Source organism: Camarhynchus parvulus, chromosome 2 (genome assembly GCF_901933205.1).
Source record: "Camarhynchus parvulus chromosome 2, STF_HiC, whole genome shotgun sequence".
Lineage (NCBI taxonomy): Eukaryota > Metazoa > Chordata > Aves > Passeriformes > Thraupidae > Camarhynchus > Camarhynchus parvulus.
In genome coordinates this window covers 51,961,793-52,083,688 of record NC_044572.1, presented here as the reverse complement: position 1 = coordinate 52,083,688, position 121,896 = coordinate 51,961,793, and the positions used below count along the sequence as shown (strand labels likewise).

The following is a 121,896-nucleotide window of genomic DNA, read 5'->3' as shown; positions in this document are numbered from 1 at the left end:
AGAAAGAACCTTTTAAGTGGAATGCCAGCTGAAAATGGTAGAGTTGTTCACAATAATAACATAAATATATAGGGAGTGAGAATGTTTCATTAGTTTAAACTAATAGGGCCATGTCCCACCAAGCACAAATTAACAGAGATGGTAACAAATTTATGGTATAGCAAACAACAGTCACAAAAAACTATTTGTAGGATGTAAAACATCTTTTGTGAAACAATCAATGCATCTTTCTATTTAACTTACTTAGAAACTATTTCATATTAGACTAGAAGTAGTTACATGGGGAACAGAAATCTTCCCCATGTCACAAAAAACTATTTGTAGGATGTAAAACATCTTTTGTGAAACAATCAATGCATCTTTCTATTTAACTTACTTAGAAACTATTTCATATTAGACTAGAAGTAGTTACATGGGGAACAGAAATCTTTGAATACAGAACTTTCAGAACTTGGTGACAGATGATTCCATGGTGGACATAATGAAGGAGGTTCAAAGCTGAGGTAAGAAAATTTAAATTCGCCATAGGGATAAGAAAAACACAGTATGTTCCAAGTCCTGCATTATTAGACTGAAAGCATGCTTATCAAAACTGATAGAGAACCATAGCAGAGTAGCCTAAAACAGGAAAAAAAAACTTTAAGCGGAAGGCAGACAGCTTTTGGGTTTCCTTGTCACAAAAGATTTTGGAGGTACATAGTGTTAGCAAGTCAAAAAGAGATAAATTCATCAGCAGCAGGTTTGTTAACAGATATGAGAAGAAGCAGTCAGGGATGTGTCTTCTAACACCTCTAATTCCATGCCAGTAGATGCTAGGATAAGACAAGGGAGTGAAGCTCAGAGGTATATGCTCTCCCCAGACTGCATCCTATCACCAGTGTGGAAGACCAAGATAGATGCACCACTGCTTTATTTCTTTTGTATTCTTGATTTTTCTAGCAGTGAGCATAACTGCTCTTGAAATGACTTACCAGGAGTGCAGGGACTTTTATGTTGTTGGAAATGTTATGTCAAGGTATGTTTTCTGTTTTAAAAAATGGTACAAAGAATTAATTCAGGTAAATCTCATAGCCAATGTTAGGGAGGAGCTCAGATTAAATAACAGCACTATTCCCATCTGGCTTCATAGTCTACAGATCTATGACATTTTCTCACAGCACAATAAATTTTCAATTTTAGACTTGATCCTTCTCTACAAGATCCTTTTTATATTCAACTATAAGTTTTTTAGTAGGATCCCTTACTACCTCTCCCATTATAATAGCCCTTGTTTATCTTTAATAAATGGCTTTATGTTGTTTACTGTGCTTCACATTTTTTCATCTTCTTTGTGTGTTCTACACAGCACAAGTAGGTATCTTTCAATAAAGACTGCCCGAGAGCAAAGACAAGGAAAGTGAGCAAAAGAAAGACAGATGGGGAGGGAGGGTCAGAGGAAGAAAGAAAAGACTGAGGAGAATGTTATTCCTGAAGGATTTGAAAACAATTTACTGTAATTCGAGAAAATCTTTAAATGTCAGGGAATAAAGTTCAACTATTTTAAAGAATTTGTAATAATCTTTCTGATTTTGTTACCACTCTAATTTTAATAAAAATAGCTGATCATTTAAACTTAAACACACTGCAGTGGTGGAACATAGTCGTTATGCATACTTCCATTTCTTACCTTGCCTTCTTGATGATATTGCAAATTACACCGGAGTTATCTTTAGCGTCAGTTGAAAAAGGCAGTACCTATGAAGGCAGTTACTATGATGGCAGTTACTATCATGTTTCTACTATGAGTTACATGTTAACTACATGTTACTACTATGTTTAAAATTTATAACTGATTTTTTTTAATAGTCATTGTTATGATACTTATTTCAGGAAGAAATGTTGTAAATAAATTTTAGATATGGATTAAGAAGAAAAAAGTAAGTAACTGCACAACAATATAATGCCAGCAAGTCAAACAGGATTGGTATTAAAGTACAAAGTTCCTGAAAATATTCAAGATTATAATTATGTAAGCTATGGTATAAATTGAAAGTGTCTTACAAAAATAATTATTTCATTGCAAGGATAAAAAAAATAAGAAAAGTCCTTGCAAGTTTATTTCTACAAACAAACCAACAGAAAGAGGAAAATCTTTGAACTTCCATTGTATTGACAACATTATCTATGGTTTATACAGCATAATATTTTTAAACACTGTTAACGTACAGACAACACCATTTTTTTTTAACTGAAGAAGTGGGGATGAGAGGGGTGAGAGATAATACAGCTGAACATTTTGTTGGATGAATTAGTCTTACTTGAATGCAACTGGAGAGCTCTTGGAGACTGAAATACAATAATATACCAAAGGATACTTGCTACTTGTTATGTTTCGCAGTAGTCTCTCACTTTCACAGAGAAAAAGTGTGTTAAAGCAAGACAGAAAAATTTTAATACTATTTGAACTCTGAATGTTGGTCAAGGTCCAAGTTTCAATGCTAATTCTGATTCCTGTGGCAAAAAAGTAAATCAGAAACTCCTGACAGACTTAAATTTTTAAAATTCAAACTGGCTGCTATGTCATCATCCTGTTAGAAATGTCCTGCAGAATTCCCATCCACTGGAAGCTGTGCAATAAAATAGGCACTAAGAACATTAAAGGCATTATGGTATGGCTGAAATATTTATTTAGATACTTATGAAGAGTGCTATTTTTGGTGAACCAAGTTAAAACTAAGCGATAAAGTACCTATCACGAGATGAATCTGAGCCAAAATGCTCTACCTCAAAGCATCTATAATCTCACCAGACATCGCAAATCTCTACCTCTAGTACAACTAATTTAACCCAGACTTCAGTTCTATGCTGGCAGACAGAGTGTGAGTAGGTTTTAAGGTTAGGACAGAACATTTACTTCCCTTAGGCAGTGCTATATTTCCCACTTATGCTGAACTATGCTTAAGCTTTTTATCTCCAAAGGTTGACTGTTCTCAGGCCCAAATCTGAAGGATGCTGAGTACTTTGTGGGAGGGGCTGAAAAATTTTAAAACCTCTTGATGGCATTGCTTGTAGATGACTTTCAGCTCTTCTGGAGGGCAGATGTGGAAGGGGTGGCAGAATCAGATGCAAACATGTTAAATTTTCCTGACATAATAAAAACCTATTATCATGGCAGATTGAATTAATATCGTAAGTCTAAACAACAAAAGAATTAGTTTTGCACTATTCTGCCAGAAATAAGCAGCACACTATAAGTAAATCACATTGTTTATACTACTTATTCTGTGTGCAATGAAAACAAGAACAGCTGTTCCTTGACGGCTCAGTTTGTCAAAAATGAGGAAATGTACACTATTAGCTGTTATAATAGCAAAGTTTACAAGATCTGCCATCCTTTCCCTTACATTCTGTTTTTCTTGGCACTTACAAAGTCAGTTACTAATGTTCTTTCCAGTTAAAAAAGTGCCAAAAAATAACTGTTGATGTAGAAAAAAAGGAAAACAGTGGGGGTGGGGGGAAGGGGTTTTGAGGGATTTTGGTCAACCTATTGAGGGGTTTTGGTTTTTCCCCTGAAAGTAGGGAAAAACCTCATTGGCAAAATTTCCTTTTACAAGATATACACAGTGTCAAGTAACAGAAAATATAGCTTGTGCATTGCATATTAAAGGACAAATCCTGGCTCCATTGACAGCAATAATATATTCTTTCACTTGATCTGAACAGGACTAAGATTCAAGAAGAACTGAATAGGCCTATAATGGGCAGCATTCTGGGTAAGCCACACAGCTGTCAGCAAACACCTCTTACAATCTCTTATTTAAGTTTATTAAATTTCATCTCGAAATCAGTTAAATTTCTTGCCAGCAAGATTCTTATGAGGACCATGCATGTCTGACACATGGGAATCTATTTCTCATGTCCAGCCTAAATGCACTGAAAAGATCTGATACTGATTTGATCTCATACCGTTTACTTCAATAGTTCTTCCTCTTCAGATCTCTTTTATTGCTAGACTGAAGTTGCTAAGCCCTTCTTTTTTATCAGTCTTCTCCAACACATCAGACCCTAAAAGTGGTCCTTTGGTCCCTTCCAGTTTCAATAATTTTTTTTTTGTAACAAAGGTGACTCCAAATTTACAATTATATCCAGCTGTGGTCTCAACAATATTTTGTACAATGTCAAGCAAGCATCTCTTTATCTGTAGATATCCTATGGTTTATATGACCTGGATGACCTTCATACACTTCTTTGCCATGGCACTTTGACAGTCCATAACAAACCATAAAAAAGGTAGTTTCTTTTATAATTTTCAAATTAAATTTATTCAGGATAGCTATTTTCATATGTTCTTGCACTGAAACTGTAACTTTGATGAGTCTCTCTCAACCCTGTGTACCACCTTCAGTGTAACTTAAAAGAACAGTTCTAGCTCTTAGCCAAAATTCTGGCAATTAGTTTCTAATGGTATAGCAATGATATACATTATTTTCATAGCCAAGGTAATAGTCTCTTGCAATTAGCTGTATGGCCTTAAGGTTTTGCACTGTGGTATTATAAGATTTCTCTTTTATTGCCAAAGGTAAACTGCACTGCACATTTTTAAATTCATGGCTTTGAACCCAAGGACGCATAACCCTGTAGCTCCACCTTAGATTTTAAATAGCTCCAAAGGCAAAACCCAAACTGTAAAAAGTTCTGCCAATTGCTTTTTGGCTTTGATAATGTTTTTAATACATAAAGAAAGCCGCTTGTGTACAACAAGACATTCAAGTCTTATTTCATGCTTTTAAAAAATCAAGATGCAGCAGCTTCTAAAATTGTAGAAGATATTTAGGCTTCTGAAATCCTTCTCCTGACATTAGTGTGGGCCATTTCAATACTCATGATTAAGTAAAAAGTACAAAGAGGATCAAAGCTGCTACACGTAGGCTCTAATGGAAACCGGAGGATATAATGGCAACTGGAGCTGTGCTCGACCAGGTGTTACTGAGATGGATAAGAATTAAAGGGTCCGGTCCGGGAGCACTGGCAGTGCTGTACACAACAGCGGCAGCAGGCAAGCTGTCAATGGCTCTTGGCTTCAGCTACACCCGAACCCTCGCTCATCAGCCGCCAGCTCATCAAGCACTACAGCGGCTACCTTCAGCCTCATCACAGCTGGGTGTACCGTGGAGCTGGGAGATCACACTGGTCTCCCTCAGAGAATCGATGGATTTCAGCTTAAAAAAGCGTCTCGCAGCTAAGGAGGGTGGAGAGGAAACTTAGCTGGGGTGTGCCCTCCGTTTTGTACGGCATCGCCACCACATCTCAGCTAGGCTGAGGAAGGAAAAAAAAGCGGGGAGAGAGGGAGGGAAGGAAACGCTTGCTCCCCGCCGAAACTACATTTCCCAGAGTGCCTCCGCCTCGCCGGCTTCCTGCCCCTCACATGACAGCTGCCATGGCGGAAGCCGGGGAGAAGGTAGAAACTGTCAATGCGCTGTGGTCGCAGTGCCGAGGAGCGGGGCTCACAGCGGGATGGCGGAAGCGCGGGACCGGGGCGGGGGCACATGGGAGTGGAGGGGCGGAGGGACAGTGGGACAGTGCCTGTGCCAGGGGGCAGAGGCCGGCAGCCGGCCCTGCGGGGTGCGAGGCCGTCGGGGACAGCCTCGCTGCACCGGGGCCGGGGAGGGAAGATGGAGGCAGCGGAGCCGGGGTCTGCCCGGGAGGGTGGGTTTAGAAGTGCGTCCGACGCCGCTGTGGAGCCAAGAGCTGTCTCTCTACCGAGGGACACAGAGACATGACCGAGTTCATTTCAACACGGGAATTTTTTTCTGAGAAAAAAATTGAGGATTTTGGTGCTGTTTCCTTAATCGGGTGTTCTCCTAAAGCTCCCCATCCCTAGGTTGCTCTTTCCCAAGAAAAAAAATAAAATAAAGGAAAAAGTGCAGTTCCTGGCCCTTTCAGGTACTTTCTAAATGCTTCTTTGCTGAGCCAGTATTTGAACAGACAACAGAGCTGTGCAATATTTGTCAGTCATAGATGCCTAAAAGTGAGAGTCTTAGAAATACTTCAAGGTAGCCGGCCAAAGTTAGAGCATCTGGTTTCCACCTTCCCTGCTGACAGTTTTGTTGGGAGGGCTTGGCTTCCTTGGGGGAGAATTTTTTCCCCCGGGATTGATGTGTTTTTAATTGTGGCTGCCTTTGGAAGGATGAAACAAACTTTGACAAGTCTTCTCTAACAGTACAGTAGATTAAACTAGCCCATGTTTTGCTCTCTTTGGACTGTGATAGGAGAGTTACTTTATTGATTTGAGTTTATTTCCTGTGGGTGGCATGCACAGCTCTAGTGAAAGGGCTGTGTGTGTGTTGTGCATGTGTTTCTGTAAAACTCAACTTCTGTATCTTTCAGCTTGTGTCAGGTTTACATTATGGGCTTAAACACATAGTGGATTACATATGGTGTTTGTAAAACCAAGGGAAGGGAAAACCCTATACCCATCATACTGGAAAGCCCACTTAAGAATATTTTGAGAAGTTATGTTGGATCTTTTAAGTGAGAGATTATAATGGTGAGAGATTACTTCATATTTCTATGGTTTCCTGATCTGTGTTCCCTTACTGCATTCTTGGGCTACTTAAGCAACAGTGTCAGCTGGCTGAAGTGTACTGCTCATTTTCCCCTAGAGTCTGAGATTGCTAAAGACTGCTATTCCTACATGATTTTGGATTCTGGTTGTCTACAAATCCCTTTTTAGGGATTTCCTTTCCACAGTTACAAGGCTACTAAAAAGTGGAAGTGGAGGATAATCCTTTCAGTTCATGCATTGGTAGGGAAGGCAAAGGAACCTAACAGAGCCCCAGGGCAATCATAACTACAGTTTACTGTTCAAGTTTGCCTAAGCAAGTGGGAAAACCCAGGGAAAAAGCTTTTCATAGTAAGTTGCTACCGAAGTGAGTTTGTAGGTAAGTATCAATTCTAAGCACCTTCAGCTAAGTTCTTGTCAGAGAACAAATAAAATTTTTGCATTGCTTTCTTAAGCCAAGGCTCCCTCTGATTTTTTCTATATTATTTTCTGCAGTAAAACATAAATGCCGTGAACCATTTACCTGTATTCATATGCCATTTATGAAATGTAGTATCTGAGATTGCAGTGCCTTGTGAATACAGTAGGGATACCAGGGTAGATGTCCTAAATAAAAATAGATTGATATTTTCTTAGTGCACATGGATTGATTATTGGAATCAACTTCTGGCATGCCCTAATTTTATATGTCAACATCCTCTAGGGATGCCTTTGCGCATAACTTGTGGCTCAGTTAAGCGCCTCAGGTGGGTGTGAGGACCAGCTGTTGTCTCAGTAAGTGAGCTGTTAACTCCATCCTGCACGTGTGTTGGTCTGACAGCATGGTATTAGATAGTGAGCTCATCCTGAAAGTAAGTTTCTGTTCCTAGACAACCAAAACAATTGGAACCATGAGAGGCAGGTGTAGTTGGTGTAGCTGCACTAGCAGAAATGTCACTTGCTGTAATTCCTTTGTTTGGGAGAGATTTTTTTCCTCCACACTATGTGAATTATACCAAAATACCACAACAGCAGTGCTATTAATTTTGATTTATTAAGGATTTGAGTAGGTAGCTCTTGGTATTCAGAAGAGAAAATCATCGTTTTTTATTAGGAATGTGATGATACTTTGTGTTGGACTTTGTGTGTTGTTCTAGCTCATCCAGTCAGCTGGCAATATTACACCACACTGTTTTAGTTCAGTTCTCACTTGGTGATTGTTAAGATGCACAAAGATTGTATGTACCAAAATTGTAATTTCCTGAAAAGTTACAGCAGCTTGTGATTAGAGACTGGGAGATCAACAGACAAACAGTTGGACTTGCAAAGTTGAACCTAAACTTCAAAGGATGCCAGGATTTTACTCCATCTTCCCTTGATTCCCATGTACTTTTTACTTGCAATTTCCCAATTCATGACACAAGTGTAGACTACACTGATAACCCTTCTATGGGATGTGTATTTTAGAGGTGAGTCTGTAGTGTGTAAAATGGAGGAAATGGATGTCAGTAATTGTGCTAACACCTTGCATGAAGCTTCCAGTAGCCGGTAGTAGTGCTGCTTTGCTTCTCTCCCATCTGCTGTGATGGTCATTATGGGCATCAGTGTGAGCCTCCATTAATGAAAAGGAAGCCTTTGCTTTTGGTGTACAGGTCACAACCAGTGCATTATATAAACATAGAAAAGAAATAAATATGAGAAAAAAAATTACACTGGTTGTCAGTGCATTAAATTTTCTCCTTTTTCCATTTTTCTCTAAGCTGTTGGTAAGGGTGTAATTTTTTTTTTTTTGTCTTGTCTGGTGGAATTCTGTACCTATTAATCTTACTCTTCAAAGACTCCCTTCATAAGATTTGAAATGCTGCTTTCTCTCTTACTTGTTCTTTGTTTATATCATATTTTATTGTTAAAATGCTTACATTCACTGCTGGTGTATTAGTTGTAATCCTTTATTGCTATCGATAAAGATAAATACGTTAAGTAAATCTTCGTTTTGCTGACTTCTTTGAGGAGGCATTGCATCAGCAGATTTTCTCAGTGAGCAGATGAGAGATAAGCAGGAGTTGACTTAAAAAATTTTTTTTCTAGGGTAGAAAGAATCATCTTGCCAGAGAGATGTTTTAAAGGTACAGTTGTTTCAAAGGCAGGAGAAGAAAGCCACGTCTTGCATTAACATCAGATGGGAAGGAGAAAGTCATTGAATGCTGGTTTAAAATAAGCCTATTAACAGCTAAATAGTTGAATAGCAGAGGGGGCTTGTGGATAACTTGAGAATGCTGTTCTGACATGAAAGTCAAGATATGGGCAGTTTCTTTGCAAAATTTGCTACTGCATCTGGAAGAGGGGAAGATAATCACAGGGACAGATTCTCAGATCACCCAGTCACTCTCCCTTTCAGGGTAACTGACAACAGAGTCCCTGCTGCTCCTGAGTCTCGCTGTGACACTCAAATGCAAGTGCAAGCACAAATCGAGTATGAATGACAAGGATGGAAACTCTGAACTTTGAGTTGCTTCTGCTTTGTCTTTCATTTCTTAGTAACGGTTTAAAAGTACTTCTTAAAGGGAAATACTGCTCGGTTATGTATATACGTAGCTATTTACCCCTTTGTTTTTTGTGTCCTTTTCAGGAAACCAGGTCTTATGAGGAATCAACAGATGAATCTGAGGTAACCCTTCTTAAAATGTTTCATACTCGGATTTGTGCCAGTGTGGTCAATGCTAGGTTTTTTTGTCAATATGGAGTGAAAAATATTATTTCACTGGTTGTTTTTAGAAATTTGGCCAGTATTATGTACCAAGGATTGTTAATCTGATCTTAAATTATTAAAAAGAAGCTGTGAATTGCTATTAGAAGCTTCTTTATATTAAAAAAACCCACATTCACCCCATTATTGTAAAATTAATTATGTTGAGAGATAAATTGAAGTGCATTTGCTTCTGTTTTGATAAAATGAAAATTTGTAAGTATAATTATATATGCAGTAATAGTACATTCAGGTAATTACTTTATTGTTTTAATAACTTCACAATCTGAACTTAATCATGTCCTGTAGACTCTCTATTCTTGAGATGATGTTTTGTCAACAATTGTCTCATTTTCTGGAGAGGTCTGCCTACACTGCTGTAGGTGATGGGAAAAGGGGGGCTGGGGGTGAAGAGGGGAAGGAAGCTGGAGAGAGTTAAGAGCTTGTCTCTGTTCAGTAATATTATAAATAAAGCTCTTAGGAAGATTTTGTTTTTTACCAAGGGACAAATCTCCATGCTGGGTTTAAGCACTAAGCAGAAAGAAATCCTCATTTCTATGACAGTGGGTAGTGCAGAGACTGTAGTGGTGGATTCTGAAAAAATCTTTTTGCAGTGGAAGGTGGCTTTGTTTCTTGTGAGATATATTTTTCTTTCTGCCATTGAGTGGTTGTCTTCAGTGGCACTGAATGGCAATACTGGTGAGAAGCAGAGGTTTTTGGCCCTTTAACATTGCTCTGTGGAACAGCTGCCCAGGCCAGACTTTTTTTGTCCAGTGTGAAATGCCTTCATTCTGAATAGTGCTTTGTGATGTGGAGATAAACAGTCCCTGGGCAATGTGTCAGTAGAATAGTAATCCTCTCAAGGCTTGACATTCACAGGATAGTGAACACAGATACTTACCTGCTGAGGTGCTTTTTTTGATCTTAAAGCTTATTGCAATGAAAAAATGGTACTTTTACTGGCCTTTCAAGATTTCAGCTTTAGCAAATCAGTATTTGCAGCAGAATTAATCATAAATGGGTTGCCAGATTGGTGGAGGTTTACTGTTTTTTCCCTTAAGAAAAATAGGCATCATGCATCTTTCACAAAATTTAAAGTCCTAAAATTTCAACTAGACCTATGTTAAAGTTGACATCTATTCTTAATGTTAATTTCACATGCAGAGAGAAGTAAAAAGGAAATTTATATATTGAGAATGTAGATATTGGATCTAAAGAACAATTGTCATTCTAATGTCTATGAAAATGCTTTGCATTGGCCATCTTTAAGTCTAGTCTTTAGTATCTTGATCATCAGTATGAGAAATGACTCCTCACTTTTAAAAATTTCAAAGGTTTATTAAAAGCTTAATAAAATACAACAAATGAGTGAATAAGGAAGAAGGACAGCGCGCTTGGATTAGGTGACCCAGCAGCCACAAGCTGGTCTACAAAATGTCTGCTCTGTGTTTTACACCCCGTGGGTTGCACTGGACAACCCTGTCCCCTCTTAAAGTCCGCCAGTCAACTCTTCTTCACCATTTATTGGTGGAGATCACTTTCTTACAACTTGATTGGAGGTCAGGTGTTGTCATGCCGTGTCTCCTAGTAACAAGCCTTCCCCCCTCCCAAATGCCCATGCAAGGGGCACGGGTACTTGCCCTCCTTCCACATGTCCCGACTACCAAGGCCGTCCCTTGGCAACAGTACCGGGAGAGGAAGGAGACTATGGGGAGAACAGAGGACATCTAACGAACAAATCACAATAACATAACTATACATCAATAAAACTTCTCTTAATATGTACATAATAGTCATCCCTTTATTGTGAGAGCCAACCATCACATTCCTCATCTATAATAATCAGAAAATAGCTAATGGAATGAAACTGATTAGACTATTTCTAAAGATTGTTCAGATAAAACCAAAATGGTAAAAGCACAAAGTGTAAAAATGTTCTCAGTGCTTGCTTATATTACTTGAAGTATGGTCAGAGCTTAGATCAAACTGATGGCTTCACTCCTAGCTCTTGTGATCATAAAATTGTAATTATTTCTTTTGAATGGCCTATAGTGTGAATAATCAGGGATGTATTTTATGGTGGTGGTTCTAGAATCAGAGACTCTGATTCTTGCAGCCTGTGTTGTTTTAGCCACTAAAAATATATTTATGGCATGGACTTCATAGACATCTTACCATAGTACTAAAAATTTTTACATATACAGTTACTCTTGCAATAAATTTAATTTAAATTCTTTGTATAAAGTTGAATATTGTTACTAATTATTCCAGAGGGCACATGACACATATCCAACTTACATTATAGATGTGCTTTCTGTTATGGAGAAATGCAGTATTAAAATTTTTCCGATTTTGAGTAAATTATGCCCCTGTCTGAATTGGATGTGTAAGCAAAGTATGGATTTTTTTTTCTGATTTTTTTTACCCTTCTGTACCATTATTTTAGCAAAGAATCCAATATACATTAATACTATCTCATCAGCAACTCTCTTATTATCATTCCTTTAGCATCTTCTACCAAATAAGATTCTAGTGCTGTTTTGCTACCTGCTTGGTTTATTTTGAAGGACAGGCTCTTTAACAATTGCCAGGATGCCCATTTGCACAGACTTGGTGGTAGAGTTTAACAGTAAGCCTCAAATGTGGAAGTCTGCAGAAACTGACTGTCTTGAATGTATGTCATCTGAAAGCTGATCAATGTAAGTTTGGTTCCAGCAATGGCTCCACAGGAAATTGAGTTCCTAAGGCTGCCCTGGTGTAAAATATTCTCAGCTATTTAAGTCAGAGTGTGTAAAATGCAAAGGTATCAATGAGCAGAGATTGTGCATTTGTTCAGATCTTAAGTAGACCTTTCTTTCAATATAGAGATAGCTGAAATTACTAGTAAAATTTGTAGAACTGATAACACTTGTAGAAGTGTTATTACATTTCTTTCCTGGTAACTACAGTACAGTTGGCACTTTCCTATCATGTTCTTATATCTGACTTGGGGTATTACGTGCTTTTTCTTTTCCGGTAGTCAGACTACAATATATTATGCCAGGCTATGATGAGGAAGCTGTATATCTAATAGTCCTTTAATTCTTAGGGGAAAACCTCCTTCTTTTGTGAAGTAATTTTACTCAGTCTTGAAACACAGGTATTTTCTTTTTGTATGTTTGGCTTTAGACATTTGGTTTTGGTGTTTTTTGATGGGTTTTTGGGTTTTTTTGGGTTTTAAATTTTTTTTTAAGTATATTTGCATTACTTATCCCAACCTTGTCTGATCATCACATATGCAGCCAGATTTGAGGGTGTATCTGAGCAGGTTTGTTTGGCTGAAAAATCCTAGTTTCAATATGGTTTCATTGGCTTACTTAATTTTATTTTATAGCACCGGAAGCTATATGTTTGGACTGTCACATTTGATGAGATCTAAAAAGTAGATAGCAAAGTAATCAGGCTTTTGGCTATTTGGAAACTGTGGAGAAAAAAAATCTCCATAAATTATGTACAGCCTGAATCTGAATTTATTTTCAAATTATTTTTCTTCCTTGCAATGCATCTGTTGCTGTAAAATCTTTTCTCACTTGAGCTGTTTTCTGTCAGACAGATAGTTATGTTTTGCCAGCTAATTAGCCAAGAATAAAAGACTTAAAATTTTCTCCTCCATTCTGATTTACTACAGGGATTATTAGCAGATTGTGCTGATCCAGCATGACTTTTTTACAGGAAGCACCCTTTCAAGAGCAAATGTCCCTGGAATTATAAATGCGTGCTATGTCCCAAGAAAAGATTCTTGATTAAGTAAGGCATAAGTCATGTTTGTGGTTTTGTTTCTTTTTTTGACGCTGCACTACAGCAGAAATTTTTTTTTTGCAATTGTTTGCTTGTTCAACTACAAAAAAAAAGCCACGTGGGTGCAGATGTTCTGCAAAGAGGTATTAGAATAGTATTTTTTAAAGAAGGTACACTGATATCTGTTTTCTTGCTTTTTTGTTAGATACATCAATGTGTTAGTCATCAGTATTGCATATATTTTCATTCTAGCACTTCTATTTTCATATGTCCCCTTAACATTTTTTTGCTGTTTTGATCACTGTTACCCTGGGAAAGGGACATGTTTGTTCATTTAGTTTCTTGATTAGTTATTTAAATGCTATATTTATAAAAGGTATTGTAGAAATTCCTGGTTAATCCAGTGCTCAAACTATTTCTGGTCATTTAGAAATATCCCTCTCTGATACACTTTTACCACTGAGACTAGTGGTGGTTTGTTCTTTAGGGTTTTGAAAACTGATCAGAGCAGGAACACAGCTAGGAAAAAATGTAAGCCTTAAAAAAAGGCAACTAAAAAGCCTTGATATTTTCTTTCTCTTTTCAGTGCACTCCAAGTTTTAGTCTTGTAGGTTGTGTCTGGATTAGGCCAAAGCAATTAAATCATTTCAAGTAAATAAAGTACTGGTGAAAAAAGCTCCTTGTCATCTTGTGTTTCCATCAAAGCGTTCTCTTAACATGGGGTGTGGAGCACTGGGCTGGAAGAGGTAAACTCTTCTGTGGATAGTAGCATTTGAAGGGGCATCACCATTGCAAGAAAAATGGATGGTTGAAAAGTAGATGTGGCTACTGTGCTTCAGTCTGAGTTGCCTTTTTTGTCTACAGTCTGACCTTTTCCAAAGTAATTATTTTAATCATGCCACTTTTCCTTATTACTGAATAGCTGTACACTAGATTATTTTTTAAAATGTAAAATGGGAGAAAAATGCTCAAAAAATATATTCTGTTTCACATATCGGACGTCTGAAGAGAGATTGCTTCTCTCTGCATGGCTTTAAATTAAATTGGCCTTTTGGGGAGAATGGAAGGAAAAGTTACATAAATTCCAAGTACTAAGTTCTCCTTATTGATGAGGAAATGCATCACGCAAATAATTTATCAATTTGAGTCAGTAGGGTGAGCATAGTAAAATATTTATTGAAGTTTAAATGGAATATTTTCCTGCATTAATTTGAAAAACAAGTTTGCAGTGACTAGTAACTAATATTATAATAAACATTATTAGAGGATTGACTTGCAGGAAAGAAATGGATTATTGCAATATTCTTTTAAGATGTTCTGGTTTTGAGTGAAAATTAAATACTTCATTTAATGGGCTATTAATATTAACCAGAAGTGCCTGTTCTATTTGTGTGTTGTGGAATACATAAAAAGTAAAAATGTTGCTGTGCTTCCTACATAAATTAAAAGCAATTGCAAAGCTACTGTGTTAGCAGAGTAAGCAGACGTGGCTTTCCCAAAACATTAAATGTATTTCGCTCCATTAAATGTATCACACTCCTGGCTGCAAAAAGAAAGTAATGGTGAAATTCAGCTCTTCCCCAGTGGTGGGTAGGTGAGCTTCAAAAACTGCTATTCTCAAAACTGCCCTGTCAGCTTTTCATATGCAGTAGATCACAAGGTGGCAACTGGGTTGCTTGAGTAGTGTTCACAGGGGAAACAAATGTTTGCCCAAGTTCCTTACTCAGCAAAAGGACAATAAAAGTAGAAATCCATAGCTTCATTGATATTTGGACTGAGTTTGGATTTTTCTGTGCTGGAATTGGATTTGGACATGGAAGATGAAACAGCCTATCCTGTGCTGCCTCTGTATAGTGCACTTGGTGTGGATGGACGTATCCTATGTTTTTGAATACTGAAGTGGATTTGGAAGTTTCAGGTGTTGTCATGCACAAAACCATCAGCAAAATAAACTGAGGTAGTTGAAATGAAACCAAATTACATTATATTGACTTTCTACTACTATTTTTTTTTAAACATGCCATTTATGAGGATTGGTTATGTGCAAGTATGTCATCTCTGTGTTACTTATGCTTCGAAACTTGGCTGATGCCCAGCTCCTTCAAATCTGTAGGAGTAAATCTTCAATTGGTGTTGTGCAAAAATAGTCTAATATTCTGTATGTCACAACAGTTTTGCGAAGAAATAAAATGCTCTCTGTTTTGTCTTTCATCTGTGTCATTTCATACTGTAAATGCAGCCCATTTTGAGACATATTCACAGGCAGCCATATAATCTTAATTCCATGCTCCTGGTGTATATCTGCATTTTCCCAGAGTATTAAATAAATCCCTATGGGAAATGTGTGGGGAGAACAGAAAGCTTCTGTGTGAAATTTTACCATCCTAATCCATATTTACCAATTTTACAGCTAGCTACTGGAAAAGTGTTGGTGATGTGCCTTATGAACAGTTGTAAAGGAACGAGATCAGAGGTTATTCATGTTTTTCACAGAACTACCATTACTGTATTTTCACCATAGAATTAGGGGGAAATATTTTTAGCAGCATAAGTCACAAACATGCCGTCATAGTTTAGAAATTTCAGTCTTCGTGCCTTTTTTGTGTACCGATAGTTGCAGATTTCTTGTACAAGTTGAAAACTGTAGTGGGTTTCTAGCTTTTATTCACTATTGCTCTACCTGCTTTTGAACCAGTGACTTCAGGATGAAATGCTCTTTGCTATTCTCATTCTTAAACCAGTTTTTTTTTTCTGCTTTGTTAAAATTTTCCTGTAGAAACAACTTTTTTTTATGAAAGTAATGGAGGAAAAGAGGTTTGTGTTCTCTCAGTGAGCTTCCAGAGGGTCTGATAAAGTGCTCAGGATTTAATTTCAGCACAGTAAATAAAACAACAACTTGCAATAAAACGGTATTCCAGTTTTGGTATTATCAAGCAGCCGGGTTAAAGGCCTTGGTCTGAGTTTTTCTTGGTATTCTGTTAATGTTAGAGATTTAATTGCATTGATAGAAATTGAGTTAGGATCCTAATTCTGAAAATAGCATAGATAGTCCCTTTATCACTGAGGTAGGAGCCGAAGCCTAGAAACCATATCCTAGGGATGGAGAAATGGTAATGATGAAGCTGCACTTCATGATAGTTACACAGCCTGCTACAATAATTGTCCTTGTTTGTTCTGTGGCACTTGATTCTTCAGCAGAGGTGGATGTACCATCCAAAATAGCGGGGGATGGAGTGCTTTCTTCTGCTTGGTTCTGGATTTTTTTTCTTCTGAAGGAAGGCCATGTAAGACCTAGAAATGGCCAGTCAGGGAAGCTGTGTTTGCATCACTTTAGAACACAGAACATTTGTTTTTTCTTTTTAAAAAACAAATATGGGGACATCTACTTGTGGAGCTTTAATAAATGAGTTTGAGGTGTGTGATGGGTTGATGCTGGCCAAATGCCAGTGCACCAATGAAAATCATTTATTCATTTTCTTCTACTATAGTTTTAAGCAGAGGAAGGGAAAAGAAAACTCAAGCAGTGAGATAAGGATTAGGAGAAAACATTTTAAGGGCAAAACAGGCTCAAAACTCTAAAAGGTATAAAGAAAGAAAAATTCGTTAACAGAATTAAAAGAGGATAATGAGAACTAAAATAAACTTTTAGAACACCTTTCCCCCCATGCACTTCATGAATTACAGGGAAACTGTTGTATTATAGTCCTCACCACAGCTTTCAGAAGAATTAGCTCTGATGCGTGGAGTACCTCCTCCTCTCCCTCCCTCTTTTTCACCTACCTTAGCATTCTCATACTGTTCTCATGTGTCTTCACTTTTTCCTTTTCTCTGACTCAGGAGAGAATTGGTGTTTGTTGGTGTGGTGGGTTTTAGCGCTGGTTAAATACCAGTGCATTCACTAGAATATACTTACTTATTTCTTGTTCTGAGACAGGACTAGGAGGAAGGCAAAGTAGGCTCAAAACTTGGAAAGGGTATAAAGAAAACTTTTTTAATAGTAATGAAAAGAAAGAATAATAAGAATCACAATAAAACTTTTAGAACACTCTCCTCCCCCCTACAACATTTTCTTTCTCACTAACAACATACAGAAACAATTTAGTCAGTTTATCACTTCTAGAATAGTCTTTCTTCAGTTCACTTAGGGAGAGAAGTCCCTCTTGTTAATTTATGGAGACTTTTCTACAAGAAAATAGTTCTCTCATCGCTTTTAATTTCCACAAATAGCCGTCCGGAAATCTGCAATCGTGAAGTCCCTCCCATTTTTCACAGCTTTCCCGACAGCTGCGTTTATGGGTCATGTCAACTTATGAGGTACTATTTTAAGGATGAGCTGTTCAAGAGCAAAGATTCTCTTTATCTGTCTTTGAGATCATCTTCATCTCTGAGAACAGAGGTTTTCTTCTTTCCCTGGGGCAGATAGTCTTCATCACTTTTTTTTTTCTCTCTCTGTTCAAACTTCTTGTGGGATCACAGCTACTTCAGCATTTGCTTACTTTAGCATATAGGCTTTTGCCCATATCTACAATTTGAACACTTAATCTCTCCATACTTGCAATGAGTTACAGGGAAAAAGAATCTGATGTATCAATTACATTCTTCTCTGTAGCTTTACAAGAGGATTTCAGCCTCAAGAGCAAGGCATTTTTTCATCCCTCCCATCTGGGACTTGACTCTTTCTTCACTGACCTTGGTGTCTTCATGTTGTTCTTCTATGTGTTCTCACTCTGTCCTTTTTTCTCACTTGAGGGAGGACTGGAGGTCTGCAAGTCTTACCTGTGCACTGAAAGAGCCGGTGTCTTGCCTGGCGCCTGCAGATGGTCACGTGAGGCCAGCCAGGCTCGGTAGCTCGCGGCCAGAGCCATGGCTGGGCTGGGATGGGCTGGGGGCGGCCAGGATCTCCGCAGCCAGGCCGGGGCTCAGCTGCAGCACGCCAGGAGCCGAGGGCCTCCCCTGTCCTCCCCCTGCCCAGCAGCTGATGGGGCCTGGCCCCGTGGCAGAGCCCACCCAGCCCAGCCCAGCTGAGATGGGGGCCGGGCTAGCCTTGTTGCCTGCTCAGGGCCAGAAGCAAAAGAGAACTTCTTGGGATTTTTTTTGTCTTTAACGTGTATTCACAGAGGCGCATTTAGCTTTCTCAGTGGTTTAACAGATTGTCAATTCTTAAAACTAATTACTGATTGGTTTATTATCACACACGGAGGAAACTGCTAGCAGCTTTTCTTAGGAAACTGTTGAGGCACTTCTGTGAATGCCTCTAATGCAAAACCAGCACAGCAGGTTCATTTGTTCTCAAGTTCTACCAATTGAAACAGTTTTTGTAGAATTCTGCAGTGCTGAAAGGTTAATCTTGTCCAGGGGTCGCTGTGCCTCTCTCTCAGTTGGTCACATGGGCTCTGCCGGCACTGTGCAAGCCGTGGCGACTGCCAGCTCCGATCCGCGCCTTTTCTTCATTCAGGACATCAAAAAAAGAAATGCTGCGTCCACTGCTTTTGTCTTTCTGTCTGTAGCATGGCTGGTTAAAAGTGTCCAAGTAAATAAAGTCCATTACAAGCCATGCTGAGAGAGCTGCAGCCATGCCGAGGTCCAGCGGCCCCATCTGGGAAAGGGGCCCCAACTGGCCCCCTACTCAACTGTACAGAGCAGAGAGCAAGAGAGCTAGCTTCCTGCGTTTTTTTCATTCTTGAATGTGTTATCATAGAGGCGTTTCCAGCTTTCTAATTGGCTTAGCAGAGTGCCAATTTTCCAAGCTAGCCAGTGATTGGTTTTGCCAGGCATGGAGGAAGCCACTAGCAGCTCCTCACAGAGAATCACTTCCGCGGCTTTTTGCCTCTTCACCAAAAATCAGTTATTGCAAAATCAGCACAAGGTGCTATCTTTAAGGACCAAATTAGATTCTAAATTATACTTTATGTGTTTCTTGATTGTAAAGAGTAACAATCTTCTGGAGGTTTTGCAACAATGAAAATAAAAAAAAATTAAATCTTTGTTGTGAATTTCCAGCTATTTTTTTCAGAAATAATGATTATTTAAATTATTTCTAAACTATAACATAGGTTCCAGTTGGTGTGAGAAGGAGCAGAATTTGGGTTAGGGTTTTTTCCTGACTTCCATGTCAGAATGGCAGGCAATAGATTGTCTTGTGTGCAGTTTCTTTCAAAAGTGGCAGCATCAGAGGCAAACACCAAAGAAGCCTGACATTACAATGGAAGAACTTTTGAGTAAATAGCTGCCTCCTTTACAATGATAGTGTTACATCCTCATTGCCCACCTCCGTAATTTGCATCATTTTTGACAATTTTGACTTCTAAAACTTTCCAAAGAAAAACCTTTATCCTACCCCCATTCTGACCAGAATTAGTCATCATCTTCAAATAGATTTTTCCCAGTAATGCTGAGAAAAAATAAGACTCTACTGGTATGCGCACGTAATGCAGTTAATAGTGGGTCAGGTTACTTGAAGTTGAACGTGTTTGCTTTAAGGGTAGAAGGAAGTGGACAAATGTCCAGAAATATTCCTGGGTTCCTTCTGATAATATACCAATTTAATGTGTAGAGTTCAAAACTTCTACCCCTCATCTTTAAAGTACAAGTTATATTCTGATGCCTGTAGTCATAAGGCAATAATATGATTTATAAAGACCAGCTGTTTTGTGGCTGTGAAGTAGGAATAAAACAAGGAAGAGGGGGAGAAAGCAAATTTACCTCATCACAGGTATAACCCAGTTGTTATTGTACTTGGCGTTGTGAGCAGGGTAAGCATTTAGTTTTTCTTCATCTTCGTGTTCTTAAAAAACAAACAAAATAACCTATTAATTGGTTTTACCAGATAGTGCAGGGACTTTGACGTGGTTGGGGTGGAAGTCAAAGGGATCTCCCAACTGTGTTGTGACATGATGATGTCACTTCCTTAAATTCATCAACAGATGTTAGCAATTTGTTGCAGCTTGCTGCTTAATATTTTCTACTTTTATTAGCCCTCCTGCATGTGTTATGTTATGTGTTGCTCCCATGTGATATTTCCACTTGCAGCAGGTTTTTTTGCTAGATATCTTTATTCATTTGCCGTATTCCCTTTTATTGCAAATGAGCAGTGTGTTCATTTGCATATGTCAACCTCAAATTAGTAAATAAAATTCCTTTTTTCCTTCCGTGTGTTATATATATGGTAGATTAATTCATGCTGTAAAGTTAGAAATAAGTATATATAAAATATTAGGAGAAATCAAACCCTATGCTGGTGACTGCTCCGGCCGGGGACTGCATTCTGTTCACATTCTAACCAGTTCCTGGACAACGCTAAAGATAACATCAAGCCAGTTACGTATGAATAAAGAAATCTTGGACTATGAGCTAAGCCTGACTGAGGACAGAGTTATGCATATGGTAACCCCTTCCCAGACATCCTGAATGAGACTGGCTCAGACCATCAGAAGGGGTTTTCCTTCAGCACCATGCATGAGAAGATATCATCTGGACCTTCCCGGAATGGAATGTCCTGAAGAAGCTCGCAAGACCTGCACCTGGAAAGGATTAAGTCTACGCACTCAGGAAATATGCATCTTCTGCCTGGGTACTCAGACATTTGTCTGAGTTCGGACTTTGTCTTTGTCTGCTTCTACACATGTATAGATCCAACTTTACATGTAAAGAGACACAAAGATAGATCCAACTTTACATGTAAAGAGACACAAAGAAATATGTGGTCATCTCTGCCTTAGGCAAAATAAACTGTATATAAACTAGCTCCTGTGAGCACTTGGGGTGTACCTTCGGGGGAATGCTGTCACTCTGTCAGCAGGAACCCAAGGGCACCCAGCATCTGTGTCCAGGGCAGATGCTGTCTTGGCTGTGGTTGATTTTTTCTTTTTCCAAAAATTCTGGTTTTTTTGTTAATTGACTTAATAAATCTTTGTCGATTTTTTTGATAAATTGGCTACAGATTGATCATTTATAACACGTGTATTATAAGAACATCTCTGCTTTTAATATATGGAAAGAGGTCATGGAAATACAGGATGGTAATTGTCTGCATTGCCAAATCCATTTACTCAGTGGTCAATCTTGATCTCTGTCCTCTGAATGTCTCTGAGCTCTGTGGGTCTGCTGCTGACATGGGAGCTGTGGCCTGCCTTTTGCAAGAACCACCTATAGTATATTTGGTGAGCTGTTCATGCTGGATTCTGGTGTCCTGTGAACAGCTGTTTCATGTCAGGCTATAAGCAGTCATTAAAAACCCTGTATTGGGAAGCTGTGTCATGAGGGTTGCCTGGCTGGAAGTGAGCTTCTGACTAAAGACCTGGTAGTTTTGGAGAGGAAGAAGATGGGGTTCCTGGCAGGCACACTGAAAAGTGTTGAAATTGGACTTGTAGTCTAGGCTGAGAGGGCTTGATAAAGTGTTTGAGGGAAGTTAGGGTATCAGCAAAGATCCATTTGAGGATTACAAGGGGATGGAGCAGAGGAGATTTGTAAGAGGGGGGCTTGGGGAAGACTTGTGAGCCTTCAAGACTCTGCAGTCTTAAAAGTGGAGGTTAAGTGTTAGAGTGGGAGCCAGGCCCTTTATGTGTTTTGTATAATTGGATTATAGGCGGGTTGGATTGACTGGTACTGTGAAGGCAGTCCTTCAGTCCTTTAACCTTTATAATATTGTGGTGGGGCATAGTCACTGTTTTCATTTGCCATTTGTGTCCCAAAACTGAGATTAACCCTGTCAGCAGATCTAGTTCTACAGAGCTGTAGTGGAGAGTTGCTCTGCCTGCATCTTGCCTTGTTGTCCAAATCAGCAAAGTTGAAGAATTTGCTCATTATCCTAGCTGACCAAGGGTGTCAAAACTGAAGCATTATTTCCAGGGTGAAGAAACTGTATGGTTTGTCAATTACTGTCATTAGATACAAGAAAAGTATGGCAAGTCTTAGTTTTTTAGCATACAGCTACTAAAAAATATTTTGGTGTGAAATATGATAAAGAAGTGAGAAATTATGCACATGGATATTTGCAGGATGATACTGAGAATATAGAGGCTTCTGTCTTATTATCTGGATTACCAGATTGTCTGAGCCACATTTAGCCTGAATATAATGTGGGTAGAGAAAACTAGAGATGACAGATAAGTGAACCTGCTTGTCTGAGGGACTTAGTGTTAGATATTTTCCCTGTAGATTTTGCAGAATGGGGTTCAGCAAATGTAAAATCAGATTAATCTGTAAATCCATATCTCTTTACCTTGAATGAATGGAGATTAGTTGGGTCCTAACAAAAGTCTGAGGCTGAAAATAGTCACAATTTCTTTATTGGGCCAAAGGAGGCATTATGACCCATGTGGCGCAGCTCCCAGATATAGGAATGCTGTGAAGATTTAAATAAAAAGCTTTATCTGTATCTTTTGTTGGGTAGTACTTGTCTTGTCGTGGAAATCTTGTGGCAGTTAACCTTAAGTTTGTAAGGCTCTTGTTGGGCTCCCTTGTCCAAGGTAAGGTTTGCACAGCCATCCTGGGTGCAATCCTGCCCTTCCAAGCAATTCTGGTGATGAAAAGGGTTTGCAGAGAGCCAGGGGGTCAGATGTTGTTGTAAAACCCCACTGATGATATTCCTTTCATAGCAGTCTGGCTAGAAGTCATCCATTCTGCTTCTCAGCTGCACACCAGACATTTGGCTATGTACTCTTTGCTCCCATGTCAAATAGGGCATTTATAGATGAAAGATCATTTTCAGCCTACCTCACAGGCCCTCAAAACTAAAGCTGAGACAATCAGTCAGTGCCCCGATTAAGACATTATTTCTGTTAAAAAAATTAGGATTTGGAGATGGTTATACCTTGGATCAAGTCAAGATATTAAAACCAAGGAAAGTAATAAATTATGTTGGCAACTGTGTTCTGCTGGGTATTTTGCTGCGCTTTGAGCTTCAGCACATACACAAGAGAAATAAGGAACTATCCCTGGAGACTTCATTCTGGGGCTTGAGGTCTTTTTATGTTGGTTTCTTTTTATATTTGTTATTGAATTTCTGTAAGAAGTGGAGATGCCCCCAGTGGAGCACTAAGGAGGTGTTCATTCATTTTTGCATAACTTAAAATGTTCTATGAGGTTTTATTTTAATTCAAAATTAATTTGAGTTGGTTTCTTTGGTTCTACTGGAGATTTTCATATAGTGTGTAAACTAATAATTCTGGAGCTCTAATTAGTTGGTTTAATTTTTTTCTTCTGTGTGATAGTGATGACTATTTAAATAAATAAAAGTGCTGATATGGTTTCTCAAGGTCTGACCTGTATTAAATGTCAAGAAAAGTTACTCCCACAAATTGCCAAGTAGTAGTCTCTTCTCACCTTTTTGCAGTAGTATTGGAGTTGTACTTTCTGTGGCAGAATGAGGTTTTTTGGTTTGGTTTTGGTTTTGTTTTTTTTTTTTTAGTAAGATTTTATAATGTGTCCTAAACATTAAGTGTTCAGACACACAGAGGCAGAACATTTGAATGACCCAGTAAGCTAGAGGGTGTGGCAATTTAGGAATAGTACTCCTCATGTAAGTGCTCTCACTGAGACTCTACAAACCACATGCTTCTTGCTTGCTCCCCTCCTCCCCTTCCCCTGGGGTGGGCTGGAAGAGTAGGAGACACAAAAGGGAAAGATGATGGGTTGAGATAAGAACAATTTACTGGAAACAACAATGAGATAAGAAAATGAACAGTAACAGCACAGTACTAATAACTAAAGTGTACAAAAGAGAATGATTCACATGCAAAAATACTCACCCATACTCACTTGCTACTCTGGGGTGGAACCAGCATTACCCAACCCGTCTTCTGATCAACCAGAAGGAACCCTTTCTCCTCAGAGAAGGGGTTCCTTCTTCTCAGTGTGGGTCCTCCCCACACTTGGCAATGGCATTAGTGATGTAGGATAGCCTCTCTGTCCTAGCCATGCCTCCCTTGGTTAGTGCAAAAATTAACCCTGTCCTGGCCAGGAGGAAATGAAGTAATTCACCATTTTTCTTATAATCTCTGAAATCAATGTAAACTTGAAAGAAAGCATGTAAAAAAAAGAAAATTAACTGTAGGGTTTTTGTTTATTTTGTCTTTTTTTCTTTTTCAGACATAGCCTTTTAAGAAGGCCTGTGACACTAGGGCCTTGTTGGAGTAGGGTGTGTGTCCTTTTTGAAATTGCTTCAGTGATGGACTTCAGCTATCTTTGTATTGAAGTTTAAATGCTTTGCAGGATCAAAACTTGCAGGCGTAAACAAGGCTGGAATGGACATTTAGAGTAATTGCAATTTTATCTGGGACCGGACAGAAGAAGCAAAGGGGGAGGACACTTGCCTTATAATGTATGCAGTGTTTATTTCCATAAGGGCTTTGAAAAACTTTGAGGGCAAATTGTGTGGTAAGGATGACACTTTTGCTATCAGTACTTGTAACATAATTTGAGTATCTGTAATCAATAGAGCAACGTTCATGTGACAGACTGTCCTGTAGGCAGATCCTCTGCTCCAGGCGCAAATGTGGGCTAATGAAATAACTCTGGGAACTGCCCACAGGTTCCTTCTGGAAATTTTCTTCACAAGGACTGATTTCAGATTTTTTTTCTTTTTTTCCTACTCATGGTTCCAGCACAGCAGTTCCTGTAGGCAAAGCTAGGAAATACGGGGCAGAATATCTGAAGAAGGTTGTGAACTTGAGTTCAGAAAGGCTGGTGAGAATCCCTTGCAGTGGTACTGGCCTGTTGAGAGAGCTTGTTGCACATGTGTAGCTTTTGTTAGTTTTGTAAATCTGTTCCAGAAGAAGAGTTGGTATTCCATAGGTACTGGGTGAATGAGAAGGAATTTGTTTTCAGTTCAGGAGTGTTCAGCAATGATAACTGGAAGAGCTCTGAGTAGGAAGGAGTTTGTATTAGTCTTAGGGGCTAATCAGAGTATTTCATTCAGTTGGAAATGTGCTTTCAGTGGGAAATGTTTATGGATGCCTGTTCTTTACAGCATATTTTAGTGATATGCCTGCTAGCTTTAGCTTTAAAAGGCAAGTGAAAAATCAAATGGAGTATGAGTTTAAAGTTAGCATTCCTGTTGTTGAAAAATGGTCATTACTTATTTTATCACATCACAAAGGTACCTTCCTGCTGACAGCTCTGTGGGTCTCCTTGCCTTTCAGAATTTAAGGCTGCCATGTGTGCTTTAAAAAATGTGCTTTACACATTTTGTTAGTAAATATTTATTTTTCTCTGAAAACATTTGTCAAGAATATCAAAATTTAGTATTGTTATTTCAGATAATTTTAGGCATTAAATATTGAAGTAGTATTAAGTGTACAAAAAGCAGTGTAACAAAATTTATTTTCAAATTTTTAGAATCCTCTAGGAGGGTTTAATTAAAAGTGTCATACAATTATTAAAAATATGTATAAACTCAGCAATTGATTTTTTTATTATTTTTTCCCTTAAAAAAAGGAAAGCTGTGAGTTCTCTTCTTTGGGGTAAATTTCACTCTGTATCTTAGCTTTGGTGCAAGTCAGGATTTGTACTATTCCTCTAGGTTGTCATAGAAACACAGCTAACTGACATCTCAACTCAGGCTGCTCATGGTTTAATTTGTGGGTTTTCAAGATTATTAAAATTTAACAAAAATTATTGATTTGCTTTTATTAACACTGGCGTGTGTTTACTTTAGAAGTTCAAACTGCATAAAAGCTTTTCCTGGTAGAAAAATACCTTTAAAATTATTAAACCCTGATACTCTAAATAAGAGATCATCAAATTAATTTAATATATCCGAGTCGGAAGTGGTAATCTTAAATTTTTGAAAATCACCTTTATATTTCATTTTGTTTACAGTAAAGTGCTCCAACCTCACTTCAATTCACCTTTTAGCTTGACTTTTATTTAACATAGAAGATACCTGTCAAGAAAGCTTGAAATAGGTGCATCATCATGCCTAATATTTTGGAGTTTTCATTTTATTTACTTACTTTGAAGTCATGGCAGAATGCTGGCAGAATGCTTTGGTGCACTGACTTTTGAAAGTATATATTTTTTGTATATGCATGTGCAGAAAAAAATTACTTAGTTTTCACTCATAAATAAGACAGGTAAAACTTATTTACAGTAACTTTATTTAATGGTCCATGGATGAATGATTTTATGCAAACTACTCCAGAGACTAGAATTAACTTTTCATGTTGGTTGCACATTGGATGTCCTGGCCCCAGCAACATATGGGATCTTATAAAAACTAGATGACTGGAGTTCAATTTTTACTTTTATGAATTTATTCAATGATTGCCCATGCATTTCAAGTGTAATCTTTGTAAGCAATGTATAAAATGCAGTAATGTGTTAATTGTTATAATGGACACTTACTTCCTTACACCCTCCTTCCATCAAATGTATGCTTTTTACTTTGACTTTACCTCCTCCCTCTACCTTTTAGCCATTTATTAAGGATCTGTAGGCATGAGGAATTTGACTGATTTATATACAGACCTGTAATTTGACATTGTCATTCTGTCGAGTAACAACTTTGTTCAGTGTTAGATTTACTGAATAAAATTGTTTCTTAGTGGAGATTTTGACATCCCACTTCATATTCCTACGTCATGCACTGCTGACATCCCTGTATTAATCTCATTTGTATTCTGTCACAAAACTCTCTCGTAACATTTTAAAACACTGTCTTTGCAGCATATTTCTATAAGCAAGGGACTAGATATTGGGTGTCTCCATAGGTGTATATAGCTTTTTGTGTTTTGTGTGAGGTTATGTACATGTTACCATATATGATGGTAGCGCACATAGTAAATGGCCGTACTATTTAACTTGGAAAAGACTGGCTTTAGTACTGCAAAAGCAATTTAAACAAAATGCATTTTTTTAACCTGTTAACATGTCTCTCTTCCAAATTTATTTTTTGCATCATGTCTACAAGAAAGTGTTGCACAAATACAGTTGTGCTGTAGGCTGATACTGTGCATTTTTAGGAATTGGAAGGCAGTGGTTGGGGGAAATCAAGGCACTCCTTTAACTAGAGCACTGCACTGGTATATTCTGATTACTTAAGAATGAAAGATGTTTTATATGGAAAACATACTTGTTGGGGAACATGAAACAGGAAAAACTTATAAATATGATTGCCTGGCAAAAGATTTTGTGAATATGGAAACTATAAGCGAGATTGAAATAAAAGCAAGCTTTGAGATACCTTAGTTACTGAACGACTGGATAACAATGGTATGGCCAGCTGAAGGTAATCCCCTTTTGATGAAACAATACCCTCTGCTTGCAGACAGGTCCAAGAGTCAGAGCAGACCCTACTATCTGCAGGAGGGGTGCAAAGAGTAGATTTAGGGTTTAAAATGTAACACAGTATGGTAATGTAATGATTCTTATAGGCTATATGTAAATGCTATAGGATTTGTATCTTGTATTAGATTGGTTAGTGAGAATTAGAATATTCAACACAGAAGAAGACTTATTGTATGGTAATGGGAACCTCGTTCTTTACCTTCTCCCCCTCTCGGGCCTGCTCCGAGCTGTGACTGGCAGCTCCCAGTAGGGCCCCTGCACCGAGGCCCGTTGCAATAAACCGTAAGTTCCACAACCTGGCTTCAAGGATCTCTCTTCTCTATCCATCCTGACCATCCTGCCCCTTGTCGCTCCTACACCTACTCAGTGTTGATATATTCATTACAGTCAATAGCAAATGTAGGGAGAATATTATTGCAGGTATACTGTTTCCCAGTGAGGACCAAGGGATATGTAAGCGTTTGTGTATGTCTGTGCATGTATAAGATTAACTGAGACTTACTGAAGCCTGTGGAATCTTTCTGGCTTTGTACTTCTGTAGACCAGCTGTTACAGATAGATGCCTATGACCAAAGAGCTATTTTGCAACTAGGATTTTCTTTTCCTAAGAGATAAGCATGTTGGGTCTTCTTTGAGCAATAAATTTGCTGCTTGGGGGTTTTTTTTGGTTTTTTTTGGTTTTTTGGTTTTTTTATTTTATTTTTTAGCTTGGATTCCTTTCTCTTCACTCCTTCCCCGATGGTCCTTCCTTGCATTTAAGTAGTGATGGGGTGATAATATCTAACATGCATGAAAAGAGAGAAATGCTTCAGTATTTACCAGAAAAAGATCCTAACATGCAGAAGATAAAGGTGATTCATAGGAGTATAGTGTGTCCAGATCCTCTTCCCAGAAAACATATTTATAGTATTTTTTTTTACCATAAGCCCATTGGTGGATTTTATACAATTAACTTATTCCTAGTGGATTCTTCTTATTTTTGTTCACAGCATTTTGCCCCTATCCTTCCTACAAAGGTGCAGCGTCTTGTAAAGGTCGTGAAGTTTCTTGTAACGTGCATGCTTCAGCTTTCATTTCATTGTGGCTACAGTGACACACTTTATTTTATTATCCTTCATTATCATATTCATACTTCTTGTATTTTACTTCTAAACTGCAAATTACTAACTTTATGTGACAAAGTACACATGCACATTTTTTCCTGCTTTTTAGATATCAAGTAAGTGCCTCCTACAGCTAAATTGACATGCTGCTATACAGACTTTGCATTCAAAACTTTGGAGTAAAAAGAAAAACCAGTAACAAAAAAGCACAGCCCAAACCCCTTCAGATGATTTAACTGTGAAAGTTTGGCTTTTGATTGTAATGGCTGTTGTGAAGAGATCACAGTGATCCATCTTCGCCTGTTGCTTTGTGATAGTTTTGGGGTATCTTTTAATTTGTTTTTATCTAAAATAAACTTCTAAGTATTTTTGTTGTTTTTTCTCTCTTGCTCCCTTTTCCTTACACTCCTAAAAATTTAGGAAGATGAGAGTGAAGAAGAACCTAAGCTCAAGTATGAACGGCTTTCTAATGGAGTGACTGAAATTCTCCAGAAGGATGCAGCCAGCTGCATGACAGTGCATGAAAAGGTATTATGTGACTTTGTGGCTGAGATACCACTTCTGCTTGGTTTTATATAGTTACCTGTGCTTATAGTGCAACAGTATATTTCTGTGTAGAAGTAATGCCAAATCTAGAGTTGCACTGCAAGGCAACAGTGACATAAACAAAATTTACCATTAACCTGTATTGAGAAATCCACATTTTCTCAGTGATAAAACGAGTAGTTCCCATGGTTCAATTAACAGCAGATTTCTCAGAATCAATTCCCTTCTTATTTGTATCAAGCATTTTTCAGTGGTAAACACATTTTCGCAATGTGGAAATGAGGTGAGAATTCAAGATGCATTGATTTGTTAGATGAGATGTTTACATAAGCTACTAGAAAAATGCTCACTCTAATTTAATAATGAAAAGTATTAAGAACTGTAATCAGAATAGAATCCTAACTTTTCTTTATTCAGAAAGGAAGTTGGCATATACTGTGCTTATTTGTACAGCCGTGTCAGCAAAGATCAACTTGATCATGCCAGGAACATAGCATATATTTGGCTGTGGAAGACATGTTAATGCAGTGTAGAAGAAAGTAAATATTGTATTTTTTGTTTGCTTAGGCTTTACTTTTGGGGGGTGTCATACTAACACTTCCCTGTCCCCCTTCCCTGATTCAGTATGTTAAAAAGAGAGGAACTGCACGTGCTAGAGATTTTGATGCACCAGAGGGATGATAAGGATAAAGACATATCTTAATAGGATGATACGGATAAAGACATATCCTAATAGACAATGCAAAGTAAAGAAATTTTTAAAATAATTTATATTTTGTTCTTAAAAGAAATAAACTTCATATGATTCTTTAGTGACTTAAACAATTGCTTTTGTGTTTTATGAGTTTTCTTCTCTTTTATGCATACTGTAAAACATTTTAGAATATTGAGGCATTCTGAAGTGCAGCTGAAAATGTGAGTTAATGATTTGTCAGCTACTAGTATGTAAAACATAGTAGCTATTTTCTGAATATATAATTTTTCACAGCCAGTAGTATCTCCTTAACAGTTATTGTTGAGGGATCTATCTTTATTATTTGGCTATATTTTTAGATTGACTTGTGCTGTGTTTCTTTTCCTCAGAGGACTGTTGCTATGGCTCAAGAGGCTCTTAAGATGAAGCTTGTATTTTAATGGTGTGAATGAAAACAATAAGTCTTTTTAAAATGTTTTTGACAACTTAGAATTACACAGATATTTGGAAAATTGGCGAGCATTTCCTCTTTGTCTGTGGCCTGTTTCTGTTACCTTTTATTCCTGTATCTCAGGCAAATTTTGAAAGCCAAGAGTTTAACAGGATTTTTCTGTAAGGATGTGCACAGATACAGCTTTTGCTATAGTGTTACAAAGCATGACAATACAGGAAAACTGTTGAAGTATCCCAGTACTTTGAGTTTTCCAGCAAACTAGATACACTACTTATGAGAAGAATCAATATTGTTAGAAGCCAGGTACTGCAGTCTTTTAGGAATAGGTCTCTTGCAACAGAGAACTTAAAAATGAAGCTGGGTTATAGGTTTTGCAAGAGTATTTCAGTTTCATTCTGGTTGGTTTTTTCAGGATTTTTTTCCTGAACAAACAGGAAAAGCCCTGCTAAATGCAATCATTAGAAAAATTATGCAGTAATATGTAAAATATGACTCTGATTAAAGCACTTTGCTGGGAATCCTGAGATCTGGCTTCTACATTCAGACTAATTTCCCCTCAGAATTTATTTTTTTTCATTTTTGCTGCTAAAGCATCGTATTTTCACCAGGCTTGCTGTCTGCACTGGATGACTAATCGTCATGGCACCTGGTGCATTCAAGCAGGCCTGTGCAGTGGAATAGTCATACCTAGTTATGTCTGCACACCTGATGTTTTATTAACCAGTATTGATTTTTTTTACCCGGGGGACTTTTTTCTTCCTGAAAAAAGGCAACCTTGCAGGAGTGAAAGGCATTGCAGGGAATGAATTTCTAATGAGCCCCTTCTTTCCCTTTCTTGCCTCCTTTTAATATAGCTTCATATTTTAAGTGCCTGAACAGAAATTTCATTTTAAGCAATTCCATTTTGATAAATCCTTTTAAACCTTGACTTTCTGTAAGGTTATTTTTTAAAGATTGTGCTGCCTGACTGACACGCTTAGCAGCGCCTGTAAATTTGAGCATTTCATTATAGGTTGCAATGAAGCATGCTCACATGCAGTGAAATACAGAGAATTGAGTAGCCTAGACTATTTCAGTAATACTGAAAGTGGGAGGGTGGGGGAGGGGGCAAATAAAAGAAACCTCTGTCATAAATCAAGTAGTACTGAAATTCTATCTTTTCTATTTAGGTGTAGTTCACATGGTTCAATTAACAGCAGATCTCTCAGAATCAATTTCCTTCTTGTTTGTATCAAAATAAGTTTGTGATAGTATGGATTTATGTCAAGATTTCTTTATTTTGCTATTATTTTTTAGAATGAAACTCCTGAGATTTCCAAGGAAGTGTATTTGTCTTGGGAGTATTCTATTTAGAAATGTTACAATGTGAAGGAAAGCAATCCCAGGAGTTATCTGTGTACTTAAATGCAGTGTCATAGACCTTCCATAATTCAACTGTATTTTACCAGGGGCTTACAGTTGGCCTTTTGCTGTGTTTGAACACTTTTTTTTAAATTTTAATAATGAAGAAGAATTAAAGATAAAGCTCAAAGGAAACATTAGGATTGAAACAAAGCTGCAGAAAGGATCTAGGAACTATTTCAGATCTCTGTTGGTTCTTGCTCTCATGCTGCATTTTTAATTTGCTGCCACAGTCCATCAGCTGGTGTATACAGACTGCAGACCCACCATTAGTTGTCAGTGGATGAGGGTCCTCATGACTCATTCTGACAGCTAACTTGTACTATCACAGTAATATGGGCTTGAAGCCCTGCTTTATTCTTTGGGTACAGTTAAAATAACCTTTCTTTATAGAAAGTGGTGGGCTTTTTTCTTTTCCCCAGTGTTGCTAATCCTGGAGTTCATTTAGCATTGTAGTATTTCTTGTGGTGTCTTTGTGTTTATGTGATCAATCTCTTTCTTTCACAGTTTTTGGCACTGGGAACACATTATGGCAAAGTTTATTTACTTGATGTCCAGGGGAACATCACACAGAAGTTTGATGTTGTAAGTATGATATTATTCAGAACCCATTTACAGGCATGTAAAACTGCTGCAATGTACCAGTTAACGCTCATGCTGCAGTAAGTCAGTTACACGCGCAACTACACTAATGCATTCCATAACATACAAAACAATGGATGGTCCTTGCAAAAAGAAGTTATGCTGGATGTCTTTGCGGTGAGCACATCTCAGTTTATATATAGCAAACTTCTTCATGTAGCAGAAGAGGAAATACATATTTATGATTGCAACTGTCTATTAAAAATGGAACCCGGAAACTCATTACTTCCATAAGGCATGAACCTGTTCATTAGCTGACTACTGTCAATTATTAGTTTGTGCACTGTCACCTTATCTAGTTGCCACAAGTAATTGAAAAGTGATGACCTTGCTGGCTCAGTTTATCAATTACAAATATATAATGCTAGTATTTTATGTAAATGTTTTGAAGTTTGAATTATTAAGGGATTGTATTGATTGAAGGAAAAGAAGAAGCCTTTTTCCTTATTGTGCTTTGTGGTATCAGATGAATAAAATGCTAAATTTAAAGCTCTGTTCTAGAGTATTAAATGTTCCTTTTTATTGTGGATATTAGTTCATTAGTTTCCAATTCCCTGTCTTTCTTGGGGAGTGGAAGGAAAAGAATTAGAATTTTTTTTCTCCTCAGGTCTTCAAAAATGTTAGTAGCCAAGAACTGTTTTTTCATAGCAGTATAAGCACTAGCCATAGAAACCATCACAAGATGTGGACATGTTTGCAAAGAGAATATACATTCTAAAGCTGACACAGCTGCATGGAAGGGATCAAGCGTTTGTTTATATTTTTGAAAAATCTAATTATGAATTGTGCAAGGGAGTAGAGCATAAACTTAAGTATAAACTTAAGGTGCACCTCTTGAAGGAATTTTTAGATTTAATTTTAGTAAGATTGACAGCGACCTTACTGGAGATTCATTAAATTCAAACTAATTATGAGCTTCTATTTATTTTAATTTTGTATGTTCATCAGCCCTGCAGCTGAGAATGCTGATTGCATTTCAGAAGAGGAAAAGCTTTTGGTGTCTCCCTTGCAATTCTGATTACATGCATGCTTCTTGATAGAATTTCTCTGGGAAGTAGGAGAAACTTCTCTATTTGAGGCAGGTCAGATTAAAAATACCTGAATTATTGTCTTCCATTGCTGCAGTAGAAGACAGAGTCAGAGACTCCCTTAAATGAAGTGCAGATTTTGTATTGAGTCTGGCATTAACTGTCCTAAGCTTGTATTTGTTCCATTCACTATGGAACAAATTTTAGTTGTAGAACAATCTTCTTCTGTCCACCACCAATGCATGTTCTCTCACGCTGGTTCCGAGAGATGAAATCATCCTTCTGTGAAGACTTAGGGAACTGCCTAGGTGTAGAGCAAGGAGCAAGGGGACCTGTTACCTGCTAAAGTCTATAAAACAAAATCCCTGCATTCTCTTTATACGCACCTTCCCAAATTTGCTGGTTTTTTCTTTGATTTTCTTTACTAAAAAGTCCTACCAGCGCCTGCTGGGAGGGTGGTTTCTTATGAAGTTGGTGTTGGACTATAAAGTTACTTTCTGCTCAAAGATGTTACTTTTCCAAACTTAGCGGCTTCAGCATGATTTTTGTGCTGTGTCTCTTGTAAAGATGACAATGATTTCTTTTGAAACTATTGTTAGAGTACAAACTGCTTTTTGAGCTGGAGAATAGGAAAAATAAGTGTTTCTTGGATTCTACTCTTAATGTTTATATCTCTTTTTGTAATGTACATGTCTCCGCTGCAATAGATTATATCATTGATTAGTTGGAAATGGTGCTTCTTTTTTCTTTTTTTCCTCTTTTTTCTAGTTTGAAGAAGAATGATTTTTCTCTAGCACCACTTGTATTTATAAGAAAAGTTTCTTGAGGAACTACGAACTGTTGTAGAACAGAACAGGCTGCCTATGTGAGAAGAAAGCAGCTCTATGATGCACGTGGCTGCTTAAGCTGAGAAGTTTTCTGAATTAATAATGTCAGCTGCTGAACCCATAGGCAGTTTATTCTGAACTGGCTGCTGTATGCCAAAATGTTTTCCTTCCAACCTGAACTTCTCAAGATGTTGAATTGCAGACTAGAGGCATCACTACAAAAGATTCACTGGGGGTCTTCATTCCGTTCTCTCCTTCTAATGCCTCTTTATTGTCTCTCCTGGGGAATTTGCATTAAAGTATTGCCGTGATATAAATCCCAAATAAAACCTAACCCTTTCTGGAAAAAAAAAAGGGAATTACTTCCTGAAGTCACACAGGAACAAAGCATTTATTGTAAATGTGCTGGTGAAGACTGTTTTCACTAATGGTGTTTTTTCTGGTTCTTTTTCTCTGATCCAAAAAGAACAAATTCCTTCTCAGAACCTTTTTCATTGGTGAAATGGCATATACAGCTCTATCTTGAAGTTGTTAATAGGGGAAGTACCTGTTGTTACTGATTATTGGAAATTAATATTGTATAGAATTTTTTCTGAATAAAATAGCAGTATTATCACTGAAATATTTTAATTGTTTGCAGTAAAGAGTGTGCCTGGGGAGTGTCTTTTATTATTTTTCTTTTTGAAAAGATTTTTTCAGTAGATGTTTTCTGTCTTGTGACATTGCAGAAATTAATAGTAAGGATAGCAATGTGGTGCCCTTTGTGTGAAAGAAAACAGTTACATAAGGAACTGTACTTCATCTGAGTCTGAGTCTTTATCTCCATTTTTCAGCGGGTTGTTTTGGTTTTGTTTTTTTTTAAAGAAAAGCTGGGATGTGAAAAAGCTATTTTTTTATACATCTGTTAAATCTGTAATTAGCAAAAACGAACCATACATGGGAAACTTAAAAAGCTACTAGATCCAAACACTGTTAGTATGTAAAATAAACCAGAATTAAGCAAGAGGGTTTTTTAAAGCATTTTTTAAAAATTCATTTTAATGCCAAGTGCATATTAAATATTCTTAGAAAATACCATTACTGCTCTCTTAGTCCTCTTGATTTCCTCTTTTTCTTTCCTAATTTTAGGAAGCCATGTTAAAAAAATATAAATGGTCTTGGAAATTGAAGATATAAGAATTTTTGCTTTTATAATAAATCCTTTTTTTTCCATAATGCATCTGCATTTGAGCCAAATTGTAAAAAGTAAAAAGGTACTCATATCAGAGGATTTGCAGCAAAATGAGGGAGAAAATTCACCAGTGTGTTGTATTATCTCCGGAATGGCCAAGTTTTGAATGGCAGGTATTCTCTTGTATTAGGGTTCAATGCATTGAGTGAGATGAAATGTGTCAAATACACTGAAAATTATTACTAAAAGGCAACAAGAAGAGGGAAGAAAAGCCTACTAATTCCACTGACAAAGGATGATGCAGGACTGATTCACAGCACGTTAATTCCAAATGTCTCTCCATCTTTCTTTCCTTCTTAGACTGTCTACAATTTATTCATATAATTATTGCCTGAACTGATATCCTGTGGATTAAGGATTTGTAGATATGAAGAAAACTGTACAAACATGTTTAGTTACGTAACAAATCAAAAAGCTTTCAGAGGGCAAGAAAACCTGTCCCCATTCCGGTCTTCTCATAAACATCAAGCTTAAAGCAAAAGTGGTAAGAAGTCTTGGATGGTGCCAGTGATAGTCTGTTAGATAGGGGAAGATTGCCTATTTTATAAGTAACGCGGTTTTAAATGTTTAATGTATTGAACGTGTTTCAGTAGTGATGCATGAGTCTAGAAAATGATGTAAATAGTGGTTTAAAGCTTCTCTTAATACAAAGAAATTGAAGTCTTTTAGCCTGCAACAGCTATTGTGAGCTATTCAAGACTGCTAGAGTTTCAGAAAGAAACCTCCTCACAGCATGTCTTTTTACAATGTATTTCTTTCCTTGCCTTGTGGTTATTTTTGTGATTGTCTCACATTGTGTAGCACTAGCTTTTTAATTATCATTTTTTTATTGGAGTGATAGTAATGTAAAAACACTACGTCATCTCTGCTACCATGAAGGCTTGAAAGGGAGTTCCTTCTGTGATGGTATTATTGCCCTTGGGTGTATTGAAGTTACAGCACTCACCAATCTCTGGAGCAAGACCTTGGTTGAAGGTCAGTGTGTGGCCTACTGGTTTTGCTGATAACTCAGCAGGTTGCAAAGAAAACCAAGGTTTCAGTTGACTTGTTGCCTCTTGGCAAGAGTTTAATTGTTAACAACAAAAAATATTTCTGACAAAGAAACAGCTATTCTTAAGCACTAAGTGCTGCTGCTAGCAATGGTACAAAACCTGCTAACTGCTGTAGGAGATTAAGCAACATCTTTCAATGGGGAAGGTAACTTAGCTTTTCATTGTATAATGAAGTTGCTTTGGATGGAACTTTGCATGAGAGTTTGAGACTAAGATGATGTAAATATCGCTTACTTTGACAAGCTACTTAAAAGTCCCTGTTTATCTTTAACGATATCATTTTAGTTGTTAGTGTCAGACTATGTAGGAAAACTTAGGAAGTGAAGCAGCAGAATTTAAAGATCTGGGTAGCTTTCTGTTAGGATTTGCATGGTGTTACTGTGCCTGTTAGATTTGAAGCTGAAATCCTGTTTTACTTATAAAACCAAGTATTCTATTTTAAGTGAGAGTTCCAAAAACCAAAATAAAAATTATGGTTTTGATAGAAGCAAGTGTCTATGCAAAGGACAGGTTTCCTTCTCATCCCTGGGACCTCCCAACCAAATGGGTGTTGCATTGTTATGTCTTAAATGCTTTATGCCACCGCTAGCTCTTTCAAATGTAAAAAATTTATACAAATGTCATCTTTTGGGATTTTTGTCTTAAGTCTTGAGTGTCTACACCCAATTTAATATCAGTTCTGCTTCTCTCTGTCTGTCTTTTCATTTTAACTGCAAAGGATTTGGAAATCCAAAGGTTTTTACAGTAGTTGTGAGAAAAATTCAGATGGCTTTTGAGTCTGGCCTTTTTGTATAAAGGGTTAAAAAGTATGTTTTATATGTTTATTCTGGTACTGTGCTTATTAGGTTGCTTGTGACATGAACTGTTTCCAGTGGGAACTGTGGAGCTCTTGAAGATTCAGAACCATCTTTGGCAGGAATCATGGTGTGCCTGTGGTATCTTGCATAGACTGGCAGAAATTTTGGCGTCATGATCATTATTCCATAGATCTAGAAAAATTTCTTGTCTGACAAAACTGAAATAAGAAAAAAACAACCTCTTGTACATGTTTTACGCATCATCTTTGTACTATTTTGTCTGACTTTCCTTTGAAAGGAGTATTGCTTAAATTTTTAGTTAACCAAAAAGATCAAAGGGATATGGAAGGTATTTGTTACTAATAGAAATGTTGTTTGGAATATGGATGAAATGTGGGAGTTGTAAACAATTCTAGAATCACTTATAATTAATTTTTGTAGCTCAAAACTGAGAAAGTGTCACCGTTTCATTCAATTATTCTTTCAGGATTGTATTTTCAATAACCGTAGCTTAGTGCAAAATAATGTAAAAATTTTAGCCGGAGGTATGGGTTCAGCTACAGAAAATCTTGTATGGTACAGTCATTTATTTCTTGAATGTTGTTAACTTACACAAGTCAGATGTGTGCTTGTACTGCAGCAAACAGTAACATGTATGCAGTCAATCTCATTAATTTCAGTTGAAGTATGAAGTTCATGTACTTTAGTAGCTGATTTTGGAATAGTAGTTGTTTCTGCCTTCTCTTTTGAACTCTTGACTAGCAACTAGGTTGCCCATGTCCCTTTTTTGAGAAGAATTACAGCCCCATCTTTAGACCAAATAGTCCTTCTACAACTTCATTACCCATTCAAATGCATATTGTTTTCCTTAAGCATTGGAAGAAGCCTCCTTTTTTGTTCTCCAGTATTAATCACTTTACCTCAGACTGGGTATCTTGTTGTTTGTCAGTTGCATTTCATGACCAGCTCTAAATGTTTAAGGTACCTTAGCAGCCCTCTTTAGTGTCACTGACTTCGGTAGAAACCTGTTATGTCACCTTTTAATGAGGTGAAGGACTGTGTTTACATACTGTTCTGTCACAAGCATCCAGACATAGGAAATAGTTCACTTTCTTTTGACTTGGTAGGGTGCTGTCGTATTCTGCATATTTTTTTTTAAAAAAAAGCATTGAATAATCTACGGTGAAGACATTTTAAAAGGGGAGAATGCAAAACATAAAGGACATTAAGGACATTACTACTGTAGTATTTAATACAACATTGTTGATCAATGAAAGGGCAACGTTTCCAATTTGTTTTCTTTTTTTCACCAGACCTTGTTGCTTCTTATTTCTGTGGAGGATCAAACAGAGGACCTTACTGTAATTCTGCAAAGTAAACTTACATGTGGCACTTTCAGACAGTTTTGAGCAAAATTATTTGTGGTGTTATTTGCTGCTAGATGCAATACAACAGTTATTAAGATACATCAAAATCATCAAAACAGTTTTTTTTTCCTTTTAACTCTTTCACCATCCAGATGTAGTAATATTTGCTGTTTGAACGTGTATCACATCTCAGGGCTATTTAGAAAGTGGACCACTGTGCCACATTGCTCTAGAGTTTTATTGGCACCAATGAAACAGCGAGTTTCAGGTAGCACTAATTAAGTGTTTTCATAGAAGACTGGTAACTCAGATGTGCATTTTCTAAAACCTAATAACAATTAAAATCACAGGGAGGATTTGGAGAGATTTGATTGTAAGAAGCTAGTGTACTGATGATTCCTAGGGCTGTTTTCCTTTCAAATGGGGTATTATACCTGGATGGTGTTTTTGTCCATAGGGAATGCAGGCACTTATGTGCATATATAGAATAATAGTAGTTTGCCTGTCAGAATTATTAAGAGTTCAGGCATTAATAAAATATTATTTACATTAGAAAATGTTTTCCTGGTTAGAAAGACTGAATTCTGGAGGACAATGTTTTTTATACAAGTTGACATTAATGATAGGGCTACAGTCCTTTGTTTCCATTAACAATAAAAATACAGCACTGTTAAAAATAGATAATGACATAACATGGGGCATAATACGATGAGCAAAACATGAAAGCAAAACCAAGTAGTTTTTTCTATGGAGAAGACATAACTGATAATGAACTTAAAAATTCTAATACAGATTCCTTTCTGGAGGATGAGACTTTCTTGTTTTAAAAGACATGCCAGTGTGTATAGTACTTTATTGCACTTGTGATGGAATATTAAACATGTACAGTCCAGATTTGCCCAGTGTCTGGTGTTAATACCCTCAAAATGGCTGCTGATAAAAGTATCTACTGTCAAGTGACCATCTCCACTGTGATGGTCTTCACTGTTGAAGAAGTTAGTTTCACTCAGTGTCCTCTGACACAGAGAAATAAAGATATAAGAAACATCAGAAATTGGTATTTTGGTGTTGGAAGGTTCACCACTGTAATCCTAAACTGGCTGCTAATTGAAGTCTAGTTGTTGAAGGTCCTGGCAGTTTTATGAATAGGAGCTTTGAAATGTCAGCAATGTAAAGATGGAGTGAATTAATGTGTTTGCTTTTTTTATCTACTTTAAATAAAGTATGATATACAATCAAATGTACACTTCACTGGTATTGAAATAGAGCCTCTTTGTATGTAAATGCATTGAGGAATTTGCACAGGATCAATTAATCTTCATCTTTAGCCTTCCCTATCGTACTGTCAGAATGAGGATATGGCATATGATATACTGCTTACAGAAAATTACAGCGCACTTCGTAGTACACAGTTTCTACCAGTGTGAGTACTCTCTATCTCCCTCCATCTTTTTGGTTTGCATATGTTTTTAGGATCCTGACAAGACATCCAATATTGACTGAGTATCTCTGGTGGACTTGTGAGACTTTGCCAGATGTTTATAACTGCAAATAAAGAAAGTTCCAGAGTTGGTGTCCAAAGAGAATACAATGCTTTCAGTAATCAGAAAATGTGTTTATTATTGTATGTAGCTCTGACTTATGGTAGTCTGTATCAGTGTTGGTAACTGAAAATTTACATGGAAAATGACACTATGGCTGTAGGTGTTGGCTGAGCTTGAGCATTGATAACCCAGTGTAATATTTAACTATGCCAGGAATAGAACTACTTATGTTGTTTTCAGCCAGGAAAGGTGTCTTGGTTTGGAAAGACAGGAGTCTCTTAAGGAAGGCAGGAGCCTCCCCTGAAATGGAGAATGTAAACCCTCCTCACATTTCTGAATTGCTATAATTTTAAATTAAGGGGCTCTCAGGTAAAGATATGGGAGTAGGAAATAACAGTTATTTAATAGGGAGGAAAAAAAATAAAATAAACAATGCAGTCTACTAGAACAACACTGACAGAGTCAGAACCCAACCTGACACCCTGTCGGCCAGGGTGTTCGTGGTAGTCTGATTGAAAATGTGGCTGCAGTCCTCTGAAGTATCAGGTGTGGTTCTGTTGGAGCAAGGGTAATCTGTAGAGAAGGATGTAGTCTTCTTCTGAAGATCTAGGAGGAAGAGGCAGCTGCTGTTCTTCTGGGGAATCCTGTGGAGAAAAGCTGCCCTGGAGTTTCAGAATCTCAGAGTTTATCGGGGGTAGCAATGCTTGGCTCCTCCCTCTGGGCGGAGCATCTCACAATGGGATGTTATAGTTCTTATCAGTCATGCACTGATATTCAATAGCCTGTTATCAGCAGAGGTCCCCTCCTGAGGGAGGTGTGAATGTGGTCATTCAAAGAGAGAGATAAGGCAAACTGCTCACTTGACAAGGTAATCAGCCATACAGATGGTAATGGAAAACATCTTGCATGCAATCTTCAACAAAAGGGAATTAATTTCCTTATAATATTTCTCCATCTGTCTGATTCCATAAGTGGAGATATTTTCACTGATTTCACTAGCCACTGGGTTTGGATCATTTTCTGTAGCATAGTACTTGACAAGCCAAAATAATTGGGAAAAGTACTTACTGAAGTTTTCCATTGCAGGAGTTTACAGAAAGAAAAAAGAAAAAAAAAGAGACCTATGAAGAAAATAATGGCCCTATGTGGAATGTGTGGAGAAACAGTGTTTCCAGGCTTCATGGGATGATGTCTTCTACCTTGTGTTAGGTCAGAGAGTGGGATGAGCATCACGGCTGTTCAGAAAACCTTCCTGGAAATTATGTTGGCACAACAGTGCATAAGCCCTAAGCAGAATAGTCAACAGCCCCTTTGCTTCTTCAAAAGTTGTTTAGTGGATGCACCAATAAATTAATCTCTAAAAAGAAAATATCTCCTAACAAGAGCTTTCACTGGATGTCCTGCTTGGCCTTTTTCATTAGTCACATTTCTGAAATGTGGCTTATCAAGAGATGGAGTAAAATCTCATACTTTCCACTTCAAGGATGAAATTCTACAAAATTCTGTTAAATACATTAATGACGGTGATAATGTTCTGTTGGAAACAGGCAGTAAAAGTGCCTCTTAAGTTACATCCTCAGAGTTTTAGATATGTTTTGGGGACTGTTCTTCAAAGCCCATTTTAATAATTCAGCAGCCTCTCTTGAAAGTTTATATTTAAAGATGAATTCTCACAAGTTCATTGTGTTTGGCAAACTATTCTGAAAAGAAAGCAGTTACAGATATTGGTGAGGTGAACCTCTACATTGCCTGGAATAGTCTTTCTCCCCAGGGGGTGTTGGGTTTTCCAAGAAAGATACATCTATCACCAGCAGACTTTCCTCAGCCCTCCCCCTGTACTTCAGCCTTCTCCATGGCTCTGTGATTGGGAATATTGCTTCATATTCTCAGATGGCTTTAATACACAGATAGCAACAAAGAAGTAGGGAAAGGCTTAGCACATAAAATTGTTGAAGAGCCGCTACAGTTATACAGAGGATGGCAAAGGGGATCTGGAGGGAGAAGGAAATGGGAGTAGTTTGCTTATTTTGGCACAGAGTTCCCAGGAGGATGTCTCCTTACACAGCATTGTTTTAATATAAAAGAGATTTTTCTTTGGATCCGCCAGGAATTAGCTAACAGTTCGATTCTGCTAGGAAGTATAGATTTCAGTATAGATAGTATTTCAGTGATAGCTTTCAGTATAGATTTGGTTTTGGTGATAGTTCCATCAATCCTAAACAAGCATTCTGATTATCTAGTAACTACGAGAGATTTAGGGAGATCCCTTGTTAATATTTTTTTTCCCCTTGGATTTTTTTTTCTTAGTCTCTGTAGTTGACAAACAAGGTTAAGGGATTCACTGATGTGGAAAATATTGAAATCACTGTAGGCTTTTTGTTCTTTCTCACTGTCTTAGACTACATTTGAGAGACTTCTTGTCCTCATATTCCCTTAGTTTTAGACAAGCTTTTGAGATCTTTGGTTTTTGTAGATAAGGTCTGCCTTCCTGCAGACAAGATAAAAGTTAATGTTGTTATTGTTCTGTGCCCCAGACCTTGTCACTCCCCTGAGCCTTCCCCTCTCCCTTCTCTTCTAACCAACATAATCTCCCATTTTTCATTTGGAGAATGACAGATTCAAGAGTGTTATAGGAAATGCAATGGAGCAATAGTTCCCACCAGAATTTCGTTGCTAATATTGTTTAACTAAACCTCTTTGGTGTGGATATTAGTAAATTTTCAGCAAATGAAACTTCAGATGTTGTAAACATAGAGTATGCTACTTCATTGCAGGCAGTGGTGAACTTCTTTTTCTTTAACTCCTACAGCTGCATTTTCAATTTAGACTTTTGTGTTATTGTGCTTTGTTCCTCAGCTACGTGTAAATACATAAGATATGTGTGTACTTCTGTCTTTTTATGCGTAAATCATGGTACAGCATCAGAATTTGGGTTTCAAGATGCTTTTGCCTGTGTTGTATCAATGAAATTGTAGAAATATGTGAAATACATGTGAGTCAGTGCAACACTACAGCATTTGGGGCAAGAAAAGTGCATAGGTTCAGTTTCTTTTTAAAGGCAGTTCCTCAGTACAAGAGATCTCTGGGTATGAGTGTTTTGAAGTCAAAAGAGATGGGACATAACATATAATAGAGTTGTACTTAACTGTTGCTGAGGATTTGGGGTGCTTTTCAAAGCCAGTTCCTCATCCTACATAGAGCAAGGTTTGTGTTTTGTGAGGATCTTAGCTTAGTTATGACAATAACTGAGGTGGTTTCTGTTTGTAAATCAATATTTTACACTTGGATACCTCCACCATGGTGGAAGTAATACAAACATAATAATGGTAGTCCATACTCCAGTAAGCTAACCACGTATACAACCAAGTATACAACCGTGGGTTGATTGATCATACTGCTGTACGTTGGAGTTTTACATGCTTGTTTATGTGAATGACATGCAGATGAAACATGAATAAATGAAAAGTAGGCACATTTAGGAGACAGTTTTTTTATTACAATGCAACTATGTACATGCAGTTTGCCTTAGTATGGAGAACAGCTACATAATCATTGTGCAGATCCAGACTGATAGTCATGTAGCAGAAAAGACCCTTAGATGGTTTTCCTCTTTCAGTATATATATATGTATGTGTATGCACAGTATCGCATCCCTCTGAGGGAAACTACAGGGAGTTCTTTTAGAAATGGATGGTCAGGAACTAAATTAAGCCAAACAAGGCAAACGTTGTATCTGAGGACTGTTTATTGGTAACAAAAAAAAAAAAAAAAAAAAAAAAGAATAGGGAGTTGCCCAAACGAAAGAGGGTGGAAAAGACAGAAAAGAAGGAAGGAAAATGGAAAAGGAGGGGGAAAAGGCAGGGAGAGGGAGGGGAGAGGAGACAGAGAGGAAAAGAGGGCATTGCCACCTGTGAGTCCGGGGAAGTGCCGCTGGTGTCCAGGCGGCGGGCGGTGTGCGCGCTGCCTGCCTGTGCAGGGCTGGCTCCTAACGAGCCGACACGACTCTCGGAGAGGTGCGGCTCCACAGGCATGGATCCCACAGCGATGGCACAGACACGCGGGGTAGGCGCTCCAACTGGAAGCTCAGGACCCTGGACAGGGTCGGTGCGAGCATCACAGTACCGGGCTTGATCGGAGCGGCCGGGTTGAACGCAAGTAGCTCAGGCAAGGATGCACAGGCGAAGCGACAGGGTGGTGGTCAGGGACACGGGGAGGCAGGACAGGCGCGAAGGCGAGCAAGAGTCAGCGAAGGCAGAAGAGCCAAAAGGCAGGCTGGGGTCAGGGCAAAGGAGGGAGCAAGCAACCCAGCAAGGGCACAGTGAATCCCTCAGCAGGCTGAAGCCAATGGTAAAAAGCAAGTCTCAAAAGCCCCCGGCCACAAGACAAGTCCTCAGAAAGACACGAAAAGCATAAAACCCAAAAGCCCCTCAAAGGAAAAAAGCATAGTCTCCGAAGCCCCCCACTGCTCATGGTGCAATTACTTTTTATGCTCTCTGGCTCTTCCCTAAGCCTGCCTGCTGGTTGGAGACCATTGGCCCAGTCTAACCTTCCAAGGCAGTCCATTGGTGGTGACCTTTCATCGTCTGGTTGGAGAAGCCTCTCTGGGGAGTTCAGTGTCTCCTGCTGACTGTCCTTTGGGAGGAGGTGAAGTCCCATGTTGCCAGGTGTAGTCCTCCCAGAGACAAGACTTCTTCAAGTTGCCTCCTGCATGTGGCAGATGTGCAACCCCTTCCCCATGTGCCCCTGGCAATCAGTGTTGAGATAAAGCTACATTGGTTCCTCACACACAGATAAATAATTATGTTTAAATTAATTTAGAAAAAGTTATAAAAAGTCTTTAAAAAGAGTGGATGAAAACACTGATTAAGGGGGTTGTAGAAGTGATGGGAACCTCTTGAAGTAAAATCAGCTTTGCTGTAAGTATGATTGAAAACTGCTTTGCTTTTCACACTCCTAATGTGCATGTGGTTTGCCTGCAAACCATGGCTAAAAGGCATGAAGTCACAGACAACTATTAAAATGTTTAGATTTCCTAGCTTGTAAATATTGTATTTCTCACAGAATTGGAGTGAAATCCAGTCTTATGTTTCATGTTCGTCCACTTCAAATCCATTGGGATGCAGCATTTGTGAAAGAATCAATTATCCATTTGTTAGTCAGGGGAGCTTTACAAATTATACATTAGCAGATTGATTTCTCAGGTTCACCATTGGGGGACTGATTGTATAAGGTGTGTTGATGATGAGTGTCAGGGGAGAAGGAGTTGCCACAAAGAACACAATTAAAAGAAGCTTTCTGAGTGGCCATGAATTTACTCCTAATTGAAGAGCTGACTTAATCGATAGTAAGAGCATTTATTTCAAGCATTTTACATTAGGTAGTTGATTATCACATGAGGTATATTTGCTGCTAGATATTTGATTTTCCTTTCCTTTAAATTTAGGATTTTGCAAAAGTCTGCATTTAGGTCTTTATGTGCAAGGGGTCTGCTAGCTTTCTCTCCTGCTACCTAAACTTCTCTTCCGTCCATTAAGGTAATGGTTTCTTTTGTTCTATAGTCTCAGCTTGACATTATTGATTTTGAACAGTCAAACTTACTTATGTTGTCCAGAATTCCAAACATGTCTCCATCAGAAAGAAAACTGAAGCTAATGGAAATTCAGCTGAAGGTATTTCTTCCTTTGCTGGTAGTTCAAAAGTATATGAAATTCTGAAACTATTCCCAGGTAAATAATTTCCATTCCTAACCAACAGGATGCAATTTATTGCCAAACTTGAATTATGATGCTTGAGAAATTCAATATGTATTATTATCTCTTATACAGTACTGGAAGTATCATTGTGATCACAAAGTTGTTGTGTATTTTTACTTGATTGGCCTAATGGTAGGGGTCCTGATTAGGTACAAAAAAAGATTATCCAATACAGTGCTAATAAAATAATAAATAGTAGTTTTTTCAACATTTTATATACATGTGCCTCTGGTTTTATGACATGAGGCTTAAGATTAGATCATCTCTATTACGTGTTCTAAATTTTAGATTCTTTTACATGTTACAGGTTTTTTCCAACACACATTTAAAATACCTTTACAACAGTCAAGTGACCGAATTCCAGTGTGTATCATGGTTCCAACTTTAATAAATAATCAGTCCTTCAAATTATAATGAGTTAGTGACTACTTTTGTCTTCTCTAACCTTTAGTGATTCTTCATCTTTTGTAGACATGTAAAGGTAGATCATGCAGGAGGGGCATTTATTCCTTTACTGTAAAATCTAAAGCCTGTTTTCTTTTGCCAGACAAATAAATTCATCAGTGTGTTAGCTGGACAAAGCTTTAAAAAAAACCACAAGGGAAAGGCAGTTGTAACTTTATGCCTGAGTTTATAACATTTATTAAAAAAAAGAAAAATAAAAGCAAGGTGGGAGGGGGTGACCCACAATATTATTTGTGTTCCTCCTTTCTAAAATATCAAAATTATCCACAGGGTATTGGATGCAATTGAACACAATTAATTTTGATGCAATTTAATTTAATTAATTTAATGCAATTAAATTTTAAATAGTAAGTAGCTTTGCTGACTGGCCCAGAAGTATATTTAAACAAATGATGGTTATGAAAAGAAGAATTGGAACTGATTCTGGAAGAAACACTTTAAATTTAGATAATATATGTACCAATTTTATCTGTGGTCTTTTCTTTCTTATTTCCTGGATAGGTTGAGATCTTGAGTCTCAAACAGCTTTCCAGTGGAACATGGTTCTGGAAATCATAGGCTTGACTGTTATTTAAGTCTGAACAAGAAGAGTCTGGTATTAGGGTTCTTCCTGAAACTTTATTTTAAAATGCATGTAATATTCAGCTGAGCTCTACAGAAAGTTCTGACTTGTAATGTCAGTGGACAGGCTAATAGTCAATGTGCTAGTTTGACTTGAGTACAGAAAAAAATTCACTCTGTGTTTGTAATTTCCTGTCAAAACTTAGCTGGACGTTTGTGTAAATGAGCAGGTCTCTTTTAGTTGAATTTAGTTGTTTTCCCTGATTGTCATCTGTGTATGGTGGAGACAAAAAGGAAAAAAAAATAGGAGAAAGAAAAAGTTAATAGCAACTGATGAAGGTGTTGGGCGTGCAGAAGGCTTGTACCAAATTGCTACTTAAAATATATATGCTGTTATGAAATACTGTATCATCGAATTTCTATTTAGAAATAGAACAAGTCTGGAAGTATCGTGCACTATTTTGAATGTGGGAAAAATGCAAGTACTCTGGAATCACCCTTTTTTTCCGCTGACGACATTCTAGAATCTTAGAATCACAGAATGTTAAGTGCTTAGAATGTAAAGATTACATAGTCCTAATCTCCCCTGCCATGGGCAGGGACACCTCCCTCTAGATGAAATTGCTCAAGGCCTTATTCAGCCTAGCTTTGAACAGTATCAGGGTTGGGATAGCCACAACCTCTCTGGGCAACCTGTTCAGTGTCTCACCACACTCACAGTATATAATTTCTTCCTAATATGTAACCTAAATTTCCCCTTTTTCATTTGTACTCGTTACTCCTTGTCTTATCATTGCAGTTCCTGATGAAGAGTCCCTCTCCAAACTTTCTTGTAGGTCCCTTTCAGGTGCTGGAAGTTGGCCATGAGGTATCCATGCAACCTTCTTTTCTCCAGGCTGTACAGCCTCAGCTTTCTCAGCCTGTGTTCATAAAAGAGGTGCTTCAATCGTCTTACAAACTTCATGACCCTCCTCTAGATTTGTTCCAACAGTTTCATGTCCTCCTGATGTTGGAGACACCAGAACTGAATGCAGCACTCCAGTTAGGATCTCACATGAGCAGAGTAGAGGGGCAGAATCACCTCCTTTGACCTGCTGGCATTCCTTGTGATGCAGCCCAGGATTCAATTGTCTTTCTGAGCTATGAGCACACACAGCTGGCTCGTGTGGAGTTTTTCATCACCTAGCAGCCCCAAGTCTTTCTTAGCAGGGTTGCTCTCAACCACTTCTCTGCCCAAGCCATTGCTGTGTCTGGGATTGCAGTGACGCAGGTGTAGTGTCGACAATGAAGAGAGCTGGGGACTCCATGAAATGGTCAAAGAATCCAAATTTATTGTGAAGTACAACTGCTTATATACTTATTCTAGGAAGACTAGTAATGTTTTACTACCAGGATTGGGCTAATCATCACATTAACAAACTTATGCATTTTACAACATCTCTTGCATTTTACATCTCTTGCTTGAAGAGTTTGATGTAATTTTCTTTTTCTGGTAAGTCTGTCTGATTTAATCTTCTTGCAATCTTGATTTAATCCTCAAAGTTCTGTTTGCTATTACCAAGGCATCCTGTTATCAAATCTCTTATGCTAACCAGGTCCAAAGTCCACAATCTGACTTGTGTGTCCCAATAGTGTAGGACCTTGCACTTTGCTTTGTTGAACTTCATGAGGTTTGCTTCCACAAACCTCACATCTGTCAAGGTCCCTCTGGATGCCATTATCCCTTCCCTTCATCATGTCAACTACACCACACAAACTGGTGTCATCAGTGAACTTGCTGAGGGTGCACTTGGTCCTGCTGTCCATGTCACCAACAAAGATGTTGAACAGTATCGGGCCCAGTATGGACCCTGAGGGACACCAGTCACTGGTCTCCATGTGGCAATGAGCCATTGACCAAAACTCTGTGCGTGTGGCCATCCAGCCAGTTCTGTATCCACTGAGTGGTCCATCCATCAAATCCCTGTGTCTCCAATCTGGAGACAAGGATGTCCTGCAGGAGTTTGAAATGCGTTTAGTCCAGGTAGACAATGTCAGTTGCTCTACCCCTGTCTACCAACACTGTAGCCCTGTCACAGAAGATCACCAAATTTGTTAGGCATGATCTTCTCCTTGTAAAACCATTTTGGCATTTACCAGTCACCTTTTTGTTGGCTGGGTACCTTAGCATAGTTTCCAGTAGAATCTGCTGTGTGACCTTGCCTGGCACAGAGCTGAAACTGACTGGACAGTAGTTCCCTGTATCTTCCACTTTTCCCTTTTTAAAAATGAGGATTATATTTCCCTTTTTCCAGTTATCAAGGACTTCACCTGGCACAATTTTTCAAAAACGATGGATGGTGGTTCAGCAACTTCATTTGCCAACTCCCTCAGGACCCACATATAAATATCGGTGGGTCCCATGGACTTGTGCACATTCAGGTTCCTTAGATGGTCTCGAACCTGATCCTCTCCTGCAGGGGGCTCCGGATCTTCATCCTCACTGTCCCTGCATCTGCCTTTCTTGACTTGGGTGGCATGGCTGGAGCACTTGGCAGTGAAGACAGAGGGACAGAAGTCATTGAGAACCCCAGCCTCCTCTTTGTCCAGGGTAGCCTGGTCTTCTGTTTTCTTCCCACATCTTCTCTATCCCTAGTCTCTCTTTTGCTTGCGACATACCTGTAGAAGCCCTTCCTGTTATCCTTTGTATCCTGCAGGAGAGGTTTTGCCTTACTGAGCACTGTTAATTACCTGACTACAATAATACATTTAATCTCCAAAGTATTGCCATATGGCTTTCACATTACAACAGATAAATTCCATCATCCTGATCCTCGTCTTCAATGTTTATGTGAAGATAGCTTATGTAGTCCACTTTACCTATTTTCTACACTTCATTTTTTTCAGAATCAAACTTTATCAAAGCCATTTGACTGGAAAATAGGAATAGTGTGGACTGTAGGATTGAGCCATCAGCTCCTCATGTGTCCTGGTTTGTGTCATTTTGTCTTAGGTTTTGTTGCAGTAGTGTCTCCAACAGGGCCCATCACACTGGAGTGTTGCCAGATCTGCTGTTGCTGTGATGTCAATCCGATGGTGGATGTAGGTGCTGGAGTAATGAGAAGAACATGACTAGTTGAACACTGTACCTTAGTGTATGACCCTGTGCCAAGACTGTACTACTGAAGACAGACGTTTTGTCTTTGCAATTGCAAAATAACAAATGAAGAGGAGAAACTTAGTGGGAAGGTTGTGGCAATGGCAACTTAGATGCAGCCCAGAACAAAAAAACCCATATAATTTCCATGATAAACTTTCTATGCTTGTCCTCTCAGAAGGCCAGAGGTGTTCCTGGTAGTAGAGGGAATGGTGCAGAAATGCTAGCTTTTTGCCTATGGCCACCCCTAGACAGAGGCAAAGTCTTCTCTTGCACCTTGATGAGCAAAACAGAAATTTAGAAAGGCATTTTTCAAGGCAAGGCAGGAATGAAAGTACATGCTGTTTATTAAGATTCTAGAAAGTCAGACTGACAACTGATACAGGATGCCTTACTCAGCATCCTCCAGTCTTGCAATTAGCCAATTCTGTGTGTAATATCTGAGAATAGAGCTTTTTCAAGGATGTTGGCCACACAATCAGGTTGATGGGCTTGAGCTGTACTCCACTGCTGATACCCCCTAAATGTGACAGAAGGAACACAGCTGTGGAATGTGCACCAGCTGCCTGCACTGGTGTCTTGTGACCATGTTCACAGGGGTCTTAGGATGAGGGAAGAGAAGAGGATCTGACTCCATGTTTCAGAAGGCTTGATTTATTATTTTATGATATATATTATATTAAAACTATACTAAAATAATAGAAGAAATGATTTCATCAGAAGGCTAGCTAAGAATAGAAAAAGAAGGAATGATAACAAAGGCTTGTGTCTCGGACAGAAAGTCCGAGCCAGCTGACTGTGATTGGCCATTAATTAGAAACAACCAACATGGGCCAATCAAAGATCCACCTGTTGCATTCCACAGCAGCAGATAACCATTGTTTACATTTTGTTCCTGAGGCCTCTCAGCTTCTCAGGAGGAAAAATCCTAAGGAAAGGATTTTTCATAGAAGGTGTCTGTGACAGTGTCTGACCTTGAAATGTAGCAACTTAGCATAACCAGTCTGTGGCAAACAAAAATACTTCTGGAGCACATAAGTCAAGGAAAATTGGTTTAAATTCCCAGTGAACTTCTTTGCAAACAACACTCTGTAGAAAGACCACTTTGTGATTTCAATATTTCAATATTTTCAGGTGCCATTTTGTGGTGAGACCAGGAATTATATATCTTGTGCACAAGAAAGCAGGAAAGCAAAAAGGCAGTGTAACTTTCCCAACTCATCAGACAGCTATGGCAGTGCAGTGTTCAGTTGGTCAATCAACCTTGATTTTAAAAAAGCTTCTAGAAAATATGATTTGGGCATATGCTGTTTTCAGAGTGGATGGGAGGAAAGCTTCCCTTTCTTTGAGTTGGAATTTGTTGTGTGTGTGAAAGATTATGGGGGGAAAAACTTACCAGAGGGTGTGAAAACACCTCAGTTCATCTGCTGTAGAATAGCCCATGTGGAGAATGTGTTTTTATATACTTATTACATACTTTTAATGCAATTCCAACTGCCATAGCATATATAAGGACCTGCGATACTTCAGACACAGTTGTGTAGCATCTAATGTGATCCCACAACTCCAATGCTCTTCCAGTGACACTTTGTTTTTATACAAACGTATGATGGATTTCTTTTATCATGCTCAGAACCACAGGAGTGGTCTAAGTTGTGGTTCAATCCATTCTATTTTTTATGAGAATAAGAAAAGTGGTTTTTAAAAGTGTGAGAGACTTACCTGTGGGAAAATCCTTCAGTGATTTTTGAAATGATGAGCTATTTGTTACAGAGGGTGAAATCAGGATGATGGTACATAAGAAGTTATAATTGACTTGGTTTTTGTATGCAAGAGGATATGCATCAGGTTATACAAATGATGTTATGAGTTAGCCCTCCACACCTCAGGTATGAGTAGCTGTTTAAGCTAAGTAAACAGTAGTGGATACTGTCTAACTCTGTAGGTTAGAACCAAAACTATATTTGTATAGGGAAGGGAAGATTTATTGAATCGGGATGGTTTTCAGGCTTTTCTCCATATTTGTCTAAGAACAAGTAAACCTATGTTGCACTTCAATACCTTCTAATACTTCTGAGAACAGTATTAGAGCCAAAAATGAAAGAGAAGGAATTTGAAAAAACAAATAATTACAGGCCTAGCCATCAGACCAAAACAGAAAGTCTCCAGTTGCCCTGATGCCTCTGTGGTCACCGTATTTTATCCAAAGTTTTGATAGCAAGAACTAATAGCCATGGTGCACAGGCACAGATGCTTAAGGTCTGGGAGCCTGGCACTTCGTGGGAGTTCCAGAGCCCTGAGGCAGGTAACTGCAAAAGGGAAGTCAAAATTTTGGAGTGGGGCAGAAGGCTGGAAAGAAGTCTTTTGTTTTTGTCATAGAAATACCTATTCTGTGAAGATTTTTTGATTCATGCAACTAAACATTACTCAGTCGTTAACACGTAAATCTTTCAAAGTGCAAGGAATGTTAAAGCATGTCCTTGGTGATGTAACTTTAAAAGTACTTTTTCCTTGTTTTCTTTCTCTAGAGCCCAGTGAAGATAAATCAGATCAGCCTGGATGAAAGCGGAGAGCACATGGGTGTTTGCTCAGAAGATGGGAAGGTACAACAAATCTCTTTATATATTTGTTGAGGTAGCAGGTAGTCCTAGTATTATACTAGGATAATTGTGATAACCTGTGGAGTTGATTCCTGCATTGCACACCACTACTTTGACCATACATTTTGAGAACTGAACTCACCTTTAAATACTCAAAATTAAAGTCAAATATATTTTGCACAAATATGCTGTAGGAAAAGTAATTATTAGAATGTCAATAATGTAACTGCTATTAAGCTGATTAACAGCTGTGACAGGAGGTCATGTCAACTTAATCATTACTGCTGTGCCAGTTATACTTCAGTGACTACTCTGCTGTTCCTGCAAGACAGTAGTTTAATGCCTTTCTGCTATAAATCCACAAAATTGGATTTTGTGGACATGATTTCTGTGGGCTGGTGGTTTTCATTTTCACACACTTTATGAATGTTTTTCTTGAATTACAGAATCTTTTGATAAACAATCATAGTTTATCAGAAGAACAAAGTGTCTTACAACAGCCACATTAAATAAATGTAAAATCAATATATGTACAGTTTCCTAAAAAACCTGCTTCCTTGACTGAGGACATATATAATTTGTGTAGTGTATAAGTAGCAATTATCAGTGCTTCTCTGGAATGTTGAGCTATGACATTTAGTGGTTTTGGTGATTGATTTTCCAGTTATAAGAATGTCTTTTTGTTTTTTCAGTGGATGACAGTATTTTCTAATGTTGGTTTGCAATTATAAAATTCAAATTCACAGTGTGTATTTAAGCTTATTTTTAATATAGTGCCCATATACAAATGCATTAAAAGTAATTTAAATAATTTCTCAATTTCCAACTTACTTCTGAGGAGAACATTTCTTACACAGTACACTTGGGGGAAGAGAAGTGTTGGTAATCCTAATGTTGCATTCAGTTGAAGTTCTTTACATTAAAAATACAGCTGGAATTTGCAATGGGAAAAATGGGGAAACAACCCCTTTAGACTGTGTGTGTTTGGGTTTTTTCATTCCAAATAGAGTTTTTTGCCCCTCAACAGGCAGGCAGCCAGTTTGTGTATCCAAGCCTTTTATTTCTGAGAGATATCTTGATGTCAGTATCTTGGCACAGTAATTAGGATACTAGTGCCTATCAAAGTGGTTATAGAATTTTACATCCTGTGTGAAATACAACAAGAGTATCCTATTTGTCTCAGCAAGATAAGGCAAGGGTCAGTATTGTGCAAGCCAATAAAAATGTTGAGCTAGCATTGCTGGTTTAGGTTTTCCTATGGTGTTGGGGAGCAAGCACTTTTACTGTAAGGGCTCCTCAGATATGACTGTGGATGAGTGTCCACTATGCTGCGGTGAGACTGCAAGCCATACACGTTTTTTTGCATACTAAGCTAATATTAAATATACTTATTTCATTTCAGATATACTGAAAAACCCATAATCACTACTCTGGTGTGGTTCTATTTGAAAAGACTTCAATACTTTTAATGGTGACTCTGTCTTCATTTAGTGAAATAGCAGTTGTGGATCCCATGTATGACATTACATACTATACAAGGCAGTCTAAAATACAGTCCCACAGCCACAGGAATGTAGTATCACAGGTACAATATTCAGCATAGTTGCATTCATAGAATCCAGGAACATTGATGCTTCACCATGTTCTACACTTGTGAAAAGCACATCTGGAGATTTAAAAGATCTGTATTTTAGAAGGGTATTTTAGAAGTTAGATTTTCCACATGATCCAGAAAGGCTCGTGTCTGTGAAATAATCCACCCCTAAAACTGATTAAAATAAATAGTTTTATGTTGTGCTACTGTATAAGAAAATGGCAGATTCCCAGCCAGATAATGATTCCCAGCCAGATAATTCCCAGCACTTACAGATTCTGGTCATAACAAAAGTGTAACTTTCATTCCTTATAGCTCTTACCTTACTACAGTGGGAGTGTTGATATTGTGAGCAGTTAAAATACTTGTACAAGTAGTTACAAAGTCTTTATTAACTTGATTAAATGTGTAAAAGTGGTGAAATCCTTTAAAAAAAACAAGGGGAAAAACAGTAAAGCAGTACAGTAAAACAGTTTCATTTTCTTAAATCAGTTTTAAACAAAAAAGCAGATGTAAAGAAGAGTCCTGGGAATTTTGAGTCAGCTGCAAGTATGTTCTACCAATTAATGAAGATATGTTTTCTTTTGCTATAAGCAGAGTGCATTTTCACATATCAAAGTGGATCCAATATGATAGAGATGGAAGCCATTTATTTTCTTGCAGGAAGGCCTTATGATGAGAACCTCCTCCTCATATCTGTTCTGCTGGCCGATATATTTTATTTTACTACTTTTTTTTTCTGACTCTCAAACTAGATTTGATCTAGCTGTATAGACTGGGGGGAGAGCACAAAAGAACAGTACAATTTTCTAACCCTCTTCTTGGCAGTCAGCATCCAGACCCAATGTCAAAACCTGTCTCATGTATGTCATACATGTCCAACAAATGCTTTGGGAGCCACTTGTAGCTTTTCTGTACTACACATTTGGTTTGAAAACCTTCCTTTCTAATGAAGTCAGCTGCAGCTGATCACCACTGGCATGGAAAGGAGCAGAAATTATAACCAACACCAGCCCTCTAGTCTAGCTGCTGGGTATTGAAATGTTAGGGTATAAGAGAATTTTGGTGCTCAAATAAATAGAACAGGAAGCAGGCTGGCATCCTCAGAATTGTGGAGATTTTTAGCTTGTTTTTTTTTTTGGTGTTAGTTTTGTATGTAGTTAATTGTATACTATCTTGAAAAACCTGGATATGACTCCCAATTTTGCTAAAGCTTCCATGTCATTACATAAGAAGAGTGTAATTAGCACTCTTATTCTGGCTTGTAAATTTTTTTATATGAAGAAATAGAAATTATATTGAAAACTCATGTGCTTACATGTTTTAGTGTCATCTCTAATACCTGTAACAACATTGATGTTAAGAATATCCGTGAATGACATTGATAATTTTTCAAGAAACGTGACTTGATTTCCTGCCTTTTGGTCACTGAAGGTTGCTTACTTATTCCACATGTGGAAGCAAAGAGGCAGCTAAGTCTGGATGCACTGGAGTGGTGGGTTCTGGATGTTTAAAATCAGACAAGACTAGCAAAATGTAGTGGAATCATAAAATCCTTTTTCCAGCTGCCTAAGACCATTGTGAACAGAGTGGGCATGGAAAGTAGAAATAGATAAATCCAATATAGGTTTGTAATAGCAAAAGAATCACTTTCTTTCTGAAGAATATGAGACATTAAGAAGTAATAAACTGTTAGATGATGTCCCTAGAGTAAACATGATAGCATGTATTTTTTGTGGAATTGTTTTTTCCTCTTAGCTCACTCCATGTTGTTGTAATACTCCAAAAGAAATATCATATTGCCGTATTCAGTGATATATTAGGAAAACGTTGAAGGCACTGTTGCTAATTTTAATTACTTTTAATTTGAGAGGGGTGTTTTGTAATTTTTGAGGATTCTGCTTTCACAGAATTTGTAGTGTTATGTTTTTAACTGTGTATTTTCTTTTCTTTTTTCTCCTTTCTTTTTTCTGTCTTATTTTCTCTTTCCTCTGTTTCTTACTTTGTGTAGGCTATTGTACTGAGTATGATGTGCCAACTGATGAAAACAAAAACCCAGAAAGCAAAATCCTCTAGACATCAGCCCAAAGGTTTTCTAGGCTTACAGCCAGGTCCAATTCAAATACAGCCCTTTGGCTGGCTTACATGATCACAGCTTTGTGATACATCTCACAGTCTCCAAATATTGATTTTTCTAATCCATTGGAGCAGTAGCTCAGCCCTACACAGTGCATGCAGAAGTATTTTTAAAGTGTGTTGTTAGAGGCAGTAGATTCACTAATGAGTAATGGACTGAGCTGATAATGCTTAGGAGATGTATCCAGGAGACAAGTTTGAAAGGAAAATGAGGTGGTTGGAGATGTCTTTAACTTCACGAGACTGCTGAACTTTGAGCCACTCTAAGGATGTCCTAGTTCCTTGCCAATGGCTTAGTTCCTCTTGTAGTTTCCCTGAAGTTTAATATATTTACTTTGTCTTCTTGACCGTCTGCAGGAATTTTGGGTATTCTTGGGCTCTGAATTGATCTTTATAGAGCAATTAAGCCTCCCATTTTGTGGCCCATTACTGATATTTACTGGCTTTATTCTTCAGGTCTCTCTCTAAAGGGATTTATGTTTTCTCATTACTATTATTTTTTTATTTTTCCCCCTGAAGGAATCGTGATGGGAAGAAAGAAATAAGGTTAAAAGATCTTTTAGAACTTTTGAGTCCAATGCTGAACATGCCAAGCAGAATTACTGAAGGGATTACCTTTTCCAGAAAATTTTCCAGAAAATAATGAGAGCCTATCTGAGAGCATTCTTAAGTAGATTTGCTGTCAGATACATTTCCTCACTGATCACTCCATGGGATGCTCTTTTTTCTCCCTTCCTCCAGTGGTGTTCATCCCTCCTTGGATGAGTTTGTTTCAACAATTTCTGACAGTGGGTGGAAACCTCTTAAAAACATAATGAAAAAGCAAACCATTTATTATTCTTCCTGGAAAGCATAGTTAGTAAATCAGTTACTAATTTCTGGCCATAAGTCTTCAACCCCATTTTATTCCTAAATTCTGCAGGAACTAGGTGGTCAACTGTCTCATCTGAGAGTAAGGAAAGGGAATATTGTTTATTGAATGAGGAGACATGAATCCAAAAGAGGGCTGTACTTAATCTGGAGGTACCTTATTCTGTAGTCATATCATCTAATAGTATTTCATTAACACTTGATATCTCTGTACTTGTTCTGAGTTAAAGGTAAGGAAACATTTTAAAAATCTGTTTATTCTCTTGACAGTAGAAACTTTTTTTAAAATTCAATGTTGATGCTTCTTCAGATGGATTGATTCTGATAAATATGATTGCTTATGGTTGCAACTCCTTTGCTGACTCTTAAATGTGCTGATACCTCAATATAAGTGAGAAGGGAGGAATCTTCAGAGAAAGAAATTTCCAGTGATCATGGAATAAAACAAAATAGCACTGTATGCACTTGGGAGGAGGGGAGGATGCCTAAAAATATATGGAACTTGGATTTCAGGCTGGTTTTGCTTTATTGTCACAAGTTTCTTTTCTTATGTAAACTCTGTATTGCTTGGAGGGAAAAAAATCCTACCATTCTTTCTCAGAAAGGAAGAATTTTTAATTTATTTTCTCCTGAATGTTATTCTGTTGCTCTTACCATAGTTAGGTTGCTATCTGTTAAACAGATTGGATCAGCCTAAAGCAAAAGGAACTTACTGTTTTCACTGTGATTGTAACAAAATAAAAAAAAAGAGGAAAAATATTCATAAAAGTACTTCCGTATTGCTGCAAATATTAGATATGTCACCATAGAAGACCAAGCCATATCAATTAGCTCTGAATTGTTAACTGTGCCTTCCTTTAAGAAAAAAGATGTCATGTTAGCATTCAAATTAATCTTCTAGTTGTTAGGTTTTTACTTTCAGTGTTAATTGTTCAGTGTAAATCAGGTAATAATTTTCATTTTTCAATATACTTTTTCAGGTACAAGTGTTTGGATTATATTCAGCTGAAGAGTTTCATGAAACATTTGACTGTCCTATTAAAGTGAGTGCTTGTTTTAATCTACAGTAATTGTGGTGGTGTTGTCTTTAATAACAGAAAGGTCACATGCAATATAAATGAAAGAGAGGAATATCACTTCCTTACAATGTTATTCAAGTAACTAGGAAATAGTTTTCTATCTCAATATAAAAGCTTTTGATCTGGTTAGGTAGGAAGAAAGCCAATCTTGGTTTTGTAAGAAGTATTATTGAGTTTTTCAAATACAAAAGGAAAGTGAAAGAGAAATTATCCTGTTTCAGGATACCCCTCTCACCATATTTCTTTGTAGATTTGTGATACAAATTCTGAGGGTTCTGCTAAATGTGAGGTCAATACTTTGCAACCAGTTCATATCCATTAAACCTGCCTCAAGATAAGGCAATGGGCAGTGATACTGATGTGCCCCATCTGAAGGGAAGACTTGAGTTTAACTCTGCTTTGGAAAAGTGTGTCTGCCTGGCTGGTGAAAAAAGGACATCTACTAGGCATATGGGAAAATCCAGTACTTTTTAACAAGAAATATTTCTTGCAGAAGGAAAGGTGATGTGGGCAAATGTTTGCATTTTGCTGCTTGGGGTCGTCCATGTTGCAGCTGCTCTTTAGGGTGTGGGGGAAAGGAATGACATCTGTTAAGTTTCACACATGCCAGATGTGACTCACTTGCCTCCTAGGCCTTTACTGCTCATACAGCTGGATCTCCACACTTGACATTGTAACACATAAAGCAAAGAGACTGTGTAATATGCTACACAATGTAGTCCTCTGGCAGGGCTGAGGTATGTGTGCCCTTCAGGCAAGCCCCAGACCGGATTTAACTGGGGTAACTTGCTCACAGCAGTCCTGTTCTGATTGGTCCTAATTCTGCAGCCTGCTCTACAGAAAAGTAGCTATTCAGTGCAACATGATGCTCAATGTCACCCTTGTCATACAGCATATAATATGAAGAATTATCTTCTAAGAAAAGCAACCAAGTGTCTGCAGCAACTAGACTTTACTTCAGAGAAAGAACTCAGCTGTAATACTTGATAATTGACAAAGGGTATCTAGTTTAAAAAGTGAGGTAGTGCTTCATGTAAACTCTTATTTAAGCCACAATCCTCTCTTTCCCTTTTTCCCCACCATCCCCAGATTGTTGCTGTTCATCCTCAATTTGTAAGATCCCACTTCAAGCAATTTGTAACAGGAGGAAAAAAGGTAAGCATTCATAATGAACTTTGGCTACCTTTAAATAGCCCTTGATATAGCTCAGAAGGCTATGTATGTGACTTATAACACCTAGAACAAAGGCTTCTGCTTTTTCCTTCTATTTATGCATTGTATTCTAAAGCATTTTTAATTAAAAGTGACTTCAGGGGGAGAGAAAGTGCAATTTTTATGTTAAAAACATGTCGCAACAAGTTGAGATTCAGAGTAGAAGTACCATTCTGTCTAGATAGCCTGAAAAAAAAGTAATTTATATGTCCTGGGCCAGATTTTCTCCATTTTAATTTGTTGAAGTGGGAGCAGAAGTTAGACCTTAAAACTGATCAGGTTACCTGTGGATGATTTCTTGGGATGGTGTTTTGTTTCATTGTTTGGGGCTTTATTTTAAGGAAATAAACCCAAGTATCTTCATCAGCTGTTGTGAGGGGTTTTGTTGGTTTTTTTAAAATTAACTAAGGAGAGTTCTTGGTATAGTAGAGCTCACCCCATTCCAAGCATTTATATCTCTAGGTAGTCTTCTATTTGGATTCAGTCAGTGTTTTAAATGTACATTAAGTGTCTTATTAGTGTAGTATACAACTCTGACTTCCAGATTGGAGGTGTTTCCATGTCCTACAGGTATCTTGTATCACATTGCATATTTTCAATTCTTGATTCCATGGAATTTTATTTGCCTTCTGTTAGGAATTAAGGATGAACAATTCTCACAGATGCGTCAAACCATATGCCATTGCATTGCTCTTACCAGCATGTAAAAACTACAGGCTTCTAGTGCTGAATGCATCTTAAATTTCATTAACAGTTCAGTAATATGTTTCAAAGCGTAGCTGTGCTTTAGCTATTTAAGTGGTGTGTGTGCTAGACAGATTTTTTCTGGCTGGTAGAAGTTGGTGTTGTCCTTAAAATAATGCACAGTCAGTGTGTGTCTTTGTCAGCCACCAGTTTGTGAAGCTTTTTAGTGCTGATAAAAGGGGCATGGAAGGAGAGGAGCAAGGAATTAATAGAACAGGCTCTGTCAGGTGGTAAAAGATCTTGCATTAACCTGATGCCGAACAGAAAAAAACATCAGGGAGTTAACACATTCTCTTTGGTTATCTTTGATTACTTGACAGGTTGTTTTATATTCTGTCCTCTGGGGAATGGTATACTCATTCTTAATACATTCATGCTTTGCTGAGGAACTTTCCTCCTCAGAAAAACTTTAATTGACATCTTAACATAAGGTATTTAGCATTGAAGCAAATGTCACTTGACACCTGAAATTTGATTTTATTGGTACAGAAAACCAACAAATAAAGCTTTTTGCCTTGCAGTAGAAGCCTTTCCCCTTCTTTCCTCCAAAAGGAGCATACATACTTCTGTATAAGCAACCACAAAATGCTTTTTGAAAATTCAGAAAGCTAAATTCCACCTACTAAGAGAGCTACTTTCTTGCTTTTTCTGAACATTTGCACCTCTCCTTAACTATAGAGTCGAAGTGTAGTATGAAGGCAGCAGGCAACAAGAGTGAGGGAGAAGCAGGCTGAAGGATACAGCCTCAGGCTGTGGACCTCACCACTTTCTCCCTGTGTCCAGGGGATTGTGCCTACTTAAGCAATGTTAAGCAACCAAGGTGAGCTCCTTCAGGGAGTGGGACAGTCCTCCTGTGGCTCCTGAGGTCTGTGCACTTTTAGCCTTCGCATGTATACGCTAACTTCATCCCTGATACCTGGCAGTGGTGGGAAGCATGTTGCCTGTTGTCCTCATGCACACCAAGGTAAGAGTAACAGTAAGAGTATCTTAATTTTGGAGCAAATGTAAAAGAAAAGCTTTGCTTAAAGCTCTAATGGTATGCTCCTTGCCTGAGCTGCATTAAAAAACGTGGTATATATCATGTGAACACTTAATCCAAAGGCTTGCTGGATCCATTTTTGTTTTTACTTTCTGGGAATGGTGACATAATGTATGTAACCATTTTTAAAGTGGAGTGGGTTTTTTTGTTTGCTTTGCCTTCATTTTTTTAGAAAAATATTCTTCATAACAATATAAAATGTGTAAAAATACCTTTTCCAGTTCAAATATCCACTCAGGGCATCCTGGAAATATTCAAGAGATGGAAGTGGGAAAAAGATCCTAGCAACATGCTTCAGGGATGCACAGTGCAGGTCCTCAGTTCCCTACACAGGTGGATGTCTGGAACTTGGGTGAATTCTTGTGTAATGCTGGGATTTGCTATGTCTTTGAAGCTCAGCCTGACCTAAAGCTGACTTAAGAGCAGCGCTCCCTGGGGTAACTGGGGTAATCATTGTGAATTGTAAGCTTAACTCTACTGTGCGTTTGTTTATATGGTTGCTTAACTTTGCTTAAGTAGGCATATAGAGAAGCTTTTCTCTAAAATGTATTATGAACTAATTAAATTGTTTGCATATTAAAACATTAGTTTTTTAAAAAAAAGAACTTCTGTTAAACTTGAGATAATATTTTGGGTTGGTAAAGCTTATCTCACCCATTTTCCTAAGTGAATTTATATTATCTGTGCCTAGAAATAAGGCAGGTACTGTGGAAATTGACACGATTGCAGTGAGAAACAATAGGTGCCGTACTAAAAGAAGATGGTTCCCTGTTCCCCTCCTCATCTCTGCAATTAACCGCGGCACCATTGTGCTTATTTGGCAGATGATGGTAACCCTGAAATAATAATACTATATATTGTAAATAATAGGGCATTTCTGTCCAGAGCAGACAATAGAGCTTCAAAGCAAGGGAAAAGACAAATACTGTGCTATTGCAGGCCATAACCTTCTACCTTTTAAAAAAATGCTCTAATCTCAAAAAATAACAGGGTAAAAGACAACTAAATGAGTATGGTAAAGCTGAAAACAAGGTTTTCATGATTTAACTCTTAGAGTTCTGGTCTTTCCCAATACGTCAACTAAATAAATGTTTTTGTGAAGTCCAAGTATCCGTTATGTCATGGGGGTTAAACAGACAGAACTAATAAAGAAAGACTGAAGATTATTTCAGATGCAAAGTCAAGATATCAGCTACTGTGACTTATGTAAAGATAACTTAAGGGAGAGCAGGACAAGTTGAGATTCCTCTCTTGGAAGAGACATCATCTCTATTAACATCAATAACTACATACAAAGGTTTTTGTAGTGAAACACTTAGGAGAGTGAGTCCTCTGGAGTGATTGAGTCACTCTGCTGAATGTGTACTAATGAAGGGGTTTTTTTGAGTCTTCTCAACCTAGCGTGGTAGTGGGGACCCAGCACAAATTAAGCAAATGTATTCTGAAGTATAGGAGTAGAATATTCTGTATCATAAAGGACTGGGTCTCCTCATTTTCCTGGGACATATATTTTGTATAATAAATATTGATTGGCATATCCAGTCTGAAACATTTTAAGGGCTAGAGAACCAAAATAAAACTGATTTACCCTGTGACTGTCAACAGTATCATCTCTCTATATCTATCTGTGTCTATTGCTACACAATATATTAATGGGTTTTATATATATATTTGTTGTAAATATATATAAAAACCTTTTTAATAATGTCTGTGTTTGTTTTGGTGCAGAAGATACACTATAAGAACTGGTCTTCAAATACAGATGTGTCTGATCATGTTTGTCCCATTTATCCTTCTAGAATTAACACTTAAACATATCAGTGCTTGTGTTTAAATATTAGACTCTTTTTTCTTTTATAAAAACAGAGAGAACTTATTGTTACCTGGGGGAAATTTCTTATTAAAGAAAAAACAAACAAAAAAACAACCAAACAAAGAAAAACCTATTTCAATGTCAGAATTTTGGACCCATGGTAACTCTTGCCTGAAATGCAAAACAAGACAATCTAAATTCCTTTCCACTCCAGGTGGAGCAACAACATATACAGAGAAAGCATGGAGATTGCCAGCAGTGCACAAGTGGAAAGAGAAAAGCGTTGTTGAGGATCTGTGACTGCTGTTAGGGGTAGTGGAATTTCTGTGTTAAAGTCAAGTCTGCCAAGGAATGTCTCAGATATTTTTTTTAATTGTTGCTTTTTAGTGTCAGCAGATGCACTTTGTGTGGTGAGTAAGTAGATGACCTTACCTCTGAACCCTATGATATGTACTTCATAATAACTGAAGTACTTTGACAAATTATTAAATTGTCATGATGCTGTTTGCAGCACAGTCCGTTTTTAGAAAGCAGATAGTCAGCTGTTTGGCATTATGTTGGGTAGAAGAATACCAGACAAGAAAGGCAGATTGCTTTGTAAGCTATAAAATGTCACTCAGTAAATACTCAAAGGTCTGATTTAAGTGAAGAAGGAGTAAATACTGTGGCAATTTCTGTCCATGCATTGGATAATTTATCATAAGTAGGAAACAAACTGTAGCAGCAAGTAAACCACAATACTACTGGTCTCTTATTTCCCTGCTTCAATGCATAATGCCCAGATGTATCCCATATTATTAAACAGATGAGACTTGGATATGTAGTGTGTCCTGTTTGCTTAATAAGGTTTGGGATCTTTTTGCTTACGTTTCTTCTTTATGGGTATTTGGATAAGTGTTTCTTCTTTATCACTAAAACAAAAATTCTCCTTGTGCAGCAATAAATTTGGTTTGTGTAAAGGAAATGGATCGTAGTCCTATTGTGCATGCAGTCTATAGTTTTGTGTTTTACAAATGTCTGTGTAGAACCCTTTTTTTCACTGCCTGAGGTGGCAACTGAAGAGGATCTAAGTGTATGAAATGTATCTCTCTGCCTGCAAGACGGCGGGATTTGCTTTTCAAGGTGTTAGTTCTGTAGCTTTTTTTGAATAAGCAAAGCTGGAATGTGGCAGTTGAGTTATTAAAAATGAAGCCTAATAAAAGTCCTGTGGCATTTGTTTGTATTAAACATCTCAAAATTTCTAGTTCCTCTGCCCATGAAGTACACAGTAGCTCCTGTTTCATCTCTCACTATTGCCATCACATGCCTCCTGATACTGCTGTGTGCCTCTGCCTCCTTCTTGATTTCCCTTGACTGCACTTGCTACCCTCCTCTCTGTTCACACCCCAGCTCCCTACACAACATTTTGTGATGAAATCTTGAAAGCTCATCTTCAGCCACAAGCTTGAGGCTTACATTATTCTCTGTCTGTTTGGGCTCGTTCCAGTCCCATCGTCTGTTTCAAATACAAAGTATAATTTTTTATTGTTGCTGTATGTTTTCCTAGGGATGAACTGTTAAACAGTAAGTCTTCATGAGGCATGCTGTTCTGTGTTACTCTCTGGTGTCTGTTAATCTTGACTGTGCCTGTAAATATTTGTTTTATGCTGAAAACAATAAATAGCTGTAGCAATCACTTGTAACCATGGAAATAGCATTTTAGATTTTTGTGGTCTTGCCTGGCTGAGGCGAAAGTGGTGACGGAGGCACCAAAACACAGGACAAATGCCAAAGGTAGGCTTATCCTCCGACAAAGAACAGGACAAGGAAATTACAGGTTTCCTAATTTTGATTTTGGGAGATAAAATCAAATGTTGGAGAACTGATCCAACAGTTCTGCAATAGGGAATGGAAAAGTGGCTCTTCAGTTACAAATTGAAGACTTAAGCCTTTTTTTCTTCACTTCACTTTTTCTTCACTAAAACTTCTTCAACTCTTTACAGAAGTCACTGTGTTGAAACAAAGTAGTGATGCTAGGCATCATTAAAAGTGTGTTTCCTTTGAAATTTCTGTGAGAACAGACATATTTTATTTCAGTATATTGAAGCTAGTAACTGGTAGTGAGAATAAATTAATTACTTCACCATGTTGATACTTCCAAAGTTGCAATCATTCACCTCTGTTTAGAGGATTGGGAATTCCTGTACATAGCTTAAGACCAGGATTACATGTAGTTAGTGTTAATGCTAATTGCATGACAGGCTCCATTAAGTCCAAGCACTCATCTATTCTCTTTCCTGAATGCACTCTAAAATAGAGTGTTGAGCTCTTTTTGGTGTAGATTAATCTCCTGTTAATAAAAGATATGGAGAGATGTATTCACTAATCCAAAATGTGTATTCATGTATTCACTAATCCAACTTTTTTTTAAAACCAAAAAGTGTCCTGCTCCATCCTCTTGTCTCATACATATCAGTGTCTCATTTTTCTTAATGATCTGGTGGACAATCATAAGCAGTTAAGACTCACGAAATAATTAGTGAGCTAACAGAAGATTGCAATGCGCTGTGAAACAGTGTGGGTGGGGACCTTGATGCCAAAGGTTATTTTATTTTAGCTGTGTTATCAAATTGTGGTGCATGCAAGAAACACTGGAAGAGTGTTCTAAGCACAACTGTATTGTATGTAACAAAAGACTAGAAAGTTTTATGAGAGCAAATGAAAAACAGGGAAAACAAACTATTGCAGAGAAGCCAAGAAAGTGGGATTTTGGCTGCTGTTGAAATAGAAGTACTGTGAATGCTGACTACCATAATTTAGGATTTATGGCAAATAAAGTCTTAAAATATTTTTATCATACCAAAAAGAGAGGGAGGTGGTAGGAAAAGCCCCTCTAGAAACCATGGATTTCTTCTGACAAGTCTTTTGAAGTTTTAAATTACCTTCTGGTATGATCAACATTTCAATGTGGAGACAGAAAGGAAGACTAAGAAAGAAATTAGTCTGTTCATTTTGAGAGAGATGCTTTCAGTAGACAGCAGTTCCAAAATACATAGGAAAGTTCTGGGTTCACAAATTCAATTTCCAAGTGCCATTGCTCTAAGAAATAATAAATAAATCACAGTATGTATATCAACAGCACACAGATAATTGCACTGAAGATAATTTAGTTAAGCATGTTTTGAGATTGCATTTTTTTTTTAAGCCACAGTGTGAAGTGCCCTTTGGCCTCAGTGTTTGACCTATTTCAGTTGCTGATCTGAAGATGGGAATGATAGGGTGTTTCAGTGATTCAATTTCCATCCTTATTATAGCTGATACCAGCCTGTTGTCTTATACTGCCTTGATCTAAAAGCTTGTGTTCTTAGGGTTGAGCATAGATGGAAGCAGGATTTTTCAAATTATCTTCTCTCTTCAGAAAATCTTTCTCAGATCACTTACTTTTCCTTGCAGTTTGTTACTCAGAGTCACAAAAAAGCATGATATTCACAAACCACGAATAACAAAAAAGATGCAAAGAGTCATACCAAGTTTGCTCTGGATTTTGAGTATAATGAATTAATTTAAATCACAATTCAGTCACAAGCAGAAAAAATCCAAGTACAATTAATATAATTGACATCAGCTATGTTTAACCTTTCACATCATCCACATAAGTTTTTGGATCTTTGTCCAGTAAGTCTCAATGCAAATACCACATATCTTGCTGCTGTCTTTATTGGATGATAAAGGCATCCAAGCAGCAGTTCTTCTTCTGTCCAACTTCTCCTTAGGAAAAAAGTAATTTTCAAGTCTGGATCAGCACAGCACTTTTTTTTTTCTTATGGCATCTTTAGCATCTCAGTGGAGATCATTCATGTGGGCTGAGGGCTGCTCCTGTGCTTAACATCTACCTACCAGTCTTCTAATGAAAATCCCTCCATATAGTGCTGAATTATGGCTGTAGACGTTGCGCTACTTTCAGTGGCTTGCCCTGGTAGCTGCAAAATAACATATTCTGTGAGAGTTACTCAGTAACCTTTTCATATGTGGGAAAAAAAACTATACTGTCTAAAAGTTGGGCCTTCATGTGACTTATGTGAAGGATGCAAAATCACTTTGCTTGAATTAAAAGTTTAATGTCTGCAGTGCAATTCACACAAAAATTGCTCTGCTTTAAACTCTTGGAGAAAATACTTGCCTTCTGGTGCCATCTGGTGGCTTTAGGAGACAGGCAGTCTGATAATTGCTGTTAAAATCTTGTATTTTGTTTAAAGATCTTATTTTAAACAACTAATGTCTTAACACTTATGTATTTATCCAAATATAAGTGGTGGGAAACCATATATAAAAAAGTGCATACAGCTGGATCTTAGATAGGAAATATTAGCAAGAAGAGTACTCCATTTGGGTTTTAGCATGGTAGAAATCCTTGCAGACAGCTATTTCACACCTTCCAGTGTGAGATGTGAGCTCGGGACCTTGGGTTCAGGTTGTGCATACATTTGTATGTGGGTGTACTCATGGAAAAGTTAGCAGGACTATGATGTTAGTAGATGCTTCAGCTTCATACTTAGGTATCCCTCCAAGTTCTGCACTTTGCTTCTCTCAGAGTGATTCCTTGTAATCCTATTAAATAACTTAATGAGACATACAAAATCAGAATGTTCTGACTTGTAAGGGACCCACAAGGATCATCAAGTTAAACTCTTAAGTGAATGCTCCATAACTGGATCGAACCTGCAACCTTCGCATTATTAGCACCGTGCTTCAACTAACCAATATGGGCTGTCTTTCTGTGCAGACTTTCTGCATGTAGTTGGTTTTTCTTTGCTGCTGAAAAGCATCCCATAACATCTCTTATGCTTTTAGATATTCTAAAATACCTTCCTTAATTGCAGAACCTGAGATTACTAGTCACACAAGTTTTACAATCAGCAGCACTTGTGGTATAGTGCAGTTTGCACATGTGGGACTAAACCACAGTATCTCTAGACCCCTGTGGAACGCTGTGTAGTTCCACATGGAGGCAAGCAAAAGGTCACAGGCTTGGGGATCTTTTAATTTTCTTTGACTGCTTGGTTTTTTTGGAGTGAAGGAGCCTATAACGAGATTGATGAATGTCGAGATCAGTGAGGTGACCTGGTTTCTTTAACAATTTTCTGAACTGTTGTCACTAGTGCTGTAGACTTAGGTTTGGAAATACCCTAATTTCTTTATCTTTAAAAGGTAAATAATTATACTTACTGTTCTTTGGAGAAACTTGATGAAAGGCGTTATTAATATTTTTAAAATTTAGCAGGAATTCTGTAATATACAAGATGTTTGATGTAAATATAGTATAGCAAAATGTTTGATGTTTTTTGCTTTTGTTTTGTGATAGGTGTGTATTTTTCATTGCTCTTAAATCCAAACAGAATAAGGGATCATGAAGAAAAAATAACTTCAATGTCTGCATACAGTACTGTGTCAAATATTTATTGTTGCACTTCTTCATAGTTGCTGTTATATGAAAGAGGTTGGATGAATAGATGGAAGCCTTCAGTTTTACATGAAGGGGAAGGAAATATAAGAAATATAAAATGGAGAGGGCACTTAATTGCTTGGGCTAATAATATGGTAAGTATTTTTCACCTCCATTACATGTACAAAAATATCTCTGTGTTGCACTGATTATTGACATTTTTCAATGCTAATTGGCAGAATATTCAGGTAAAAAACTGTGAATTTGTAGAATTGTGTATAAAAGGCATTGAAGGATAGTGGTTTATATGTCATTTCTTTCTGGAAATTTCATCTGTTGTTTTCTGCTCATTAGTCAGGGTTCTCCAATATGATTGCCACTTCTGAAGAAATTAGGAAAGTACCTCTACATACCACTGTGATGGTCGCTGATGTACACTGTTATTAATTAGAATTTTGATTAGTGCAATTTATTGAAGCAAACTGAGGAAGGAATGCCTATGTAATTCTTCTCTATATAAATAATAGAACATCTCCACTCTCTTCCACCCACCGAAAAAAAATAAACTGTCTGGATTTTGTAATTTGTACTGAAATGACATTGTCATGTGCACTTTCAATATTGTAGATTATAAAAAAAATACAGTAATAATTTCTCAATTTGTTAGGCCACTAGAAGAAAGTTAGACTTAGAAAAAATAGGCCCCTTTTGTTCTAAGTGTAATTTTAAAGGAAATCATTGCATTCATTCTGAGTGTTACATTTCACTTATCACTGTATAATATTTAATTGATGGGTCAAGCTCTATGTTTTGCAGCTCAGCAGTGAGGGATATGTTTTTAATGTGTATCATGTCTAAATTCCAAAGTATTTTTTAAAATGTGTTGAAAGTACTTCTGACGCACTAGCTTTTTTTTTTCTATTGTTTTTCCATCCTAAACAGAGGCATTTATTAAAATATTGTAAAGCATTGTTCTTTTTTATGTTTCAAAACCAGTTTGATATGAAATTGTTAAAGGTGGACCTTTGTTTATTTACTTCCCTTGAATAACTCTGTTAGAATGGAAGCTTCACTGGGCACCTGACTGACATAACATTAGGTTATTTGAAGGTTTTGTTCTTTTCAGATCCATATAATTAAAATACATATTCGAGGTATCTGCTGGAATGGATAGGACAAGAGCTATCCCTAGAGATGATGTGCCACAACAGAACACCGAGTACTAATAAAACATTGAGAGCTATCTGTCAGAGACAAAAAGCCATGATCAGGGCCTATATTTCAAAGAAAAATGAAATTACATTTGCCCTCTAAAAGATTAATATATTTGGTTATTGCCCTTTCTGTTCCCCTTTAAGTTTTTAAACTCCATTCTCTAGCAAGGTTTTGTGTTACACTTCCTTTTTCCCGAATTAGAGAAAATGTTTATAGCCTTGCTTCTTACTGTGTGTGCATGGCTACCTAGTTTTCATATTTAGGTAAGGTCTAATTCTGCTTTTCTGATACATAGGTAACCCATGTTTTCTGCTTTTCCTTCCCTCTTCTCCTTCCTCCATGGCTAATAGTGCAAGTTTTACAAACTGAGACATCTAAGGGATAAATCCTTAGAGGCATTTGGCTGCTGGACTCCCATTTGGACAGGTTTTAGCTCATTCATGATGGGTAGCTGACTGTGGAAGGCCTTTCAATTCATGATGCAAATGGCATACCTGTTAGAGGAGAAGCCACTGCTCAAGTATTCTCACGCCATTCAAGGAGTCACATACACACTATCCCACACTATCCCACACTTTAACTTCAAAGACTGGAGTCCTTTGTCAGTGGGCAGCTCCAAAGAGCCAACAGGGGCCCTTTTGATTCCTTGCTCACTTCTTGTGATTTTGATTCCCATGCTCACAGGCAGAGCATGGGAAATTACATAGCAACAACTAAAATATCAGTGAGTCATCAACATTATTCTTACAGTAAATCCATAACTCAGCACTGTACCAGCTACTAAAAAGAAAATTAATTAATAATTAATTAGCAGCCAAAAGCATATCTAGATGTAAGTTCAGAGCTTACCACCCAAGACTTAAAAAAAATCTAGCTATTTATGCTGAGCAAGTAAACCTAAGCAAGCAACATACTATATCACACGATATAACTCTAAATAGCTTACTCTTATGTAAAACTTATTCTATTAAACAACTGTCTCTCAACACTTACAACCAAAGCAGATAAAAGATCCTACACTGTTAGTTTGAAAGCTACTTCAAACAGGAGCTGGTCTATCCCATATAAGATTTGCTGCCATGTAGAAAAACAGAAGGTGTGGTATGGGTCGCTGAAAATCATCCTTGGAGACAAAGTAGTAAGATTTATAAAAAGCAACTTTATTAAAATGCAATTCAAGCAAGATTAAAAATTTTATCAGATGAGCTCAGGAAACAAAGGATAAGATTGTTTTTGTTACTTAGAGATCTGCGTTCTGTACGTTGCAGATGTTTTGGTAAATTGTTTGTTTGTGTTTGTTTGTTTGTTTGTTTGTTTTTGAAACCTTGGTGTCTGCTAGCTGATGAGATGCTAGTGGAAGTGTGTTCCATGCTCACAGTTATTCAGCGACAAAGATCATTAAAAAAATCCCTACACCCACCCTCATACCACTTACCTTGTGGTTAAAAAAAGAGGCAAAACCTGGCTTAGACCATGACCCCCCATGACTTTAAAACAGTTGTATCTGTGTATTTATACAGCTGAGGACATAGAAACTCACAATGGGGGGGACAGAAATAGGCAGAGGAATCTTTTAAAGCAGTTTTGCCACTAGGAAAATCCTCACATGGCATGGCATCATGGTTGCTGACCTTTCAAAGTCTTTTCCATACCCCTTTTCTGTGATTTGAAGACTCACTCTCTAACATCTACTAAAATATTTTATTTTAGAGGCTTATATTTTAAATTATCAAGAACAAGTCATTACTTAATATGAAATTAACCTCCATTTTGCTATTGGAAAGGTTATAGCTTACCTTGTCTAAATGATACAGAGAAATCTAATTATTGGTTCTTTTTTTCCTCTGTCTCTTGAATGACTTTAATCTTCCTGGGTTTTAACTTCTTGTTCTATTAGTATAAGAGATTTCCTGAGGAGGGAGTAAAAAAATCACAAAAGTAAAAAAAATACAAAAACCAAAACCAAGTGAGCATACAAATATGCTCGCTTTCCTGTTTTAATAAGAGTTGAAATGCGTATCTTGAGACTGAATTAGTTTATCTTAATGAGCTGTTGCTTTTCTTTTTCCAAGTGGAAATTTCTGTGTCTCTGCAGGGACTGTTGTGAAAAAGCGGGGATTCTTTTTATTTCTGCAGGAGTAGCACCAGCCTAATAAACCAAACTGGTTCATGACTGGAATTGCTAGGCTGTCACTCAGTCACTCATTCACTTATTATGTCTTTTTATTTGACATGTGAATTTAAAACATCTAAATTACTCTGATCCCTTTACTCCTTTTGTCACTTCCTGGGTTAGATGGGGTTTTGTATCAACAGTTTTTTCTGCTGGCACACTCAGCCCTGCTCTGAAATTTATGCTGTAAACTGTAAACTGTTCTGACTGCCTTAGTGTACAAAATGGTGAGTAGGAGTTTGTCATACTGAATAAAGTTCTCTTGGTTTTAAACTTTCAGGGCGTGAAGATACTTGACATGATCTCCAAGCAAAGAATTACCAATGTGCCTCGAGATGACATAAGCCTTCGCCCAGATATGTATCCCTGCAGCCTTTGCTGGAAGGATAATTTAACGCTGATTATTGGCTGGGGAAATTCAGTAAAGGTGCAATTACCTGTCTTTGTAATAAATGCTTGCTGTTATAACAGACAAACAGAGGATTGTTTCTGAAAAGTAAAGACAATAAAAAAAAATAGAATTTGGTTTGACCAGTGTTCAGAACTCTTGCTGCCTTAGAAATGTCATTGGACTGACCCTCACGAGGAGGAGGACTGATAGGCGCCCAGCGGTCAGACAGATCTCAGTGTGAGAGCATGCAGTGAATGTAATCCTCAGGGACATTTCACTCCTTGGAGAGATTTCATCTTTGGAAAGCTTTTAGTGTGCTGTTGAATTCATTTCTTGGGACTAGCATTAAGGAAGAGCAACTTACCATGAGGTATTTTTGTGAGGGGATTGGTTTGGGGGCTGAGGAGGTTGCAGCTGCTAAAACAGCCACCTGATTTTGGTCAACCATGGGGGGAAAAAAAAGGGTGGGTGGAAGGACAGGCTGCTTAGGGTTTTGTTACCTTTCAACAGGAAACTGGCATTTCAAACTTGTGTGGTGCAGACTGATTATCATTTGCTCAGACCAGCATATGACATGAGTTTGTTACAAGCCTGTTAGCTGTTTTCTAATAACAGACTGCTGCATCACTGCACAGTGGAAATTAAAAGTGCCTGATAGGAATAGATGGAAAGGGAGGGTGGAGTGAGGTAGGTGACATGTAAAAAGCTTTTGGAGTGTTAAGCTTAGAGTTTTATAAATGAGGAGGTTTGTCCTAGGTTTGGCATCTGTCTTCCCCCTTCTATTTGCCTGTGCTTCACAACATTTGGTTATTTGCATTTCTTTGTATATACATACTCCCCTCTTGTAACTGGGAGGAGCAATAGCAAGCTTACTGAATAGGAATCAGGTACCTTGAAAGGTAATGAGACGCAAAGTGTGAGAAGACACCAAAACCAAACTCATAAATAAATGCCTCTGTGAAGAAACCACAGTGGGCATGTATTTTCACATTTCTTTTATGCACTCCTATGTTGTCCTCTTCTCTCCCAGCATATTTATAAGGCTGTGAACTACAGCCACTACTTTTCTGTGTGGTTTTCTTTAGTGATGCATCATTACTGTTTCACAACATGTGTTTTTCAAAATAAAGAAGTCCATGTTGGAGAATTCACAGAAATTGCTTTTATTATTGAGGCAAAGTTAGTGTCATTTTAGGAATTACATCTTCCTTATTGTAACAATTCAAATCTCTTGTTTCCTAGATTTGCTCAGTAAAAGAACGGCATGCCAGTGAAATGCGTGACCTACCAAACCGCTACGTGGAAATAGGTATGGTTGTTCACTGCTTTTCAAAAAGCTTTAAAAGTCTTCTACATGCTAGCCAGAACAAAACTGTTATGCTTTGGAGGCAACATGTAGTTGTAACGTAAATGTCTCCGCATTTTTAGTTGCTGAGGTTGTCATAATGCCCTCTTGCCTAGGTGTGAGGGTTTTTTTCTAGAGAACCTTAAGTTCTGTGACCATGTAATATCAAAGATACTTGTATGAATAGTGGATACCTTAGCTTTCCCTTCATACAGATTCCTTTAGAGAACTTGAGTTTTCGTCTTGGCTAAATGATTGATGGTCAGTGTAGCAGTAAAGAGAAAATAGATACTACTTTATTTGATTATATGTTGTTTGACTACACTATTCATAACATTTTTCTCTTTTTTTTTCCCCATAAAAATCTCTGGTGTAGCGCTAGGAAATTGATTTTAATTTATTTTTGTTTCCTTTCTTGGATTCTGAATTTCATATTTTCATTTGCTTTCTTATTTTTCTAGCTAATCTGACGTGAGTAAATTTTTATTATTACTGATTATTGGTAAAGTTCGTGACAAAGTGGAATTCAAAGAAAATTTGGAGGGAAGTGGGGATGTAAACAAAAAGACACAACTGTCCCCAGAAGTGTCTGATGGGGAAAAGATATATCTAGGAACAGATAGTGCTGGCCCTCTGAAGATAAGCAGGCCCTCTGACTCTGCAGACCAGAGTGGGCAACAGTTTGTAGGCTTTGATGCTCCCTTGACTGTAGAAACATGGCATTGTAAAAAGGGTGTTCAAGCAAGATCCTGAATCATGTCAGTTTGGAATAGTGTATGGCATATGTGTGCATATGCTGTATTTTCTGATTTCAGGAAAGGACTGTTCAAAAATAGCTTCTGAAAATCATCTAGGAGACTTGTTAAGCTCTGCAGGGAGTCTGAATACTGAGAGATTGGTGTGCCTGAGAATTAACTGAGACCTGAAAGCTATTTGATGTTTAGGATTACATAGTGCAAACAGACTATTTAACTGCAGAATTCTAGGATATTCACAATAATTTTATCAAGGAAAAGTTTGGTCATGAGTTTTAGCCTCAGATCTTGTATATAATATTTTCTGTATCTGTAAGTAGCTTTTAGAAAATAACTAAATGAGTTTAGTCACATACTGACAAGTGAACAGAGGTAACTTCTATTTCATCTGTAATGTGCTTATATGGATGGTGCTAGTTTTAGGTGACTGTCTATTGGAACTTGATTAAAAAGCATAAAAAGTTGTCATTGGGCTATTTAGGTGCAGACATGAAGGATAAAGATTTATGTGGAAGTAACTTTTTCAGCTTAAAATTTCTGGCCTGTGGTTTTCTCTGTAGTCTAGAGGACTGGTATTTTATCTCACTTAACCTGTTAATGATGTGCTTGAGATTTTATTTTCTGGTTTCAAGTCAAAGCACTGAAATTGCTTTGCTAAATGCTGTCCACGGGACTCTAGAACCTGGGAGGATTGGGGTGGAAAAGAGAGAGGCATTGTTTGTTCAAGTCTCAGTATAAATTAATAGTCTTTCATAGAGTCACATTGAAAGTCTTCTTGACTGCAGTATGTCATGCCATAACATCTATTTCGATTTTACTTCATCATTACTTTTCAAAGGTATAGCCAGAAAATCTGATCTTATATCAGACCTGCAAACAGTATAGTTTTTTTTGCAAGACCACTAATATCCAAAGTGAATGTATGAATTTATATGCTTGCATAAAGTAAAGAATTTATACAAGACAAGAATATAATCCTTCAATGCAAGGACAATTGAGTATCCTTCAAATATTTTGACTCATAAGATCTTGTCAACAGACTTACAAAAAGCGAAACCCTTAACACAGTATTACTTTTGTCATAGTTTAGTGGTGTGGTGTTTTTTAATTTTTTTTCTCCCTGCTTTTACAATTTTTCACCTGGAAAGAAAACCAGAAGTGGAACAGGAAACTTCATAGTTGCTTCTTTGGTCATCAGGGTAATACATATGGAGTCTATGATAAAACAGTGTCCTGTCACGTGTCAACAGTTTCAGTTTTATGCTGTTTTAAAGCCATTCTGAGGGCCCCTGAGTTCCATAGTAGTATCATAGAAAACTGTGATGGCATTAGTAGATAATAAATATTCCTTCAGTACTTTGCAGGCCAGTGAAAAAGGAAACAGTATTTCCTGCATTGCAATTTAGGTGCATAGGATCCTGTTTAACAATGTACCTCCTCATCTTCTGTTTCTGTCTCAAGAATTAGCTATACTTACTCTAAGGTGGGAAATAATTTCACTATCTGCTGTGATGCTAAACCCCACAATGTGTGAAAGTTACACCACTGAACTGTTCTACATGTTTTATCTTAAAGAAGATAATGCTGTGATTATCTGTAAGAGAAAATAGATGAATTATACAGGTCTCATGCACTGAGATTCGTGTGGCATTGCTAATTCAATTTACATCTTTCAGTGGTGGTGCTTTTCTTCAGTAATCTTGCTATTGTTTTTGCTACAGTTCATTACCTCTGAGAGTCTTCATTCAGTGTCAAAGATAAACTCCAAGTGAGTGTTTCTGTTTAGGTTTAAACATATGTTAGCTGAGCAGATCCTATCAGTTTAGCTCTGTCAGCAACTGCTGTGAAGTAGTGTATTGATTAGAAGGTATTGGTATTGAATTACAGGCTTAATGTAGACTAAATGCCATTGTGATCCTTCTTAAAGAGTGCTTGACCTCTGTGCTCACTCCTGAAGCGTGTACAAAAGCTGTAATGCTGCACAGCTTCTGCTCTGAATAGGGAACCCTTCCTCAACTGGAACCCCAGAGAAGGCTTGTTGCTAAATAACTAATTAGACTTTCCAGTTAATATAATACCTTCTCAAAGGAAAATAGGAAATCTAGTCTTCCTTGGCCTTGGCAGGATTTTATATACTTTTATGGAGAAGTACTTTATCTCTGCCTCAGTTACTCAGGTTGTTAATGATAGCAGAAAATAGAGATTAACGCCAGAAGTATGTAAAAGACTTCAAGTTGATTAGAGAATTTCTATTCACTTTACTTTTGTCCAGATTTTATCTGAGGAATCTCAGCTTAATTACAGGTACAAGCCAGGCAGCAATGTCTCTTGAATACTTGTCTCCCTTTGCATTCTACCAAATTTCCCACAAAGCAGTTTTCTGGTTTAAAAATTACACGTTTCAAGGCTATGCTTGTAACAACACATCTGTATGTTTTATAAGGGAGTAACTTCACACCTGCATGGCAAGTTAGTGTCATGCATTGAGATTGCACATTTCAATCTGAATACATGGGATATTTATTTTCTTGTTTGTAAAGTGAGATTAATGGGATCTAATGTGCTGACATAATTTCTCTTTACGTAGATGGAATGTAAGGCTTAATTGATGAATGTGATGATCAGGAAATTTACTTCATAAGGTGATTTATGCAAGCGTTTCATTGAAGCAAGTCTGCTATACTCTGAGAAGCCAAAAAAAAGAAGGAAAAACCCAAACCTAGATATATAGTTGATTCTACCTAGACTTTTGTTCATCTGTTTTGCCACAAGCCAAACTTATAATTTATAAATTGCTTCATAAAATGAGTCAAAATTCTTCAAGATTTTGTCTTTTTTGTCATCAAACCTCAGAATTTCTAAGCCCCAAAATTCTTCAAGACTGAATATTTTTCCTGTTGGTCAACAAAGTGTTCTTGGTTCAATGGAAAAAAAGAGTTTTTCAGAAAATTGGCTTTGTATCTTAAGTGATATTTATGTGGGGCCTTTTCTTGTGCTCTAGTTGGAACTGAACTCGCATACTGTTGGGGAAAAAAAAAGTTATATTTTATGTCAAGTGAACTCCATGCACAAGATAATAGCTAATCAAATCATGCCATTTTGTATTCTGTTTTGGTTTGCATAAATTACCTAGCTCACTAAAAACTTCTGCAAAATTTGTATTCATTGTTATAGGTCGCAATGCACCATACCCTTAAGAGTTCTCAAGATAGTATCTCCACCACCAATGCTTTTAGGTGGAATCAGAGGTAAAACACTCTGACTGTAACCAAAGTTTTACTCTTCAAAATCTGCTGTGGTAAAGCAGGGGCTGCCTTTAGAGGTTTGACTAAACAATATTGACTCCTTTTAGTTTCAGTGTCGCATACGCGTGGATCTTTAAATCCCAGAGAAAGTGGCTATGCAGTTTAGGTAAATATTGTAGCATATATAGTTTCATTTCTGTATTTTAGTGTATTTCATACATTTCATTTAATGAGCAGCAAAAAAGATTTACAGGTTTCTTCATTTTGCTTCCAGGTAATTTATTTGACATCTGTACATAGATGCTGAACATGGAGTAGATCCACTGTCAGCCTGTCTTCTATCTTCTCTTATGACAGGCATAAACATGTATGACACATGGCCATACCTCAGTCATTTCCATTTACTTCAATACTACATTTGTTTTAATTATTTTGGATCCTTTTCAAATTAACAGCATTTCTGCATTGCCTTTATTTTGGATTTCTTTTCCTCCTTGATCACAACACAGTGTCCAGAGAGTAAGTCAATTTAACCTATTATTGTTCTGTGCAGCTGTTGCTTCCATCTTCTTTTTTCAGTAAGACTTTTTTGATTAGCAGCATCAAGGATTTTTGTCAGGTCAAGAAGCACTGTCTATGCCAGTTATTCTTTGTTCAAGGCTGTAGCTGCAGAGCTAGAGCATTGTGTTTCAACAACGCCTCTTGAGAAAGATGAGCTAAGAAAAAGCTGATAGTGAAACCAAGGAAACTATATTCTGTTCAAAAACAAAACTTGAAGTGGTGATTTTTACTTGTTTGTTTATTTATGTTTCACATATCAGTACTTCTGCTGATCTTAAATACACCATTACATTGAGCATTACAAGCATTTTCACTGGCAAAAGGGACTTAAGTTCTAGTATAAAACAAAGAAATACACATGGATTTTAAAGCTGTTTCTATAATAATTATAAATTATAATTCACCTTGCTGATTTCCTCTTCAAATACAAACCACAGTATTTTACATGCCTTTGAGACCGTTCTCCTAGCCCTTCTATAAAACTGAATTTAAAGTTTCTTTGATAGTATTATGGATTTCACTTTGTTTTTTCTTTTCCATGTTTTTTCTCCTGCCTTCCATATTCTTTTAAAATGCTAAATACTAAATTTTAAACTGAGAATAAGGTACATAGTTAGTTTTGAACTGATTTGCTTTAAATCATCACTGAGAGCAACATGTGACACAGTCAAAGTAATCTCGTCAGTCTTGTAGGCTAGAACAAAATAATTATGTACATGGTTACACATGTGAACCTCTTCTCTGTGAATGGATTGAATGCTCTACCCTTGTGCTATAGTGTGGTCTTTCAGTGATGCCAAAGTGTCAGCAGTCATTAAAAGAAAAACAGTGCTTGGTTATTCCTAGAGAGACAGGTGTCAAATACATACTCTGTTTCACTGTATTTTTCCTCCTTTTGTGGGAGGACAATTATTTCTCCTGTTCCTTCTTATTATCTTAGCTAAAGTAAATCAGCTTTATTTTTAATGTCATTATGCTGTATTTTCTGTTTGCCTTGCTAGAAAATTTTAGTAAATATGTATATGTATTAGTAGTTTAATATGCTAAACAGTAAGGAAGTAAAATTTTTGTTTCTTACTTACGCTTAGATTCTCCTAAAACCATATTTTGGGAGAAAATAATGAAGTATCTGATGCTTTTTTAAAAGCTTATAGTTACAAGGCTTGCTAATTTAAGCACTTGGATGATTCTTGTTTTTGTCCCCATGAGAGAGGAGTTCACAAAAAGTGATGCATTGTAAATCCAGCAGAATAAAAACAAAGAGCTGTTTGTGGCAGAGGTATCATTTAGTAAGTCTTTTTGTAAATACAGTTCAACACTCTGTTTTACTTTCTCATTCTTGAAATAATCTCATGTAACTATCTCGATTTCAAGACCAATTTCAGAAAATTATGTTTTCAGTTTTATGAACAAGAAAAGGTACTATGAACTGTTGTTTTCTTTGTAATGAGTGTATCTGTAAATTATTCTGTGATGTTTAAAGTTATGATAAATAAATAATGATCTTTGTGTTTTCCTGTATACCAATAGATGTAGCAGGTGCAATTCTCTTATGGCCACATGAACATGCTATGGATATGCAAACCAATGAAGTTGTACTACTTATTGCTTGTTTTATTGAGTTTGATTTTTGTTTTGCTTCCTTTTTCAATGTGATTACTGAAAATCAGACTGCACCTTCGTTTCAGATGTTTCATCTCTAAGAAGCTGGAGCACAAACATTTCCTTTTGCAAACTTTAATGTAATTTAATCTGTTAAATGTAGATCTTTATCTGATCCAACTGGGAAATCTCTGGGTTTGTTACGTGTGTTGAGTCTTCCGTTCTCTAAAGCGGTGCTGTATGCTGTTGATTGTCTCTGAAAATCAGCGAGTTTTTCTTAGGTAGTAGTTCATACACATTCATGGTTTTGAGTCTGTTTTTCTTTCCTGTATTTCAGTTTTCCAATTTGACACCGAATTCTACGTCAGTGGACTTGCACCTCTCTGTGACCAGCTTGTTATACTTTCATATGTAAAGGAGATCTCTGAAAAAACGGTAGTTTTTTTTATCTCAGAGTTTCTTCACAACATTAATTTGGCCTGTGAGTTGGGCCTTAAACTAGTCATACAAATATGATTATCTGAGAAAAATTTGTAGTCTGCTGGTAGTGAACAGTGCTTGAAATGTCTCTGATCCATAAAACAAGGTCAGTGGAGGTGATGTTGAAGACTAATGTGCTTACCTTTCAGAAATCATGTTTGGGTTCCTTTTTTTCTTGCAGAATGCAGAGAAGGTCTCTAGCTAGTCCTTCTTGCTCTTTTTTCCTTCCTTTGTTCCCCCCGCTCCTTTTTCTCTCCTTTTCTCTCTTTCTTCCTGATGTTTCTGCACCAGAAGAAATAGAGAATCTTGTTTGGCCATAAGAGGAGCTTGCTGACCCTGTATCTCAAAAGAAATGAGAGTAGGGAAGTTGATCAACTCAAGCATAAGAGTGACTGTGGAGTGGAATGAATGATTGTGAGTGAGTGGCATCATTGTCTCCCGTTCTTCCGAGATCTTTAGTTGCGTACACCCAGATACATGTGTGGAGAGGTAGAATTTAGAATTCTTGTCAGCCATTTTACTGTGCATGGACAAGTGCCGTGTCTGTCTCCAACATTGATTTTGTATTGCCAAATAAAAGGCAAGGCAGTGGAGGAAATCCTTGAAGCTGCAGTGTGAGATTGGCAGATGCTCTTGATCATCTATTTGATAAGCATGTCTGTGTTAGACAACCATCACCATAGTAACCTTAAGAAACTGGGTGCACAAGTTGCTATGCAATGAAATGCTGTAGGTTCAAACAAATGCACAAGCCTTCTGAAATCAGTGGGGTTAGCTTCTAGTTCTACTTCAGGATGTCAGATTATTATTTCTTTGTTTATATTAAGGAGAAAAATAATGTCACAGCAATGTTTCCCAAAAGAGACAGCACAGTGTGGGAGAGTCGATGAAAGACAAGAAAGCAGACAAATGGGATAAGGAGGGGGGAGGAAGAGGTGGTTGGAATGCCAGGGAGCAAGGAAATTGTGACACCACTGTTAATGAAAAAGTAGTACAGGAAAGGAGCTAGTGTAAACAAGATAGTGACTGCTGAAAGTTAAAGTCATTTTAATTGCTTTAGGAAAGAAAGATGAAAAGGGAATTTCAGGTGATATAATGGTACATAATTGAACATAGGAAAAAGTTTTTCTTGAGTGTTTGCTTTTAATTAGCCTTTTAAACAAACTCCAAACGCTGGACTTCACTAACTTCTCAGTTCTCTGGGTAGCTATAGGAGGAACAGAAGTACAATTGTCCCTGATGGTGCATCTGTGTCCTGTTGTGATGGGAACTCTTTGGTTCACTTGTCTTGTTATTGTGGAGCCCAAACTGCCTGAGCTTGCAGCAGAATTGCTGCTCACTACAAAAATGTCCTTTAGTTGCAAGGAACACTTGTCTTCCTACACTTGATTTCACAGCTTGCAAATGACAGCTTCTTACTTATTACAAATTAGATCACAATTGAACTTGCTTTGAAAGTTTTTTTGGTTTGAGTATTTTTTTCCTGGAACAGTTAAATTGAGAAAAGACCCAAGTGGTGCTACTTCCAAATGAGTAAGTTAGAGCTGTTTAAATCCACTTTCTATATGCTCTTGCTCTTTTACTGTATATTCTGCTATAATTCACAGCCTGAAGTAGAAAATATAGGATTGTCTTGGACCTTGACTTTATTAAAAATGCAGCTAGTCGAAGACAGCAGTTTCACTTGAACAGAAGGTGAAAATCCATGATGTCATCTTACCATAAGCACCTACATTGCACTTGAAAGTTCATTTTACTCTAAGCTCATCAGAACAGCAAAGTTTTTGTATTATTCTCAGATTAATTTTTCCCTGCTGCTGCTGGCTGCCTAAAATCAAATACCAGCTTAAAAAAAAATTATTTTAATACCAGAATACCAGGCTCATAGAGCTCTGTCCTTCAGGGCATGAGCCCAGCTGGATATGTGTTCTAAATTGTTCTGTTGCTTGTTGAATGAAGCAGTTAATAGTCATCTGTGATAGCCCAGAAAACTTCTGTGTCCAAGAGCAGAGAAGTAGTGAGCAAACTCAGGGGTAGGATTGGACCTATGTCTATCAACACCTCCTCCTCCAGACTGATCTCCTTCAAGGAAAGCAATCAAAGAGTAACTTGGGTTACTTGGAGTAACTTTCCTCTGAGTTCCAGATGCAATTACTCTGTGGAGCACAGCTTTGCAACTTGTATGATTTGCAGCTGAGTAGCCAGTGCAAAGTATTGCACGTTTGTGAATGTTTGTAGCTGTTCAATTTCAGCCTTGTTTCTAGATGACCACCAGTTGGTATTGCTAAGGTAAATCATGTAGGAAGTGACTAAGGTGTCATTTTTCTAGGAAGTAGAGTGTTGTGCAAGGCCTAGACTTGATATTGTACAACCCCTGCCTGAGTCCTGTGAAGAGATCTCTTCTGATGCACTAACAGTACGAGGATTTCAGGAAAATGAATGTCGTGATTATCATTTAGGTAGGTATTCTCAATATTGTTTTGTTTTGTTTTCAGACCTGCTTAAAAAAAGATTTGTGTGTACTTAGCCTCCTTTTTCATTTTTATGTCATTTTTTGTCATCTCCTTGAACAGCTGTAACTGCTTATGAGACTGAAGTGTAGAGTGGAAATCCACAAGAACCAGTCATATGAAAGAAAATAAATGTGTGTATTTAAACATCATGATTTTAATGCCATGTATTAGGTCAGACATACTGGAGAAGGCAGAAGTACATACCTCATGTAATGTCCAGTATTGTCGAAGGCAATATCTTTGAAGGAGATTTATTCAACATATGATCCATAGGAGCTCTTTTTACACAAAGGGCTTCAGGAATAATGAAATGAATGGCACAATATCTGGAAAAGCTGCTCTAGAGGGAAAGATTGAATAAGTATCATTTCAACAGTAAGATGTGCATGGGTCAACTTCAAAGGGGCCCACTGATATTTAGCTTCTCTGTACTGACAAAGCTGCCAGTTGTATTACAGACCTCAAATGGTAAAATGGAATTAAAGGATCTGGATTTTGGCAAGCTCCACCTACAAGATTGGTTTAATTATGTAGCGGGAAGGGACATTAAGCCCTGGCACAATATATGCTGTCTTTTAAAGATAGGATAGTTTTCTTATCTATATGTTGTAGCTCAGAAGAATGCATGGCAAAGCTGATGCAGAATTCCTTGGTGGAGATTATGTAGCCTGTCTTATACAGAAGCATTTCTTCTGGCTTTTAAAATCCATTAATCTGAATTTTAAGTATCTCCTCTGGCAGCATGCTTCAAATCATAGGCTTGGCAAAACTCTTTGTGTACATCTATGCCCTTAAGCCACTAGAAATATAGTATATCTCCTCCTGACCTCAAAAACATCAATGCTGCTATCAGTAGAATTGGGGTTTTTTAATACATCTTCCAAAGCAGAACATTGATGTCCACAGCTGTACTTTTATGCTTTACAAATATTCTAGTTTACCTGAAAAGTCTAAATGTTATGTATGTTTTAAGACAAACATTATTTTGTGAATTGCTTATCACTTCAGGAGTGTATTTGTATGTGTTTATAGAAACTGATCTGGACAGTGAGTGGTTTTCTATTCTGTACGTACAAAGCATTCATGTTTCTTCATGGCTCTGTCCAAATGATAACTATTCAGAGCAGTCATCTTTTGCATTTGATTTGACCTTTTAGTACTTTTTCTTCCAGCTTACTCAAAAATTAAGGCTTATGGTGTAAGAAAATGCATTATACATATAGCCTTAACTTGCAGCATTGTAAATGCATTGCTGTAATGATGTACTGTGTCCCCAGGGGTTATGGCATCTATCATTAATGCTTTTGATGGCCTTGACCTTGATGGGAAGGATAAGTTTATTACAGGCTGTGTAGTGTAATAGTCCTCTAAGAGTATAATAATGGGTTCTAAACCATCATAAAGTTTGCACATAGTGGATGAATCAGAATTTGCAATAAGTTGTAGTGGTTTTTTGAAATATATTTAGCCATTTAAACCAGTTTTAATTTATTGGAGAATACAGCATCCAAACTAGTGTGTCCTGCAGGAGTAGCCTTGCTGTCTTCCTCTTTGTAAATTCCCCTCAAGGGTATGCTAAAAAGCAGAACTTTACTTAAAGAAAATATAGTAAAAATATTAAAACTGTGTATGCATTTGCAGAGTATTCGGAAGGTGAATCGCTTTTTTATATCATCAGCCCAAGAGATGTGGTTGTGGCCAAAGAGCGGGACCAAGATGATCACATTGACTGGCTTCTTGAAAAGAAGAAATACGAAGTAATTTTTACATCATTCTTTCCTTCAGACTTTCCTTGTTTGGAAATTGGAGTAGGATGATGGAATTTACTAGGTCATTTGGATTGGACATTTCTGTTCCTACAGTGATTGAGTAAATGCTTGTAAAGGATGGGACTTAACTATACATTACTCCATCTCTTACAGAGTTAGTCTCACTACTGAAACAACTATTCAAAATTTCACTCAAGTGAGGTAGTTGAATTAGATGCTAAAAATAGTGCTCTCATCATCAGTTATGAAATGTATTAGCTGACACTGAAAATTATTAAAGCTGGGTTTTGGTTTTAGAATAGCAGAAGAGTTAACTAATGAGCTGTGCTTTTAAAAGTAAAATATTATGGTCTTAAACTGTACCTGCACTTGCTGAAAGTAGTGTTGCTCACAATAAAGCTCATCCAATATTAAAAGACAAGTTCTCTTGGATAAAAAACAGCTCACCATTTGGTTGAGTAAATACTGATGTTTGAGTATGAATATCTAAACACCTAAAACAATAATAATAAGTTCTTTCATACCATATGAACATGCACACAGTGGTCTGAATTCTAATATCCTGCATTAATTGACTTAGAACATTTGTTATGATGCATAAAGTTAACTTGCAAATTCTAATTTATGTTTGTTGCATGCCCATTATAAGAAAAAAAATGTGGAAAAGCCATTCAGCATGTATTGCTTTTGCTAATATAATCATGATATTTCTCATGCAGATTTGTTTAAATCCTTGTGGATGCTTTTGCATTGGAATAGCAAACTTGTATGATGAGTGTAGTTTTGCAATATATGTAAATCACAGCATTTGGTCCCTGAAGACTCCAGTAATTTGCAAGTGACAGCTGTGTGTGTGCCTTTATGAAAGCCATTCAAGTTAGTAGACAGGCCTGTTGCGATGTATCTTAAAGGTTTCATTTTTATTTGTAAAAGTGCCAGATTTTTTTCTATACGTTCAAAAAAAATAGAAGTAGGAGAACAGCAAATGACAAATATAAATCATTCTGTTTGAAGAAGACATTTGGACTGGGGAACTGGCAGGTAGCTTTCCCCATTCTTACCCCTTTTCCTGTTGATTTTTTTCACAGGTTTTGGTAGTAGTCTCTTTTGAAAATGATCAAATGTGATTGCATTGTGTGTTTTGTTGTGAATTGATCTTAATATAATAATGTGGAGTGAACTCAGATGGAAACAAAAGTAGTTTGCTATTTGCTTGACTGCTTTTGTTTGAGTATGAATTCAAAGCTGTTCATCCAACCATGGCATTAAAAATTCTAGTGCTTTCAACACCCTGCTCTGAAAAAGAGTTCATTTATACAGTTCTAGAGCTTTCTGTGTTGAAAGTTTGTGTATGTGACTGGTATCTCTGTTTTCTCCTTTTTGAATATAGGAAGCTTTGATGGCAGCTGAGATCAGTCAAAAAACAATAAAAAAGCACAAGATTTTGGTAAGTCTCAAAACTTATATTAAAAATATAATATCTTCTTTCTTTTAGAATGCCATAAGATGCAACAAATATATTCCCTGTTTTTTATAACACCAGGAAATAACTGTTAGGCATACTCCAACTGGCATCCGATTTCTTCGTTTCAGCTGCAGAACAGAAGTGTTAGTCCATGAAACATGAAAGGATCTGCATTATATGAAGGTGCTATTGGCCTTGAAAGGAAGAGAATTCCATTTCTCTGCTTGCTGATGGGGATTTTTGTTTGCTTTTACTTTTGTATTAAATTTACTGTTGTTTGAAGTAACATACAGTATTTCACTATTAGAGATTGCAGGCAGGAGTGACAAATTTCTCCTTAACTTATACCTCGTAAATGTGACAGGATTTTGTAAAAAGTTTGAGATGCTCCTTTTGTCACACACTGTTATTTTCTATGTTTATAGTCCCTTTCACAGAGCAACAAAGGGTATCAATGTTTAAAACAAAAGGGGAAATGGTGTAATAGACACAAAAGTGTCACTGATTTTATCTTTTGTTTGTTTGCTTTTGTTTAAATTCACTAATACTGATGCTGCTTTAAATTGAAATCTGTACAAAGTGTTCAAGACGTGTTTAATTTTTTGGCCAGATTACTGGTGTTAGCAGTAATATATATCAGCTTTTCCTTTGCTTTGCAGAAATTTGCTCTGCAATAAGTGATTAAATTCAGTGAAATACAAGCAGTTTTTGAGATTTTGATCTCTAAAGCAAAAGCCAATAGAATGTTGAGGAAACAAAATGTTGACATCAAGCCCTAAGTGAAGGATTAGTGGTACACTGATTTGAAACAACTCATGCTCTCACTGCCTAGTGACACCACATTCAGAATACCTGACAAGTCTGGTAGCCTTAGGTATTTTTTAGATGGAAGTAATTATCACTGCTCCTCTGCACCTCTTGAGCAGAGCACATAGATCATAAAACAACCAGATCTACGTCTCTTTCCTTAACCATCTTCTCTGTTCACTGAGAAGCTGGTCCACAGGAGAATGACAATTTCTGTCAGCCTCTTTCTTGAGAATGGTGAAGTTGAAAATTCAAAGGTGGTTCCTATAGCGTAATGAAATCCTAAAATCTTGTATATGTGCTTTTTTTTCCTAACTTTGTAGTAGATTGACCAGTTGAAGTTGTTGCATACCCCTATTCATATTCTGCTATGGTCAGTACTTTCCTTGATATGGATCAAAGAAATGTCGTGCCTCAGAAGATGCAAATGTTTAATTTTTTTAAGAAACAAGGACTTCTTTTTCATTGTACAGCTTTGTTTTTTTCTTTTCGCCTCTTTTTTTTTTCTTTCTAGAAACAATATGCTTTTTTTAGGGATGTGATTCTTAAGTTATGCAATGAGTACACTGTGTTATGTCAAAATGGATATGAGTGTTGAGATTATATTAGGGGGCTCATGCCAAAATTTTAAGATACATTAAATGGATATCAGAAACATTTTACAACTGACCTGTGTGATGAACTTTGAGAAAGAAAATTTGGTATGTAATGACTAATAATCTTGTTAAGTTCTCAGTAATTCCTGCACTTTATTGAGCAGCATTAGGATTTATATTCTCAACCAACTTTTTGCTCTCGTCTGCAAATTGTTTTGACAAAGAGCATGTCTTATACGATGACTGGTGGTTTTCTTTTGAATTAATTCAAGCACAGCAAGATCAGCTATGTGTTTCAAACAATCCTTAATAATTAGAGGTGGTAGTCTTCTCAGCATCAGTGAGGTTATGAGAATTATTTAAAAGAGCACCTTTAGTTGAAACTGTGAGCAGTCTATGCAAGTATTTTGTATTGACTGACTGTTCTGTGGGCCCTACTTAAGGAGAATCAGGGGATGCACTTAGAGCCTTGAATTTCCAGTTGTATGCACTACTGTTACAGTAGTTCTGTATAGTAGTCAGGTAGTTCACTTCCAAACTTTTATAGCTAATTCTCTGTTTTCATTCACCCTAGGACATTGGCTTAGCCTATATAAATCACCTGATGGAGAAAGGAGAGTATGACCTGGCTGCTCGGTAACCTAGTATTAAAGATCTTCTTTGCTGGCTGAAGTGTGTCTGTGTAGGGAAAAGCAAAAACAAATTTTTGATTCGGAATTATTTGCGGATGTTGATTTTCTGTGTGTTCTGGAATTTCTGGAGTTCCAAAACATAGAGGTGTATTGCAGTGCCGTATATTTTTTTGCCTGTAGTTATCCTGAAAGTTGCTGTAAATTTTAACTGGAATTAAGGCATATATTTTTGAAAGTAAGCCTTGATTTTTCAATGTCACACTAGATTTTCAAAACTAAGGTTTTCTTTGGATTTTGATAAACTCAGTTTATTAGTGTGTCATTGCATGTGAGAGCATCAGAAAATAATTTGATTTTGTGTAGGTATAAACAAAAATGTCAAATATGGGAATCTAAAGTAAGGATCAGAAATTACCCAAGGTTTTTGTTTTCATGTACATGTAAGCATAAGCATATATTTTTAAGTGTTCAGTTTTTCTCAGCTGAGATTTAAAGACTTTATTTTTAAATTTAATTTAATTTAATTTAATTTAATTTAATTTAATTTAATTTAATTTAAAGAGGTTAAAGACTCATAAAGCTGACCAAGAGGGTGGCATCTCTGTCTATGGTGAGTGGATTTCCACTAGATGATGTTTAAGCTCCCTTCCAATCCAAACCATGCCATGATTCTGTGAAAGCTAATATGGCCCTCATCACTATGGGTGAATGCATAATAAGCAGTTAATCCACTTGGATGCAACAAAATTTTAAGGTTTGAAAGGAGGAGAACCTGGCATACTGTAGTTAAAGTGGTGGTTGCCAAAATAAGTCACTTTAACAAGTGTCATGATAGGGAGAAGAAAGGAAAGCTTGTAGTAATGCTGTCACATTTGTATTACTTTCTGTACCTACTTTTATTCTCATCTCTTTCATTTTCCTTGCAGAAAGTGCCAGAAAATCCTTGGCAAAAACACAGAACTCTGGGAATTTGAAGTTTACAAGTTTAAAGAGATAGGTCAGCTTAAAGTAAGTTAATTTCTGTGTCTGCACTCAAGTAATTTATATGTTGTACTTACTGTTTGTATTGACCAAGTATCTAAAGCATCACATTTAATGGCCCTGTTCTGGTATTGCTGCCCCAGATCTCTGTTTGTTTCTAGACAGCTGTCTTTCCGATTGATGTGTAAGTTACTAAAACGAGATTGGAGGCATAGTGCTACGTATTTTACTTGTTGGCAGTCTCCAACGTGAAAGACCCACCCCCAAATCTTTTACTTGCTAAGATGCTCACAGTTAAATACATCTTTCCCATTTACTTTTCATTCATTTCCAGTATGTCCTAAAAATACTATCCCAGGTATTAAGGAAAATAGACTCTGTGGTTGCCAGTCATTCTGGCAAATCCAGGTCCATTGCAACAGTTACACAGCTTTAAGTGTTAAAGAATTGCAAAGGAGCAGTGAAGACCTATGCTGTGTGCTAGAAATGGTGGTAAGAAAGAGGAGCAGTCTGTGCTGCCTGGGGTTTTCCCTAGTCACAAGCCAGCTACTACAACAGTACACATTTAATGTGAGAGTCTCAGTTAATAAATTGCATAGAACATAAAACCTAGTACTGTCACTGCCAAACCAATTGAAAACTTTATGCACACTCCCTTTGGTAACATGTGTACATTTACTTCTGAATTTTATGTCTTCCTATTCAAACTCAATGAGCCAAAAAGGACATACTATTAAGATCTCACAGCATGCAGTCCCTTGCTGGTTTTGAGCTATTTAATTCTGTTCAAAAACCAAAAGTGTTTCAGCATTACAAATTTCAGAAATGTCTGACTTCAGTTTCAGGGCCACTCCAGTGCAAAAACAGCCTTGCCTTTAGTATGACTTCTTTGTGGTTTGGTGCACTCTTTACTACTTGAAAGATGAAATCCTATGTTTCTGTTCTTTTACTTCAGTCCAATAAAGGACTTGAATGTAGGTACAGGTGAATTTTTGATACACTGCTTCTTCTTTTGGGTTCATTTTGGTTTTTAGCTGCAAATGTCTGGAAGGGATTTTTGTCTTGTCTCCACTTACATCATCCAGCAGACTGTAAAACAGAAAAATATTTTCAGGTTTGTTGCAAAAACATCTCACCTCAATTACTGCCTTTCTAAACAATTTGGCTGTTTTCAGCCTTTAGAATTTCTCTTTTCTTCTTAGAGCCTAGGCCCAGGAACTCTCAGAAATACGTGAGATGCAGTCCATTACATTATTCAGCTTCAAGTTGCAGTTCTAGAAAATGCCTGCCTTATTTCACTATTTCAGTTGCACATAACTTGTCCTAGATTTCTAAAGATGTCTGAGTATCATAAAGAATGCACTAAATTAGGCCAGATCTGAATGAAGGGGTCCTTGTAATGCTTGGGATCACTTGTGTGGAATTTTTTACCTACATAACTAGCAGATAGTAAACACCATATTGTAACTGGCCTATAATGGCATTCAACCCTGATGAGGAGAGTATTGAGATGCTGAAACAGAGTTTATTTCAAAACAGAATTGTCTTGGAAGAATTTGCACTGCTTATAAGTTGTTGCCTGAAATCTGATGTTTCAAATCTAGCATGATTTGCCAATAACTAAGGTGACAGTAAACTGAAGGCTTGAAATTTCCTTCCTGTGCAGAGGAATTAGTGATACCCCAGTGTCAAATTCCATGGGGTGAGTGTTGTTGTTTGTGTGTGATTTTAGGGGGTTTTTGAATGTTCTGTATTAAGCGGTCCTGTTTGGCTACCAAAGGTTGCATTTTGATATCTTGATATCTCTCATCGTCAATTAATGTCCTCTATGAAACCTAGTTGTGTCAGTTTCAAGATTCTAGAGCCTTGCAGTGATCTGTTCCTCTACTGCTCCAGCAGTGGTGCTTGAGGGAGTTACGTGCTTGTGTTGCCTTTTGCTCAACCTGGAAATAAAACTCGACATAATTTTAGTAAGGAGGTAATATAAAAGAGAATCTTTATTTGAAAGCCTTCAAGAGCAGTTGCGGAAAGGTGTCCACAAAAGCCCACCCCTACAGGGATGAGTATGCATTTAAAGGTTTTAGGAAATTAGCATAATTGATAAAAAGCACCAGTTAGGAGGACAAGTGGTGATGCAATTCCCCCCCCGGTCAAGCCTCTTCTCTGGAGCCCCCCCTTCAGCACTGTGCTGTGCTCTGTCTATGAAATGTATCTCAAAGAGTTGTTCTCAGCCTTAGTTCCCAGGAAGAACCAACCTTGTACCTCCTGGGGCTTGGAGCTCTGGCATTTGTTTTGTCTTTTTGCTTAAGGAAAGGGCATGGAAAAGTACTGGGAAAACTAGTCACTAATACTATAGGTGACAGAGTTACAAATATACATGTGAAGAATACAGAGAACATATAAAAGAAAAAAAGGCAAAACTCAAATGGCATCACTTGTGCTCGAGTCACTTCAGTATAAAAATCTAATGTCTCAGCTCAAGCAGCTGAGGAAGGTGCATGGATTCAAAGGAAGATTTCAAACTCTGTGGCTGTTGTGGCCTGAGGGATACCCTCCATTCTGTTTGCTGTGACAGCAGTGACTTTCGCAGTGGTCCAGGATGATCAGCTAGCAGCAGCAGTGCTTTAACCAAAACACTGGATGGAAGACATTTGAAAGACTTCACCAGACTGTAGTGGGCATAGCAGAGAGGAGCACTATCCTAACAGGCTCTTTCATCTCTTAGATAGCCTTTGAGGAATAAATAATTGATGTTCTGGCTTATTGGTGAGATGGTCTAGGATATCTCATGTACAACCTTTATATGGGTTTTCTTGTATATACCTCATCCTTACATTTATTCATGAAAAGTCTGAAAGCAGATCTTGAAAAGAAACAAGGGAAGAAAATATTTCTCTGTGTAGTATCCCTTTTTTATTTAAAGTCACTTTACCACATAGTTCAAGAATTGGTACAAAGGCAGTCTGATTCAGAAGCTTTTCTTTCTGACCATGCTCCCCAAGTGCAGCTTAAAAATAAAATAGGAAGAGTTTGTAACATCCAGCATGGGTCACCTTTGTGTCAAGGCTTAAAAATAACTTGTATGCTTCTTACATGCTTCTTGTATGCTTTCCTGAGCATGGTGGTCAAACTGCAGGAGGTGGCTGTGTTTTTTCTTCAAAGCAATGGGACACAGGGCAGGAGACATTTCCGTCACGAAGCAGCCTGGCTCACACACAAGGAAACTGCACCTCTCCAGAGCTTGCAGTATGGCCAAACGGCAGCCAAGAGTTGCAACAGTCTGCTGGGGGAGGTTGTTCATTCAGGAGGTAGCAGGAAGGTAGAAAATGGGAGTGAAAACAGCCATTGGAGATTGTCTTCTGCCTTTGAGTATCCAGTTAATGTCTAGCTTGCTTCCTCTATGGTCAAAAGAGACTTTTTATGAAGGGGTCATGAATATACCCCAGAGCGGCCATCAAGACTGTACCCTGAGTTAACTGATAAATCCTGTGACAGCTGGTGGGAGCTGAGGTTGGCAGCACTACATTTCAAAAACTGGCCATGTCCAGACAGCACAGGAGAGGAGAGGTCTAAAATGTAGTAAGATGTTTTTTCTCCTGCTTTGTTCAAACAACTTCAGTAACAAAATGCTATTGTACCATGTGCCGATAGTGGGCAACAGGCAACATCTCTGAGTGTTTGGCAGAATTTCACTGGTGTTGGTCCCTCAGCTACAAATCCTAAGTCCCCAGACAGCTAGTAGCAGTGGGATTTATTTTGGCAGGTGGAAATAATCTTGGCCTCTAGTTGCATGGAATAGTAGTGCTAATTAGATGCTGTGCTGAAATTCCAGGGTATGAGCTAATTTATTCTGGCAGCTTCTCATCTCTTGCTTGCTGGAATGCAATTCCTTAACACCTTCTATACAGTAACAGATCACACACCTTCACCTTTTTCATGGAGAGATATATTTTCAAATTAATTTTCAATTGGGTATGTAAAAATAGCCCTTCATAGAATGTGGTGACCCAAACATAAGTCATAATTCAAAATTACACATATATTGTCCTTGCGTGATCAGGTTCTGGTAGTGGGAGTGCTACAGTAGTGGCTTCTGTGAGAAGCTGGCAGAAGCTTCCCCCATGTCCAGAGCCAATGCCAGCCAGCTCCAGGATGGACCTACTGCTGGCCGAGATCAAGCCAGTCAGGAATGATAGGAACACCTCTGGGATAACAGATACAAAAACAAAGAAAAAAAGTTATTGCACAGTTGTAACTGTGACCAGAGAAGAACTGAGTTGATAATATGAGAGAGGATACAGCTTTGCAGACACTAAGGTCAGGGGAGAAGGAGGACGAGGTGATGATCCAGGCACCAGAGCTGAGATTCCTCTGCAGGCCATGGTGAAGACCATGAAGCAGCTGTGTCCCTGCAGCCCATGAAGGACAAAGGGGATGCAGAGATCCACCTGCAGCCCGCGTAGGAGCCCATGCTGGAGCAGACTGCGCCTGAAGGACTGCATCCAATGGAAGAGTGACCCAGATTGCAGCAGTTCATGGGGAGCTGTTGCCCATGGGATGGATTCATGTTAAAGAGGTTTTTGGAGAGCTGTCTCCTGCAGGAGGGACCCCACACTGGAGAAGGGGAGACTCCTCTACCTGAGCAGCGAGAGAAGCAATGTGTGATGAGCTGACAAGCATTCCCTGTCAATCAATCCCCATTCCCTGTCTCGCTGTGTTTCTGGGGTGAAGGAGGTAGAGCCCAGACAGGAGGAATGGATGAGGGAAGGTGTTTTTGAGATTATTTCGCTTCTTATTATCCTGCTCTGGTTTGGTTATTAAAAAATTCAATTACTATCCAAAATGTGAGTCTGTTTTGCTATGATGGTATTTGGTGAGTGATCCCTGGATGTTATCTTAACCCATTAACCCTTTGTTATATTTTTTCTCCTTTGTCCAGTTGTGGAGGGAAGTGAGAATGTGGCTTTCTTGGGTACCTGGTGTCTAGTCAGGGTTAATCCACTCCAACACATTTTTCAGCTAATGAATCCTTATACCTTTTTACAAGGCTAAGACTTAACAAAATGGATTTTTAAAACATTCTTGTTTTGAGGCATCTTTTATGGGTTTTGTTTTCTAAATGATTGCTGGTCTCTTAATGGCTGATTCTCCTAATTAGTATCTTGCCACCTGTCTCTCAAATGATAGTTCTTTCAAGTGAGTTATAAAATTCCAATGTGTATAATGCTAAAGTAAATAACTTCTGAGTGCTGCTTACAAGTACGAGTTTATAAGGTTTCCAGTGATTACCGGGGGCCATGTTTTGTGTATAGCCTTGTTCTTTTGTTTCAAAACTTTCTTTTTTTCAGTGTACCAGGATGTTACATGTCATTCACCATCTGACACTTTGTTCTTTTTGTTCCTATAGGCAATTAGTCGTTACTTGCCAAGGCGAGATCCAGTTTTGAAACCTCTGATCTATGAAATGGTCCTGCATGAATTTTTGGAAAGTAACTATGAGGTACTGCAGCCTGATGTGTTCCACATCAATGTGTCTCATAGTTATTGCCAGCCAAATACCCTTAGCATTGAAGAATTCTGACAGCAAATTCTCTGATGTATTCAGATTATCAGTGCACAGTTCCGCAATAATGACAATATTTAAATGTTGAATTTTAATTTTAAGAGAATAAATAGAATGTTCTTCAAAGCATGTGAGTACTGTAAGATTGATTATTTATTAGACTGTTATTTTTAGATTTTTTAATGTAACATAAGTGGTTGAGGTGATGCACAAAGCCTACAGCACCCGAAAGAGACTCAGCTTCATGAATCATAATAACATTGTCCTAAGAAGGAAAAATCTGTGTTCTGCACTGTACATGTCTGTGGGCACATGAAAGTTCCTTAAAGGTTAAGGACAGCAGGTATCATCTCAGAGGCTTAGCTGAAGGTTTGATGTTTTGAAATGCTTCTTAGGCCATTCTTTCTATTTCTGTTACAATCTTTTATACTTTTAGGGGTTTGCAACGCTAATAAAAGAATGGCCTGGAGATCTGTACAACAACACAATCATAGTTCAAGCTGTAGTGGATCACCTGAAGAAAGATCCACAGAACAGGACTTTGCTACAAACACTTGCAGAATTGTGAGTACAGTTTTAAACTCTTGTTACAAAAAGTGCACTTAAAATAGTGTACTGCAGTTTATTCGTATTTGTTTAGCTCTCTTCTTTGCTGCGTCTACAGATTGTTGGCTTTCTCTCCTCTCCACTTTGCTGATTGCACAGCTTAGCAATTCTTTACCCTTCCTTGTAATGTTCACATCGAGTATGAAAGCAAATTGTTAAGCATGAGATTGGATTTCCAACTCCTTTTACCAAAGTAAATAACTAACATTCCTCTACATGCTGTCAGAGGAAACCTCTTTTCTGAAGTGTGCATTTCAGAATTACCCATGTAAAAATAAAATGGTGGGGGATTTTGCCCACTATTTAAGAAGTAGTGTATTTAGGTTTACTGCATGAATGGAAATATGTGACTGGAAAATGTGCCAAAACTGATCTGATTCTTGGTCACTTCGTACAGGGATAAAGCTCTTTGATTTTCTCAGCCTGATCACTGTGTTATTTTCTCACTTCTTCTTTGAAGAAAGAAGAATTACTGTCTATCGCTATGTTACAATCTGTCCAAAAGTTCTAAGAGGACAATGTTTTTTAAGCTCTGAAGAGTGTTCCAGTTAGTTTCCAAGAATTGAAAGGCTAGCATTTTGTGTGTCTTCCCCTGTGAGTTGAAAATGGAGAATGAAAATGCAGAAAACTGCAGGTCCAAACACAAATGAAGGTCAATATAAACAGAGGTGTAATTAATGTTGCCTGATGTTTATTTCCCCATACAGAAATAATCACAGGTCTGTTTAGATATTTATAAAATCAAGTAGTATCCTAACGTTTTACATACTAGAGTATGTTTATATTTTCTCTCATAAGTGATTTTCCTACACATAAGTATGTTAATATTACATGTTTTATAATCCTGTTTCTATCAGGTACACTTACGATCAGCGCTATGGCAGAGCCCTAGAAATCTACCTAACTCTGAGGCACAAAGATGTCTTCCAGTTGATCCACAAGCACAATCTCTTCAGTTCTATCAGAGACAAAATTGTTCTGCTCATGGATTTCGATTCAGAGGTATAGTGATCCTAATGATTTTATATTCACTTTCCTCTAAATACAATTTAACAGATTAAAAATAAATGATCTATAGATGATGTTGAGGCAGAGAGTGTGTTTGCTACATCTGGATACACTCTGAGATAAAGAAGATTGTTTGCCTAGATCGCAAAATAATTGACCCAAGGATTGTTTTTTTCCTTCATATTTCCATTTGTGTTTCCTTTCCATTTCCATTTGTCACTCTCAGTGAGAAAAGTGAGTGTCCGCATCATTTGAGAGCATTGTTGTGATTCTCAAGTCGCAACACTGAATATAATTTCACACAGAGTATCATTTCACCATGTTATTCTTTCTATATTTTGAATCAAATAATGGTATTAATAAGCCATTAATTAAGGAGATAGTGGATTTATTTAAGCATATATTAAATGTACTTGCCATTTCCTTTCACCACAGAAAATTAATCTGCTTCTGAAATTTTACAAGGTTATCAACCTAAATTCCAAAAATCAGGAAGTGTTTATTCCATGCTGAATTCTACCTTCTTTCTTTCCAGCTGGCTGTAAAACCCAAGCAAATTAATTTTGGTATGATCACTGGGAAGATAACCAAGTAGATCTCTTTTTTCTGTGCAACAGTTGTTTAAGCACTGTAGCTAAAATATGGATCTCTGCTGGTGGTGATCATCTTTAGTATGCCCATTTTTCTCCATTCATGGAGGGAAAAAAGTATAATTTTTGTTTAATTCAACAGAATAAGTAGGAATCTCTGGTTTGGTATTTTTTGAAAGTGAAGCACAAGTTTGCTCTTGAAAGAGGAAGCAGAACCTGAATCCTGGTGGCCACTTGGCTTACATGGTCTTGTCTGCTTGATTAATGGTATTGGTCTCCAGGTAGTTTGGAGGAATCCAATTGTGAGGCAGGTTGAATTATGTGTTTCTTACATAGTCGTCACCCTGCAGTTCTCTTTTGAGATGGAACAAATGGTATTTCTACATGGTATTTTCTCGTTTGGCAATATCTTTTTGTGACTGATGGTGATTCAGTGGGCATACTTCACCTGCAGCGTAGGTGCACAGCATTTACTGCTATTAATGAGGGAACTTAGGAGAAGTATTCTGGAAGAATACTGCAATGCTGTGCTGTCAGGATATGCTGGTGTTATATAAATTGCTTTCTGAATTTCTGTTGCTGAAAAGAGTAGGTCTGTCCATCTGACACCCATCCATGAATAAGCATAATACTATATAGAGGGTAAGAAAATATTTGTGCCTGTTACCTACTTGAGTTCTCTTTCTCTGTTGTAGAAAGCAGTAGACATGCTTTTGGACAATGAAGATAAAATTTCCGTGAGTATACCAAGTTCATGGCATGGCAGTCCAATGCTAGCTTTTATTACCTGTCCTTTTTCCAGTCTTGTAAATGTGATGTTTATCACAGGTTTGTTTTGTTTCAGATTGACAGAGTTGTTGAAGAGTTAGAAAACAGGCCTGAGTTACAGCATGTGGTAAGTATTCCTGTATTCTGTTGATTTGAAGTTGAGCTGAGTAAACTCTTGGCTGGACATACCTTTTACAGGTGTGTTTATCTTGTCAAAGTGAACCTGACACTGAAATGTCTTAAATCATCAAAGTGGCTACTTCTGCCAATTTCCTATTTAGCATAGCCATACCTTCTTCACAGTAGTTAAATGATCTAAAAATGTGTACCTGTGAGAATTTGATAACGTAATGCAGGCTTATTAACATCTCCTTATAGCATTGTAGGCACTTGTCTTTCCTGGTCAGTTACTTCTTGCTTTTATTCCTCCTTTTTCCCTACCCAAAAATGGGAGTGGTTGGTGGGTGCAGCTCTAAAATACGTTTTGCTGATCCATAGAGAAAGTGAATTGCTTGTTTTTCTGGAGCTGTAACTTCATACACTGTCAAATTGTTTTTGTTTGTACAGAATTACAGTATCATTGTAATCACATAATATGTGACTGTGGGCTTGGGCTGTATTAGAGAGGGAAGTTTAACTTGCTGCTGATTACAGATAGGGTTCAGGTGTTCATCTGGTGAAGAGATGATTTATGGGTTAGAGATCTGATTATGGGAAGCAGATCTATGAAAAGTGCAGTCCACAGCCTAAGAGCTTTGCAAAGGCAACTGACAGACTGTCAGTTTACGGAAGGGATGCATACAGAGGAAGGCAACGAAAATGGTGAATGGTCTAGAGGAGAAGCCACACAAAGAGCAGCTGAGGTCACTTGGTTTTGTTCTGCCCAGAGAAGAGGAGACTGAGGGGAATGCTTGTAGCATTTACACTTTCTTCACAGGGGAAGCATCAGCAGGCATAATCTCTTCTCCGTTGACCTGTGACAGGACCCAAGAGAACAGCATGAAGCTATGTCAGGGGAGGTTTAGGTTAGATATTAGGAAAAGCTTTGCCCACTACAGTGACTGCGCACTGGAACAGTCTTCCACTCTGGGGAAGTGGTCACAGCATTAAGCCTATCTGAGTTGAAGAAGCATTTGGACGATGCTCTCAGGGACATGGTGCGGTTCCTGGGGCTGTCCTGTGCAGGGCCAGGAGTTGGAATTTGATTATCTATGTGGTTCCCTTCCAACTCAGGAGTTTCTATTATTCCATTAATAATATTGAATAAGTGAGTTTGAATTCTGATTCTTTTTTGATTCCTAGTATTTACACAAGCTTTTCAAAAGAGACCACCATAAAGGCCAACGATATCATGAGAAACAGATCAGTCTTTATGCTGAATATGATCGACCAAACTTGCTTCCATTTCTCAGAGACAGCACACACTGCCCACTGGAGAAGGTAAGCCCCAAAAATCTAAGCATAAGTCCTTGATTTTTATTAAGGTCCTGGTCTGTGGCTTGTAGTCTTGTAAATTTCAAGCTGTGTCTGGTACTGCCCTCTACTGCCAATATGAGGGATCCTTTAAGTTTATGACAATCACCTGCAGTTTGGTTTGCAGAGCTGATGACACCTGAGACTTTCCTCTCTCAGCTCACAGGGCAGGAATTGACGGGTATTTTTAATGCAGAAGTTCTGACTACAGTTCTGACTACAGTTCTAGCTACAACATATCTCCTCATCAGTGCTTAGCCTGACTGAACAGTAGGTTATGGGTTCAAGAAATTGACAATCATTTTGCCAAATCTAGGAGCTGTCAGTGTTAGATCTTGAAAAACCAGTAGCTGTAACTGTAGTTATTCTATCTTTTTATTGTAAGGCCATAAGTTTCTGTTGAATAATATACACAATACGTCACTGAACTAACAGGGCTAAAAGTATTTTGTCTTTGTAATTTGGCTAATACACTTGAGGTTTTACAGAGTACCAGGTTTCCATCTTCTAATATTTTTATATTTTTTTCCTATTTTCCTTCCTTGCTCTTTCTTGTCAAATTACAAAATGCATAAAGGTAAGGCCAATCTTGAGTTGTTTCACCTGCCTGAATTAATGTGAAACAAATGGAAATTCTATTTTTTCTGGTTTAGATTGGTCAGTATTTTATTATTTGTATTTGTTGCTGTTAATGGCTGAGCAGAGCAGACCTTGCGTATCCATATGCAGCTATAATGGTGACACAATACAGTAGTTTTCAAGTGTAATATTGAATGTTGTATTACATGGTTAACATTCCAAAGAAAACTAGTAAACTAGTACTGTTCCTGGTACCTCTCTTGTTTTGCATGCTTTTGTCTACTGGAAAATACGTTCTTATATTTTTATACATTCTTAGATTTGAGAATTGGAATTTGTTGAAACCATTACCTGAAACTAGATTGACTAGTTTAGGCAGTGAGCCTGAGAGGTTTCCAGCCAGAAACTTTGGTCTACAATATTGGCTTACTTGTTTTTAATTTTATGATTCTTAGGTTCTGCCTTATGTGTTATTCATGTGATCATGGTTTTATGTATAAAACCTTACCTGCATTTTTCTTTAATTTTGAGGCAAATTAATTTTAGTTGTTGCACGTCCAGCCTCCTTTCTTTAGTGGCAGGTGGTGCAGAAAAGTGCTATGTGAAACTGATGCTCATTGCTGGCATTGCTTTGCTGAACATACAGGCTTTGAGCAAGAATAGGTCAGAGACCCATCAGCTTCTGGAAGGTGTGGTGCAATAATCACCAAAGTCAAGAGAGAATTTCAGAAAAAATGTGTAATTCTAACCTTAATATTAAAATGTTAACATCTTTCAGTAAGAAGCTAAGGAAGAGACAAAAAGATACTATTAATTCTGTAATTATACTTCTTACCATGCATGCTGTATAATAACACTTCTTGTGACATACAGATCTTTGTTCTAAGAAGTTGAAAAGGGGACTAAGAATTTCCCAGTTACTGCTGTTTTCACTTCCTGTTAAGCAAGTTCCAACACAGTGTATAAATGGCAAAAATCAATTTCTGTTTGAAAAAAATCTGCTCTTTTTATTGTTCTAATGAAATTATAAACTCATCAAGAAGAAATAATTTGTGCTCTCTAGAAGTAAGCCACTTTTAGTCAAGTGCAGTTTAGCAAACATTTTAAAAATTAGCTGGAAGAGAAGTAGGAATGTTCCCTGTTTTCCTCTAGAGGGAGGAGTCAGGAAATGGCAGTATCTAGAACTACTGAATACCTGGTGCTGTGTAGTTTATCTTTGAAGTGGAGAGGAAAAAGAGGGCTGTCAGCTGTGTATATAACTTATTAGTATTATTCATACCTTCCTTCATCTGAAGTATCTAGTTGGTAATTCACTTACCCCTAGCCCAGAATTTGTTGTCCATACCTCTAATCTTCATAGTAACCCTTCTGAAATAATGGGAATTGGAAGGAAAGGTGAATTCCTACCTTATCTTTGATTGTAGCTATACTTTATATATTTAAAACTTTGATTTCGAAGTGTGAAGGTTGGTGAACAGTTGTCTTTACAGGAACGCTATGAATCTTGAGTTTGCTTTCTGTTTCCAAATTGGAAACAGACATGGCATTGTTTATGGCATACCAGCCCTGCTGATTTCCTGTTACTACAAACTTGTTGGTAATCAGTTTGGTAGTTTTTATAATTGTGCTAGTTTCCAACTACGCACAAATTCTGTAGCTGCTGAAGATACTTAGCACTCATGTCTTTAAACCAAATTTACAAGAAATGCTTTCTCCATATTCTTTCACATTTGTTATTTTGCATTGTCTTCTTGGTACAAAATTTGGAGGGCACTCTCTCTCCTGAAACCATTCTGGTTACCCTAAAGAGATTTTCAGCCTTGTGTTATTAATGAATATCAAGCAGAATTCCATCACTAGAGACTATGTAAGTCCACCCACAGGAAGCAAGTCTTGGTAGTAGATAACCTTAATGTTTTGTATTAACCAACTTTTGGAGGCTGAATAAAGAAGTTGCCAGTAGAATTAAAGGCAGAGATTGACATAGTCCAGACTGAAATACCTGTTCTGTCCCCAGATTTATTCAGTCTCAGAGAAGAATTTTAAAGAGAGTCATGGAAGTCACAGAGTTTCTCTTCTTAATTAAGGCCAGAGGACTTGGCAGTGCTTATTAAGGGAGCTGCGTTCCTGTCAAAACGAATAATGTAACTACATAGAAAAATCACTTCAAGCTTCTTGCAGCATTTGTGATCAATAAAATTTCATGTTGCGTGGTTTCCATATATTCTCTCTTCTCTTCCCTTACATTCAAGGCTCTTGAGATCTGCCAGCAGAGGAACTTTGTAGAGGAGACAGTCTATCTTCTGAGTAAGTAACTCAGAATAAATAACTGTGATCAATTACAACACTTTTAAACTTGTAATAAAGTTTATGGTGTGAAGATATATTTTCTAATATCTAAACCAAATAACATGACTTAGAAAATAAAACAAATCACTGGATGGATACATCTTAATTTCATATATTGTGTTACTATATATTTCATATATTTTGTGTTACTATATATTTCATATATTGTGTTACTTGGTGTTCTTCTCGGGTTCTGGAAATGTTGCAGAGGCTATGGGGAACAAGTTGGGTGAGGAGTTATTTCTGATACAATCTCCAAAAGAAGAGTAATACTGTTGGTTTTGAAAAGAGAGGATAAATTAAACCATTGTGTTATTCTAAATACATCTTAGAAGCTTGGTATTATTTTTTGCTGAGATGAAAGATTTGCTTATATTGCTTTCTATCATTTTTTTCCATTAAGTTAGTTGTAAATTAACTCCTTCAGCTGGCCAAGAAATCTACCTCTGAATGAGAGGCATTGGAAGACTTATATGTATGTTTATGTATTAGTCATGAACAGAATAGTAAATATTTTTTTAAACAATCTCTGGTTCAGTAAGAAGAATATTTTGTGGACCATTTCAGTCCAGTGGAGAGTAAGATTTACTAATAAATTTATTTTGGAAATAGTTCATAATTTCTGCTACTTCTTCCTGTTTCCTCTTATTTTTCATGGGTGTAAGCTGTGCTATACTTACTGCAAATTAAGAGGGCTCATGTGGGCCCTTGAAGCTGGTATTTCATGTTATAGTTTACATCTCTACACATACACACACTCCCCCTCATGTTAGATGTTGCTGCAGTTCGGAACCCCAAATAAGACCCAACACATCCTTGAGAAAGCCTCCAGGTCCCAGTCCAGCAAACTGCTCCAAGCACTTATTCATATTATACTGATTTGCATTCCTACATCTGAATAGACTAGATTGGGTCTTAGTTGAATTAGTCTGAGTCAACTTCACGCTTAGAAAATTCTTATTGGAAGAGCACTGAACATGATGAGCAATTAGTATTTATAGTCTCTTATTTTTCCTTCCAGGCAGAATGGGTAATAGCCGCAGTGCCTTGAAGATGATAATGGAAGAATTGCAAGATGTAGATAAAGCTATTGAATTTGCCAAGGAACAAGATGATGGAGAACTTTGGGAAGATCTCATTTTATATTCTATTGACAAACCACGTAAGTGGGATAGTTTCTGGGAAGCTTGCATGTGTGTAATGCTTTTGCAAATAAAGGATTGAATTATTCACATGTATGTTAGAGAAGGTGGTTTTATATGGTCAGGGAAGTTTTCTAGTTTGTGAAGGACAGCACAGCTGTCCTACTGTGCATAAAAACTTGCAGTAAGGCAGTGTGAGGGTATGCTACACAATGAATACATAGAGGCTTAACATTGAATAAGCTCTGCATAATTATGTCCTTAATGACAAATCAAGGGGATAGTAGTGCTTTTAGTTTAGCAGAATGAGACTTCATTTTTAGACAGCCCCAAAACACAGTCTGCAGATTTGATGAGGATTTTGCATACTATTTTATTACAACTGCTTCCCTTTGAGATTCTGAAAATGAAAAGCCTACACCTTTCTTCCCTCAGTAAAACAATTAATTTATTTTTTTCTGTGTTACAAAGGTAAGATTGGTAAAGATGAGTGCGTTTTGCCTTTCATTCATTATATGAATAGCTACTCTAAGTTAAAAGGTTAGATGGACTCAGAAACATAAGCATCACTGTTGTCAAGGAGGCAGATTCAAAATTCAAATGACTAAGAAAACAGAGAATTTTCTTAACTATCTACTCCACTGGTTTTTGCAAACTCTTCTGGAGCTTTAAATCAAGACTGTAAAGTCTCTCTTGGGACCTCTTTTCTGGGGAATTGAGAGTCTTGTAGAATTAATGTCAGAATACGTATTTTTTCATCCCTTGGTTGCTAATTTTGAAAGGAAGAAGTGACCAGAATCTTTTAAACCTCAAGAAGAATGGCATTCTCAAATTACCCAGACTTGAATGCATCATCAAAGTCAGTGACACCTTTAGAGCAAAAGGGATTCAAAACATACAGAATTATCTCAGTAACTCTGTGTAACAGTTTCTGCCTGTGTGCAGAGCAGCTCTACTGATATTCCTCAGTTGTGGGGGTTGAAGGAAAAACACAACCTTGAGTCATCATTCTAGTGGGTTTTTTACCCAGATGCTCTTCAAAGAGCAAAAGACTTCTATCATGTCACTCTCACCAATGTTTAGAAACACATTGAAATCAGGTTAGGTGCTTGAAAGTTTGTTTTTATACCCCGGAATTGGGAATGGAATTACCACATAAAGTAGTTATTAGTTAGTAGTTAAACACTATTTGTTTGAGTGCTCTTTTTATTGAATCAAAATGCATTATTTACTTGTGAGTTTGTGCTGGAGACTCAGTTACTACTTTGCTGAATACCCTGGAAGTTCTTTAAGTTGCCAGACTGTATCTTCCTCACTTTCCCAAAGGTTTGTATTTAAGTAAATACAGCTGCAAGAAACATACAAAGACTGTAAAAGAGACTTAGTGTTTTCACTTATTAGAGAACTGTCAAGTAGCTTGTCACCATAGTATCCTTTAATCAGGTATTGTGCTGGATTGTTTCTCTTAATTTCTTTGCCTCTTGTTTTTCACAGCTTTTATAACTGGTTTGTTGAACAATATTGGAACCCATGTTGATCCTATTCTTTTGATCCACCGCATTAAGGAAGGCATGGAGATTCCTAATTTGAGAGACTCACTAGTGAAAATTCTTCAGGACTACAACTTGCAGGTAGATATTGCATTCTTCATGGGATACTAATTTTCAGAGAGACAGCAAACCGTCTTTGTCTCTGAACAGCACAAGAAATTGCTATCGTGATTTGTTCAGTCATTGGTCATGGACATTGTGGGCCCACACAAAACTATGACAGAAATAGTGGAAATTTGCTAAGATTTCTTGATGGCAGCTAGCCCTTCTAAATGTCTTCCATACTGTCAGAAGTCTGGTGGGTAAGTAGAACTGGAAGCATCTTGAGTGATTCAGCCTATTTTATACTGCCCAACTGGTAGTATTGGAAAGTTTCATGACCAGTACTTCTTGTTCTGTTTCACATGAATGCAGAAGCAGAATGGAGGCAGAATGCAACATGCCCTCACTGAAACATTCATCAGGTATTAAAGTCATATGTTAAGTGTCATACTAACTGAGGAGGATGAACTTTTAAAATCAAATTCGTGTCAGTGGTGCAGAATCAGTTGGTTAGAGCATGATTCTAACAATGCCGAGGTTGTAGGTTCAATTCCTGTATTATGGACCATTCACTTTGGAGTTGGACTCAGTGCTGCTTCCAACTCAGAATATTCTATGCCTGTGTTGCTGTTTATGCATTTTTTTAAAAATGGACAGTTCACTGGATTATGGAAGTTCTTACCCCAGAATAATTATACAGATATGTGCAGTCCCCTGCACGATTGGTTCTGAGATATGTTTGTAAGAGCTTACAAGAAGCATATCTTTCAGTGTTCCCTTTAAGTAGCCAGCAGATTATGTTGCACTGCATATTTTAAATCTCTCTCCTACAAAAGAAGTCACAAACTTGAATTCTCTGTTATGCTGTTCTCCATTGCTCTGCTGAAAAATACAGATGCCTCCAGTGTGACTGTGCAGAGTCCAAGAAAACATAGCTCAGTAGGCAGCTGAAACTCTGATTTTCTGAGCCTCAGACATTTGTTCCCCATCTGCTATTAGTCTTTCAACATTTCAAGCAAACAGATGGACTCAATGGTTACATTAAGGTCGTGGCTGATATCTTGCTAGGCCGTATCTCCCTTCAGGGCAGAGTTTAAGCCTTTCTAAGGCTTTTCCATTATTTTATTTTTATGTGAACTTCAGATTATGACTTCGGCTATTTCAAAGAAGTATTTTACATTTCTGCATTTCTCAACACTTGTAAATAGATACATGTTTGCATATAATGCATGTTTTAACATTACTTCAGGTTTTGACTTCATTGAGTGAAGTCCAAAGCTAGTACCCTTCCAAAATGGGGGATAGCTAAATACCATGCTGCATTTCAACAGTTGCATGTTAATCTTGCTGCTGTCAGTACCACCATTGATCCTCCTGTTCCTGGATTCTCATTAAATCAAAATTTCTTGTATTTTCAGGCAAACTGAGAAAGTGCTGTAAGCACACCTACAGCTTTACACATATACAGAGTACATTGCGTGGCTTCAGACAAAGCTGATGACATCAGTATGGTCATATTTTGGGGATGGAAATACAATTTCCATCCCCAAAATATGACAACAATTTTTTCTTCAAATACCTTTTAACAGAATTACTTTTGGATTAAAAGCATGTATTTAATCTCGAGAATGATATCTAAAATAATTTACTGTTAGCTTTGAAATTATTCATGGATTTCAAATTAATTGATTTTGAAGTAGAGTTGGATAGCTCTAGGGCTAAAATTTAGATTTCATAGGGATAATAGAAATTAGCGAAGCTTAATGTAATTTGTGCTTGGCTTTCTTGTATGATAGAAAAAAGTATAGCCCAAAAAATGCAATATTTCATTAGAGAAGTGTAAGTTATAGTTTAAAATAAGTCTGTTCCTTAAGTGTTACTGACAACATGAAATGTACTGTTCATGAACAGATGGTATATCTACATTGAAATATAGAGATCTTATTGCTGGTCTTGAACACTCACCAAAGTAGCCACTTTTATATACGGACTCAAATTTTCTAGAGGGACTATTTTTGTTATTGCTGCTTCATTAGGTGTTTTAAAGCTAGTCTTAAGTGTGTTTGTGTGATGTCTGGTCATACCTCTGCACATGTTGTGTAGGTTCATGCTGAGAAGTCATTGGCCTTTATTCTGGCCTGGCAGAACTCTAGCTTTTGGTAGAAACCTCTTGATGTGTAGCATGGAGCATATGCCAGACATTTTGAACTCACTCAGAAATACAAATTTCATTGGCTAGGATTTTCTATATCTTCATCTTTTTGGATCTCAAGCTCTGTACGCATATGTTTTATTGTTCTCATTTTCAAAGGCAAAAAGAATCTTGTGCTAGGATCCATGAAGGAGGAGTGCAGGTGGGAAGAGAACCTGCTGCTTGACTTGCAAGTCACTGCCTAACACAAAAACTGTGCTGGTCTTTTCATAATTAATGATGGCTTCCCAAAATATGTTACCGCTGTGCCATTATGTTGTTTAGTTGTGGGCTCCTTTTGCAAGCCCTGATAAAATTGTTTTATGCCTATGTAAGCATGCAAATGCAAATTTCCTATTATGCTCTTGAGTTTCCATACCAGTAAACTTTATTTAGGTGTGATGTCAAATATGGGTAGGAGTTAAAAGCAGTGCCTTTGACGGACTTTGTCCTTTTGAGAACAGTCCTTTCCATCCCAGCAAAACCAAGTAAATCAAACAGTGGCTACCAAAGTGTGTGTGACTCGCAGTATGCGTTAGAGAATCCAACAAGAAAGTCTACTAATGCAAATTTTGTTGTAATTTTTTTTAATATGGACTCTTCCTTGAATATTTTTTAATAATATTGGCAGATTGCAGACTGATGGCTTCACTTAAAAAAATTGCCATCCACTAGATGAAATGCTGCCACTGCTCTATATGCTTCTCTAAGCTAACCTCAGCTTTGTGGTTAACCTTTGAAATCTGATCACTACCAACCAACCAAGCATAGCACTAAAGCAGAATTAGATACTGTTTTGGGCAAAAATAAAACATAGATCATGTACAACTTTTTTCTGCAATTCTGCCATGAGCTTAAAACTGAGCACACTTCTAACTATTTCCCTAAGCAGAGAAATGTTTAAGTGGTTTTTTGAATTGGGATTAAACCTTGAAGTGATTTTTTTGTTGTTTTTTTTTTTACCCATGAAGATAATTAATTTTGATGTTTTGTCTTTGCCATTGTTTGAGTTAATGTATTAAAACCATAGTACATAATCAAATGACCCTGATTGTAATGATGAGAGTTTATTTACTGCTGAAATAATGCTGATTTTAGTGTTTATATACCGTAACATTCACAAACAACAAAGTTACAGTTCTTTGAATTTTAATAGGAGCATTTATCAAATAAAGAGCAGTCTGAAGCTTTTTTACTGCTTCTGAAATCTACGTTGTTGCTGTCATAAATTTATAGATAAATTAGACAGGTTGTCTTAAAGAGAAACCTGCTTACTTATTAGAAATTACACATTCCTAGTGCATTTTTTATGTGCAAATGAATCACCATTCTCCAGGTTTCTAAAGCATTGTATCACATATCTCCCAGAGAAGGCTGATAGTAAAATCTCCTTATTTGTAGGCTTCTGAGTTAATTATAAGCCTGTTATGCTTTCCAAACCTATAAAATAGGTGTCTTTTCAGCTTTGGTTTGTATCTGAATGAAATGTAAGAACTGCTTGTGGTATTAGAAGAGTCTTAAATACCTCCCTTGTTTTAGAAAGAAATGCTTAATTTTTCACCCTTTCTATGTCATTTGTTAAAATAAATCTTTGAAAGATGTTGGTTTCCTAAGACTCCTTTTCCCCTAGCTTTAAAATACAGAAGCAATTTGTTTAGATGTAGTACTTTGAGATATTGTGGATTAGCCATTTTACTCAAACATTGACTTACTAGTTTGCACTTTGATTGAACCTGCAGGAACTCTGATGGGTAACAGACATTAATCCATTCACAGAATTCACATTATCCATTCATAATAGAGTTTATGAACTAGAAGAAACTAATGACAATACAATCAATGCTGCTTGAAACAGCACCTGAAAAAATGGTTAGGTTATGAACTTGAACATAACTAAAAATGTTGTTCAGGCACCTTGCAGGCACTAGAGGGCAGGTGGCAGCTTGCACAGGGGGACATGTGCCTTTTGGCTGTAAAGACTAAAAATAATGTTTGAAAGAATTTAGTTAACTGGCCTTGAGAAACTTGGACTTCTTTGTGGGTTAAGCTGAATCAAGGCCTGAATTAATTCCCATAGTTTTGAGTATACCCTTTCAAAATAACTCCATAGTGCAGTGCTTTTCTTTAAAGATAATGTTAGGCTTGATTTACAAATGTAAATCAAGACTGTTCCAATCAAATAGAATGGTTTATGCCTAATATCTTCCCAAATATAGCCAGAAAACAAACTTCTTTTCACAATAACAGTTTTGGTTTTAGCAATTTTCATTAATTTAATGAAAGGCATTATTTCTGCCTAAAACTTCTTTCTGTAGGTGCATGATACTGTCATGCTTGTGCTTACAATTGCATGCTTTTAAAGGATAAATAAAATTCAGTTTCATCCTCAATTCTGTTTCCTCTTGGAAAGTGGTTTCATCACAGATTTATGCCCAATGTCAGTTTTAACTAGTTCAACTTAACTTTAGGGTACACAGTTACCTATTTCTCTCCCCTTTATTAAAGCTCCCTCTCTCTGGACTCAAATTCCCTTTCTTTTACTTTCTGTAACTCTCAAATTACCCATTTTTGAGGTCTTCATATAAATTTCTATGGAAGTGTTGAGAATTTATTACCTTGAGAATAGATGTTTTACATTCTGCATTGCAATTTTTCCATTTATATCATAATGGCTGCCTACTGTATTCCATTTCTAGCAAAGTAAGTTCTGTCTGTCATTAAATATGATATGGAAAGATCTTAGTGCTGTTTAAATAATGGGAGAAAGTGCATATTTCTTAAAATATATCAGATATTTCTGTTACTCTTGGGTTTTAAGGCATCAAACAGTATTGAGGTTTTCCAGTGAGCTAGTGATGTCTGTTGTTTCTCTCTTCATTGTTCTTTCTTTTCAATGAATTTTTTCTATTAGCACACTGTATTTTAATTAAGAAATGCTAGGACACACTTCCATCTTCCATTCTCTCTTTGTTCTGCTTCTTTCATTTAACATGGTCACAGCACCAAGGTTGTCAGAGTTCAAGATGTTCAGAGGTACTTGGTGTGATTCTTGGTGCTGTCCTCTGCAGGGCCAGGAGTTGGACTTGACACAGTCTCATTCAGTTGTCCGTGCTAAAAGTTTCTTGTATTTTTTTCAAACCTAACATTTTTCTTTATTTACAACAAAATTTTACATTCTTTGTTGCCTTTGGATAAAGTTGGCAAGGGAAAGACATAGCCAGAATGTTCCTGAGATTATCAACAGATAAGAATTATTCATTTTCTAAGTGTTTGCCTTGTAGATCGGCATTTACTTGCTGGTGCTCTGAAATGTTTTATAGCTCAATGTCTCCAGTACTGGAAAAGTCTCATTCACCCACTGATACGCCCAATTTGAAATGCTCACAGTGTCACTCTGTTAATTTTTTTTTATGTACTTCGGGTTTGCAGTCTTATCTGCGTATCATTCTTAGCAGTGTGTCCTTATTACTTCAGAATGTGTATGTGAAAAGGTAGAGTTTTTGACAATGTCCACCTGGCTGTAAAATCTATTATTGTATTTCTTCTTAGGTATTTGCATTAGCTGTATTTTGTACTGTCTTAGAATGCTCAGTATCTCCAGTAATATGAATGAGCAGAAGAAAGAAATGAACATTGCTTCTTTATACCTCTCTTTTAGTAGGTTTGATCACATTATAATTGACTGTGAATATCTTTGGGAAGCAGTTTTCAAAGGAATTGTTGTCTTGGAAAACAAATTTCCAAACATCAGTTTGGGAGGAGGAAGAAAAAAGTCCGAAATACTTACTCGGGTTTGTTGTCTTTCCATACTTGCTCCATTAAGTATTGTGCAATAAGGTTCTGTATAATTGTTATGCCCTTGGTTCTTCTGTGTTTCAAAACCATTTCAGGCAATGACAGGTCAATCTAATGAAAAATACCAAATAAGTCAAAAGGGAGCTGAGACTTTTGCTGAAGAGGAATGAACTAGGGACCTTTGGTTAGTTGCATAGACATTTAATACTGCTTATCAAATGACTCCTCAGTGTCCTGGGTTGACTATATGATGCTTTTATCCCCAAATCATCTCATTTGTTTATGCTGAATAATAATAAGTTTTGCACCTTTAAGACTTGTTGCAGAGAGTGAAAGGGGGGAGAGAAGAAGCACACAGTTTTTTTTCCCTCAGATACTGCATTTACTCCCCCACATTCCTGCTCCAGGACTGTGTTGTCTGCAGATGGACAGACAGCAGGACAGAGAGCTCTCTTTTTGCTTTTAATTAGTTTTAGCTGGCTGAGGCAAAGACGTTCCCTGGACTGTGGTTTTGTTCCCTTTTCTTTGGACCTCTTGGAACCTGCTCTGGACTGACCACCCAGGGGAGCACTGGCAGCTCGCACCTGTGGCCCACTGGGCCGGGCCGGGCCTGGCCTGTGACAAATTCCAGCACCAGAAGGACTGATAAGAGACTGAGTGAGCTGAGCTGCAAGCCGGGGACAGGGTGGGGGTTTCTCAGTTTGTCATCTCTTTTATAGTGGCAAGGGGGTTTATTGTTTAATATTGTTTAAGTTCTATTATTTAATAAACAGCTTTTTTCCACTTTTCTCCAAGGAGGTATTTTCTCCTGGACCAGTTGGGGGGGAGGGGCTGATTGAATTTAATTTACCTTCCGTCCAGATCCCCTTTGGGGACTCTCTCCCAAATTTTGCTCTAAACCAAGACACTCAGCAGGATATATGTTTGAACAAAATGTATTTTGAATTGCAGTGTTTATGAAGATCTTATTATTATCAAATATCTTTTCTGAAGAAGACAGGAAAGATACAGGAAGAATTTTGAAATGGTTTGGAAATTAATTCTGAGGGGCACTGTAAAAATTCCTCTCTGTTGTTATTTTGTCAACTCCATCTCATAGAAACATGTTCATAATTATGATAATAGTATCTTTGTAAAGAATTCTATTTTTTTGATGTTTGTTTTTGTTTTGTAGGGTTTTGGGGTTTTTTGGTGGGCTTTTCATTTAGGTAAAGGTGATAGCAACAAACGGTTCTTCCTTTGCCTCCTTTATAATACCCTGAAAAGTTTTAAACATTCCTTGCACTCACTTTGGCAGCAAAAACAGAGTGGTGACTTGTCAAGATAGTTGATATACCCATCTGTTCAACAACCACTGTCTTTTATGTTCTTTGCACCAACAGATCTTGCTGCGGGAAGGATGCAAAAAGATACTCGTTGCTGATTCTCTTTCTTTATTGAAGAAAATGCATCGAACTCAGATGAAGGGTGTTCTAGTGGATGGTGGGTACAGAGGAAACACGATGACTTTCAATATTTTAAAGACTATTTTATATAGACTGTTTATGTACCTCCTAACTCTGTGCTTTGGAAGCTGCCCAAAAGCCAGCATTTTTTATCTTATCTGTAGAGTGTAGGAGGATACTAGATGCTTTTCCCCTTTGCAGAGGAATGACTTGTATCTCAAAAACTACAAGACCCAGCATGCAGCTGTTTCTCTTGATCAGTCTCTGCATAGCCAGTAAGGTACTATGTCCTGCATTTCTTTTGTAAAGGTGAAAATGCTGTTTAGTACCAACATGGACAATCAAATGGTAATAATCTGCAACCAAAGCAAAAGATACAAGAAGATTGCCAGAAACAGTTGAAAATATTTTGCAAGGTGCTAATGATGCATGTGAACAGCACTGTAATTCACACCAGCTGAGTGTTAATAGCCAGAGACAAAAGCTGACAGGACAGAGTACCAGAGCTTCTGCTCCAAATTGCTGCAGAGTTAACAGCCACCCCTCCCATGCTCCTTGTTTCAGTTTGCCTTTTGTCTCTTCAGCACTGATCCTAAATAGCCTCTATCCTGCAGTTCTATTTTTCATGTTGTTATTAGAAATGTTACTTCAGTATTGCTCTTCTATTTTTAATAGATTGTTAGGCATCTTAAGTAAATGCTTTAGGACCAAGCTCCATTTCTGTAATAGCAGTGTGTTCATGCCTGCTTTATAAAAAGTAAACATGGACGTTGTTAACAAAGCTTAATTTTCTTTTGTTTTGTTTTTCAGAGGAGAATATCTGTGAATCATGTCTGTCTCCAATACTTCCTTCAGGTAGGATGCTTTTCTAGGGAAAAAAAAAAGAGGTTGTAAATTTTTTTTTAAATTTTTAGTAGTATTTTAAGAGAAATTATTCATAAAAATGTGTACTCTCCGTTGGTGATCACTGTATAAATTTCAATCTCCTATGCAAAGCTTGCTTTTGAATTCTGACATGGGAGTGGAGTCTAACTGAACATTTTTTGTTGCGGTAAACCCGGATATTCTTATTCAACTTTGTCTTCCTTATTTTCTGTTTTGAGTACATGGAATTCAAGGCAACTTTTAATTCTATCAGCATACGTATTCTCAAAGATTATTAGAACCACAAACCTAAGCCACCAATCTTGTCCAGATCTGTTGGATTATTCACACTGAACTTGTAGACTGTAAAATTTTTTTGCATGTATCTTTTGTCTGTATGGTGTTGAGTTCTTGGCTTCAGTCATGGGTGCCACATTTGCAACATCTTAAAACCAACTAGCTTTAGAACACCTTCTAAAGTTAGTTGTGAAAATAGAAATTCAGGATGTTATTTCAGAGATGTTCGTTCTTCAAGGCAACAATAGTCCAGAAATATCAATATAGTTGTTGGGTGTCTTAAAAAGAAATAGTTTTACCAAGACAATACCTGTTGTGGCCTGTTAAAGCAAGAATATCTAAGACAAAGCATATGTACAGACATTTATTTGTTTTCTAGCGGTTAACAGCTGGATAGAATCACTTACAGTTAATCTGGTTTCTACCATTTTTCTCTTAAATAAATAAATAAAAACAACTATACTGGGATCATGTGTAGCAATATACAGACAAGGAGATTCTGGCAGAATTGAATATGCTAGCGCTTTGAGGTATGTGTATTGAGGTGAAAAGAGCCAAAGTAGAATGCAAATGATGCTTGTGAGTGAGATGGTTATTCTTTAGATATGTGGATGTTGTATTAAGGGTTCTAATTTGGCAAAATATTCATTGGAGAATGAAAGCTCACATCATGCACTTAGGCAGCTTGTTACCAAATTTCAGGATCATGGTGTGTAGTGCAGGCTCTAGAACTGCTCAGTGTTCTGGTTCTCTTCACACTAGTGCAAGAATTTTTCTGCTAACTTTTCTTCAAAGCAGCTGCATTATTTGGTGGTAGTTTACTCTTCTCCCTGCCCAAATTTAGCATGTAGCATATAATGAGATGAAAAATACCTGATAGGGAGGTATACAGTATCTAAGCCACAGAAAAAATTGTTTTGTAACTCCATCACTGGCACATGTTTCCTGAAAAAAACACTCTTAATGGTTTCTATGAATGAGTCAGAATAATTTTGAAATTGTTTTGAGAGATGATACTTGAAGTTTCTCTGTGTATGACAGAATGTGGGCATATATTGCTGTAGCCACTAAATCATTTGTTTCATAGCCCTGTTGAAATTAATTATTTTTCTCTTTCCCAGATGCATCCAAGTCCTTCAGTGTGGTAGTGTTCCACTGCAGACACATGTTTCACAGAGAGTGCCTACCTGTATCTAACACAGTAAGGAATTAGCTTAATATGTCTGAGACCTTTGCCAAAGATAAAGTGACACATTTTCTTTTGTCAGCTGTGGAGAAGGGCATGGGTCTGTGAGGAACTGTATGATTACAGACATAGCTTCTGATGATACCACATAGTAGTATGTGACCAAGAAAAGGGAGTTTAAGGATACTGCCACTAAAGTTCATCCAATGTAGAAAGAAATCACTACTGTTTGAACAGTATTTTATCACTTTCTGCAATCAGAATATATAATGCAACTCTGAGACATACAGGGAATTCAGTCTCTCTAATTTTTTAATTATTTTCCATTCCAGCTTTTACTTTAACTAAACATACTCAAAGATGAGAATAAAGGTATTTTCTCAAGTGAACCATATTAAATGATTCTGACCTGGAAGACAAAAATCAGTCATTTCAGAGTGAATATTTAAATATCTTTGTAATCATCCTTATGGTCAAAACATTTTTTTCTTTGTAAGTTGTTTGGGGAGTTGGTTTGTTTGTTCAATTAACACAAAGCAAAAAATAACTTCTAGATTTAACAGGGTTTAAATGTAGGAATGAAAGCATTCGAATGGTAACAAAATCACATAGAAAATTAAATGTAAGTCTTTAAGATTCTGTATCTATCTCTGAACATTAACATGTAGTGAAAAAATAGCTTTAGTGGATCACTTTATCTGTAAGTAAACAAAGTTCTTGTAGCCATATGGTACAGCATGGATACTTAAATATGTTAAGAAAAGCTGAATGTATTAGATCATTTGTACAAGAAAGTCCAACAACTAGTAGATATTTCTTCAATATTTACCACAAATTTTATTGTGAGAAATAATCTAAAATTTGTCTAGCATTCTCAGTTTTCTGGGGCAGGTGACTGATTAGGTGGGATTTTTAAATGTTACGTAGATATTATATGATATCTATTCATAGACAGTATGTGTGAATACAGGGGTGTATGCATGTAACAGAGCCAAATTTCCCCTGTTACACTGTAGTATGTGGCCTTAGGTGATCCCTCATGTTACTGATGTTCGATTATCGGTGACATGCTGAAATGTAAATAGTGCATGCACAAAATGCGCACAAAGCTAAACTCAGAGTAACAGTAAACACATCTTTGATGTCAAACGACAGTATTTGGGCCCTGATATCAGTTGTTGGAAATCTGTGGAGCACAACCCAAAGACAGAGCTGTGACTAAGGCATCCAGTGGTTATTGGAGCTCACCACATGACTTTACTCTCATCTTTATATATGAAGATAATCAGTGATACTTTCCATTTTTGGTGTGGAGGACGTTTGACTTTACTCTTCTGGCAGGTGGTGGTAATACCCTTGGAGTGAGTGGTGGGTTGTCCTGCCCTCTGACTCCAGAACAGCCTGTCTTACTATGTTTTTCTGTATTGTCTTCCCTCACCTATCCATGACTATGTTGATTGGGAACAGTCTGACTGTGAGCAGTAATGTTGAGAAGGACATTAACACTTTTCATTCATCTTCACACATTCTGATGTGGCTACATTTCTCTGAGAGATTCCTGTTTTCTTTTTTGATTTAGGTATCTTCTGTCCAGTTCTGCAATATATGCAGTGCCAAACACAGGGGGCCAGGAAGTGCAGTCCTGGAGATGAAGAAATAGCAGTGGCCTAGTTCTCCATGTCAGTCCATGACACCAAATGTGTTAGGACCATAAAAGCCACTGTAATTTTCCATTTCTGTATACAATTTTGATTGTGATTCAGAAGTGTTCCTGTAATTTATCCTGTTTATTGAATATTTTGGGTAATGAGAAAATGTGAAAATCTTTGTCTGGTAAGTCTTTGTTATGCAATTCATATGTCATGGTTCCTTTGCTCAGCTTGTTACTTCATTCTGGAACAGGAAAAAAAAATAAAACGGGAAGAAAAAACCCCCCATGCGATTTAGAGATTTGTGTTTGCTATCAGTTAATGTGCGTTCAGTTTGGAACCACATCAGGCTTATGGTTGGATATTGTAAAGAAAAATGTAATGCCATGAATTCATCTCACCAGACTACTTCAATCCTGATTTAGTCTATTTACCTTGAGACCCACAGGAGTCTGACTCCTTTCAGTGAAATTGCTTTAGAACTTGAAGTTGTGTGCCAACTCAGATCTTCAGTTAACAAATTTGTTAACTGTGAATTCCATACATTGGCAATTTGCCCTTGTTACACATTCATAGTTCATTAGAAACTGGTTAATTTCTCAATTAATCTTCACAATGTAGTAGTTCAACTCATCCAGAAACTTTATTTTTAAAGTCAGCAGTAGGTCTCTATGCTTATTTTATGTGTGGTTGAAGTGCATGGTTTCATTTAAGTGCAAGGGAAAAAAATGTATCTGACTTTTCAAAGGTAAGATCTCTAGAAGTTTCTTCTGGCCTTAGCAATTTAACAGCTAAGTTAAATAAGTCAATTGGATGTTAACGATATTTTTCATTTGAACTGCATTCTGTTTTGTTGATCCGAAGGAAGTATCTTTGAGAATGTCTTCACAGTAATGTAATCTGTTTATAATATATGCTGACTAAATTCAAAATAAGCATCTTTTCCTTAAGAAAAGTAATCAGAACTCCGAAGTTATTTTTCTGGTTTTTAATAACTTGAGTTTGAAAGTAAAAATATATTTTTTGCCATCAAATTAACTGTTAACTGTTTGAACAAGTTAACATGGTAACATACTAAGTTCTAAATCAATGGTATATACTGCAGTCTATCTGTAAAACTGGAAAATATGGTACCTCTAATAAAACACCTTCTTCTATACTTTATTCCCACGTAAGTACACCTTAAAATAATTTCTACTGTGGAAACTTGGATTTCTAGTTTATGTATATTCATAATAATGTTTTAAAATCCTCTGGGCAATTGGTATAGCAATCTGAAGAATGATTTTGTGTTGTCCACTGTGCAGATCTGTATAATACTGGAATCAAAATTTATGTGCTTAGAAATGCTAGGATTTACTCTGCATGATTACATAGGCAAAACAATCATTAAAAGAACAGATCTTCTCAAAAGCACACTAATCTTTGTGTTAACACAGACAGTTGAGAAGAAAATTTTTAAAATTGCAAATTATTAATGAACATAGATTGAGTGGAGTAACAGAAGGGTAGGAGGTTTGTAGTGCAGGGAATAGTCTGCATACATCAAGCTTCACCCATAAGAATTTGTGCCTGGCTTTGCAGCTGTTTGTTTTCAGCAGCTAGTACGTATTCTCAGGTATATTGTTCCTTTATCCATTCTTCACTACACTGATCAGGAAAGCTGCTTTGATTCCTAGTAAATGAAATGTTCCAGTGACCTCAAGGGTTTCACCATGATGCTTGAATTAATGCATGCCATGCATGTAAAAGTTAAACTTTTTTAAACCCCTCTTCTTCAGTAGCTTTAAACAGTTTTTCTGTGTTCTATCCTAAGAGTGCAACAAGCTGTCAGCTTACAGGAGGAAAAAGTCAACCTACTTCCATAGCTGTATATGGAAAAGTGTCCTGTAGATTAGAGTTACATGGTAATTTCAAAAGGGTATATTTTTTTTACTTCAGCTTGGCCTTAAATTCACTAAAGCATTTGATCATTCTGTGACTCAGTTTGCTAGTCTGCCATCATCAGCAATCATAACACATTATAGCCTGGCATATTCTTTGCATTATGCAAGTAATTTTAAATCACTGTATGAAAATCTAATCAAAATCTTCTCTAAATCCAAAGCTTCTTTCATTTGAGCTTCAGGGACTGGACTACCCTTTTCGTGTTCCTGAAGTCTAAATTTGCTCATTAATATTCAGCAGGATATGGGCAGACTTGACTTTGATACACTCTTCTTCCTAAGAAGCCTTTACATCATAGAAAACATCTGATATTAGAGTCTAAAATACTCAGCTACCCAAGAGCTTTTCTTCTGAAGAAGAACTTTGCATAAGAATTAACTGTAAAGTTGCAGAATGTATCAGAAAAGTACAGAGTAGCACTTAACCAGTTTCAACTGCACCTTCTTCAGATGCCAAAGCTCTTGTGCTTCTAAGGTAAACTTGAAATAAACTTAAAAGCTATTTTTTCTCTGATACATCCAGTTCTGTGTGAGTTCTTGACCAATAAAGGTAACTGAAACAATTTGTGGTGGATCAAGTAAGTATAAATTGGTTTATCATATCAAAAGAGAGAAAACTATTTTGGCTTGTAAGCAGGACATCTCACCTTCCCCCATAAGAAATTATGTTGTTAACCAGTCAGATAACTTAAACAGGACAAACTGTCTTGTAGAGAGTTATTTTTATGCCTTGGGCTTTATACTGGTCTCCCAACCAGCAAAAACCGTCTTGCTGTTGAAGTGAGATCTAGCAAAATAAGTTGGATTTCTGACTGACAGACACTCACTTTACAAACTATAAAAGCCACGCTAAACTTTCACAGAGCAGAAATCTTCTATACATTTTCCTGGAAATGTATGGAGCTTTCCCCATGAGTAGGGATGCCCACTTTGCAGTTATTTCCAGGGGTTAAGTGGAGGAATCTGTGTACATTACTCTCATTTCAGCCGTAAGTTACATTTGACTCCTAATCAATACTATTTCTTTTGGTAGCTTTACTACAAGTACCTTGATATAGTGCAGCATTATATGTTATGCTCTAATCTACTAGTAGTTCTTAACTTTTATACTTTGTAGTAAGTAGTTCTGATCAAGATTTTTATGTGTTATTTCATGTCTGTTTGTTTAATAAATAGTTCATTTTATAAATAGACCTTGATCTGCCATCCTTAGAACTTGTCAAAGTGATTTCTTTAATTAAACTGTTGTCAAAATCTGAGCCTAAGGCAGGGCTTGTTTAAAGCTCCCACTCATCCTGTGACAGGCTAAAGTGAGTCTTCAGATGATTTTTCTCATCTGTCCTTTTTTTATTATTTTAAATCCCCAATGCTGTGTGATAGGCTTGGTGAAAATATTGGGCTACACTGAACATTTTGGGGGGCCCAAGAGAGTGGGGAGCTAGAGGTGCCTACTCAGCACGAGGCTATTTAGTCCTGCTGAGAACTCAGTTAAAGGGGACAGCATCATGATAAAGGTTGACTTCTGCAAAAGGAGGAGTTAATTGTTCTACTGGATCAGCGATGTATTGAATCAACTGTGTATGGCAGTTGCGCAAGAGTCTGCTGCCCACCATGACATGATTCAGTGGGTCAGTTAATACTTCAAGAAGTTGTTCTATAGACAAGGTATGTTTTCTAAAGCTGCTCTACAGGAAACCTTGAATACATCGGGTATTATGTGTTGGAACATGAGTAAGTTCAGTTCCTGACACTGATCTTGTGTTACAGAGCAAGAGCAAATACAAAATGAGTTGCTTACCCATTTTTGGATGCATGTCATATTCCATATGGTATCATATTCCATACATTTTGGCTCATAATTGTCAGTATTCTGTATAGAATGCACAGGCTGGTCCAGCAAATTTTCATCATTGGAAATTTAATCACTTTCCATCTTAGGCTTAATGTTTATTCAGCTGGAGTCTTTTAAGCAGGCACTGTTCTTTTTTTTTTTTTGCTATTGAGTAGACTACCACAATGGTTTTCTGCTTGCTGTGTAGAGTCCCTGACTGTAATTCAAGGGAGCTGGAATTGCAAATAATCTCCTGAATAAAAATGTCACAGTGGATTTCATTCTTCTGAAATTATGTGATTTAGCATTCAAATAGTGTATGTCTGCAGTCACCTTGGAAAAACAGTGCCATCTCTGCAGGTTGGTTACATTGGTCCTTGCCTATGCTTTGGAAAACTACTTGCAGAAAAATTCTTACCTAATGCTGAACAAGGGTGATTATCTGAATGAAGAAAAATCTCTCCGAGAAGTTAGTTTCCTGTCTCCTGTTGTACATTTCTGGCCTCTTATTCAGGCAGTATAACTTTTACCCCTGTCTGTAAATGCTAGGCATAACATCAGGGTTTCTTCCTCTCTGGAAAGCTTCCCTCTCAAAGACTGTATCTTTGCTAAATACTTGCTGAAAATCAACTGCTGCATTTTCAAAATAACTTAAAGAAGATTAGTAAGAAAATAAGTACCTTATGTAGAGAATGATGCTTTAATTATATACTTTTGGAACTGTCTATTCTACTGTTTTGGGACTGTCTATTCTACTGTTTATTCTACTGTGCCATGAAAGATTAATTTGCCTTTGAAATTAAAAATATCAATAGATTATGTTTTTTCTGTTCTTCAAGACAATGTGTGCTTTCTTTTACTGTAATCAAATATTAAATTATGCAGAAAACGGGACATCTGAAGTGTCTGAAGCATCAAATGTAGAAGAGAATAGAGTGTGTGAGAAGTTCTAAGAGAAGTTAATGAGTCATAGTGGGAATGGCCTAAATTTAGCCTTTAAAGCCTTCCATAAATGGGGATCTTAATAAGTTTTTGCAGTAGAGCAGGTCTTAGGCATTCTGGTAAGTTCTGACTGTGACATTCACCCAGGAGTCTGTAATGTGAATGGACAAGGCTGCCAGTGCCATCTGCTCCTGGATTGTGCTTAGGACCAGTCATGGTGCAGAAGTCAGAAATGTGCTGAGTGGAGGCTGATACCCCTCCAGCCTGAAGGAGCTGCCAGAGGTAGAGGTGTAGCAGTATAGTTAAGGGCTAGGAAGTGGCAGGAGCTGCAGAGGGCCCTTGAATTGTTGGTAGGATTTTCCTGCCCTTGCTTTTAGTCTGATCCCAGTAGAATTTAAATCCAGTTAGACTGATAAGGTAATGATATCTTGGTGTCTGATAGCCGTAAAATCACATTTAGCAAGATGTCCGCTGGATGACGTTCCAAATAGTGTTCACATAGGATACAGATTTATCTGTTTCTGGTGAGAACGATGGATGGGAGCCACAATAAATAAGTTGAGAATTCTTTAAAAATCAGTTTAATTAAAATGTTCTGAAAAATGAGTAATTGTCTCATATCTTACTGTGTTTTGCTTGCAATAAAGTAGTAGCATGGGAAGGTGCAGAGGACAACAGTGTTTTTATTGTGTAGGACCCATTCAGTAGCAGCCATTTTTGCATGTGCTGGCACAAGAAACACTGAACCACTTTTCAGTGTGTCCAACTCTAGTGTGTCTCTATTGAGATTTCATCTGGAATTTTTTCAAAATCATGAAGATCTTTAGTTAAGCAAAGCCAAAGCTGGGAAGCATTTTCCCTGTGTTTCCTTGAACATTTCAGCCAAAAATATATTTCTGGCATAACTTAGTTCTATGCTGAGCAGACTTTCATTCTCTTTGCAGTATCAAAATACTTTCCAGTGATGTGCTAAGAGAAGTATGTCAAAACTTTGGGAGGGGTTAAAGGGTTAAAAGGTGAAACCTCCATTATGTGGGTGAGCACGTGGTGGGGAAAATCCTTTGCTCCTGCACCATAACATTTTCTCTATTCAGTCTTCTGTTGTAGTTTG

The 121,896-nt window shown here is 37.3% G+C and overlaps 1 protein-coding gene across 1 annotated transcript; it reads left to right on the top strand.

Moving 5' to 3' along the window:
* Positions 1–5,394: 5,394 nt before the first annotated feature.
* On the top strand, positions 5,395–116,345 carry VPS41 (VPS41 subunit of HOPS complex). Its single transcript, XM_030968445.1, has 29 exons — positions 5,395–5,437; positions 9,150–9,188; positions 28,853–28,960; positions 32,035–32,112; positions 52,459–52,533; positions 58,111–58,173; positions 59,299–59,364; positions 68,475–68,594; positions 72,108–72,254; positions 73,461–73,527; positions 80,064–80,161; positions 82,536–82,665; positions 84,361–84,476; positions 85,879–85,935; positions 87,931–87,992; positions 88,915–88,996; positions 94,377–94,469; positions 94,969–95,096; positions 95,996–96,140; positions 97,432–97,473; positions 97,581–97,631; positions 98,807–98,944; positions 101,809–101,863; positions 102,927–103,067; positions 104,542–104,678; positions 112,008–112,107; positions 112,881–112,925; positions 114,353–114,432; positions 115,997–116,345. The coding sequence occupies exons 1-29, from the start codon at positions 5,405–5,407 to the stop codon at positions 116,075–116,077; spliced, it is 2,577 nt and encodes an 858-aa protein (XP_030824305.1). The 5' UTR covers positions 5,395–5,404; the 3' UTR covers positions 116,078–116,345.
* The last annotated feature ends 5,551 nt before the right edge of the window (positions 116,346–121,896 follow it).

Excerpts from the sequence above, each read along its gene's own strand:
- VPS41 (XM_030968445.1), top strand. The coding sequence starts at position 5,405 with ATGACAGCTGCCATGGCGGAAGCCGGGGAGAAG. Across the intron at positions 68,595-72,107 it reads TTGCTTGGGCTAATAATATG|GGCGTGAAGATACTTGACAT; the intron begins GTAAGTATTTTT and ends TTAAACTTTCAG. Across the intron at positions 95,097-95,995 it reads CTACAAACACTTGCAGAATT|GTACACTTACGATCAGCGCT; the intron begins GTGAGTACAGTT and ends TGTTTCTATCAG.